A 144,179-nucleotide genomic window follows, 5' to 3' on the forward strand; every position below is an offset into this window, starting at 1 on the left:
TTTCCTTTTGCTTGTGGGCTAGGGAAAGTTAGTAGGAGGCACTGTTTAGAGAGACCTGGAGCAGAGAAGGAGCGGCAGTAACTAAACTCTAAGCTTGCTTGTGTTTAGAATCTAGCTGGAGCTTTCTCCTTCATCTGGTGATGAGTCCTGTGCTCATTATCCCTGGTAGGCCAACTGGGTTGCAAATCATCATCATTAGTTTAGAGGCTCCTGACAACAAGAAGCATGAATACTAGTGACTGGCCATCTGCCAATTTGCATCTAAGCAGCTTAGTAACTACTTGTTTTCTTTTCTTAGGTCCTTTTTGCAGGGGCCATGTAGAACACGTCTATATTTGGTGTACTTTTTTTCTGTTAAAGAAATACTCCCTCTTATAACCCTGTCTTTAGTTTTCCTAAGTATTGCTGAAAGAGAGAAAAAAGAAAGACTTTGGCCAGATTGCTTGTATAATATTGTTCAAATAACCAATCTTCTCTTTCAGTTTATCCTCTATCTTATTTGTCTCTGTCGATTCAACAATAAAGTCACACCTCAATCAAAATCCAACATAGCAGACCCCCTAATTCCCTAGAATTTTTAGATAGCTTTCAGAAAAAAGAAGAAATTACAAGCAACAAAGTGATATCAGGGTTAGTCAAAAGTCTCTTTTCAGTGTCTACCCTGGATCGAACCTTTTCTCTTACACTTTCTAAAGTGTTGTACCATGAGGTCTGGTCTTCAGATAATCTTTGAGGTACTGCTATTATCCTAAATCAGCACAGAAAGATTCAATTATGTCCTGTATACTTACTAAGGCAAATGAACAGACTAATACTTTAAAAAAAAATTATTGATGCATTTTATTTTGACCCACCAATCTCTCCACCCCCCACCTTATTGTTGGTGTTTGTCCTTCATTCTCCAAAGACAACAGGAAGGTGATGTCATGACTTGGTTATAGTTGGCACTCCTTCAACCCAGTTGATCAATTGTTCATGAAAAGAAGGAGCATGTCTTTTAGTTTTGGCCGTATGGCCCTAACATTGCTGTATTTGACTAGAGTATTGTTGTCCCTCAGTGCTGACTTTATTTACATTGTTATCATATCTCTGTATATTGTTCTTTTGACTGCTTTCTTTACCTTAAACAGAGTCTTCCTATGTTTCTTTAAACTCTGTATATTCAACATTCTTTTTGTTGTTCAGTCCTATCTGACTCTTTGTGACTTCATTTGAGGGTTTCTTAGCAGAGATACTGGAGTGGTTTGTCATTTCCTTCTCCAGCTCATTTTACAGATGAGGAAACTGAGGCAAACAGAGTTAAGTGACCTGCCAGGGTCACACAGCTAGGAAGTGTCTGAGGCCAGAGTTGAACTGAGGAAAATGAATCATCCTGACTCCAGGTCCAGCCGTCTATCCAAAGTCTTCCTATGTTTCTCTGAAACCTTTATATCCAATATTCTTTGTGGCATAGCAATATTCCTTTACTTTCACAAACCATACTTTATTTGGACATCTTTTCAATCAGGTACATATTTTGTCTCCAGTTTCTATTATCATAAATACTCTGTGAACATTTTTGTAAGTATGTGGCTCTTTTTACTGCTGGTGACTTCCTTGTGGGTGTATTCACACTAGTGCAGTCTGTAGGTCAAAAGGGCTGAAAATTTTAGTAACTGTACTTCAATGATTCCAAGGTTTTGGGGAGTTTTTTGTGAGAATTACTGAACCAGTTCAAAGCTCTGCCATCAGCAAATTAGTATCCCTGTCATCCCAGAATCTCTTAACAGTGAGTTTTACCATCTTTGCTAACTTGATGGGTGTGAAGTAATTATTTTAAGTTGAATTACTCTAATTATTAGTGATTTTGAATTTTTGCAGATGGATATTGATATTTTATATCTCTTCTTTTGAAAACTTTTTGTCCATATCATTTGGGCACTAGTCTCCCCTGGAATGGCTTTTAATCTTATAGATTTGTGTTAATTCCCTGTAGAATTTGGCTGTCAGACTTGTAACAGAGATATTTAATGTAAGGATTTCCCCTATTCCATAGAACTTTTCTGGTTATAGTTTCATTGATTCTATTTGTGCAAATGCTTTTTTTAAAAAAACATTTTTCTATCATTGACATTGTCTATTTCATCCTTGATGATCACTTCTATCATACGCATAGTTAAAAAATTTATGCCCTATCCATAAGTATTAAACTTGTAACCTTTTTTTTTCATGGACCAAAACATTTTATGAAGATTTTTTGCCAACAAGTTTGAAAAAAAAAGTTTTATGATTAATCTTCAATTAACCAGAAAATTTAATCAACCAGAACCCTTTTCCTAAATCAGCTCCTGGTAATCAAAATGTTACTGCATTTATTGAGAAGGAATTTTAGGTGTCATCCATTCCCAACAATTCCCATTTTTCAGATAAGGAAACAGGCCAAGAGAGATCCAATGACTTCTTCAAGGTCACATGGCTATTAATCCAAGGATCCAGGACTCAAAACTCAGTTCTTTAGATTCTATTTCTCTTTCTACTCCATGTAGTGATCTAAGAGTCATATGACATTTCAGTTCTCTGATCTCATCAGTCAATCAGTGGTACAGATCACAAACCACCTATGACTCTGCATTTTGTGTAACTCTTTTCAGTACACCACCCTCCCAAGAAAAGTCCTCCATAAGAAATCCATGTGAACCTCCCCAGGGCTTTCTCTAGTCTTCCATATTCTTCAGTTCTTCCAGTAGCATGTCAGCTAGTGTTCAACTGGTCATTGGATAGGAATCTCACCTTTAGAGGACTAACAGTTAAATTACTTAATTTGATTTAATTAACAAATTATCTAATAACTGTGCAATTCTTTGCAAACCTGTTCCCTTCTCCTCCACTCTACTAGCTGAAATGACCTACCCAGGACTGAGGACCATTTTGTGTTTTCATTGGGGCTGTGGTTTGCCATGATCAAAGACCACTAACTATTGGCCACTAGTGATGAGTCTCTCCATAATTTGTTAGGCTAGTCCTCGGATAGCAGATTCAGAACCATGCTTGAAACCTTTCTAATTCATTTATATTCAACAAACATTTATTAAGTACCTAATATATGCCAGGAACTATTCCAGGTGCTGTAGGTATAAAAGCAAAAGCAAAACAGTTACTAACCTCAAAAAGCTTATCCTATGCTGGAGATTGGAGCAGCAGTACAGTATATACATATAAATAAAATATATTTTAAAAATGAGCAGCAGTCTGTGGTATTGGATAGAGAGCTGGCCTCCAAGTCCCTGGTTCAAGTCCTGCCTTGGAATATACTGGGTGTGTGACCCTAATGCTCTAGGCAATACTCTACAATTGTAAGTTACATGGAAGGTGCTGGCCTGCACTGATAGTAATAGAAAGAGTTTCCTGATCTGGGATATTCCTATATCAACAAAATCATAGGAACATTTCTCGTCCATATCCCTATGCAAAATGATACAAAGAAATTTCAAGGAAGAGAGAATGCTAGTAACCTTGAGGGATCAAGTGCCTCTTGGGTGGCTCCTGAGTTGTGTTTTAATGAAGTCTAAAGATTCTACAAAGTAGAAGTGAGGAGAGTGTGCATTCCTGAGACGGGGGAATCACACATGGAAAAAAAAAACTAACAGAAGCAGGGCGATGGAATGTCATATATGAGGACAAGATAAGAGACCAGTGTGGGTGGAAAAAAGAATGCCTGAAAGTAAGCAATCTAAAATCAGACTGGAAAAATAGGAGGGAGTGATATTTTGAAGGTCTTTAAAATACCAGGCTGAGGAAGTGGGAATGGGGCAATAGGATTAAGATTGAAATTTTTGTGAAGGAGAGTGACACAGTCAAATCTGTTTTAGGAGTCTTAGTTTGACAGCTCTGTGGAGAATTTATGGAAAAGGGAAAGACTGGTAGCAGACAAAGCAGTTGGGAGCCTCTTGGTGCAAGGTAATAAGGGCCCAGTGAGTGGCCAGAGGGATTGGTGCAATAGACATGAGGAACACTAATTAATAACTGATTGGATATGAGGGTTGAAGGAGATGGGAGAGTCACAGATGAGTCTGAGGCTATGAATCTGAGATGGCTAGAAGTGGGGTGACGCCACAGAAGAAAAAGGGAAGTTTGAAGGAAGGATGAGTTTGGAGAAAATTTGAATGTTGTTTTGCACATGACGAGTCTACCCGTGCATGATAGAATTTATTAGAACTTGAATTCTTCTGGTGCAGACTTGGAGAGCATAGGTTTGCCTCCATGTGTCATACTCAATACATATCTTTGTGCCTGATTAAATAAAACAATTATTTGATCATATGCTTAAGACTAAAGTGTTTTATTGTGTCAGAAAAGATAAGATTTTAACCTTAGCCAGAGGTAACATACTAATTATAATATCAGAAAAAATTCAAAGTATTAAAATCACACCTAATTTTTGGATGATACATGTTTTTGGAAAAGAGTCAATGTTACTGAGGCTCAAATATACTGAAGACATGAATCTGAAATTCAACCACCAACACATGCAATCATCTGAACATCGAGTAATAAGTTTGAGGCATATTGGTTGAGTGTGGTCAAACTTTCAACACTTCAGGCTTCTGCTGTAAGTAATGTGAGGACAAGACCTTCTCATCTTTGTATCCTCCATGCCTACCTCAGTGCCTTACACATATCAGGTTCTAATAAATTTTTTAAAAATTGTTTAATAGCCATTATAAGGAAGAGCAGCTCATGAGTGGTAGGAAACTGGGAAAAAAAACATGTATTCTAGAAAGCCATCAAAACTGGCAGTTAGTTGAATCATCACAAACCCTACATGTCAATCTTTAGTATACTGTCTAAAACATTCTTGTTCCTTAAAATACATTTTAAATATTCCAATGTCATAATTCTTGTTACTGATAAATATAGTATTTGCTTACAAATATGAATTTTCTTAAAACCCCCATAAATATACCACCAGACTAGCAAGTAAATCCCAGTTCACAAAAAAAAAAATCAGCCAGTGTTCTCCTTAGAAGTCTCCTATCTCCCTAGACTGATAAAGAATCTTAGTTTCATTTATTTTGCTACTATTTACCAAGATTAATCTGTTCCCCACCCAGGGTGAGTGGCTGTTTGCTAATCTGATAGAAGCGCATTTGCAATGTGTACGGCTTATTTTCTTTCATTTTTATTGGCAGTGCTCAATGCACCATGGCTTTTTGGTCTGATTATGTGTGTAATAAAAATTACAGTATGCATCCACTATATACGTACCACCCTTTGACTGTAATATGTAATTTGATCTTTTTTTTTAAATTAAAGTTGGCTATTGCCTCAGAAAAAAACCTCAGCAGCAAGCTCTGAGTGATGTGTGAAATGAAAAATCTATGCCCAGTGCACGGAGGAGACAGATAGTGAGGGGCAGTGGCCGCTCCACTGAGTTAGGTGTTACGTGCCAAGCTCAGTCTCCTCAGTTGAGGAGGTAAACCAGTTATACCCAGTAAATCCAGAAGTGATGCCAACATAAGATGCCTGAAAATAGATTTTCCCCATTTTTTCCTGCTTTGCTCTTTTTTCCTTGCATATCCTCTCCTCCAACAAATGTCATGAAGCTTCCAGTAATAGCTATAGGCTGTTTCTAACCTGGCACTTCAGATAAGATGTCACCTTTCCTACTGCCTGATAGGAGAAAAAATATGATGAAATTACTGGGATTTCAAAGGCCAGAGCAGGCAGATGCATAGCACATGACTGTGTGAAATCACATGACTCATCCCATTCATGCTAAAATTCAACAACTACAAAATCCTACACAAATGTTCAGCATTATCATTACACAGGTTAGGTAAGTGTTGGAAAGGTCAGATGGTTTTTCAGAGCAATCTGGTCTTCAGGATTCCTCTGAGAGAGGAAGAAAGGAAAGAGAAAGGATGAACCCTCTTTTCACTATGGATCTCATTATAGTTAATTTGTGATTATTCTCACTAGATGATCTTCCATATGGATTTGCATACTCCTCCCCCACCCACTCTGACCCAGCTGCTTCCCCCTGGATGTGACTCTCTGAGATGTTTTCTTTCCTTCTCACCCGCCGCACTCCACAGCCAGCTGTTGCTACTTTGCAGCTGATTTAAGGGAGTGCTTTCTCTCATCCCCCACTACACTCTCATCCACAGGACTGTTAGACAGCTACTGAAAACATCCTTCAAAACAATATCTCAGGGTCCCATGGGTGATTCTAGGGACTGGGTATAAGCGATTGTGAAGACAAAAATATCTACTGTCTCCTCTCAACCCCATACACAAAAGCTCTCCTTTCGTTGGTCCAGATAGCATAAAGTAATGTATTCCTTGAGAATCCTAGGTGGGAGACTCTATATAAATAAAATATATATTATAATTAAACATAGGAACATTGATCTAGAGCTAGAAGTCCATCTAGTCTAATCCTTTAATTTTGCAAATTAGGAGACCAAGACCCAGGGAGGGTAGGTGACTTTCCTGATACCACATAGCTAGTAAGCATTGGAGTTGGTCATATTCCAGAGACAGTGACCCTTCCACCTATAATTATACAAGACTCATATATGTTCTATATGTCAAATATAGTATGTGAGAACACATAAATATATATGTATACTTGTGCATCATATATGTTATATGTGTATTATATGTATAGGTAACTATGAGATATATATATATATATATATGTATATATATGTATTACATTATATATAATATACATGTAATTCAGCCACTCAGTTGTGTCTGTTTCTTCATGACCTCATGGACTATGTTATGTCAGGACCTTCTATCCTCCACTATCTTTCAAAATCTGTCCAAATTCATGTTTGTCATTTCTTTGGTCCTATCTATACATCTCATACTTTGCCAACCCCTTTTCCTTTTGCCTTCAATTTTCCCCAATGCTAGAGTCTTTTCCAATGAGTCCTGTCTTCTCACATGGCCAAAGTATTTAAGCTTCACCTTCAGTATTCGACCTTATAGTGAATAGCCTGAATTAATTGCTTTAAGTATTGACTGATTTTATTTCCTTGCTGCCCAAGACACTGTCAAAAGTCTTCTCCAAAACTGTAATTAGAAGGCATCAATGCTCAGCTTCCCTTATAGACCAACTTTCACAGCCATACATTACTACTAGAAAAAAACATAGCTTTGACTATACTATACAGACCTTTGTCAGCAAGGCGATGATTTGCCACAGCTTTCCTTCAAAGGAGCAAGGGTCTTTTAATTTCATGGCTCCAGAGTGATCTTTGAGCCCAAGAACATGAAGTTTGACACTGCTTCTATTTCTTCTCTCTCTATTTGCCAGGAAGTGATGGAACCAGTTGCCAAGATCTTAAGGGTGTTCTCTTTTTATATTAAGCTTCAAGCTAGTTTTTATACTCTCCTCTTTCACCCTCATCAAGAGACTTCTTAATTCTTCTTCACTTTCTGCCATCAGAGTGGTATCATCTTGATATTTCTCCTGGCAATCTTAATTACAGCTTTTGATTCATCTAGGCTGGCATTTTGCCTCATTTGTCCTCTGCATATAAGTTAAATAAATAAATAAAGTGACAATATATGGCTTTATTATGCTTCTTTTCCAGCCTTAAGCCAATCAATTATTCCATGTTTGTTTTTTACTGTTGCTCCTTGGCCTGCACACAGGTTCCTCAAGAGACAAGTAAGATGATCTGGTACTCCCATCTCTTTGAGGACTTGCCACATTTTGTGGTGATCTACACAGTCAAAGGCATTAGTGTAGTCAATGAAACAAAAGTAGATGTTTTTCTGGAACTCCCATGCTTGGTCCATAATCCAGCAAATGTTAGCAATTTGGTCTCTAATTCCTCTGCCTCTTCAAAAACCAGCCTGCTCTTCTGGTAATTCTCAGTTCACATATTGCTGAAGCCTAACTTGCAGAATCTTAAGCATAGAAATGAGCACAATTGTTTGGTAATCTGGATAGTCCTTGGTATTGCCCTTCTTTAGGACTGGGATGTAAACTGATCTTTTCCAATTCCGTGGCAACCATTGTGTTTTCCAAATTTGCTAGCATATTGAGTGCAGCATATTAACAGTATCATCTTTTAGGGTTTTAAATACTTCAGCTAGAATTCCATCACCTCCACTAGCCTTATTGTTAGCAACACTTCCTAAGGCCGATTAGACTTCTTTCTCTAGGATGTCTGGCTCAAGATCAGTAACCACACCATCTTGGTTATTGGTGATCTTTCTGGTATAGTTCTTTTGTGAATTCTTGCCACCTCTTTTCAATCTCATCATCTGTAATGCTTACCATTTTTGTTTTTTATCATGCTAATTTTTGCATGAAACTTTCCCTCGATATCTCTAATTTTCTTGATGAAATCTTCTTTCCTGGTATTGTTTCTTCTAGTTCTTTGCATTGCTCATTAAAAAAAAAATTCTTATCTCTCCTTATAATTCTCTGGAATTCTGCATTCAGTTGGGTATATCTTTCCATTTCTCCTTTTCCTTTTGCTTACCTTTTTTCCTCTGCTATTTGTAAAGCCTCATTAGACAGTAGTTTTGCTTTCTTACTTTTCTTTTTCTTGGGATTTTTTTCTGTCTCCTGTACAATATTATAAACTTCTGTCCATAGTTCTTCAGCACTCTCTCTACTGGATCCAGTCCCTTAAATCTATTTGTCACTTTCACTTTGTATGGATGTTATTTAGGTTATAACTATATGGTCTGATAGTTTTCCCTACTTTCTTCAATTCAAGTCTGAATTGTGTAATAAGAAGCTCATAATCTAAGCCATAGTCAACTCCAGGTCTTATTTTAACTGACTGTATAGTGCCTAGCTGCAAAACATGTAATCAATCTGATTTCTATGTTAACTATCTGTAACCAATTTGTATTGACTATATGTAATCAATCTGATTTCTTTACTGACTATCTGATGATATCCATGTGTAGATTCACCTTTTGGGTTGTTGGAAAAAAAGTGTTATGACCAGCAAATTATTTTGAGAAAACTATTAGTCTCTGCCTTGCTTCATTTTATGCTCCAAAGCCAAACTACCTGTTATTCCCGGTATTTTTTGATTTCCTACTTTAGCATTCCAATGCCCTAAGATGTTTTTTTTTGTCCAGCAACCCTGAGGGTCTTTCCCTCCCAGTTTGAGGTTGTTTTTTTTTTTTTATTAAAGGGGCTATCCCTTGACTCACTCCTTAAAGAGGTCTATTCCTGAATGGGATTTACCTCACTCAAAGTGAGAACCTGAAAAGACCTTAGTTTAAAAGGGCCAGGCTCTTCCTTTGCATCCTGGACTACCTCCAGTTGTCCTGATGAATATCTGGCCACCGGACCCAGATGGTTCTGGAGGAGAAAGTGAGGCTGGTGTCTTTGCACTCAAATCAAAGTCAATTGCAAGTCATGTCTTCATCTCCTTGATGTCATGGTCCTCTTCAAGAATGAAGGACAACACATAGCAGCCCTAAGATGAATGTGTTTTTTGGTATTATTTCTAGAAGATGTAGGTCTTTGTCAAAATGAGCAGCTTTAGCCTCTTTGGCATCAGTGCTCAGAGCATTACTGTGATGTTGAACAGTTACCTTGGTTTCAAACAGATATCATTAGGTCATTTTTGAGATTATACCCCAGTACTGTTTTTCTTATACTCTTATTGACTATGAGGGCTATTCCATTTCTTCTAAGGGATTCTTGCTCACAGTAGTATATGTAGTGCTCATGTGAATTAAATTCAACCATTCCCAACCATTTAGATTCACTGACACCTAAGATACTGAATCCTTCCATCTTCCGTTTGACCACATACCTAGGTTCATAGATCTTATATTTCAGGTTCCTACACAATATTGTTCTTTACAGCATCAAACTTTTCTTTCATCATCAGATGCATCCACAGCTAAGCTTCCTTTGGCCAAGCTGCTTCATTGGTACCAGAGCTACTTGTAGTTGTGCTCTTCCCCAGGAGTATACTGAGTGTCTTCCAACCTGAAGGGCTTATCTTCCAAAGTCATCTTTTTTTTTTTAATCATTTTAGTACTGCGCATGAGGTTTTCTTGGCAAAGATACTGGAGTGGCTTGCTATTTCCTTCTCCAGTGGAACACCTTTTGTCAGAATTCTCCACTATGACCTGTCCACATTGGGTAACTCTGCACAGCATAGCTCATAGTTTCATTGAGCTAAGCAAGCCCCTCTGCCATGACAAGGCATCGTTCAGGAGGACACACGCACACATACATATATTATATTTATATGATCCTGCATATTATATGTGAAATATGTCACACACACAAGAATATAGAAATTTCTATATGGTTTCACCTGTCTCCCTTCCTCTTTTTCCCTCTTCACTTTATCCCTCTCCAGTGATACCTCTGCCAATAGTTGAAATGGGAGAGCAATGGGACCTCAGCACCTTAAGACTGAGATTTTGAGCTAGAGGGGATTTTAAAGGTCATCAAGTCTAATCCCTTCATTTTATAGATGAGAAAATTCAGGCTCAAAACATCTAATTGACTTGCCCAAGGTCATACAAACATCAAATACCAGAGCTGGGATTTGAACCCAGGCCCTCTGACTTCAAATTTCATGTCCTTTCCACCATACCATGTTGATTTTCATAACCTTAGACTGTGAAAAGCACCATCATATCATCATTCTGAGAAAAACTATAAATTCAGGTCAACACATATTTATTAAGCACTTACTATGTGCTAAGTGCTCTGTTAAGCCCTGGTAAGACAAATACTAGCAAAAAGAACAATGATCCCTGCCCTCAAGGGGCTTATATTCTAATGTAATGTGAAGGAAAAAGGAAACTGAAAAGTAGGAGAGAGGGAGGGAAAAAGAAGGAACTAATTTGAAAGCATAATGGAGGAAAAAAGTCCAAACAATTGGGAATGGAGCTGAGAATAGAGGGAAGGACTTGTTTCTTCACTTCCTTAAAATGAAGATTCCTGGGTGGACTGACCAATTAGAGGCAGCAGCCACAGGGAAAGAGAGCTCCTCCAAGTTGAGAAGGCTGCTGAGATATGATAGAAGAGGGATCTTCCAAGGTGAGAAGGCTACAGGACATGGCAGAGAAAAAAAATCCAGAGACTCAGGAGAGGAGCGAAGGCATGCACTATTACAGGCTTTTTTATTAGCCATCTTTGCCTGACCCATGAATGGCTAATGTGCTCCTCTAACTAACTTCCCAACTTCCTACCCTCCTAACCCCTGTCATCTAGATTCATGCACAACCACTTATTGCTACCTTTCTTCATACTCTTGTTCCCAGTTAGCCTAGCTCTATCACATCTCCATCCTCTCCTTCATCCTGTATCTTTTCCTTTTTCCGTCTCTTCCCATTGAATGAAATCTATCTTTTCTGTGTTTCCAAGAATCCTATCCAAAAGCCAGCCACTCACTCCCTGACACCCATTCATAGGGCCTGAAAACAGAATTGGCACATTCTTTACACCCCAGTGCCACTTTCAGATCTTCCATCTGTTGCCAACATTTAACAAATTCTCCTCTTTTTGAAGTACATGTCATATAACTATGTCACCCTTTCTTGATCATTGTCACTGTCATCTACCAACCAACTTGCTGAATTTTTTCCCTTGCCTTTATCACCTGACTTGCACTCTTCTTTTCCAACCTTTCCCAGGATATCACTAAAAACTTAAGTATCTTTATTGAACATACTGACAGTAGTAGTAGTAGTAGTAGTAGTAGTAGTAGTAGTAGTAGTAAACTAGCTAACCTCCATATAGTGCTTAGTGTGTGCCAGGCACTGAGCCAAGTGCTTTACAATTATTATCTCATTTGATCCTTGATGAGATCATGGGAAATAGGTGCTATTATTATCCCCATTTTACACATGAGGAAACTGAGGCAAACAGCAGTTAAGTGACCTAGGCTCCCAAGACTTCCATCTCCATGGAATATTTGGATTACTTTACTTGGAATACATGGATACTTTAGCATCCACTAGATGAATCACACCTTCAACTTAACCATCATTCGAAATTATTCTATAATCTAGACCCTGGCTTTTGAGATTCCCATTGACCTTCCACTTCTCCTGCTTAGGTACCCCTCTTTTCTATGTTCTTAACCCTCATTGTAGCCTTAAATTCCTTGATTTTTCCCTAGTTCCAAAATCTCTCAGACTTCTTGTGAACTCATTTCCATTGCTAATGGACATTGATAATGTCCTCTCCTGCACTTTTGAATCTGTTGTCCATCAGGTATTTTCTTCCCTTCTTTTAGTCTTCCCTATTGAGTGGATAACAGTATTTCTCAGTGTCCATTAAATTCAAGCAGTGGGCCTTCATTGTTAAACAGCAAGTTTTTTATTCTCTTTTTGACTATAACATGCCATCCAATGGCCATCTCAAACCTCCTCATCTTTTTTTGAACTCCTGATTCCAGTGATTTTTGTTGCCTGTTCCCTATTCCTGGAATGTTCTCTCTCCTCATCTCTACCTCCTGATGTTCTTGGCTTCCTTCAAGTCTCAGTTAAAATAACGCCTTCTAAGGAAGTCCTAGCTGATCTCCTAGAATTCTAGTGCCTTCCTTCTTTTCATTATTTCAAATTTATCCTGTATATATCTTGATTGTGCAGAGTTGTTTGCATGCCATCTTCCCCATTAGACTGTGAGCTCCTTAAGAGTGAGAATTGTTGTTTTTTTTGTTTGTTTTGTTTTGCTTTTCTTTGCATGCCCAGGGCTTTACATACCTGGTGCACTTAATACATGTTTGTTGACTGATTGAGCTCACCCCATATCCTAGGTTACTGAGAAGACACCTGAACTTCTTTAAATTCACTAATCTAAAACCCTTTGTGTTCTCACCCAACCTTTTCTACTCCTGGTCTGAAAGAAAGAGGTAGTTATCCTTCTTGTCAAAGTTTATCCTTCAACCTACTTATCACATTCCCTGAAAATCTCATATCTACCATGATCTTGCTCCAATAGCCTTCCTCTTTTTTTTTTTGTTTTCATCTTGTCTTTACCTCATTACCATCATTGTTCAAACACGTAGAGAAGGCATTCTTCAACTTTATTGGATCATGAATTCTTTTGTCAGTCTGGTGAAGCCTATGGACCCCATCTCAGAATAATATTTTAAATGCATAAAATAAAATACATAAGATTACAAAGAAGATAATTTCAATGAAATACAATGATCAGAATTTTTTTTAAAAAAGCCCAAGTTTATAGAATCTAGTTTAAAACCCCTGATGTAGAGGCAATGTGGGATAGTGGATGGAGAACTGACCTCAGAATTAGGAAGACCTAAGGTTTATGTCATGCCTCTGACAGAAGCTGATGGTCCAGGGCAAGTGACTTAATTTCTCAGTGTCCCAGACAGCTAAGGCTACATTACAGGGAAGATACAGACCTGCTTCAGAGAGATAGTGGGAAGAGTCCTGGGTGACTTAAGTTGGAATCTTGCTATAGACTCTTACCAGTTGTGTGATTGACGACAGATTGTCTCTGGATCTCCACTGCTACATCTGTAAAATGAAGCAGTTGGGCTAAAAAACAAAAACAAAAACAAAAAAAAACTTCTATTACCTCTATTTTCCTTTCTAACTCAGAATCTATGATCCTATGCTCATGTTTCTTCTATCCAGAAAAAAAAATCTTTTCTTTATCCGACTTTATCCTTGTCTTCTTGCCTTTTTTTTTCTTGGTATTCCCAGCACTTAGCACAGTGCCTAGTACATAGTAGATGCTTAATAAATACTTGTTACCATGCCATGCTCACACTATTGTCCAATCTCTCTCTCTCTGCTTTAACAGTCAAAATTCTAGAAAGATTAATCTACACTTATTCTTTTCACTGCCTTACCACCCACTCCTTTCAATTCCTTTCAACCTGCCTCCTGCTCCTATTCCTCTACTGGAACAACTCTTTCCGAGGTCACTCATGACCTCTTTCTCATTAAATCCTTTTCTGCTATCCTAATCTTCCTTGACATCAGCATTTGGTATTGCTAAGCCAACCCACCTTCTTGATAATCCTCCTTCCCTTTGGTTTCTGTGATGCTGCACTCTCATGCATTTCCTCCTAAGTACTTTTTTTAATTAAAATAAATTTGATTTTATTTAAATTAAAACACTTATTTTTTCTCTCCTATACTCCTCCACTAAAAAAGAAAAAGCCCATGTAACAAATAAGTATAGGCAAGTAAAATAAATTCCAATATTGGCTATGTCCAGAGAGTGTCTGACTACTTTTTTAAAAAATCAATTTATTTGATTTTATTATGAATTCAACAAGCAGCAAATATAAAGAACATCTCATAATACATTAAAGAACAGAAGATTTTACATGAAACTGCACATCTCTATTACACTGAACTTGCTTTTCTCTTCAAGTATATAATAGGAGGAAAGAGAAAGAAAGAAAGAAAGAAAGAAAGAAAGAAAGAAAGAAAGAAAGAAAGAAAGAAAGAGAAAGAAAGGAAGGAAGGAAGAGAGAGAGAGAGAGAATGAAAGAAAGGGAGAGAGGAAGGAAGGAAGGAAGGAAGGAAGGAAGGAAGGAAGGAAGGAAGGAAGGAAGGAAGGAAGGAAGGAAGGAAGGACCCTTATGACATATATATGTGTGTGTATATATATTTATTTATATATGTATATACACATACGTACATACATTCATGCATATGTATATATTCAAGCAAAACAAATTCCCACATTTGACTATCCCTTCTCTGCCACCTTTGCTGAATCTTCATCCTCCATTACTTCTTAAATATTCATCCTCTCCTATCCCATCCTCCACAAGGTACTTTCCTTGACCTTCTTCATCCCTGTCTCTCTGTAACCTCTCCTTTAGTGGTTTCATCTGTTCCAATTACTTCAGTAATAACCTCTGTGGTGATAAACTCCATCTAGATCTATTCCCCACAGCTGTCCCTTAAACTGAACATATCTACTACTGAATAACTCATTTTCTTCCCAAAACCTTTCTCTCCCTCCCAACCTCCCCCACCCCAGCCTTTCTGGTTTTGTTGCTGGTGCTTTGATTAATCTAAAATCTTAACCTAAGAGTCATCTCACTCTTCCCTTTGGTTCGCCCTTTTGACACTTGCAATATCCAGTCAATTTTGTCTAAACAATATCTCTTGCAACTGTCCATTCCATTCCATTTTGACTATAACCATTTGGGTTAAGGGCTTTGCTTTTTCTCACTTATTAATAATAATATAAGTGACATATCACTTATTAGCAATTATTAGTAATATGTACACTTATAAGTAACAATATAACCAATAACAATAACAATTGTAGCCAATTGTTATTAGGTGTGTTATTGTTATTAGGTTTCCACCCTATCCTTGAACTATTATCCAATAATCTTCCTAATGCACCACTATGATATTATAATTTTCCAAAAAATATGTTGTGGCTCTACATTACTTACTACATGAAGTAAAGCCGCCTTTTCATGACATTCAGAGCTCTCTGAAAGTTGACTCTAATAAATGTTTCCAGTCTTACCTTATATTATTCCTCTTCACAAATTACATCTTTCATCCTTCATTTCCTTTTGTTATGATGTTTCCCATGTCTGGAATAAGAAACCCCCTTCAACTCTATCTGATGAAATCCTTTCTTTCCTTAAAGGAAAGATGGTACCCTCATGTATCCTCTCTTCTCTGGAGGCTTTCAAGAACTTTGTCTTCCCTAGGGGAAATCTGGAGCCAGATGGAATTGATATCAGGAGAGTGGATTGTTAAATTTTCAGTGTGAGCCTTGGGAATTCACAAAGGCTACAGATCAGGGTCTGTTTTATTGTTTGTTGATTCTCTAGACTTAAGAAAGTGATGGAGAAAATGTTAATAAATTAGATTAAACTTATAAGTGTACCCTGCTTAAAGTTTTTTTTTTCCTAGTGAACCAATTGTTTGACATTTACCAGGTCACCTCTGTTCATTTTTCCTCCTCCTTCTCCAGCTTAAAGTGATATGTCTCTCCTCAGATGTCTCATATCACTTTGCTAGGACCCTTCCTTTGCACTTATCTTATTCTCCCTTGTGTTAGTCATTTACATGTTTCCATGTTTTTCCCTCTTTCCCCTTTCCAATTATACTCTCCTTGAAGGCAAGAACCATGTTGTATTTCATCTTTGTAACTTCATGCCTAAGGTGCCTCACATACACTGTAGGTGATTAATACACGTTTGTTGAATTGAATAAAATCCAGTAGAATATGAACTCCTTGAAAGCAGGAATTATGTCATGTTTTATCTTTGTCTCCCCAGACTCTAATGCAGTGCTTAGAGAGAGGGAGCTGGGGGTGGGAGGAGAAGGTAAGTGCTCAAATATAATACAAATTAAAATATGACAAGAAAAGATCCAAGTGTTATGGGATCAGATGAAGGAGAAATCACTTTCAGCTATAGGTGATTTTCCTGCAAATGCTAACTTATTTGGTGACAATTGGTATATGTGAATAAAAAGAAGGTGGTCAATTATGAGATGTACTGTGTTTGCATTTGTAACTGTGTCTGGTAAAAAAACCTTTTCCATGTCAGCCTAGTATTGAGTTTCTCTATTAGGATTTGTCTTCAACTGGGAGAAAAATAATACTTAGATCAAAATGCTTCTCAAAAGTGAAAACTATAATGACTCACAACATCTATTTGGATTTGGGATGTTGTTAGGGTTCTGCACCAACTTTTACAGGAGTAAATATATGCTACAGAGATAGGATCTATTTCTATTTGAGTTTGAGACCACTGTGCTAGAATATAATGAATCAGTCAATAAACATTTATTAAACGGCTACTATGATTTTGGCACTGTGCCAAGTGGTGGGGCTATGAAGAAAGACAAAAGACAATCCCTGCTCCCAAGAAGCCCACAGTTTAATGTGAGAGACAGCAGGCAAACACTTGTGTACCATCAAGATATATGCAAGATAAATTAGATACAATCACCAGAGGGAAGGCATTAAAATTAAGAAAGGCTTTCTGTAAAAGACAGGTTTTTAAGTGGAAATTGAAGCCAGGAGACAGATGAGGAGGGAGAGATTTCCAGACATAGGAAATACCACTGAGAATACCTGGAGTTAGGAGATAAAGAATCTTTTTCAAGGAATAGCGAAGAGAACTGGGTAAGAGGGAATAGTTAAAGATATCTCCAAGATTTTGATGCTGGGCTTAGAGAATAAGGTTCCCATTGATAGAGACAATATAAAGAGAGCTAGACTTAAAAGACAGTCACTTGATCTTAATTTCTTCATCAATAAAATGAGGGAATTGAACCCAATGGTTTTCCCAAGATCCCTTACAGCTCTAAATCAGTGATCCTATAATCCATTAACCTCAGTTACTTTATTTGTAAAATGGCAATATCTATGATGCTGTTGATAGTGATGATGATGATGATGATGATGATAAGGGAGTTGGAAGGAACCACCACCTTAGAAGGAGAAAATTATCACAGTAAATTGATAGGGGACTGCAGGCTCCAAATAGAGCATATCTTCCAGATTATGGGGACATGTTTAGAAAATGAAATTGCTGCTAACAATAATTAGCTTAGACTGCACAGGATTAAACTATTGTACAAATCACCTTTCCTAAGCAATAACTTTAAAATGTGCTAAAAGATAACTGACTCTGGAGTCCGAGGTTGTCGATGTTGAGTTGTTTCAGTCACATCCAACTCTTCATGACCTCATTTGGGGTTTTCTTGGCAAAGATACTGGAGTGGGTTGCCATTTCTTTCTTCAGCTCATTTTACAGATGAGGAAGCTGAGGCAAACAGGGTTAAGTGACTTGCCCAGGGTCACACAGCCAGTAGGGCCAGATTTGAAGACTTATCTTCCTGACTGCAGGCCAGGGACTCTATCCATTGAACCACCTAGCTGCCCCCTAGTCAGAGGAGATAGGGTCAAATCCCTTCTCTAATACCTACTACCTTTGTGACCTTGAGCAATCATTTAACTGCTCTGGGCCTCAGTTTCCTCATGTATAAAAAATGAGTAGAGTGGACTAGATGGTTGAGGTCCCTTCCAGTTCTAGAGCTCTCATCTCATGATCCTATGTTTCTGGTAAGACAAGGAAGCTTCCTGAATATCAGGAAAAAGCTTTGGATACCACCCTACAAAAGAAGGCATAAATATAAAATGTCGTTAATGGAAAAATAAATCTTGGAAACTGTGACATGTCTGTCATGAGGAGGTGTTATAATGACAGAAGATTTTGGTTACTGATGAGTAATGTTGAAAAAAGGAGAATTAAGACTGTAGGTTTTGGATCTAGAAAATATCTTAGGGAAAGCATTAGCATTATCATAGATTTAGAATTAAAAGTCCAATCTTCTCATTTTACAGATGAGGAAACTGAAGTCTATAGAAGTCAATGACTTGTCCAAGGTTGCATAGCTAATAAACCAGACAGCCATGATTTGACCCCACAGGCACATTTAATTCTAAAATCCTTTTGCTGCCTCCTAATTCAATCCCCTCATTTTGCAGATGAAAAAAACTCAGGTCCAAAGAAATTAAATTATTTGCCTGAGGTCACATAAGCAGAAAGTAATAAATCAATGATGAAAAATCCTAGTCTTCTGATTCCAAATTCAAAGATCTTTTCACTCTACCAGCTACGTTGTTTCAAAAATGTCACCATACCCTTAGCACTGTTCGGGTTGGATAGCATGGTAAATAGAGCTCTGAGGCCTGAATCAGGAAGACCTGAGTTCAAATTCAGCCTCAGACCCTTGTTAGCCATATGACCCTGAACAAATCACTTAACCTTTGTTTGCCTCAGTTTCCCCAATTACAAAATGCAGATAATAATAGCCCCTACCTTCTAGGCTTGTTGTGATGATCAAATGAAATAAAAAATGTTTGTAGTGCTTAATAAATGCTTGTTCCTTTCTCTCTTCCTAACCTCATGGAACTGTTATAAGGAAAACACTTTGGAAACTTAAAGCACTACCTAAATATGATTTATTAATATTGTTATAGTTAGGCTAATGACCATAATTATTGACAGAAAAATCCATTCAGCAAACAAGGGCAATTCATCATCTTAAAACAACTTGTTGAAAATAATTCTTTTAAAATATACAACTTATAAAAGACTATCAATTCCTTTGTTATCATTCTATATTTGCCAATTATTTTCTGATTTCCTGCATGTATCTATGGGCCCCCACCCCCAGCCCAAAGTGTGTCCTATGTATCTAGGATCATCTTGTCAGCTTTATCTCCCACAATCCCATGATGCATTAACAAATTGGCATTCTGGCTAAAAACTTCATTTCTTATGAATTTGGTTTGGATGAATGAGTTTGGCAAAATCTGATCACCTTTTGGTGCTCTGATACAGTCAGTTTCCTGGGCAAAGCTGATGACCCTGACAAGGCAACCAGAAAGTAGAGCCAGATCAGCCAACTGTCCTCTTTTATCACAATCTTTCACTTCTGAATGCCTTTGATTGTGGACAGGTTGATTATGGGTGGCAATGAAGCACCCAAGTAGAATATGGGACTAGGGTTTGAGCCCAAAGAGTCAGACCTGGAGATAGTGATTTGGGAGTAATCAACACAGCTGAAGACACGAGATAGAATCAATTCAAGGAAAAGGTACAAAGAAAAAAAAGCCCAGACACCAAATACTGAACTCAAGGGGATATGGGAGATTGAATCCATCCCTCTCTATAGTTTGAATGTCTAACACCTAGTAGTTTCAGTAAGAGTGCTGCTATAGGATGAACCAATATAGCTTTGTTCATTACATACACTAGTTTTCTTACAGGTACTGGAGACTTTCATTATTCTGAATATATCTGCCTCCTCCTTTTTATCTTCCACTTTGTTTCAGCTAAAGGCTTTAAGAAAAAAAAGAGGAAAGAAAAAGTGTGTGTGTGTGTGTGTGTGTGTGTGTGTGTGTGTGTGTGTGTGTGTGTGTGTGTGTGTGTAACAGCAGGAAAGATATTAGGTTTGGGGTGGGAGGGGTAACATGTATGAAATGCTGTCGGGTTAAAACACAGAGTGGGCGGAGCATGAAAGCTTTCACTTGGGGCTCTGGCTGAGTGCCAGAAGTCCCAGAAGTTGAGAAATCATGTGTCATCAAGATAAAAAGCTAAATACATGACTCTGGGTGAGATGTACCTTGACAAACAATTCCATGTGACTGACGCATCTAAACTACGAATACACTCAATGTGAGATGCCTTTTTGACAGCAAACAGTCATATTTCTCTGCTTAGTTTTTCTGTTGGCTCACGCTGGGCTCTGCCTCCTTTCAGCCCTGACTTGTAAGATATTCAGCATTTCTGCAAGAAGGAGGTAGGACAGTTCTCTGTAATGTCAGTCCCCTATCAGCAGCTTATGAGGAAGTGAACTGTAAAAAAGGACTACAAAAGAAGTTGGAGAATGACTGCGCCCTGGTATCTCTGTCATTTCTTACAAGGCTCCATACAGTCAGCTGGCCGGCAGGAAGTTCATTTATATCTGTCAATTTAACAGTTCATTTATTTCATTGAAGCAATGAGACACAACAGGGGTGTGGTAACCATGAGATAATCACACCTCTGGGGTGTCATAGGCAGGAGAAACAGCCAATTCTCTCTAATCCCACAGGGGTGTGATTAGTACTCCTGATAAACCAGAGCCAAGAAGGTTGAGGGATAAGTTGAACATTTCTCCTTCTGGGGAAAAAGAGAAGGAAAGAAATTGGAATACTAAACAGACTCAGGAATTCTTTCTTTTATGGATTGCATCTGTGGCAAATATGAAAAATGTCTAGGCATTTGAACAGATACTTGGGCACAGAAACGCCTTTGTTTTCTTCCCTATATTTATGGTTTTCTGGCATTATTTTCGTCATTTTCAAATGTGCATTTCTTTTTTATTTGATTCTGTTAACATCAGTGCCAAATAAAAGATATCATTTCATAGCCAGGAATCATTAGTCATGCAATAGAAAGAAGAATCCCTAACAAATGTACATTTATTTCTGTCGTTTTATTCTCTGGCTGTTTGCCCCAGATTTCATTCTTCTTCACCAGCCTTTACCTAAATTCTGTTATGTTATATTATATCATATCATATTATTTTATATTATACTGTATCATATCATATTATACTATATCATATCATATCGCATCACATCACATCACATCGCATCATATCATATCATATGTTATGATATGATATGATATGATGTTATATTCAGCTAGGTGGTGCAATGGATAGAATGCCAGTCTTGGAGTCAGAAAGCCTCATCTTTGTGAATTCATATCTGCCTTAGACACTTACTAGTTCTATCAACTTAGCCAAGTCACTTAACCTTGTTTGCCTTAGTTCTTCATCTGTAAAATGAACTGGAGAAGGAAATGGCAAACCACTCTAGTATCTTTGCCAAGAAAACATCAAATGAGGTCACAAAGAATCAGAGGTGATTGAAAAATGACTGAACAACAACAAATATTAGGTTATATCATGTAATATCATGTTGTAATCTATTATGTTGTTGTATGTCATATAAAATATTGTGATGTTATTTTACTTTATGATATAACATTATATTATTTTGTTATATTATACATAAAAAATCACTCTTAAGTGGTTGAGTAAGAAAAATATATAGTACATTTTTTTCTTATTAAAGATTGGTACATGTATTGACCTAAGTTCCATTGGTAAATTTTGTACTCATAATTCCTTCTTTTCAAAAAATCTTTTACATGCACACATATAGATGTATATGTAATATTCTCATGTTCTCTCTCTGTCTCTGTCTGAGTCTCTGTCTCTGTCTCGTCTGTCTCTCTCTCTGTCTCTCTCTTTCCTTAAATCCATCAAGTCCATTTTAAACCAGCAGTGTAGAGCACAGTACTGCCAATTTAAGGCTTTTTGTATTCTTCACACTATTCTAATTTTAGAAGAACATAAGTGTCATACTGGATCATACCAGTGGTCCATCCAGTCCAGCTTTCTGTCCGTTCTTTAATTGAGTTGTTTTAGTTAGTAAATGCCAAGCTCTGTCCATCATTCCTCGTTCTTTAGAAAAGAACTCATCTGTACCTGGGACACACTTTTGATCATAAGCACGTGGGAAGAAGACAATGGCAGTAGCACTGAAGCCGCCTGCTTCTTTTTGCATTCCCTTTCTTTTGGGAATGTTTAGGACTTAAAATGTGAAAGAGAGGCTCTTTTAGGGTATCAGATCCTGTACCCTTTTAAAGTGCATATGAGACAAATGGATTAGAAATTCACCTTTGGGGGTTGATGGAGAAAAAAGGTATAGTAAATTTGGACTTATTAAACCTTTGTGCATGTTTTGACATAAATCCCAAATGATAAGTGTTTTACATTCCCTTTCTTGGGAACTGTTAACAGTCATTTCTGCCAAACATTTTAAGGGGTCACAGAATATGTTCTTTGAACAATACCTCAAAATTCACAAGTATTCTTGCGTGCACATTACATATAGTACACATATACACACATGATAGTATTTGTTAATTTGTTAATTTGATATAGGCTACATAGTATACCATTTCAGTAAATGTCTTTGCTTGGAACTAATTGTGTCAGCTGTCTCTCTATTAAAGGTGGGTGCTTCTGAGCTGTAACTTTAGGAGTGAAAATACACAAATCACTCTGAAGCTGGAATAGTCATGCCCTGTGCAATCCAGCCTTCAAAAGAAAGTTCAGTAGCCCTAGAAAGGCCATTATGTACAAGTAACTAAAAGCATAAAGGAACGATACAAACAGAGTTATGTAAAATCTGAGGACCTTTGGGTGGCAGTGAAAATCAGGTAAGACTTTGTGAAAGAGATTGAACTTCAGCTTGATTGCCACAGTTGAAACAATAAGTTGCAAGCAAAGGCATTTACTAGAATGGTATAACATAAACAGGGCCAATGGCCAATGAATTTATTTTTGTTTGACTGTGCGTATGTATTACAAATTCTTCTTTTTCTTTTCCCTTATAGTGGAAGAGGAATAGGAGGGAGAGAAATTTGGTTTTTGTTCATTAAAAAATTAATTTAAAAATGTACCACTAAATTTTTAATTATAAAATAAAGGGATGCGCTCAGTTTTTACTTTGATTTTCCCAATTTTATCTCTACCAGCTTTGTGCTATCAATAACCAGTTGACAAGCATTTGCACTGGAGACATAGACAAAAATTAAACAGTCTCTGCCTTCAGAGATGATGTCCTGTAAAGAAGAGAAAACATGCACACATATGACCATATGCAATATAAATACAAAGTAATCTGGAGAGTGAAAGAATTAGGAGTTAGGGGAAATCAGGAAAGGTCTCGTGAATAAGGCAGTATTTGAGCTAAGCTTTGAAGACAATGAAGGATTCTAAGAGGCTAAAGTAAGGTGGGCATGTGTTGTAGGCATGAAAGATAGACTGTACAAAGGCCCAGAGGAAATGGGCTGTCATGGGTGAGGAACAGAGAGAAACTCAGTTTGGTTGGACTTTAAAGTTTGTAGATGGGAATGATATATAATAAGGTTTCAAAGGTGGCTTAGAGTCTTGTTGTGAAGGTGTTAGATATCAGAGAAGTTTGTATTTGATCCTAGAAATTGGTGGGTGGCACAGTGGATAGATCACTGGCCCTGGAGTCAGGAGGACCTGAGTTCAAATCTGACCTCAGACCCAAAACACTCAAGCTATGTGACCCTGGGAAAGTCACTTAACCCCATTGCCTAGCACAAAAAAAAAAAAAGAAATAACAGTAAGTCATTGGAGTTTATTGAACATGATCATATGATCAGACCTGTGCTTTAAGCCATATGAGAATAGACTGGAGAGAGAAGAGACTTCAAGCAGGGAGATCAATTAGGAGGCTATTGCAATAGTCTAGGCAAGAAGTGATGAGGGTCTGAACAAAGGTAGTACGTATGTGAGTAGAAAGAAGGGGACAAATGCAAGAGATATTGTAGCAATAAAATCAACAAGATTAAGCAGCTGTTTGGATATGTGGAGTGAGGACAAGTTATCAATCTAGGGTTATGAGCCTGGGTTGCTAGAAGGATAGAAATAGAAAAAGTCCAGAAGAATGTTGTGTTTGGGCAAAAATATGATGAATTTGGTGTTGGAATTGTATAACAGAACAGAATAGAAAATATTCAAAAGGTAGTTGGTAATGTTGGACTAGACCTCAGAGGAGACTCTGTTGTTATTGTTGAAATTCAGTCATTTCAGTCGTGTCCCACTCTTTGTGACCCCATTTAGAGTTTTCTAGTATCCTTGGGAAAGATACTAGAGTAATTTAGTCTAGATATATAGATGTAGGAGTCCTTGACAGAAAGATGAAAATTAAATCCATGGATGCTACTTCCTTTTACTAACACAGACTTAGATCAAGTCTATATAGCTGAACCAAAGGCAAGGATAAGACAATTATCTGCTTAATTTTCACTTCCTTAGACTTGGAGATGCTACATGATATTTTGGAAAGAGCACTGAACTGGGAGTCAGGAGACCCAGACTCTAATGCTGCTCTGCCTATTAAATACCTTTAGGAACTTGGGCAAGTCATTTAATCTTTGTGGGCCTCTGTTTCCTCATTTGTAAAATGCATGAAATGTTCCAGATGTCCTTTAAGATTTCTTTTCAGGAAATCTCTATAGCGTTCTAATCAAAATAATTCTGACAAGTTATCTAATTTGTACTTTAGGTGCTATATCCACCACTTCAGGTTTTTGGACAGTTCTTTGGCTCTCGTGGATTCTTGTTACTATGGACTGTGCTTGTTGAGGCTGGCTAACTGCCACCAGAAAATGATATTACTTTGAGCTTTAGATGAAGCAAAGTATTGTCAAACTATGATTTGTTTGTTGAATTTTTGTTTGTATTGTTTTTTGTTGAATATTTGCTATAGAAACTGAGTCATTTAATGTCACTCTCGTAGGCTACCCTGTCTTCTAATTAGCCATGACCTTGTAAATACTTCTCCCAAAAGATGTCTCTAGCCATGAAAAACTACATTCTTTGAGAGGCAGCCTCATATAACATCAAAGATCTGCAATGAAATTCTAATTTCAATTCACAAGGTATAGGAACCTGAGCAAGTGACAGAGCTCAGTTTTGTCACCTACACTTTGGGGATAATAATATTTTTGCTACCTATTTGACCATGTCTGTTTAAGAAAAGAGGTCAGCAAAGCCTAAAGTACTAAGCAAATGAGAACTTTTTATCATATGGAAGAAAGAGCTGATTCAGTCAAGGCCAAGTTGGAGTCTCAGGAATACCACTCTGTGGACTGTCATACTCTATTGTCATGCATACTGTCTAGAAGAATCTGGAACACCACCAAAGCAGAGATCAGCTCAGAACAACAAGAAATCCACTGGGCCCTATTTTTAAAGCAGAACTCTCCTCCTGGCTCTCACTGGCATTCACAATTAAAGCCACAGTCTCAAGGGTCAACATTTATTTAGAAGAGTTGTATACAATCCAGAAAGACTTTCAGCACTCTTTGTGGGTACCAATGTTGTCTATAAATGGGGAGCTAGTGGTATTTATGGGAGTAGAGAGAAGGGAACAGATATAAGAGATGTTATGGAATAAAATCAACAGTATTAAGCAGCTGATTGAATACGTGGAGTGAGGAAAAGTGAAGAGTCAAGGCTAACTCCAAGGTTGTAAGCCTGGGTGACTGGAAGGATAGCTTGGCATTCAAAGCCCTTCATAAGTTAGGTCCCTCCTACTTTTCTAGTCTTACAACCTTACTCCTTGATGCATACTTTTCAATCCGGTGACACCGGCCTCCTGGCTGGTCCATGAACAACACATTCCATTTCTGGGTTCTCCATATATTTGTTGGCTGTCCCCCATGCCTAGAATTGTCTCCCTCTTCCACTCTGACTACTGACCTCCCTGGCTCCCTTTAAGAATCAACTAAAATCTCATTTTTTTGGAAGCCTTCCCCAACCCTTCTTAATTCTATTGCCTTCCCTTTGTTCTTTGATAATTATTTCCTATGTATCCTCTACATATCTACACACACACACACACACACACAATCTTTGTGTGCATATTATCTCCTCCACTAGATTGTAAGCTTTTTCCTCTTTTTTATCGCCAGCACTTAACATAGTACCTGGCAGATAGTGGATGTTTTAATAAATGTTTATAGCTTAATTGATGAATGGAGTATACTGGACTTTAGGGGAGGCTATAGGACTGCATATATATAGATCAGGAAATCATTAACATAAAGAAGAGAATTAAACACATGGATGCTACTTTCTTTTAATAATTCTTAAACCAAGTCTATGTAGCTAACTCAAGCTAATTCCCTACTTAATTTTTACTTTTCTAGGCTTAGAGATAACTTAGAGGAGTTGTGTACACCTAGGAGAACTGGTAGAACTCCCTGGGATATCAGTGCTGAATATCAGTGGGGAACTGATTAACATCAATCCCTAAGGAATTCTTAGGGATAGATCAGGTCTGGCTAGTCAGTCAACACTCATTAAGTACTTACTGTGTATCAGGCACTCAAAACCTGAAGCTGAACAACCCTTCCAGCAAAGTAAGTGGCTAGGTCATTTAATAATCACTTAGAGAATGAATCCCATAGCTGCAATACTCAATTGGATCTGTGATCTTGTTGAATTGGGAGTTCTCTCCAAGAACCAAGATTACAACCCATTCATAACTGCCCATCCTATGCCATGCATCTCCCAAAAGTTCGCCAAAGGAGACCCACACTATGTGCTGGAGGCCTTCTCTCCCTCCTCCATAAAGTACTATTCCTATGTCTCATTTTGCCATGGAAGTGGCTCTAAGATCTCAAAGACACTTAACAAAGAGTGTAAGCTTTGTAAAGTTCTACCATGCTGCAGAGGCTTCAAGTAAGACTTTACTAACAGACTATTTTCTGAGAATCATCCTAGATAATTATGGAGAGTCATATAGGCTGCTCACCTGGTGATTTTTTTTGGGGGGGCTAGGCAATGGGGTTAAGTGACTTGCCCAGGGCCACACAGCTAGTAAGTGTTATGTGTCTGAGGCCGGATTTGAACTCATGTCCTCCTGAATCCAGGGCCGGTGCTCTATCCACTGCTCCACCTAACTGCCCCTGATTTTCTTTTTTTTTTGGCCATGGCAACCCATCCCAAATCTTACCGATTAGAATTACATATTTGAGGCCATATACACTGCATTTCAGCCCCTATTTTGATAGTCTCATTCCATGTTGGACCTGCATCCACCGAACATTCACCTATTTTCAACTAATCATGTATGGATAAGAGGATTATGCCAGCTGGGAGTTCCTGGATTAATGAAGGTGACTAAGTTATCTAAGACTGAAATGTCTACAAACCTAATATGAGGGCCTATATATAACATATACATTCACCAATGAATTTCCACCATGCTACAGAATGGAATTCAGGGGCTATGTTATAGGAAGAGAGACGGTATCTGAATTCAGAGACAAGTGGGGCAAAGAGGTAATTGAAATGTAGTAAGCATATCATCCAAAACAAAATGAGAAGGCTGGATTTATCCTTTATTTGAAAAAAATCATCATTATTAAAATACTGTGTTCCCTCCTCCAGGGTGTTCTCCTAACCTTGTCATGCATGGAAATCCCTTGGCCTTTCACCTGCTTATATTTGTGCCATGTTTCCTTGCCTAGTTCTCATGTAATGAGGTTACTCTGACTCATTTTCCCAGGTCAGACTGGATACATCTCCCCCTCAGGGTGTTAGGGTACCATGAAGATTTTATGTTTTTTTTCCCCATAAGTCTAGTGACTAGAATTATTTATGTTGAAGTTACAGAAAAAAAAAAGTTAGAAGTTATAGGAAAAACAAGCTTATAAACATCTCATCCAATACCTCAGAGCCTTACTCTCCCCTATGACATCTCGGTCTCAGAAGAGAATAGGCTCAACGTAGCTCAGTTCTTGCGTGGCATTAGTCCCATTGAGTTCACATCCAAAAGCGGCATCATTAGCACATGAGTCCTTGTCATAGTTACTGCTGGGCTGCAGTCCCAAAGGACATTCTTGAAGGTCACCTTTTACTCCTTCAGGTATTGATGCTGTTCTGAATGCAAATCCAAACTCTGAAACACTGAAGTACCTCCAGATCTTTTGAGCTCACAGGATAGAAAGGCTCCAATCCATTCACAGATTTCCATGGTTGAAGGAGTAACTGAGCTCCTCCAAGAATGCTGAAACAAAGAGGCTTTGGCTAAGGCTCTAACAGGCCTTTTCTCTGTAGCCAATCAAAGAGCCTCCTCTTCAGACAACACATGCTCCTGTGTCTCCAAGTCACTTCCATGTATGGGATGTTCAGAAGGACTACCACCTCTGGACTGCTCATCCACCTTTGGTGTCTACCTTCACCCAACTCTCAACTGTGGCTCCAAGAAACTATAGCATATGCAGTAGCCACACCACACCCATAAGCCATCAGGCCAGACAAGCTAAACCAGGCTGAAGGTAACCAATAGGCCTCACACCTGTCAATGAATTAGGGTGATGTCTACCCCAAAATGTGAAGACTTCCCCCAGTGGAATGGGCAGATGAGAACAATTTGTTCCAATGCTCATGAAGGTGTCCGAAGCGGATGCTGTGGAGCGCTTAGAGCTTGACCAGATATTGAAGACATCAAGGTCATCCACTGCACCCCATGCTATCGCCAGTCATCTTGACTTTTGTCCTGCTGCTAGACATTGATGACTCTGGAAGAGAGAATGAGGCTGATGACTTTGCGCAACTCTGGGTCACTCAAATCCAATTTAAGCACAATCCAATTCATCACTCCATGATATCATTGGTCTTCTTGGAAAATGAAGGACAAACAACAGAATTGTCATGACTTTCCCAGAAGTGGTTATAGGCCCCTCCACATGGAGAGATGCCATCTGAGGCATTCTGTGTATGCAGTAGATCTTTATTACATTTATACCTAGTATCTTAATGGTTGTTGAATGCGTAGCTTTGAATTTGTACTGTGCTGCCATGTTATCAATTTATCCTTGACTGTGGCATTGTTTTCAGACCACACCACCTTTATCACACCCAGGCTTGTTGAATTACTGGTACTCTGTGATTAGAAACCCAGATGACCTCTGTACCTATTAATCTTCTGTTAATTCTAGTGGTAGAGTTTAACCTGCCATTAAATAACCCACATTGGAATGTCCTTGGCTTCTCCTAATCCTTTCATTTCTCCCTCATTTGCCTAGGATTGGCCTGATATCAATCAAATAGGAATAGTGCTCAGAGGCTCACCCTACCTGATAAGGGGAAAGAACAAGAATTATTCTATTAAAAGAATAGAGCAAAAGAGCATTCACAGAAGAGAATTTACATTTGTGACCAAGATGGACCAGAATGAAATTGTTTTGCTACCTCTAATCCCTCTCCCCTGTCTTAAACATTCAATAACATGTATTCTCTGTTGTTGTTCAGTCATTTTCCAGTTGTGTCTAAGTCTCTGTGACCCCATTTTGGGAGGTTGTCTTAGCAAAGATACTGGAGTGGTTTGTCATTTCCTTCTCCAGCTCATTTTACAGATGAAGAAACTGAGGCAAACAGAGTTAAGTGACTTGCCCAGAGTCACACAGCCAGTAAGTATGTGGGGTCAGATTTGAACTCAGGTCTTCCTGACTTTATCCACAGTGCCACCTAGCTGCACCTAATATGTATCTGGGATCTACTATATGCAAATCATCATGCCGTGCAATGAAGGAGACATAAAAACAAATAAATTATGGTTCTTGCCCTAAAAGAGCTTGCAGTCTAATAGAGAAGATAGGAAATGAGCACTAATAATGCTAAAGACAAATATAAGAAACTTGCTATGATACTGCTATGATTCTGAGGGAGAATGATCATGTTCTTCCCAAGTGGGCCATCTTCATAAGCCAAAACAAAACGCACAAAATAGGTATGTTCTTTCTAGGCTTCCATACTCTAAAACCTAAGAAAAATCAATCAATATGCATTTATTAAGTAGGCACTGGGCTAAGAACTGAGGATACAAAGACAAAAGTCAAAGAGAAGCTATCTTCAAGGAACTTACATTTTATCAAGGAAAACAATGTGCATGTATTGTGTATGTGTGTGTGTGGGAATGGAGTTTTGAACACTATGGATAAGTTTACTTACTTTGGCATTATACTTTCCAGGGATGTCCACATTGATAGGTCTGTGTATGTATGTGTATATATATGTATATACACACATAATGTATGTGGGTATATATGTATGTGTATATATGTATATATTCATATACATACATACATGTTCAAAGTAAATACAGGATAATTTTGGCAGAGATAGTACTAGGAGCTCGGGGGAAGGTTGCAGATCAGAGAAGGGTTTATGTACAAGAGGACACTTAACATGAGTCTTGAAGAAAGCTAAAGATTCTAAGAGAAGGCACATTCCAGGCATGGGAGCTACAGGGGAGGGGTGGCCAGTGCAAAAGCACAGAGATGGAAAATAGAAAGTGTGTGAGGAACAATAAGAAGGCCTGACTGACTGACCATAGAGTACATGTATGAATGAGAATAACAGGTGATTAAGGCTGGAAAGGTAGGTTGAAGCCAGGTTGTGCAGGGAAGGAGTTTGTTGTTTCCCCTTGAGATAATGAGAAGCCGTCGGGGTTTATTGAGCTGGGAGTGACATGACTGGACCTGTGACTTCGGAAGGTGATTTTAGCAGCTTTTTGAAGGATGGATTGAAGTGGGGAGACTTGGGACAGGGAAAGTAATTGGAAGGAGATTGCAATGGTCCAAGTAACAGACATAAGGACCTGAATTAGAGTGGGATGGGGTGAGTAAGGGAAGAAAGGACAGATGCAAGAGGTACCATGGAATAACCAATGACAAACTGGACCTTAATTTCTACTAGAGCATTCATTCTTTCTCAAAGCCTTAAGTTAAGGGTTGGGAAGGAGGGGGAGCTTTATTTCAAGAATTTGGGGCATTAATCAACAGGGAAGGATTGGGTGGTGAACTTTATCAGGCTGTCATCCTGAAATCACAGCTGCCTTAAAGCCAGCCCTGAACAAAAGAGCCCAACCTGTCAATGGGCACAGGCATTAACTCTCTGACTCTGTTGCTCCTCTCGTGATTATCTATCACAACTCTTCACATACCGGAGGAGTCACTATAGAACAAAAAAGCTGCCAAACACAATGTGGTAAGGTAAGGTAACACTTCAAATCAAAACGGTTTTGTTCCCGCCACATGTTCAGGCTTGTGCTCCTATTGTAGCATCTGAAAGCATTGTCTACAGGGGAAGGTTAACAGAGAGCCTACACTCAGGTTCCTAGGGTGCATGCAGCAAAAATCAAAAACAAATGTGCCTTTAAAAGTCACAGACTCTCTAAGCTAAAAGTGAATTATTTAAACCTTTTATCCTAATTACAGTGAAAGCATTTTAACTCCTGCATACTCCAGCTCTCCAGCCCCCAAATTTTCATAGTTGCATCATAGTATGAAGTCTCATTATTTTTAATGATAAGTCAGGAGGGTTGGGAGAATAGAAAACCTCAAAAGCTATGTGTTTGGAAATGTATTTCTCCAAATAAGGCCAAACTTCCTGGGGCTGCCAGTGGTCTGATTAGTTTCCCCTGGTTACTGACTAAGAGCACACATTGAATGGCCAGAACCCACTAATACCAGTTGAACAAAAATCCCAAGCACTATTTGGGTGGCAGGAGTTTGCTGGTGAATATTTAACAACCAGCTCTCCAGGTAAAAAAAAATATACGTAGGACACACTTTTAAGTTTAATCTGCATTATTTTTAACATTTTCTCTATCACTTTCTTAAGTCAACAATCTACAAAAGAAAAAAATAGTCTTGATTATAGTCTTTGTTGATTTCAGAAATGTAAATACTCGCATTGAAAATTTAACATTCAGCATTACAAGCTGGTAAGAGCTGGCTCCAGCATATACAGGAAGCTGCTCCTTCACTCGAAGGAAAATAGGTTTTTCTCATCTCACTTTTCCTCACCATGGGTGTGCGTACAGGTTTGGGATGGGAGAAAGGCACAGAAGGGGAGGGCACAGAGGAAGTTATGCTATGTTTATTTCCTGTTGCACCTTTCTTTTTATTTGTCTGAAGTGGTCGAGGTCAAATTGTTCTTCCCCTCCTTTCCTGTTAACTGTCTTTGTGCCTGCCTGTCTGATCTACAGCCTTTTGTTGCACTCTCGGACCATGACCTGACAGTCATTATTTTGTCTTTTATCTTCATCTTTTTTTTTTTATTAGACTAGTCAGCCTTGATATTAGGCTTCGCAATGATGCTATCCATTACACTGTCAGCAAAGCAGGCTGCCTTAGTGTAGGCCAAGTGTCAACAGAAGGTGAGGCAGAAAATCAGGCACAATCTAAAGCTAATTACCCTGCCTAGAAGTTAATTAAATACTTGTTAGGAGCAGCAGGGTAGATCCTAATTAAACTTGTCTAATAACAGTACGCTGACATTCCCTGACACTGGGAATTCCTACAGGGTTTAAATAATTGTACAAAGGGCAATAATACCTGTCACATCACGGTGTGCAGGCGAGCCTGGAAGATGCACATTTTTCAGTATTTTCTGTACTAATTTGCCACATATTGTGCACTTCACATGTGTTTAATTTCCACATGTTTTAATGTGGGGGGAGGAGAATAGGGGGGAGCGAGATCACCTCTGATGGCTTTCTCATTTATCCCCCTTTCCATGAGGGGAAGGGAAAAAGAATCCATGCATCACTGAAGCGGTCAGCAGTCCTATTTTGTATGATTTGGTATAATGATCGTGATTAATGTTTGTTGAGTGTTCTATCTCTTGTGTTATGTAAATAAAGCTGTGGCCTTCCCATTCCAATTGGGGACCGGGCCGGCTGCTTCCATTTGGAAGCAAGTTGGAGGCAGATAGGGAGGGTGTGAAGGAAGGGCTTCTGCCAGGCTAGTACACTCCAAGAATTTCCCTCCATTTTCCAATCCAACCCTTGGCAGAAATTGCCTCTGGTTTCCCCACAGAGGCAGGGAATGAGAGTGAGTCTCCATCTCATTTAGAAACTGAGAACCCCTGACTTCCCCCCTCCTCTAATCCCTCCTTCAGGCAGTAGGGAAGGTACAGAAAAATACATGGAAATAATAATAACAATAATCAGGGGTGAACAAATCATATAAAAAGGCACCTATGATCCCACTGCAGAAACATTATTTTACTTACTTTTAGAAATTATTATGGTACTTTGAATAAGATGGTAACATAAACTTCATTCAAAAAAAATCCATCCATAATTTTTACTTACAACATTACTAATCTGAAAATATGTTTAATAAGAATATATATATATATATATATATATATATACACACACATAGAGAGAGAGAGCCTATATCAGATTGTGTACCATCTTGGGGAGGGTGGTAGGGAGGAAGGGGGAGAAAAACTTAAAACTCAAAAGCATATGGAAGTGATTGTTGATAAATAAAAATAAACTAAAACAAATAAAGAGAGAAAAAATTAATCCATATATGTGTGTATGTATGTATATCATCACAATATAACCATAAATATAGACAAACCTACAGTGTTTGGCATATACTAAGTATTTCATGAATGATTGTTGACTGATTGATTCCACTCAGGGCTAACATACCATGTAGCATACAAAAGGATCAAAGAGGGAAGGGGTCTTAGGGAGAGGACCCTAAGATATTTTGAATCACAACTGATTAGAAGATAAGAAAATTCTCTTGAGGAGGAACTATCCCAGCCCCACTTTAAGTTTGTATGGGGAATAGATGGAGGATGGAGACACAAAGTTACCTTTAGTCTTTTACAAGTTTGAAAAAATGAGGGAAAAGAAGCCTGTTACCTTAAATCACTCCCAGGCTTTTGGTATTAGAAATCCCCATGTTCTGGAAGAATTCTTGAACCTGCTTTGATAAACATATGTCCCTTGAAATCCTGGCAATGCTTTGTGACTTGGTGCTATCTTTTTAAAGAAATGTTTTCATGCCAACAGTTTTAATACCCTTTAAAAAAAAAAGTTGAGATTTGACCAGGTTCTGTTTCTCAACTGACGACTGTCATATTACTGCCCATGAGGGTTAAGCCTCCATTGTATTGTCTAGGCCACTAAAAAGCATGATGTCAATAATAAATATACAACTGCTGATAAAGCTCATCTTTCTAGAAAACCCCTGAAAGGCTTTGTGGGATGCTGCTGACACTTTCACTGGTTGGAAGTGCTGAGTGTCAGATGGTGGAATCAGGGGTGTGGGAATGAAATCACATGAGGAGGAGGTGGCTAAGTGGCACAGTGGATGGAATACTTAGCCTGGAGTCAGGAATCCTATTTGCCTCAGTTTCCTCATCTGTAAAATGAGCTGGAGAAAGAAATGACAAACCACTCCAAAGCTCTTTGACAAAAAAAAAAAAACCCAAATGAGGTCACAAAGAGTTGTACGCAGTTGAAAGGACTGAACTAGTGAAGTAGTAATAGGAGTAGTAGAAGAAGTAGTAGGAGTAGGAGTAGTATTGCTAGGGCAGACAGATGGTTCCTGCTACTTTTGTCCCTCTAACAATTCCCACGTGGGCATGTTTGGTGAATTTATGCCATTTTAATGAGTTTGATTTGAGCAACAAGGATGTGGAGTGGCATAGACAAGGACACAGTTTAAGGGCCCGTTGTGGAAACTGCAAACAGTGTGAAGAGGCAGCTTTGGAAACTGAGTCATGAAATACTTAAGTCATTCATAGCCTCCTTTATTTCTCACTCTCTCCCTCAACAGCATGGATTATTGAAAAGATGTAAGCACTCTGATCTTCCCTGGCAGCACTATTTGCTGAAATAATCAATTAACCTTGGGAGATTAGATTGACAGGGTTTAAGTGCAAAGTTATTTAAAATGCCAGATTATCTAAGCAGATGATTACAATTGTTGCAATTCTAGAAAGAAATAAGAACCTTCTTTTGGAAATGTCAGGGCTTCGCAATGATTTTAATAGTATTGCCCTAAGGAATGAGCTTGACTCTTGAGTGTAGACTTTAACCTTGGTGGAATGAGGTAGATATTTTTTTCCCTCCTTATTCTCTGGGTTTAAAAAAATGATTGATAAGGAAGACAAGAAATATTATAGCATCATGTACTTGATTTTATATATTTCAATAAATAAAATTTATTTTTTGAAACTTGGTGGTATATTGAATCTACAGGGTCATAAATCCAGAGCCAGAAGGATCTCAGAGACCATCTATGTTATAGCTGAGGAAACTGAAGCTCATTGGAAATTAAATGATTTCCCAAAGTCACACAGGAATTAAGTGCCACAGGCAGGATTGAGTCTACATTCTCTAAATCAAGCTATACCATGCCATCTTACACACTGAAAATTAGATAAGTTCTAAATTAATCAAAGCACCATCAAGACATCCTTTGAATTTTTGATACTCTAACAATGATATGTGCTGTGTGCAAATAACATGCTTTGACTTGGATGCCTTTGGAATACCGTCTCCATAATAAATAACATCTCCATAGATAAATACCAAAAACTACCTCTTTGTCACTCATAATCTGCACTGAGGGTGTTGTGATAACTTGGAAAACTACACACACACACACACACACACACAAACACATATTAATACACCAACACATTAAAATCAGATAAGAACTACATTTTAATTTCATTCAGGCTGTACTTAGAAGTATTGTGGGTTGGGCATTTGACATGTCTGACCTAGAATATTGGAGTTTGACTTTCCCATTATAGCCAATATATGTTAGAGGCAGAATCTGAATCCAGGCCTTCTTGGTTCCAAAGCCAATTCTTAATCCACTATGTCAAACTATTTTTGGGGACAAAAACTGAATGAAGTGAGTTATGAACTTTTTTATGTAACTGAAAAGTTTAAAAGGAATGATTTTTATAAATAATCATTAAAAAAAAATCATTGAAAGATATTAAGTTCCCCCACTTCTTCCAATTGTTGTCAAACTTTAAAAATATTTACCTGGGTCCAAAATTTTCTAGTTATGTCTCAGAGTATCCCATAAATTCTTGGGATTATAGATTTAAGTTTAGAAGATGCCTTAGAGAATAACAAGTCGGGGAAGGTAGGTGGCACAGTGGATAGAGCTCTGGCCTTGGAATCGGGAGGACCTGAGTTCAAATCTAGACTACTTGACACTTAGTAGCTGTGTGACCCTGGGCAAGTCACTTAATTCTGCTTCACCAGAAAGCAAAAAAAAAAAAAATACAGAGAGAGAGAATGACAAATCAAATCCCTTCACCAAGAGGTTAAGTGACTTGCCCAGGGTCACATAGCTAATAAGTGTCAAAGACAAGATTCAAATTGAGATTTTAAAGGCAGTAGATCTCAAATCTTCTTTGGTAAATGTGAATGATCTAAGTAGATCCACACCAGTGTGAACTCATGAAATGTTCTTGACTGGCTGCATTCATCTGATTTTTGTGTACTTGAGAAGCCACACTAAGTGCAAGGATAGCTTTGTAAGTTGTACTCAGAACAATAACTTGGTGGGGAGGAGGGAAGGGTAGTAGTATTGACTAAGATTTTGTTCTAGAGCTTAAAATTTAAATTTCAAGGCACTAAAACACTGGTTCTTTGGAAGGATAGAAACAATGGAGCTTAGGGCCTATTTAATAAAGCTTAGTACCTGGTTAACAAGAATAATTTAAGATGGGAAGTTAATCAAGGCTTGAAAATAGCTCTCCATTTTCCCTGACCCACTCTCACTTCTCCCAATTGTTGTCAAACTTTAAAAATATTTACCTGGGCGCAAAATTTTCTAGTTATGTCTTGTAGTATCCCATAAATTCTTGGGATTATAATTTAGGTTTAGAAGATGCCTTAGGGAACAAGAAGTCGAATCCCTTTCACCAAAAGGCTAAGTGACCTGCCCAGGGTCTCATAGCTAATAAGTGTCAAAGACGAGATTCAAACTGAGATTTTCCTGACTCTGAGTCCAGCACTATATCCAAGTGATATTTTTGGTTCTTAAAGGTCCCAGAGGACATGATGATTCAATGAGCCAACATTTTGTAAATGAAACCATACTAGTTTAAATTTTTCAAACCCAACTTAGCTTTAAAAAGACACATTGAAATTCTTGGTCTTTCATATTATAGATGTCAACCATAGGCATAGTATATAGGCATGAATGAAGAATTCTTTAAAATACGGAGCTAAGTAAAGAAGTCTTACTGCACACCCATCACTTTGCTACCCAACATAAGAGATGTAAAGGAAACTGTAGATATGGTCCTTGCCCTCAGTGATCATACCATGTAGTTGCCAAAATGTTAAGCAATTAGATAATAAGATAAGAATATGTGATTTCTGGGGCCTGCTATTGAGGCTAAAACAGCTTTTCATCTATTCATTTGGAAAGAATTTATTAAATGTCTACTATACACCAGGCATTATGATAGATACTGGGGATATGAAGAAATAGAAACAGTCCCTGCCCTTAAGGAATTTACCTTCCTTTGGGGAAACAGCTTATATACAAATGGATAAAGACAAAATATATATAAGGTCATTTCAGAGGAAGACTCAAGAAATGACAGAGATTGGGATGGACCCTCTGTAAGAGCTTAAGCTGAGCTTTGAAGGAAACTAGGAATACTCCAAGGCAGAGAAATGGAGGGAAAGTAGTCTAGACATGGAACAAAGTATGTACAAAGGATAAAGATGACAGATGACATCTCATGTACAAGGAATAGAGAGTAAAAAGTAGTAAAGGTAGCTAGATGGCACAGTGGACAGAACTCTGGGCCTGGGGTCAGGAAGAACTGAGTTCAAATCTAGCCTCAAATACTTACTAGCTACGTGACCTTGGACAAGTTACTTAACCTCTGTTTGCCTCAGTTTCCTCAACTGTAAAATGGCGACAATAATACTCCTACCTTCCAGGGTTGTAGTAAGGATCAAATGGGATAATAACTGTAAAGTGCTTTGCATAGTGCCAACTCATAGTTAGAGATAACAAATGTTATCTGTTGTCATTAGATAATGGTTGAACTCATGGTAGCTGGGTTGAAACTAATAGGCCCTTTTAATTTGTCCTGTTTAATGGAAAGCCACATGGCTTAACTGGAAACCTCCAAGCAAGCCTGTAAGAAGCCAAGGACAAGAAGGAAAGACTACCAAGTCAGCTCACTGATCTCCAACAGTGGCCCAGGGATGACAATTCCAAAGCAATACCAGGAAAGGTAGGGAAGGGAAACAATTCAGATGTCAATGGGAAACTCTAGCCATGATGGTCTTCAGACTATGGCCAGAGAAGAGAGTCCATGACTTTCCAAAGGCAGCGCTCTGGATTTGGTGAATGGCTAACTTAAACTTGTGCTGAAACTCCAAGTTCCATCTTCATTCCATACTTCAAAACAACTTAGGAGGTTCAGGAATCAAGGCAATTCAAGGATCAGAATATCTCATGTCTTTATGGCAAGAGCTAGGGTCCCTCTCAGGCACTTCTAATGACTTTTCCATAGCAATTTCTGTTGCAATGAAATTGAAAATTTCTAACCTGGAAACTTCCAGACATAAGAGGGCTAGAAAATAGACAGGAAGGGTGGGAATGTCAGGTAAGAAGAAGGGTATGACCGGGTTATAGACAGTTTATTGGACAGAAAAAATAGGGATAGAAAAGACAAAGGATTTTTTGTTGTTGTGGTTGTTTTTTTCTAGATGACTACAAAGTGTCCAAATTAAAAATACAGGCAAAAAGACTGCCCTGGAAGGGGCAGCATCAAGCTGGATCCTGAAGATTGAGTAGGATTTAGAAAGGCTAAGAGGGAAAAGAAAATTCTGCTAGATAAAGAGAATTTCCAAAGCAAAGCAAGCAGGTGGGAAATGAGATGGCAGAGAGCAGCATCATTATAGAAAAGGAGTAGTAACTGTGGAACAGGGCTAGGAGGGAGGGAGGGTCAGGAATCCTGTGTTAGCAATCCTGTTTCTTCCAGTAATGTAATTAGCTGCCTGCTATCAGACTAGTTGCTTAGCCTCTTAAGGGCTTTAGTTTCCTCATCTGTAAAATAGATGTGTGTGTAGGGGAGGCAGGGGAGAATGTTGATCACCAAAGTATCGTCTAGCTCTATGCCCTATAAAACACTGGTAGGTCAGAAAAGCAGGGTGCCCTTTTCCCAAGACCCTGAATTCACTCCAGAGTAGGTGGTGCCCATTCTGCCTACACAGAAGATCAGCCCTGTTTAAGTACCAAGCAACTGTTAATTTGGACAGCAAAAAGCTAGTGGAATGCAGAAGCGAAAGGGCGTGTTTGCTAGTTAGCTTTTGTAATTGTGTTTCAGAAAACAGCTAAAGACCAGTGATTTAAAGTGCATGTGTTCAAGACAACAGCTACTTTGCTTTTCAACACATAAACCGGGTCACTGTTTCAGATTTTGTTTTGCTATTGTCACTGCTATATAACGGTCAATTAGGGCTAAAGAACATGGGGTGAGATTATCATGGTCCTGAGCAGGAGTTGAGGGTGTCCTGAAGTAGCTCACCTCTCCAGGAGGAATTTGGTTGGCCAAACTCTATGTGCTCACATTTATCCCACGGTATCAATAGGAAGGGGAAACTAGGTGGTACAGTGGATAGAGTGCCAAGCCAGGAATCAGGAATGCTCATCTTCTTGAGTTCAAATCTGGTTTCAGATGCTTACTAGCTATGTGACCCTGGGCAAGTCACTTAGCCCTGTTTGCCTCAATTTCCTCATCTAAAAAAATGGCAAACCACTCCATTATCTTTGCCAAGAAAATCCTAAATGGGGTCATGAAGAGTCAGACGCAATTGACATGACTGAACAACAATTAATAGGAAAAGTAAAATATCAATAACTATGTTCATTGCGTATGATATCCTGTAACATGAAAAGGAGCTTCTCTGAAAATAAATTTTATACCATAGGAAAAAATCAGTTGTGAAAGGAAGAGTTCAATAAAAAACAGTGTGTGTGTTTCCCACTACACATCTCCAAAACAATGGAGTCACTGATGACAGATGGAACCCATCTATGGTCATTCTCAGGTATATGCTTTCTTCCTCTAAGAGACTATATGGAAAGAGCAACTGAATTAAAACCATGGTGTTCCAAACCTATTAGTTCGAAAAATTATCATAAGATCGCAGGGTCACAGGTCAGTCTAGAATTAGAAGATATCTCAGAGGCCAACTAGCCCAGCCTCCACCATTTTACAAAGGAAGAACCCATGGCCAGGTCAATGGCATGACCAAGGTTACACAGGCAGTAAAAGCCTCAGAGGTGAGATTTGAACCCAAGTCTCTGACTCCAGAACCAGTTTTCATTCCATTGTCCTATAATGAAATAATAGTGGAAAGACCGATCATCAGCTTGTCCCATCTGCAACTAACTAGATAACAACAACAATAATAATGATAACAATAACAACAATGTAATATATTCTTTATGGAACTTTGATTTTTCACAACATTTTCAAATACATCATCTTGTTTCTTCCAATTCTTAATACGCTCCTTTAAGATAGAAAGGGATGTGGAAACAGATGAGGAAAGTGAAAAGCAGAGAGGATGAGGCTTGAGCAACATTAACACAGAAAGTTAGAGACAGAGTTGGGTCTACAATGCAGATCTCCTAACCACCAAGTTGGTAAACTTTCAATCAACAGGGACTTATTATGTACCTTCTATGTGCCACTGTGTTAGGTGATGGAGATACAAATACAATAAATGAAACAATCCCTACTCACAAAGGGTCAATGCTGTTTCTCCATGGGTAGAATTCAAGTAGGGGCAGCTAGGTGGTACAGTGGATAGGGTAGACAGAGTGTTGGGCCTGGAGTCGGGAAGACCTGAGTTAAAATCTGATCTCAGACACTTTCTAGCTATGTGACCCTGGGCAAGACGCTTAACCCTGTTTGCCTCAGTTTCCTCATCTGTGAAATGAACTATAGAAGGAAATGGCAAACCACTCCAGTATCTTTGCCAAGAAAACCCAAAAGGGGTCACAAAGAGTCAGACATGACTGAAAATGTCTAAACAACAGCAAAAAATTCAAGTAAAAAAGACCTGGGTTCAAATCACTTCTCTGACATTTAACAAGCTGTGTGACCTTGGCAAAGTTACTGAACCTCTCTGGTCCTCACTTTCTTCATCTGTTAAGTATAGAGAATAACACTTACAGTATTGACCTCATGCATTGTGGAAGGCACAAATGAAGTAATGCACATAAATGTACTATGTGTCAGCTACTATTCCTATTAGTTGCACGCAATAACACCAGATTATTTCTCCCATTTAACTCCTACCAATTAGTTAACTAATATAGAGACAACTTTTGTCTTATTTAATATTTACACATCTGGCCAATGAAGGGCTTTCTCTCACTTAAACCATATTTTCTTTTGCATAGTACACAATAGAATTCCATTTCTTCCCATAGCCTCAAAAGCCAGACTGCTCCTTCTAGCTCACCAAAGGGAATGGTATTCTAAACTACCAGGCCCCTTTAAGAGCCATGTTGGAATATCTGCTTAGCACAGAATAGTATTCATGATAGAAATTTATCTTTAAAACAATTACATGAGACTCTAATTTTATTATTTACATTATTATATTATAATATAGAATATAATATAATTAACCAACTGTGAGGTTCTCAACAAAGTGACTTTATATTCTTGGATCTGCAGGCCCTCTCCACCCCATAAAGCATTCCGTGGGAACTTGCATTTGCAATTCAGGGTAGTTGCCCCTAGATGGTGCTTTTATCTTGTCAGATATATAAGTCTTTGGGAGCAGAGGTCCCTTTAGGTGCTAATTTCTGGGATGACACCTCACCCCCCACACCACCTCGGCCCCATCCCACAACCCAAAACTTCCACACAGTAGTCAGTTTCTATCTCTTTAAAAATATTTAATTAAATAGTATGAATAGTATAATTCATAATTATATATGCTTTGCAAGAAGTTTATAGGAAGTGATATATCAAGTTTAAGCAAGAATTTAAGTAACACTCAATCTGTAGGCATAGAAAAATGCCCTGATTGCTTTCTCCAGTTTCCTCTTATTGTCAGTTGCTATTGGCCCCCAATCTAAGGTGATGAATCTATCCTTCCCTTTCCTTTCCCTTACTTACCCTTGTACAGACTCTAGAATAGTTCCTATTACTCGTTGGCCTGGGGCTCCTCTGAGTCTTGAATGGACCATGTTAGTAGCTTTTCAATTAGCTGAACTGCATCTACTCAAGTGTATCTCACTAGAAGCAGGTTCTAATGAAGGAAACCCTGACATCTTTCCCTGTGCCTACCTGGTTCAAACTGAAAATGAACTCGCAGACAAGTGTAGGGTTCATGCTTATCTTCTCTCCAGGCTTGTGAATCTACTATACCCAACAGGAAAGAATTTGGCCCATGCTCGCCATCTTTCTGCATCTCTTGCTCTCCGCTCTGCATTTCTACCACAGAGGCTATTCAGCACAATCAGAGATGTTTACTGATCCTTCTTCTCTTACTAAAACGGTCAGACAGCTTTGCTTCTCACCCCCAGCTAACTTTTCAGGTGACTTTTCATAAAGGAGTCACTTTATTTCATCAAAAAATATGAATGTTCCTCCCTTCTTGACCCCCAGGGCAAAACAACCTCTTTTCAGTGGTTACATCATGGTCACGTCTCCACAATTTCACATTAGAAAACACAGATTATGGTGTTACTATTTACATGGTTAACTATGACCACAAAGAACAGGATATGCCAGTCCGTCCTGTTCATACTGAGCAAATATATATGTGCTGTCCTTTGGTGAGTGGCAGGAGTTAATTCAGCAGGATCTTTTATTGCTCGCAACTCTGCCTTCTCAGCTTAGCATAGAGCTAGAGTTCAAATCCCACCTTGGACTTTTCCTAGTTACATGAACCTGGGCAAGTCATTCAACCCTGTTTGCCTCAGTTTCCTCATCTGTAAAGTAGGAATCATAACAGCAGGATTGTTGTGAGGTGAACCTGGGCAAGTCACTCAACCCTGTTTGCCTCAGTTTCCTCATCTGTAAAGTAGGAATCGTAATAGCAGGATTGTTGTGAGGATCAACTGAGATAGTATATAAATTACTTTGTAAACCTCAAAGTACTATGTAGATGCTATTATTGTTATTATTGTTATTATCATTATGAGAACCAAATAAAATAATAATAGTCCTATGTAGTCCTTTAGGGCAGCTAGGTGGTGCAGTGGATAGAGTGCTGGGCCTGGAGTCAGGAAGACTCATCCAGCCTCAGACACTTACCATGTGACCCTGAGCAAATCACTTTACCTTGTTTGCCTCAGTTTCCTCATCTGTAAAATAAACTGGTGAAGGAGATGGCAAACCACTCATATCTTTGCCAAGAAAACCCCGAATGGGATCACAAAGAGTTGGACAGGACTGAAACAACTGAACAACAAAAATGATCTTTTAAGGTTTGCAAAGCATTTTATGGATATCATTCCACTTGCTCCTCACAATGCTAATAATGCTAATAATAATAAGACCTTGGGACACCACGAAGCTGCTGACGTAAGGTACCGAAGGCGACCTAAATGGGCAGGAAGGAGGAGGAGCATTGCCATGGGCCAGAGAAGAGTTTACCTGACCAAAGAAAGGGAGCCTCTTTGCTCAGCTGTTTTGATGAAGCTGAAAGATTGGAAATACAGGCAAAACACTGGTTACCCCACTGTAGTTATGGCACTGGAATATCCTGACTCATAATCCTACACTGTGCCATGGTGTACAAGCTCTGTAACATAGCCAAGTATTGCCGATATGCAGCTGGCTGTCTTAAAATGTACGAAGGCACCCCATATGCTGCGGCTTCTCTGTTTCCGAATGTGAAGTCAAACTATCACAAAATTCACAATTTCTTTGCAAGCCAGTTGTGTATACGGAGGTAAAGCAAAGGAGTTGAGCACTCGTGGAGTTAAAATGATGAATACAAGCAGTCAATACAAATAATTTAGGTGAAAGGCAATAATTATTTTTCTCGTTTTCTGACTGAATTATCCAGATAATTGCTTCAACTCTTTAGTACATTTTGCCTGTGTAGATAAAACCTCAATAAATCAGATTCTCCCAGTACAGAGCATTTCCTTTGGTATCAAAGGGAGTTAGCTACATGTGCAGGGGAATGAATACGGAATGGGGTTCTGCTTAGTTTAAAAAAAAAAGTTAAAGCAAAAACAAAAATAAATGGTCCAGGTGTTTGCCATCCAGATCTTTCTGCTGCATCTTCAAAAAGGCCTTTTCTGCCGTAACTTGGGCTTTCAGCAATATCCAACACCATGGTCTGTATTTAAGTTAGAAGTATTATCACTTAAACTTCTTTCTTTTTTATCATACTTATTTTCTCTGTAAATTCAATTTAGCATAATTTCATTAAACACACTTCCTCATGCCTAAATCCCTCTTACATGAAACTGGGACTCTGTCACCTGGAAATTGGACTCCAGGTGGAGTATAGGGTGTGCAAGCTGCCAAGGGCCCAAGGTGCATACCAGGCAAAACTGAAGTGAATATGTGCCACCCAGCAGTCAAATCTTCTATCATATTGTAATATTATTTCACAAGTCAAGACAAGCACCTGCTGTGTGTCAGGCACTGCGCTAAGTGCTGGGAATACAAAACAAAAAGGGGGAGGCAAACAATAGCCCTTTTTCTCAAGGACCTCATCGTCTAAAAGAGGAGAAAACATAGAAACAACTACATACAAACAAGTTATATATTGAATAAATCCTTTTTGTAGAAGGTAGGATTTTAGCTGGGACATGAGGGAAACCAGGAGGTTTCCATGAGGAGGGAGAAAATTCCAGGTGTGGGGCCAGCCAGTGAAAATGCACAAAGTCTGAAGATGGGGCGTCTTGTGAGAGGAACAGCAAAGAGGCCAGTGCATTAGATCTCAGAGTACATGGGGAGGAGTGAAATATAAGAAGATTGAAAGGGTAGGAAGGGGTTAGGTAACTAATGGCTTTAAAAACCAAAAAGATGATTTTATATTTGATTCTAAAATAATAGGGAGCCACTGGAGTTTATTCAGACCTGCACTTTAGCAAGATCAGTTTAACAGTTGAATGAAGGATGGACCAGAGTGGGGAGAGCTTGAGGCAGGGGGACCAACCACAAGTCTACTGCAGTAGTCCAGGTGTGAGGTACTGATGGCCTCCTTATCAGAGGAGAGAAGAAAGCCTACACAAGACATATTACAAAAGGAAAACCAGTAGGCCTTGACAGCCAACTGGATATGGGTGAGGGTGGGGTGAGAGACAGAGTCAGGAGTCAAAGATGTCTGACTCCTACTTTGGGAACCTCATAGACTGGGAGAATGGTATTGCCCTTCTCAGGATTAGGGATGAGCAAAAGAGGGGGGAGAGTTTGGGAGAAAAGAAATGAGTTCAGTTTTGGATATGATGGGTTTAAGATGTCTGTGGGACATCCAATTCAAGACGTCCTATAGGCAGTCGGATATGCAAGAGTTCAAAGGAGAGGTTAGGTCTAGACAGAAAGATCGGGGAATGGGAGATGACAGTTAAATCCATGGGAGCTGATCAACGAGTAAAATAGTACAGAAGGAGAAGAGGGCCCAGGACAGAGCCCTGGAGGACAGCCATTATAAGAGGGCGTGACCTAGATGAAGATCCAGCAAAGGAGACAGGTAGGAAGAAAACCAGGAGAGAGCAGTGCCACAAACACTTAGAAGACTGTGATTGACAGTGTCAAAGGCTGTAGTGTACAAGGTATAACACAAGTACTCTGATGCAATTCCCTGTTAGACTATAGCTTCTTGGAATAGGCACTAAATCGTTAATGAGAGCGAGACTGAGAGAGGTGGGGATTTTTAAAGAATTCTATTACTTCTGCCAATTATCTATTAAAGAGACTTACTGCTTTTTTCCACCAAGAATTGTTAAAGAAACTGGAGCATCCCAGATCTATTAAAAGCTGGTATTGTCTCCACCTTGAGATCTCCTCAGCAGTGGACAGTAGGATGCTTGGTAGGCTGAATCCCAGTGAGAGACAGTCAATTTTGTTCAAGAGACAGACCGAGGTATCTCATGAGGACTAACAGGGACATGGATTGTGGAGAGAAGGTGTAGTTGTGAATATAATTCCCAGAAGGGGAATTATAATGGATTACTTTTCCTGGGCTCCCCATTGGATTTATCTTAATACAAAGCCATGAGGACTTTCCAGACCCTAACAAAGTGTGTACATTGGGGTGTGTGTGTGTGTGTGTGTGTGTGTGTGTGTGTGTGTGTGTGAGTGAGAGACAGATAGACAGACAGAGACAGATAGAGACAAAGAGACAGACACAGAGAGAAAGACAGAGAGAGAGAGAGAAAGAGGGAGGGAGAAAGAGAGAGAGAAAGAGCATCTTCAGAGAACTCCCCATTCCCTGTCCCTTGCTACTCTATCCTCTAAGACTATTTCTCTGATAAAAGCCATTTAGAAGACCTGGATCTTGAATCTCTTTCTATTATTTCCAGTTTGCTCAGATCACAAGCTAGTATCTCCAGGTCTCTTCATTTCTGGGGTCTAGAACAATGGAAGCAATACTGGACTTTTGCACTGTATAGTCTATGGAAAATAGGGGGTCAGTGGAGTAATAACCACTCATTTTCAAGGCCTATGTCAATTTTGAAACTAGAGGGTCCTACCAAGTTTAAAAACAAACAAACAAACAAACAGAAATGTGTGATCTTAGTCCAGTCACATGACTCAGGGTTCACTTTTCTATTATTCTGACCAGAAATGAGAAAAGGAGGGATAAAATTTAAATCTCTAAAAAGTACAGCTATCCATAGGAAATACCATACCATTTCCATAAAATCATGAGATCGAGAGCTGGAAGGAATTCTGGAGATCATCTAGGTCAACCCCTTTCATTTGACATGATAGGGAAACTGAAATTCAGAGACATGAAGTGGTTTGCCCATTCTCACAATGGTAGCCTAAATGGAATTTGACGGTAAGATCTCAGACTTCTAGCCCAGTGTTTTTTCTACTGTGTCCTATTATTTTTTTTTCATGAAAGGAAGAGATTTAGGTTCAATGATTGGTTGAGCATTCCTTTGCCTAAAAAAAATATAAATTAAGAGAGAGGTTTAGTCTACTGCATTTGAAGCATGAGCTCTCCCATGAGCTAAATATTTCTGGATAAATTCTAGCTACCATTACTGGCAATGCGATTATACATTCTATTTGTTCTAATTATGTCAGAGACACCTTCTATACAGCCTGAATTTGTTCCTGAAAACAAAGCCACAAAAGTGGGCAGACAGACAAGCAAAAGATAGAGGGAAAAGAAGTCATTGTTTTAGATTCATATATAAAATTTGGACTGGTACTTCAGAAACCAGGTACAGAGCTTAAGTTGCCTCCCCACCCCCAATTATTGCTATCCTGCATCAACAGTACATTTAGAGCAGATTACACCCAATTTCTCTGCTTCAGGAACATAGTAGCTGTACCTAACTGACCTGAAGATACTTAAGTAATTTTTTAATGGCAGTCCACATTAGATGTTTTGTTTTATAATGACCAATATCTCAATTCTATTTAACAGATGTTTAGCATAACAATCTGAGTGACAGTATGAATGTTTAGGAAGCTTATTGGGTATCCAGGGTCAGTGAAGGCCCTATGATTGCAATGGAGAGGTCCAGAGGATAGAGAAGAAATAGAAGTGGGAGCTGGTGAGTGTGAGTGAATGTGTAGGCTGGAGCCGGGAGCAGGAGTAGGGAGGGAGTGGGGCAGCTTGGCTGAACTAACTCTATAGTTGTCAGTTTTTATGGAGTGACACTGGCTTATACATTCCTCACAGGGATCCTGTGGAGTAAGTTAGTGCAAATGTTATCACCTCTTTTTTTCACAGATAGGAAAACTGAGGCTCCCAGAGGTGAAGTGATTTACCTAAGATGGCACAGCCAGTAAGTATGGAGTCAAGATTCAAATACAAGGTAGCATAATGGAAAGAGTGCTATGTTTAGAGTCAGAAGTTCTGGATTTGAATCTGAGATCTTATATTTTTTTACAGGGTTGACCTTGGGCAAATCATTTCACCTTTCTGTGCCTCACTTTCTTTATCTGTAAGTTAAGGCAGGATGGATGGCCTCGTTCAATAAATTTGTTGAACAAATTTTAAAAGACTAAATCTATGGGGAAGCCAGATGGCACAGTGGCTAGAGCATCAGCCCTGGAGTCAGGAGGACCTGAGTTCAAATGTGGCCTCAGACACTTGAAACTTACTAGCTGTGTGATCCTGGGCAAGTCACTTAATCCCATTGCCTCACCAAAAAGAAAAAAAAAGACTGAATTCATTCATTCATTTGATAAACATTTATTAAGCACCCGCTATGTGCCAAGCACTAGCACTGGAAATACAAAAAGAGACAAAAGATAATTGCTGCCCTCAAGGAACTCACAATCTAAAGGTAAAATGAACTGGAGTGATGGATAGTGAAAGAAATGAAGCAATGAGAAAATGGAAGCATGAAAACAGAGAAGAACTGGTTGGTAAAGGAGAGGACCACATTTATGAAAGCAGAATGAAAATAAGGTAAATTCTTGTTAGTGAATCAGAGGGCAGTAAGCCAAGTTCTGCAATAAAGAAGTGATTAATTGAGGTAGCTAGGGAAAGGATTAGAACAGAGAGCTTTTTAATACTATGCGTTTGGGAAGCAATACTATAAAGAATTTTAAATCGCATGAAAAAAATACAGAGAAAGAGAGGGGTTGATAAAAATTAAAGAGTGTGGAATTGATTTTTTAAAGTGAGTTTGCCATTTAATCCAATGAACCAGGCAGTCCACTGGTAATAACATGAATTTCTTTTTCAGTTACTCTTTTCAAGGGGCATTGAAATCCCTGCTGGAAATCCCAAACATCCTACAATCCAATAATTTGAAATTAAAGTCAGAAAACACAGTGTGAAGCACACGTTGCTGTTTAACATCTTAGTGGGACTTGTAGAATCTGAGATTGTAGATTAATATTGTAAGATTAACATTATAGTAGGACTTATAAAAACTGAGATCTGAGTTTGAATTGTATCACTTATAATTATAAGAACTTATAATATATCAGCTGTTAACTAGCAAACATTAGATATAAAGATATAGGACAGGTTGAATGAACTCAACATTCTTAACATAGTTAGGACTATGACATAAATATACAAGAACAGAGCTATAACTGGCCATATCTATGTCCTGGGCCAACTGCACAAAACACATTTGTGGCTAGCAAGATAAAATAAGCCCTCAATTCAGGTGAAGGGGAGGTGGAGAAGAACAGAGCTAGGCTAGGGGAAAGTGCTAATTTGGGGTTGGGTGTGCATGGGATGGTTATCAGAAGGAAGAAACATAAGCCATCTTGTAGCTTCCTGTTTTAAGTAATTTTTCTTACTATGTGCTAAGCTTAGTAATTTCTCTGCTGCTGAAAGACTGCAAGTTCTTTCAGCACACTCTAGTTTTTTTTTTTACACCCTAAAGTAAAATCCCACTTAACCTGCCTTGGTTGTAGCTCTACATAAAAATAAATAAAATTTTGAAATATTACTAATAAAGCATGGGGGTGGTAGTAGGGGAAGGTCTATGTGTTATGTCAACTCTTTAACCTAGATGCTGCTCCCTTCAAATGTGTTTTTAAATTATTTTGAATTACTATAATATCTTTCTCAAGTCTAAAAAATGTTCACAGTTTTAATTTATCTTCAGTTTATTTTCCCCTGATGAAAATAATTATAGGAGCATTTCAATGTTCCTAGGATATAAATGCAGTCAGATAGTACTTAAATACATTTGGGCTATGTGGCCTGCAAGGTCCCTTTCAGCTCTGGATCTCTGATCCTATGAGGTAAAGAGTATATAAGCAAGCTAGGACAGAAGTTCTGTCCATTTTAGAAATGGAGAAACTAAGATAGTAAAATAATTTACCCTAGGTCACTAAGTGGAAAAGTAAGAACTAAAATTCAGATTTCTTAATCCTTATCTGGTACTCCATCCCTAGCATTAGACAAATGTTTGTTGACTGAGCTCTTCATTGACAGAAGGCATATGAATTAACTGGAATTGTTATGTTGAAAATGAAATGAACCATCACAGGAAATTTTCCCAAGCATTACCCAATAAAATATGTTTGCTTGTTTGTTTGTTTTTTAAGAGGAGAGGTGATTTAGTTGCCAACCCACATTTTAGCCATAAGACAGCTAAAAAATATAAAAAAAAACGTCAGTGACAGTTAACATGCATGGTGATGTGAGAATGTGGAGTGTTATTCATGAAATTTAGTGATTTAATCATTATTTGCCTATAACTGGCCATATTGGACAAAATTGAAATACTTCCCATACTAACTGTGAAGTATTGCATTTCATAACTAACCTTGCAATGCAATGTCAAAGAATTCTGGTATATTTGGAATGGGAAATTTTGGCTAAAATAATAGTATCCTTGTGAAGTGAATAGGTAGGTGCCTAAAGGCAATTTGATGGTATTTCGGACTATTTTTTCTTAGTTTAGAGTATTGGAGGGGTGGTTAGAGTATTTAGGCAGCATGAATTATCCAAATCAGTTTTCTAAATTTTCAGCATTCATTTCATTTGACTTGTGTGGACAATTTTGATGGGATTTTAAAATCTGAATAGACTCAATCTCTAGTTAATTTCAGTAATACAGTAAAGTGAAAAGGTAACATACCAGCATTTTTAGTTGACACTTCTTCAACTGTTTGTAAAAATTGATTCTTGCAGGTGGCAACCCTGAAGTATCATAGGATCATAGATTTAGAGGCAGAAGAGACTTTAGAGGCATCTAGTCCAATCTCCCTTTTTTTTAAAACATGAAGAACTAAGGACCATTTAGATTGAATGATGTGTTCAAGGTCACATGAGTAGTAAGTAGCAGAGCTGGGATTCAAACCCAAGTCCTTTGACTGGAAATACAATACTCTGTCCATCATATCTTTTGCCAAGATCTCCTTGCTAATATAAGAATATAAGCCTTGACAAAATGTTCTATTTTCACATAAGTTTTTGGTCTAGGCCAAATGTTTTCTGTTTGGATCTTAGAAACCCAAACATTGCTCTTATAACCTACAACTCTACTGTGTGCCTAGATTTTATATCCCCAGCTGTATCTATGAGCATTTTGAGAGCCTAGACTCAGCATTTTAATTATTTTAGACCATCTTTTTAGCTCCTAGTGTAGTTTTATGAGCAAGGTAAGCATGTTGCTAAAAGTAAATCTTGAATGTGCTCCTAGAACTTTTGATAGCAACATTAGGTTGTTCTGGGGAGATATTGTTAAAAGGCAGCTTGTGTTGAGGAGATAGCATTAAAAAGCAACTTGTTAGTATTGACAGTACCACAGGAAGAAAATTTTGAAAGATTATTAATAAAAATAATAGTTAGCATTTAGATAGTGGTTTAAAGTCTTTACAAATTTATCTCATTTGATCTTCACAATCAGCCTGGGGTGTAGGTGCTATTATTTATCCGCGTTATATAGATGAGGAAACTGAGGCAGACAGAGGTTAAGTGAATTGCCCAGGGTCACATAGCTAATGAGTGTGTGAGGCAGGATTTGAACTCCAGGCTTAATGTGTTATCCACTGTACTACCTAGCTGCCTCTAGCTGATAAGAGGTTAGCAGAGCAGCTTCATTGACCTTAACAGGAGCAAGAGACCAAATACACCATGCTCTGACCAGAAAGGAGATGTTCTCTCTTAGAGAGAGCAGGAATGATAGTGGCTGGTGACAGCAGTCCAGCAGAGTGTTGGAGCTGCTGCAGGACCTATGTAGACCACAGAGAGGCTGGAACAAGGGATGAAGTCAATGCTGAGACACATATGTACGAGAGAGCCAGAGAGAAAGATAGAAAAACAGAGAGAGAGACAGAGACAGAGCGAGAGGGAGAAAGAGATGGTAGGAGGGAGATAAAGAGGAGAGAGAAAAAAAAGAAGAGAGATGAAAAGAGGAAGATGGAGAGAGAAATAGAGAGGAGGGAACAGAGAGAGAAGAAAGAGCAGAAGGAGACAGACAGAAAGACAGCAAAAGACAGAGAGAGGAAGGAGAAAGAGAGATAGAGGGAGGTAGAGAGAGGAGATAGGGAAAGAAAGAGAAAGAAGAGATAAAGAAGGAAGAAAGAGAGTGAGAAAAAGAAGGGAGAGAAAAAGAAAAGAGGGAAGGAAAGAAAGGCAGAGGAAGAAAGAGGAGAGAGGGAGGGAGAAAAAGAAAGAAGAGAGGAGATAGGAACAGAGAGGAGAGAGAGAAAGAGAGAGAGAGAGAGAGAGAGAGAGAGAGAGAGAGAGAGAGAGAGAGAGAGAGAGAGAGAGAGAGGAGAGGAGAGGACAGGAAAGAGAGGAGAGGAGAAGATGCAGACAGACACATATTCCATTTGGATCCAAGGAAGCAGTAGTAGAGGCAGACCAGTAGAGCACTAAGGGGGAGTCAAAAGTCATGGCAGGGAACCCCAGAGCCAAAGACAAAAACAGAGGCTGAAACTGAGGAATAAGACAGAGCCATGACTAGGCTCTATACTAGTAATGGAGTCAGGGAGTCTATACAAGTACCAAGGTATGGAAATCAAATCTCTTGTGTTCTTGAATTCTTTCACTGCTTCAGAGGGACATTAACCCCAAATTGATGCTACAACTCTTCCCAAAAGAATATAATTCTTCACGAGAGGAGCATGTTGTTTAACTTGATAGCAATTCCAAGTATTTTTCCTATGGGGGTGAGTGGGGAGAGGAGAACACAAGAAGAAGGAGAGGAAGGAGAATTAACCCAGGCAAATGCTACCGCAGTAATAGAGCTGCTGTATAAGTCTCTGGGGAAACACTGGGGTTCACTGAGGTAAAAGTTTTCTCGACTGTCTGTGATCTTAGATAAGAGTCTCTCTAATAAATTGGTTCCATGTTGAATGCCTTGGAAGCCTGAAACCTACATTGAAGCTAATAAATGGCCCTTTGGGGAAAGCTAGATATGAAGACAATTCAGATTTTCTATTAGGAAGCCTTGGAAGGGGACACCAACCAGGGAGATCAAAGGTCATAGGTTTAGAGATGGAAGATATGTTAGCCATCATCTAATCCAACCCCCTCATTTTAAAAATAAGGAACTGAGGTCACGAGAGGTTAAACCACTTGCCTGAGGTCACATAACAGAGCCAAGATTCCAACTCTGATCCTCTAATTCCAAATTCAGTACTCTTTCCACTGTATCACAATGCTTCCAATATTAACTACAGAGAAGCTTTCAAGACTACACAGAGTGGTTATCAGTCATAAGTTACATACGTTTTCTTTTTTTTTAATCGAATTTTTATTCTTGGTTCTGAATTATCACCCTCCCTATTCCCTTTCTTCACCCTTGAGAAGGCAAGAAACACAAAACCCACTGTAAATATCTATAGTTATGCCAAATAATTTCCCACATTAGCCATGTCAAGGAAGGAAGGGAAAAAAATAGAGAGAAAGAAAGATTAAAAGAAAGAAGAAGAGGAAGTTAAAACAATAAGGACAGAAGGAAGGGACTGAAAGAAAGGAGGGAGAAAGAAAGAAGGAAGAGAAGAAAAAAGGAAGGAAAGAATGAAAAAATAGAGAGAAAGATTGAAGGAAAGGAGAGAAAGTGAAAGAAATAAGGAAAGAAGGAAGAAAGAGATAGAAAGAGAGAGAAAGAAAGAAAGAAAGAAAGGAAGGAAGGAAGGAAGGAAGGAAGGAAGGAAGGAAGAAGGAAGGAAGAAAGGAAGGAAGAAGGAAAGAAAGAAAAGGAAGGGAAGAAAAAAAAGAATGGAAGGAAGGAGAAAAGAAAAGAAAAAAGGAAGAACATACACCTCAATCTGTACTCTGAGACTATCAGTGGATATCATGTTTCATCATCAGTCTTTTGGGATTGGGGTGGGTCATTGTGTTGATCACAGTTACATATGTTTTCACAATAAGAATTGAAAATATTATGCAACTATGTCTGAGGCAAATTATATCAGATTTGTCCATTTCTCCCAAAAGCTAGGAGGAAAAGTCACAAGCAATACTACTATGGCAGTTGCTGGCATAGTAAACAGAGCACTGGGCCTGGAGTCAGGAAGACTTGAGTTCAAATCCAGTCTCAGATACTTAGCTGTGTGACCCTGGGCAGGTCATGTTTCCTCTGTCTGCCTCAGTTTTCTCGACTGTGTAATGGGGATAATAACAGCTCTTCCCTTGCAGAGAATAAGAGCACCTACTTCCTAAGGTTATTCTCGGAATCAAATGCAATAAAATTTGTAAAGCACTTTGCACAGTACCTGGCATATATTAAGTGCTATGCAAATGCTTATTCCCTTCCCTTTCTCTGTGCCCCTCCCCACCCCATGTGGAATAGAAGCTGAAGTGAGTGGAATGGGTTGCCAGTTCTGACTAAATTTCCTAATAGGTGAATTGTTGTGATTATGGGTAATGACTCATTATGGAAATCAGGGTGAGGATTACACTTCCATTCAATAGTGGATCTATGATTTCATTAATGTCAGTACTTCCATTTGCAATACAAATTGTAACCCACTCATACCTTCTCTCTCTGCACACATTTTGTCCATGTCTTTCTATAAATCTTCCACGTGTTGAGCATATCCAACAGTCTAGAGGACCTTCCTCAAGGTCCTTTAACGGTATGTGGGCGTAAATAAGGGAAAGAGAAGACGACATAAGATAAAATGGAGCATTTTCATTACATAAAATTTAAAAGTATTTGCACAAACAAAGTCAATGCAGCCAACTTTAGAAAGGAACAAAAAACTGAGGGGTTGGTGGAAGGAATCTCTGCAGCAATATTCTGTGATAAATGTCTTATTCCCAAGATAGGTAAGAACTGATTCAAATTAATGAGAGTAAGAGCCGCTCCCCAAATGATACATAGTTATAGGATATGAACAGGAAATTTCCTAATGAAGAAATCTAAGCTCTCAGTAGTCATATAATAACAATAGTTAACACTAGTAATAATTAATGTTTATGTAGCATTTATTATGTGCCAGGTACCCTGCTAAATGCTTTACAATTATTATCTCATTTGATCCTCACAACTACCCAGCAAGGTAGGTGCTATGATTATTCCCATTTTACAAATGAGGAAACTGAGGCAGAAGTTAAGTGACTTGCCCAGGGTCACATAGCTTGTAAATGTCTGAAGCCAAATTTAAACTCAGGTCTCCCTGACACCCAGCACTCTATTGACTGCACCACTCAGCTGCCCAAAGATGCTCCGAATAACTAACAATTAGAGAAAAGCAAATTAAACCAACTCTGTTTCTACCTCACACCCACCGTGTTCACAAAACTGACTAAAAATAGAGAATAATAAATGTTGTGAGGGCTTTGAGAAGACAGAAAGCAGTTTAGAGCTACGACCAAAAGGTTATTAAGCCATTCATAGCCTTTGATCCTGGGACACCACTACCAAGCCTATGCCCCAAAAAGATCAAAGACGAAAGGGACCTAAATGTACAAAAATATTTATAAGAGCTCTTTTTTTAGTGGTAAAGAACTCAAAACTTGGGGACTGGCTAAACAAATTGCAGAATATGAATATTATCATGCTATAAGAGATGCAGAAAAGGAAAATTTTTGGTGAAATCTAGAAGATTTATATGACCTGACGCAGAGTGAAGTTAGAACTATTTACATAATAATAACTTTGAGAGACTGAAGAACTCTGATCAACATAGTGAGGAAACATGACTTCAGATGATAAAGTCATTCTACCCACCTCCTGACAGAGAGGTGATGGACTTAGAGTGCAAAATAAGATATATATGCATTTTGGAAATGACTAAGGTTGGAATTTGTTTTATATATAAATATATATATATATACACACACATATATATGTCTACACATACACACATACATACACTTTTGTTATAAGAGTTTTGTTTTCCTTATTTTTAATGGGGTTGGGAAGAGAAAACAGATTTTTCTTCATTAAAAAAATAAAATTTCAAAAAATAAAGTCAGCTGATCAGAAAACAAAATTGTTTGGGTAACAGTTCAGTACACAGGTTGTCCACCTGTAAGCCTTTGTTTTCATTACGTAACTAGCCTACCTCTCTTTCTGTTTATTTAGTTGATGATATCTTTTATGCCATTTCCTATATACCATTCAAGGTTAGTAATGTGTTGTAGCTGATTTTCATCCATGTAGGAGACACCTTGTTGGAGAGCGTTAACGTGGTATTGTATTCTGCTTAATCAAATGTTTATTAGAAGCAAAAAAAAAAAAAAGCAAAACAGTAAACATAGCGGGACCTTGTATTCTCTGCAATTTTTGGTCAATCGGATTCCTGTGGTGCAGTGAATAAAACACTGGGCCTGGAGTCAGGAAGATCTGAGTTCAAATCCAGATCCAGTCACTTACTAGGTGCATGACTCTGGGCAAGTCATTTAAATCTGTTTACCTCAGTTTCCTCATCTGTAAAATGAGCTAGGAAAGGAAGTGGCAAACCACTCCAACATCTTTGCCAAGAAAACTCCAAAAGGGATCACAAAGAGTTGGATGTGACTGAAATGACTGAACACCAACAAATATATGTTTGCTATAGAATTTTTTTTCCTGTTTCCTCATATTTTCATCAAGGAGTGTCCTACAGGTTAAAAAAAAAAAGAATATGTGGAAATAAACATTAACAAAGAACACTATCCAGTAGAAAAGATCTACGAATCTCCATAATTACCATGTTGGCTTGGATTGGGTACATGGTTTGGGAGGATAATAATCACAGGATCAAAAGATTTAGAAATGAAAGAAGGCAGCATTGTATATTAGACAACATTCAAGATCTACTTATTTCTATTTCTAGTTGTTCTGTACGATTTAAAAAAATTCTTCTCTATGTCCTCAATTAAACCAAATAAGCACTTATTAAGCACTCTAAATAAGATGGTTCCTACTCTCAGGAATCTTACAGCCTAGTAGGTGGAAAAGGCACATATGAAGCTAACTATGGTGCTAAAGTAATACTTGATAAGTTAATCAGAATAATACAAAATAACTGTGTCATAGCAGTTAGGAGGCTCAAGAGAAACTTCCCAGAGGAAGCAGTTTTTGAGTTGATCTTTAAAGGACAGTTAGTAATTCACCAGATGGGTGAAGACTAAAGTAAAAGAAGCAGTGTTGGCAAAGACAGAGAGGAAAGTAACGGGTGTATATGGGGGATGCCCACTACTCAGTTCAAGAATAGATAATAATAATAAGGTAATGACGGAAAGGTGGCTGATTTGAAATTGAGAAGGTCCTTCAATGCCAAGTAAATTAATTCCAGCTTTACTCAGTAGGAAGCAGGAAATCATGGAAGACTTTTGGCCAGGCATAAGCCAGGGGGAAGCTGGAGCATCCCAAGAGTCAATAGTTATATTTGTGAGCCAAGTGTTATATATGTAGGCATTTATTTACACGTTGGAAATCGGCAAATGCTACAAATCGGGGCTTGATTTGTTGTTGTGTTTTTCTCTAGACTAAAGTGATGAAAAATGTTAATAATGATACATGTCCTGCATCCATTTTTCCTGGGGAGCTGGTTGTTAAACATTTCCCAGGACACCCTGAATATTTTTAAGGAAATTAAATCTTGCTGCCATGTGAAAGATGATTGACACACCTTATTTTGTATTTCAGGCTATTGTGAGTATGGGGAAAGAGTGGGAAACTTACTACCTTTTTTGTTGTGTTTCCAAATATTTATCAGTAATCTTGTGAACTATCAGGTTTCTTTTGTATGACCCCTTCTCTATCATTATTTCATAGGAGCAATTTATGGTTTTCATTTATTTTCCAATATTTACTTTATTATTCCTTACTTTCATGAATCCTAGACTTTAATTCTTAATTTTTACCTTAGGGGTACGACATCTATCTTTGTCTGCATATGTTAAGCCAAATGAGAGATTAAAATAATCATACTGAACACTGAGACAGTGTCCCTTCCTTTACACCCCCCCCAAATCTTTCCTTCTGAAATATCCAGATAATTGTGACAAAAGTGGTATTTTTTTTTTGCTTGAATTGTCTGGTAACTGATTACCTTACTTTCCATTTCACTTTGCTTATATAGTCAGACTGTGAAGAATTGAGGTAATTATCCAGAAAATTCGATCAAAAATGAAAATAAATCACTTAATTACTTGGTAATTCAATGAAAAATTAGTTTTGTCCTGAATTATCAGGATAATCAGCTTGGTCCTCCACTTCACTTGTATGTATATGGACATATATAATGCAACAGTTTTGGATATACCATCCAAATGTGAATTTTTGATGAGTTTATCCAAAGATGATGGCTTTTCTGTTCCTTTATAACAGGGGACAGATATTTAGATTCTTTGTTAAGTCACTAAACTGAGCATTTCCAAGGTTCCATGACCCACTTCAGTGTTCTTCTGCATCCTCCTATCTGCTTGTTGGAAACTCCCTTCCCACCTTCCCCCTCAGAGGTCTGTGTGTCAATATTGTTATTGTTATTACTATGTGTTTGCTCAAACTTAAGAAATGTGAAGCTTATTTGGAGAAGTTAGTTTATTAGGGCAACAATCAAAGCACTTTGCAAAGCCAGGTTTGGAAACACCTTTTAAAGGGGGGGGGGGGAAGCAGTGTGTGTGTGTGTGTGTGTGTGTGTGTGTGTGTGTAGATGAGTATGTGGAGGGTGAAGTAAAGATCCTGAAACCACAAAAAGCTGAATGATATCAGCACCCCTCTCTTATTTAGGGGATATCTTCCAACTTTCATAGAATTCCCTGATATAATAAGGACCCAGGGGCAGGGAAAACTCTTCTGTGATAGTGGATATACCAGGGCTTCTAACCAAATGACAGATTAGGTGCCCAAATCCAGGATTAACTATCCCATAGGACTGTCAGAAGACCTAGCAGCTATTCCAAGAAGAGAGAAAAGAGAGAGGCCAAGTTTCTAGCCAGTAGATCTTTCTTTCAGCTTTCCCTCTTTGAGCAGAAAATGGAATGGGGGTAGTCTTGGGGGCAGCAGCACTGGTGTCCAATCACCAAAGTCTGGGACAAGAGTGCCTTGCCATACTCTGTTGCTCCCTCCTCACTCAGGATTGACTTTGCTTTTCTAACTCTCTTTAATGTGGGCATGAGACCTGTACTGCCAGGCAGAGCAAAGGACAAGGGAGCTATGTGGAGGTGATGGCACATTCAAAATATGTGTGTGTGGGGTGTAAAATACAGTTCTTGACCATCTGGGAAGCCAACAGAAAGGAGATTGGTGGGATGGAGAATGAGGAATAGAAGTAGTAGGGGGTCAGAGTGGGCATCTGGGATCTTCCAACCTCTCTACTGCAGAGCTCAATCCAAGACAAAATGGACTTTTTTGGTCAAGTCTCCCACTGTCTCTGCCCTATGCAAAGGCCATTGACATGCTTTAGTGATGGCATCAAATGACCCATTGAGAAGAAATGCATTTTCTTCTGTTTCTCTTTCTATGGTTGTTTCTCCATCTCTTTCTGCTAATCCAAGGAAAGCTGCAGAATTGGCTGAGGAAAAAGGGGTACAATGAGGTTTGAGCCCCTACCTGGAGTCTAAAACACCAGGCTGACCTCAGCTGCTGGAAAGTGAGGCTGCTGGCCATCAACTCTAGTAAACATAGGGTCCCACAGCAAGAAGTCTCCCCCTGTTTTCAAAGGTCCTAGTTGACCTGAAGTCATTGCTAATTGTGGAACCACCATGGTGGGGGAGGGGGGAGAAGAGAAGAGAGGGGATGGAGAATATTTCATTTTAAATGAACAACTGGGTCATGTCCCAAGACCCACACACACCCCTGCCTTGCTTCTACCTAGAAAAAGAAAAGCGGGGGCAGCTAGGTGGTGCAATGGATAGAGCACCAGCCCTAAAGTCAGGAGGACCTGAGTTCAAATGCGGACTCAGACCAAACACTTGACACTTACTAGCTGTGTGATCCTGGGCAAGTCACCTAACCCCAACTGCCTAAAAAAAAAAAAGAAAAAGAAAAAGAATAGCCCCTAACACCTATCTCCCATCCTCCTGTGGTACCTCTGCTGGGCCAGGACCCTCACTTCTCCCTCACCTGGAATCTCTTTTTCTGCCTAAAAGTTTCACTTTGCCAAACCCAGACATCTAAATCCGGGTTGATTTATGTTGAAGAGAGAAAGAGGTGTGATGAGGAAGAATCAACGCAACTCAGCATATCTTTCTTTTATCAAATTAACTCCGGATTATTTTTTTCCTTCCTCTGATTTGAGGTTGTGTGTGTTTTTTTTTCCCCTTCCTTTCTTTCTTTTTAAGCATTACATTTTATCTTCACAATACTACTGGAATGGTTGAATAAAGTGTGGCCTCACTGCCCATATGCCATTCAGCTTCTGTCTGTCTTTTTGTTTACACTGGGAATACAATAGAAACTATAGTCCTTCCAATACATCATTTATAAGTGTATTCTACCTCTGAATGTACAGACAGAACTGGCTGTGTGTGAATAAGCTCTGTGAATATTGCCAAGACACTGTGCTTTGTTCAGCATTATTCTTCACAATAGATACCACACTTTGGAAGTAATTTTAAAAAGAGAATCAAAATAGTGGTACTTTTAGCTTTTGTTTCTTTTATACCACACTGCATTCTCTGTCTCTCATTCAGCTGCTTCTATTATACTGACAAATTAAATAAACCACTCCATTGCTAAAGAGGCTTGGGCAGGCAGGGCTTCACTACACTGCCGTACTGAGAAGTCGAAATAAACATTTATGCGGTTTCCTTCTAGCAATTTTAGCTAACTTTAGTCAAACATCAAAAAAAGGGGGGGGGGCGAGTGCTTCAGAATTTGGGTTGATCAGCAGCACAGGAGAGCTGGCATCTGAAGAAGTGAAGTAATGAAAAGCCATGTGTCCAGGTAATGAGTCTGCTGCTTTTAGTACTGCAGTTTCTAGAAGGACTGAAAGTTTCTTCCAGCTGTGGGGGCCTCTGGGAGCATACATTGGTAAGTTACTGAATGATCTTAGTGCAAAGTAGGAGCTGAGTAGCCAGAGACAGGCTCTGTAGACACATGCAAAGTTAAGCAGACTTTTCGCTTAGATCAAGAAGTTTCTCCACTTGAAGGCATCTTGGATTTGGATTTGGTCTGGTTTGGAGGGATTTGAGAGGGGAGATAATGGGCTGCTTGAAATACAATTTATTCACATTTGTTTGTCAAACTGCCATTGATTAAATAGGGCAAGAGGGAGGAATCTTTTTGTTTGTTTGTCTTGACTTTGCTTTAAACTGTGAAAGTTTTTATTGGGGCAATCAAAATTTACATCAGATATTAAGGCAGGAGGAACCCAGAAAAGACAGGAGTGGAAGTTTTTCCAACGCAAAATTGGATTGAAAACAAGACCCCAAACTTCCAAATTATGCTTTTCTAACTTTTGCTTTGAAAGTATATTTTCTTTCCGGAAGCCAGAAAGAAAAATGAAATAGCTCACTGTGTTGTAGAGACTGAAAGCTCTGAAAGGGGATGGCTGGTGATTGCTTGCTAACGGAAAGAAACAGACATCAGTTTCCTTTGGTTATTCAGCGAAAATGTTTTAGTTAATCTGTTTTAGAAATTGATGGTAAAGAAAGAAATGCTTCATATTCTTTTACAAACTACAATTGTGTGGAGTGATTACTTGTAAGTAATATGGACAAAATCTTAGTATATTCTTCCTCAACTTTTATTCCAGTCGATTCTACTCCCATCCCACTTTTTCTTTAACCAAACAAGTGGAATTTGTGCAAAAGACTGAATCAAGAGTTGTTTGCTTTCAGGGATCTTAGAAGCAGACAGACTTTCTTATAAAACAGAACTCCAGTAAATGCCAGTTACAGGAGATGGCTTTGAAGACTTCAGCCACCAGCTAAGATGACCTCATTTAAAATGCAAGGAGTCTAAGGCATAGAGTGGGGAACTCTGTGTTCCAACAGAGATGTCCCCTGGCTTCTAAGTCAGAGAGCACGGTAGGCAAAGGAAAATATTGAGCCAAAGTAGTTTGAACAGAACGATCAGGGTTCATCTTTTATTACTAAAGAAAGACTTGAAAAAGCCCAGGTGAAATTTTCTTCCATTGTCTAGGAAAATTCTCTGTAATTTGCCCCAAGGGAAATCCAACTGCCTTGTGGCTGAGGTTTTCTTCCCCCTTCTTTCTGTGTCTGTCTCTCTCGTTCTCTCTAAACGTAAATGTCTATGGGGTCCCTGGAGAAAGGAGTGGGCTGTGTGAGGGGAAACTGAAGGTCAGGGTTGCCCACTGTGGCATGACTTTTAAGCTAAAGAGGTTTTTATTTCTCTTGTTGCCATGTCAGGTCTAATTTGGTCTGCATTATGCTAAAGGGGTGGGCCTGCTCATGACAGGAGGGGGTTAAATGAGATTACAAGCTTTAGAGGTTGTCAGCAGCTACTGCTGCCTGGGGATGTTAAATTGCAATTTAATGGTCAGCTTTATCTGTATAGTATCAGTAGAAATCTGCTGTTTTCAGCAACTTAATTGGCACTGTGTTTGCAGGAGTTTTTCAGTTAGGTAGCAGAACTGACCAGATTTTAATGCTGAATTATTTAAAGGCTAAACTGGCAGAATGTAAGTGGAAAGATGGAATTTTTTTTCACTCTTCTTCTTTTGCTCTTGTAAAGCAGAAAGCTTATGAATGGGCAATATGCTAAAATCTGCTGTAATACATTAAACTTTCTAAAAATATTCAAGGAGCCCAATGCAGCTCTGTGGTTTATTCATAGAAGAATAAACAAAGAGTAACACTTGTTATCAAAACATATGTACAGTGCCTAATTTGTGAGGGGAGAGTGAGAATGTGCAGATGATGAGACAGACAGTTCAAAACAAAATAAGCCTGTTATGGTATTTTTTTTTTCTTTTTATTTAACAGATGCAAGTGAGAGTGTAGAATTGAGTGGCCCTGTAGTGAATTATAAAGCGACTAATACATGGTTGCCCATCCCCCAAGCAAACCAGCATTAGTAAAAATGATGGGAAAGATTATACATGTGGCCCGTGGGCTCATTTGTGTGTCTATGAGAAAGTTTATGTATGTGTTTGTGTGCTTTGAATGAGTGAGTAAATACAAACGTGCATAAATTGATGTGACATGTAAACACAAATGCAAACACATAGGGATGTTTATGTTGCATGATTTTTTTTAAATTAACCTGGGGCATAGGGCATAGTAGTTGTCCGGCAGTAAAGAGAGAGAACTGTCTGCAAGCATCATAGTAGGTGCTCTTCTCCCGCATATACAAATGTGGCCCTGTGGGAATAAGATTGTGTGTGGTATGTGAGTGAGTGAGTCTGTGTGTGTGTGTGTGTGTGTGTGTGTGTTTGCGACTATGGAGCTGGGCCCAGAAATAGAGAAACCCAAGAGAGTGTTTTGCCAGCAAACATCAGCATTGTCTGTTCGTGAGTTAGGGGTCAGTCCGGAAAGTTCAGGATTAGTAAATTTAATATCCTGTCAAAATTCTCATGATAATGAATTCTGGCCAGCCTCGCTGGCGGGGCTGGCATGATGGCCCCCTCCACTGCAGCCTGTGAGATAGCACAGCTAATTTATAAGGAAGAAATTGTGCTGTGCTGGCATGAGCCGAGCTGGTCAGATGAGAGGAGGGCGCAGCAGTAGGGCTTGGGGCTGCTTTCAATAACCGCTGAGCTGGGGCTGATGCACAGACCTGGATCAATTCAAGTGGTCCTTCGTCATCTCCAAATCCTCCTAACTCCTCTTGGAACAGTCCAGCTGTAGAAACAGAGGCAGCCTTTTTTTTCACGCAGAGGCCAATAGATCATTTTCTCATCATACTGCTTGGTTTCTTTATTTTTTTTTTCAACAGAGAGGGGAAGTTACCTTTTTTTTTTCCTCTTTAAATGTCCTTTCCATCACTTGCTTTGAATTCGTTTTTTAAAATCTAAAAACGGGCCTAAAAGCCAGGTTAAAGGGGCCAGTTTCAGAGATGGAGGTGAGAGAGGCCAGGTGGAAGTAGTCCAGAAATGTTGTGAGGATAGGAAAATGCCACTAAATTTCACTAAGAAATAGTGAACCCCAAAAGCCCAGGAAGCTCCAGCAACCACACTGATGGAGTCATTTTTCAGCTGCACGAGTGTGTAAAATATACTGCTCCCCAGCAAGAAGCACGCACAAAAAATGGGAAAGTTCCCGTGCACTTTGTTCAAGTTCCACACCTCCCTTTGCAGCTGTCACATCCGTACATTATGGTACATTGAATCTGAATGAAGCTCTCCACATCAAAACCTTGCATCCATTATGATATCATCTCCTGCTCTAAGCTGTAATGCTTATTAATTCTGCACCCATACTCTCCAAGCTTCAGCAAATGTATTCCATCAGCCTAGCATTTAATTTAATTAGTACAGCTGGGCTCTCATTCTCCTTTCTGTGTCAGAGGTATTGTCAGCACGTTCTGCTATAACACAATTACTGATTGCTTTTAGATAGGCAGAAATATGATTAGGGTATTGGGTGACTGTATCATAAGCCTTATTAGATTCATTTGAAATCTGGAGATAAATAGGAAACTTTTATTTGCAGTGTAATGAGATTATGCTTATTAGGCCAAGGCCTCACAACCTTTTGCAAAGAACATAGTGTATCAGTAGGATTATACTCTGGAACCAACACTTTTTGCTCAGAGCATCCAAGCAATTTCTCAGAGCCTTGGAGATTTAACCGTTGTCGCACTGTACACATTTTAGGATTACTGGCCACCTTGGTATCTTCCCCTGTGATCACATGCATCATTCCTTTCCTTCTGCCTGTGGCCAATTCAGACTAAATGAATGACTCTTGAAGTGTAATCTTAGATTTTTAAAAAGAAAGATATTTTGAAAACCAGCAGGCAAAAGAAACCATTCTTTTCAGCATATTTATTTGCTAGTAACAAATCTAGAGACTGGCTTCTAACTGAATTCTTTTTAAACAACATTCTTTAATACATAATACCGTTATTATTGTTGTCGCTGCTGCTGTTGTTTTATTGACAAAACCCCATATAGCATCTACTTTTGTTATATCCTTTAGCCAAAAATCTCAAATTCCCAGAATCCCTTCGAGGTATACTATATGAGGTATAACATATAATATAATATAATATAATAGAATATAATATAATATAATATAATATAATATAATATAATATAATATAATATAATATAATATAATATAATATAATATAATATAATATAATATGATATGATATAATATAATATAATGTGATATGATATGATATGATATGATATGATATGATATGATATGATATGATATAATAAATATAATATAATATGACATGACATGATATGGCATGACACAACATGACACGATATGATACGATATATGATATGATATGATATGATATGATATGATATGATATATGATGTGATGTGATATGATATGATACGATATAATATAATATAGTGTAATGTAATATATTATAATACAATATAATATATCATATAATATAATAATACAAGCTATCAAGGGTGGCATTATCTAAGTGAACAAAATACTGCAGTGCTAGATCAGAAGTGATGAAGATCATGGCATAAAGTTGAAATAGCAAGAAGAATATAGTAATATATAATTTAAATTAGAATCTATCTAATGGGCATACTGGTTGTGAAATGCATTCACAGCCAAAGCATAGCATGGTAGGAAAAAAAAAACCCTGACATACTTGGAATCAAATGACCTGGAGTCCTAGATCTGCCACTATATGACCTTCAGAAATTAACATAATGTTTGTTTCAGGTTCCTCATCCATAAAATGAGGATAATAAGATGTAGACTCCAGACTTTATATGCTTGTTGTGAGAATCATTTGAAATAATGCATATAGGATGCACATATAAGTTATTATTACTAGTAAGTTTTCCTGGGTTCTGGAATTATAGGTGAATCTTGCTTTAAGAAAATATAATATATAAAAATCAGAACTTTTCCATTTGCCAAGATTGCTTGCTGGCTCTGTCTATGAAGTGTTTCCCCCTCCTAGTCAATCCAAACACCACAGAGGGACAAGAAAAAATCTTACAGGATCATAGATTTAGAGCTAGTATGGATCTCAGAGGTCATCTAGGTCATCTCACATTCCCTCATTTTTCAAATTAAAAAAAAAAAAAGAAACCAAGAGAGAGTAAGTGACTTAGCCAGGGTTACATAGGTTACTAGTAAGTGGCACAGACCAGATTTGTAGCCAGACCCTCTTACTCCAAATTCAGTGCTCTCTCTACTGCTAACAAAATGAATATGTTTATGAAATGATTGTTTTCACTACAGAAAGCATCTTCCTTTTACAAATAGATCGCCAATGCTGACCACTATTCACATTAAACTTATAATAGAATTATGTGATCAGAACCAGAAGGAACTCCAGAGGACATATTATAAAACAACTTCATTTTTGTTTTCTTTTAATATATTTTACTTATATCATTAAACATTTCCCAATTATGTATAAAGAAGTTAACATTTCTTTTTTTAAATTTTGAGTTCTGAATTCTCTCCCTCCTTTTTTGCCCCTCCCCCACCCCTTGAGAAGGCAAGCGATATGCTATTGATCATACATGTGAAGTCATGCAAAACTTATTTCCGTATTAGCCATGTTGCAAAAGAAAACACACACACACAAAAAGAAAAATAAAGTTAAAAAAATATTGTTTGACCTGTTCTCCAAGTTTTATGAGTTTTCTCTCTAGAGGTGGACAGCATCTTTCATCATGAGTCCTTTGGAATTGTTTTGGATCATTGTATTGATCACAGTAGCTAAGACTTTCAAATACTCACCCCCTTATTGTACAACAAGTTTGTTTTATAGGTGAGGAAAGAAAGGCCTAGCAGGGTGGAATGATTTACCCAGAGTCCAGAAGCAGGACCTGATCTCCTCTCTCCCAACACAGGGCCATTTCTACTATATTTTGCTTTCTTTCTAAATTGCAAAAAATTGTTTTCAGGAGCACAGCTATTGCACAAAGCAAGGTATACCTGCATGGTGTGATTTTATGTCAACCAACTCAAATCAAAAAGAATTTACTTCCTAGCTGCATGCTTTCACTTCAGATCACATTAAAAATGAAGAAACAAAGAAACAAAACAAAACAAAAATACCCTAGATAATATACTAACTATAACCAAAATAGGAAAAAAATAGATTTGAGCACCAAGCTGGTGACCATGACAGGTTACAGATTACAGAATAAGTTACAGTGAGAGAGGTTTAGCAATCTTGTCCCTGAATTTGCCCCCCGCCCCCATGACGATCATTGATTCTTGGACTGTTTTTCAAGTGCAGCCCAAGGTAGCTCTTCACTTCATTCCAGACATACTTCAGGTTAAATTTGGCCCTTTTCTCCCAGAGCAGGTTTAAAGAGACCCTAGCAAAGATATTTGTTTGTTTCCTAAAGTGGCCTGATGCAAAGATTGTGGCCTTGGATTGCTTTCCTAGTGGCATTGTTTTCATGTTGAATTAAAATCAGCTGATTCTGACCAAGTGTTAATATTCTAGGCTAAGGGACTTGTCATTAGACAGTCCACAATGAATGGATGAATGAATAAAACCAGGAAACCTCAGAAGCCTTTCAATGTTTTTGTTTTTGTTTTTGTTAGTGCTGAATTTTGCTGCCCACTGCCATTTGTGAATATTATGATCAATTCTAGCACGCAGTGTATATGAAGGAGAATCTAAATGGAAGGCAATGAGAGTAAGGATGGCCTAGGTACAAAATCATACTCCAAAGTTCAGTGAAGAGGGAGCCAGCAGTGACATGATTTTTTTCCCTTTGGATTCAGTTCTAGAAACTCTTTTCTCTACTTGTACAATCAAGGTCAGGGTGGAACCTACCATAAAAGTAAAAGGAGTTCAGAAAATCTCAATTCATGTTCACTTGACTCACAAAATGGCACTACTTTTTGTCTGTGTATGGCTCCTTCACCATCACTCTGCCTCTTTACTTGGATCCTTGATTTCAAATACAGGCTAGAATTGAGGCTAAGAGAGGCAGGATAAGCAGCAACATGTTTGGAGGGGTCTAGCAGGAGTATAACAGTGAGAGGGAAACAGGGTCTAACCAACTGATCCTGAGAAAGGGAAAGTAGAAGTGAATTGAAGGAGGCAACCCAGATTGTCAGCATCATCCTCTTATGCACCCTCTCACCCCCACCCTCCCTCAAATCCAGGAAATATTTTCAAGTGTATGCTGATATAAGAGATATAACAAGGAATTTTTATACCTGTTACAAGAAGAACATAGCATGTGCTCATTTGTGGTGAGGATGGACAAGGGAAACCTTATTTGGGAAAGTGAAGAGCTCACTCCAGGCCACTATATATCTGGTCATTTCCTATTTTACCTAATTATTCTTGCTAATTCTTGCATTGTTTCTAGGCTGCTAAAGGTTTATAAATGCTGTCAATATCCTTTAAATGTAGTGTCCTGGAGAAAAGTCCCCACCTCTTCATCTTAGTTATGGTTCTTGCTTATGACAGCTCACGCATTTCTGGGTAGAAAAGTAGGTATATGAATACCCTGAAGAGATACTTCATCTGGACTAACTCCTTCCTGCCTCTCTTCCTCTACCTACCAGGACCAAGGCTGTTGAAAGTATAAAGAAGTACCCAGCATTGACAATGGTCTTACCAAGAAATCATTGACACCTAACGTTAGTGATGCCAAGGACAGAAAGGAAAAACTTTTGTTTTCACTGTTACTGATTACTTTTTTCAGTCTCTGAGTGTCTATAGTTTGTCAAAATACCTGGTTGAAAAGTAGAAATTTCTGTCAGACCATGATTAGGCATAATATAGACAAAAAAAGAGAGAAAGAAAGGATGGCTTTATTTAGGATTAACATTTTTTTTCTTTTTACACTACTGAGTCACCTGATGTGTAGATATAACAAACTCTTTCTCTGACTGATGAAGCCACAACAGAGAAAGATGTGGAAAATAGAAGTGTATAATTACAGTATGTGTGAGGGAAACATTTTTTTTTCTCACAAGTTGCAGATCTTACCAAGAAATTGAAAGGCAGAAATGGTCCAGTAATAGCGCTAGTTGAGTTATACTTTGGAGGTATTTCCCTGACTACCCCTTCCACACTCATGTGGAAAGGACCACCCTGAATTTTAATGGCTGTCTTTGGAATCTGGATGGAAACATAGTGACGAGAGTATGCATTGTTCCAAGCTTTTGTCTCTTCCTGAAAATGTTTTGGGATTTGTTGTTCCTTCCCATGTGAAATAGGTTGGTGGGTGACCTCAGGCTGTGTCCTGACTGGGAGAGACCCAGTATGGAAAGCCAGCCCACCTCTGAAACTCACTAGCGTCTCTGTGGGAAGTCTCAGCAGAGAAGCCAGGCATTTAAAGGATATGGATAATGGACTTCAGTAGCATTGTGGGCTCATCAGAGAGCTGAGGATCACCCTGAGAGCAAAGTGATTTAAGATTGAAACTACTAGAAACTACTGCTTCAGTCTGGGCTCTAAGTGAAATCAGTCAGGTCATGTTTATGTTTTCTATTCAAGTTCCTCATCTGAAAGAGAAACAAGAATAAACACCTAGAAGGATTGGAGAATAATGAAAGTTTTTCTTCCAGTCTTTTTAAATGCCCAATGGTGCTCTTCGATATCCCAGCCCACTCCTCCTACTATCTGACCTCCCTGGCAATGCCTTTAAAAAAAAAATTCTTTCCTGCTCTCCATCATTAAAATTTAACCTGTCCCGGGTACCACTCTCTCAGGATCTTTCCCAGAAGGAGGCAGCTAGAGAATTTGCTACATTAAGCTACTGCTTTTGGATAATGTATTATACCACTGCCTCCCAAGGAAAAAAAAAATCTCTTCTTTTGGATAGACGCCTCCTGGCCCAAAAGAATAAAACCTAATAATGAGAACTTAGACACCATGACAGACAGTAGGGGCAAATAGGCCTTTATGTGCACTTGAGATCCCACACATACCCTTCATTGTCAGCCCTGATGATGAGAAGTAGCTAGTAGTGCCTGGGTGGGCCAGGAGAAAACTATTAAAATAATGTCAAACAGCAGTAATTGTACTGAAAAATGAGCTCTCTTGGTACAAGATGGAGCACATTTGTAGGGTGGAAAAGGAAGAAATGCAGTAGAACAATTCAGAGCAAACGTGCATCGCAATTACCTGTAACCCCTCATGTGTTGTAGATAAATTGTAAGGCTAACAATAACATGGCGGCCCTCCGAAGTTATCAGTACACTGAAATTATGTCTGAAAGGAAAATGTATCATTTCATGCTAATAGACATTTACCACCAGATTCAAACAATATTTTATATCTGGCCTTGTTCTCCAGGCATAAGTGTGTAAGAAGAAATAATAATAGCCAGTTTTCCTAGAACTAGTTGATTAAATGAAAGTGTAACTAATTGTTATATGTTTGTTTGATGTCGATTCAAAGGTAGAATCACAACAGAAGTAATTAGAGTAATTATTAAACTCTGCATTTAATCCAAAAGCCCCAGGGAATACCGCACACTCATTCATCTAAGCCCAATATGCTTTCTATGAAAAAACGTGCATTGCCTCTCAGAGCTTCTGCTGGAAAGGACGACTGGCTCATATATGGTGTCATGTCCTCATGGTCCATTTCTCTACAGTGATGTCACTGGCATTGAGGCTGCATTTCATAATCAAAGCAGGCTGAAAAGAATATCCTTTTAAGGATTGACTTCTCTGCTTGTACTCTCACAAATGGGAACATCTGAAAGGATTTCTAGATAGATGGTCTGATGGAATTGGACGTTCTCATTCAAAAAATTTAGTCTCTGAAATTCACATCCTTTTCTAGACCAAATGAACCTAAGTGACTTTCAGGGCTAGGTGATTTGGTTTGACCCACTCCCATAATAAAAGAGTATGTTAATATTGGGTTTTTAGAATCAAAGCCCACTTTGAACAATCTTGTGCAGAAAGCTCCCTGAATCAAGGAAGTTCCTTGTTTCACTGACCAAGAAATCTCATAGAATTCCTGCTATTCTTTTTTTTAAATATATTGATATCTTTTGTCAATGAAATGAGATACATTTGTAAAGTAGGCAATGAATAAATACTTGTTTTCTTCCACTTTTTTTTTGCCTCATTCCATCAGAGGTGATGTATACATTTAAATATATACAGAATATTACATACTTCCCCTACCTCCCCCCAGAGAGCTATGCCTTAAAAAAAAATTAAAAAGACAGGAAAAAAACCTAATGAATAAAACCACCCAGATCTAACATGATATACAGTTTTCCACACCCATAGTCCTCTGCCTCTGCAAAGAACTGAGGTAGGGCAATTTTCATGTATCTTCTTTGGAACCAAGCTTGGCCATTGTAATTGCAAAGCATACAGTTTCAATAGTTTTGTTGTTGTTTTTCTTTCTATTTACTACTCAATTTATTCTAAATTAAGTTATTATCATATAATAAATATTTGTAACTATTAATATTTGTAACTATGATCACAGATCTTAATCTCTCTTCAAATCTTTTTAAGATGTTGTCTGTAAATAGTTTTTAGTAGTACTCCTCCCCCAACCCCAAATAGAGTCCTGGCTTGCAACAACAACAACAACAACAATAAGTTGTTAAGCAAAACGGACATACTGATCTTTTCCGGTAGTGCATGCCTTGGTCCTTACCCAGTTCCTTACCACCCTCTGCTGAGAGAAGTTTTACACCCATTGCTTCTAGATCTGCCCAAACAAAATGCCAAATCCCTCTTCCACGTGACAGACCTTCCAGTACACACTTTCATGTCTCCCCTAAATCTTCTCTCTCGACTAAACATCTCCAGTTCCTTTATCCATCCTCATAGAGAATACACTTTAGCCTCTCATCATCTGAGTCAACCTCTTTTGATCACACTGCACTTGGCTGATATCCTTCCTTAAATGTGGCACCCCAAAGTGAATATAATGGCCCAAATGCTATTTGGGCTGAACAGAGTTCACTAGGACTACAAATAAATTCCTTTGTTCTGGGCTTCATGCTTCTTTTGATACAGCCCAAGATGGCATGAAGGTTTTTGACAGCCATGGCACTCCTGTGACTCATATTGACCTTGCAGTTCACTAATATCTATGCACCTTTTGCACATGAGCTATGGGATCTCATATAGCTCTTTGCAATTCATTAATGTGTATTTATGTTTTATGTCTTAGCCACATTCCAGATGATAACCTACATGAAGGAGTTTTGTGTTTCTCTTAGAACCTCTGCACACAGTAGGCACTTAATAATTGTTTATTGAATGAACAGATGAATGAAAACTAATAGTCATCTCCTTTTCCTGAATTCTCAACATGATATTTTTCTTATGCACTCATCATCTTCTAATATGGATTACAGTTATTTGTGTACTTTTCATATTTTCCCTACTTGTGGAGGCAGCTGCTGGTGCAGTAGTAGGTAGAGTACTGGGCCTCATGTCCGGAAGACTTGTATTCAAATCTAGCCTCAGATGCTTAACTAGATGAATGACTCTGAGCAAGTTATTTAAACTCAGTTTACAGCAATCTCCTCAACTGCAAAATAGGGATAAAAACAACACTTAGTCCCAGGGTTATTCTTAGGATCAAATGAGATAATACTTGTAAGATGCCTAGCACATGGTAGGTGCAATATAAAGGCTTATTCCCTTCCCCTCCTGGACAGAGTTTGTGCAGTGCCAGGATGATGTACTGCAAAAGCACGTTGGACTTGGGGTTGGTAGACCTGAGTTTGAGACCTACTAAATGTTTGACCTTGTGCAAGTCACTTAACTTCTCTAAATTTTGGCTTCTTCCTCTGTAAATTGGAAATGATCATATTTCTACTGCCTACTTGTGGAATTGTTGGGTAGGAAGTATGCTGTAAACTTTAGAGTTGTATATAATTTTGAGTTATTAAATGCGTTAGGCACTAAATAAATATCTGTCAAATGAATGAATGAATCATCTACACGTAGATCTACAAGGTCCCATCTAAATCTCTAACATTCTATGATTCTGTAATTCTATGAACAAAAAGAGTAGTAGTAGTGACTTTGGGCCATGCTTCATAATTGTATTGAAAAAAATTTGGTCTCTGACACTACATTCTGCCTGGGGAGACTTTACAATTCAGGCATCAGTGTTATTTTTTTTTCCATCATAGTGCAAATTCATCGTTTCCCACATTTATCTGTGAGTTTTAGTTATGCTTTCAAATAGTATTCTAAAATCAGCCTTTAGGACCTAAATTTAATTCCAAACAACTCTATCCTAAAAATCCTAATTCATAATAACATCTTGTCTTAGTAATCATTTCAACCAAAATGTTTTGTTTTATTTTTACTGGTGGTTAAAAGAGACACAGTCCATTTTCATCAAAGACGAGGGAGTCTCCAGAGCAAGAGGAAATAAAGTTAGGAGAGATTTAAGGAAAAAAAATTGATTACTTTATTCCTTGTAAAGACTGAAGAAACTGCAAAGGAAAAAAAAAGAATATTTATACTATTGGTTCATTTCAGCCAAACTTGAAGGGCAGAAAAGGTCCTAGAAAACTCCTAGCCACCAGCCAGAGTACAGTAGCTTATGGCCCCCAGCTTTAAAGTAAGAATCAGTATGCTTTCTACTAAGAATGCTCAGTACTCTTTCTAGTGACAATTGTCATTATGAACCTCCAGCAGGGTACTCTGTCTCCTCAGATAGACACATTCAGTCTCACTTTGTGTCTCAGCTGCCTTCAAGAGAAGTAGTGTGTGGAGAAGTAGCAAGAGCTAGGATTGTTGAGATAGAGTGGAGCTGTAGAGTAGAAAACCATGAAGTTCCTAGTCAAGAGATGACATGTAAAATAAAATCTGCCATAGAGATGTGGAAAAAATATCCCCATACTAGTTTTTCCAATACTCTTATAGCAGCTCTAGAGTAGTCCATTAGTCCAGTGCAATGCACGTGGTAGCCAATCCTATCACTCCTTTTCCACTGGTTCCTGCCTGTTTGTGTCAAAGATTCACAGATTTCTTCCTTGATGCCTCTCTGTTGATTATTTCCAATTTATCCTGTCTGTTCCTTGTTTATACATAGTTGTTCGTATAGTGTCTCCTCCATTAGACTGTGAGTTCCTTGAGGGAGGTACTGCCTTTTTCCTTTTTTTGTATCCATAGCACCTAGGACAGTACCTGTCCCATAGTAGTTGACTGAGCGATTGAAAGTAGTTAAAGCAAATTGGAGTATGTCAGAAGGAGGAGCTAAGAATGAATGGTAAGAGGTTCTAGAACTGTCATAAAAAGACTGGTTGAAAAAACTTGGAAAGATTAGTCTGAAGAAGAAAAGCATATATGGGTAGTAGGGAGAGAAATATTTGAAAGGTTGACATGTAGATAGGGATTTGATTCAATAAATATTTACTAAATATTTATTATTTTTCAAGATACTGGCCAAGGTGCTAGGGATATGAAAATTAAAAATGATACCCTCTATCCTCAGGAACTTACAATCTAAAGAAAGTACCTGAACTTAGCCTTGAAGAAAGGATTCCAACAGAAAGAAATGTGGAAAGAGTGTGTTCTAGGCATATAGGACAGCCTACTGGAATACATGAGGACAAGAACAGAAAATAGCACATAGTAGTCTAGCTTGCATGAGTTTATGTAAAGTAAGTCTTGGAAGATAGGTTGGAGACGGGTTGTAGTTGGATTTGGTACTTCACCCAACAGACAATAGGGATTCATGGAAGTTTATTAAGCACAAAAATGAGACAGTCATACTTGTGCATTAGGAAGATTATTTGGGCAGCTGTATGAAGGGAATATTGAAAATGCAAGCACTCATCACTAGGGAATGGCTGAACAGATTGTAGTGTATCAACATCAGTCAGTCAACATGACTATTACATGCCAGGAATGTAATGGAATGTAAGAAATGACAAAGATGAAAAATTCAGAGACCCTTTGGAAGATCTTTATGAATTGATATACAGGAAAACAGAACCAGGGGAGCAATTTACCCAGTGACTATAATAATATCTAATCAATACACTTACGAGTCATGACTGCAGAAGACTTATGGTGGTAAATGAGACGTATTGCATAAAAGATGTGTTTTTAGACATGGCCAATGTGTCATTGTGGCTGTGGTTATTTTGTTTGATAATCTGTATTTGATGGAAAGATAGGCTCTATTTAAGTGTGGTGAGTCAGTGAGAAGTGAAAGAAAAAGAAACAAACTAACAAAGAAACAGAGAAGGGAGGGAAGGAGGAAGAAGGAAGGAACATTAACAAAATTGAAGAATAGATTTGAGAGGGTAGTTGTGGGCTCCAGTGGATCAGCCCTGTTCTACCTGGCCCAGAATGGCCCAGAACTAGGACCAATAGGGGAAAGCTACAGTGAAATTGATTCTGGTTTCCTAGTAATAAGAGGTGTTCAAAAGTAGAATGGAGTACTTCATAAATTAGTGTATTCCTCAATGTTGGAATTCTTCAAATGTAGGCTGTATGACCACTTGTCAGGGATATTTTAAAGGGAATTCATATTTCTGGAAAGGAATTAGGCTGGAGAACAATGAAGTCCCCTCAAAGCCTGATATTCTATAATTTCAGGTTTCAATATTCATCTCATCATATCTTCCTAATTATTTCCCATATCCCACTCACTAAAGACCTACTCTATTGCCTCATCAAAGTGTGAAGGTGACCTTGGGTTCTTAAAGGTTCTGCCAATGAAACTCAAGTTCTGGCAAGGTTTACTCAGCCAAAAAGGCTTTTAAAGTATAAGCCTGGTATGAACAGACTGTTTGTTTTCCATCTAAGGAGAAACATAGCTAAATGTAGAGATACTCTTCCCAACAAGTAGGCCAACATGTGTTTAATTTGTTTGGCCATGGTACCTAATGAAGGACATCTGATAAGATGTGTTAGAACGGGGGGGGGGGGGGGGGGGGGGGGGGGGGGGGGGTGTAGGGTGGGATCTGGTATTGTGAAGGGAACACCTCCACCCACGAAAATACTGATTTTTTGAAATGCTGAAATTACTTGCAAAACTGATACTTAAGAACAGTGATATTTGATATGTTTGTTCTAAGCAGTTATCCTCAGTGCTGATCTTTCCATAGCATGGAAAGCTTCAATTCCATAACTCATTCAGCCTTGAATTTTCTGCCTGAGGAAGACAGGCTGAATGGACAGTATGTATGATTTTAGATGGAAACACAGTGCAATGAGTGTCTCCTCTTCTTCATGTGAAACACACAGGAAGAAAACCACAAAGTCTCTAATTTGTACCTTGCTGTGTTCATTTATCTTATAAAAGTATAGAAAACTATGAATAGACTTCAGCTCTGGTAGCTCTTAATAGGAAGTTAGCTGTACCCAGAAATCCATTGGCATCCTCAGGCCATTCAATGATGATCTAATTAGTACTGTCCAAGTTCATGTTGCTGAGGTTAACTCAATCCCTTTCAAGTTGTAGGCAGCCTCTAAACTTTGTAAAGCAGAGACTCACCAGGACCAAGCAGCCTCCCTTATGGCTATGAGACCTGAGCCTACAAGGGACACCCTGCCAGATGCTTGCGAAAGTTCCTCAACCTCCCCTTTAAAACCTACTCAACAGTACATCTTAATGACCTCGAGAGTTCTCTATTCCTAGACAGATTGCAAACCCACCTGGTGAGTTGCTCTGGCCAAAAAAACCAACCAACTAAACAAAAAAACCCCCAAAACAAACAACAACAACAAAAAACCCAGACTTTCTTTATGTGAGACTCCAACCCAAGACAGGCTGCTTCTCCAGAGACAAATAACAGTCTAGCATCAGACCTGTACTCAAAACCTCTCCAACTTGCCAAGACTTGTTGGACCTTGGGTACCACTGGCATTGTCATAACAGCAACTCACATTTACATGGAATTTGAACTTTTCCCAAATGCTTTTCTCATAACAACTCTGAGAGGTAAGCAGTGCTAAGAGTAGTGCACCTATTTTTCAGATGAGGAAACTGAAGTAAAAGGATGTTAGACAAGGTACCATGGGAAATCTCTAGTTAGGGGCAGAGCCAGGATTCAGACTTGGATATCCTGGCCCCACCTTGTCCAATGTTCCTTCTTTCCATTATAATGTACTGCTTCCCAGAACCCATTCTCCTGTCCATGCCATGAAGAGACATCAGAAGACTTTGGTGGAGGATTGACCATTTACTGAAGGAAAAATCTCTACTAAACAGATCCCAAAAACTAATCAGTCTACTGACCTGGAAGCTATAGCTATAATAACTGAGACCCATAGTCTGACTAATATTAAGTAATTTTTCAAGCATGTTATTGAACTCAAGATGAACAAGGGTGAAATAGGAAGCATTGTTATATGTTTTATAACATGGAAGGGAGATGAAGGGAGCAAACATCTATCAAGAACCTACTATGTGCCAAGCAATATGCTAATATTATTTCATTCAATAGGCAAATATTATTTCATTTGGTCCTCAGGACCACCCTGGGAGCTAGGTGCTATTATTATCCCTGTTTTATACTTGAAGAACTTAGGCAAAGAGAGATTAAGTGCTTGCCACAACTAGTAAATGTCTGTGGCCAGATCTGAACTCTGGTTTTCCTAACTCTATGCCTAGCACTCTAATTATACTGTCAATTTCACATTTATTTCATGATCCTCATCAAGGTTCCTAAGCTTTTTAGATCTTTATTGTTTCACTTATGCAAAGTGACCCAATGTGAGTTTGAGTGACTTTCAAATTTTTTTCAAATTGGGAATAAACACCTAATACGGTTTTATTATTTAGTTGACTTGACAGAAAGATGCCCAAAGAGAATTCTGAGAACAAGCTGAAGCACATTTTTTTCACTTTTATTTTTTTCTTGCCTTTTTTTGTAACATGGCTAATATGGAAATATGTTTTGCATGATTGCACATGTATAACTGATATTATATTGTTTGTTTTATCCATGGGTGGGGGAGAGGCTAGAGGGAGAGAGAAAATTTGGAACAAAATTTTTTAAAATGAATGTTAAAAATAAATAAGTAATGAATTTGAAAAATAAAAAAATGAAAAAGATGCCCAAAGAGTTGTAATATGAAGAACTGAAGTAGGGCATTAGTGGCACAAATCAGGCAGTTCATGAAGCTTTATTGGATTTGGATCAATTTAGTTGCAAACAGGGAAGGCAGAAGAAGTGTTTTAAGGGTGAAATACAGCTCCCCAAATGATAGCAAGTCAGTCGGCTGAGCTGCAATTCAGTCTCAATCAATCAATCAATAAGCATTTATTAAGTGCCCACAGTGCACCACGCACTGTGCTGACTCTAAGTCTGAGAAGCAGGATGACCACACAGACAGACAGATGTAACAAATCAGAACACAATCCTCATCAAAGAAGATAAGGAACACTGGACTGTCAGGAAAACTAAGTTCTCATTCTAACCCTGCCATTAAAAGATTGGCCATGCGTGAGCGTGTGTACATGCACTCACAGACACACATAGATACATACACATACCCACATATTCCTGTTGGAGGAGTGAGATTACAAAACACATAGCTTTAGACCAGCCAAGTCTTAGAGAACCCAATGATCTTCCCAAGGTCCCACAAGAACTAATAGCATTGTGCCAGGAGCCAAACCCAGGTCCTCTAATTCCAAATCCTATTTTCCTCTCTGCACTGCCTCTCATCTTGTGGAGACTGACTACAATGAAATCTTATTTTTTAAAAATTAAATAAAACAAAAGAGCCCTTTATTCAACCATCAAATAATTACAACTTTAGAGCATTGTGGATATTGTCTGCATTTATACCAGTGACCTAAAGTTGTAAAGCTATCCAATAAATCATCTTGCAGTTAGCAGGAGGAGAAATAAAGAAATATATATTTGGTTGATAAATTTCAAGGTCTTTAGAGATGACATTGTAATAAACATAAATAGCCCTTATTTCAAGTAAAGCTGTTTTACTGAATTTTGAACTTACAGATATGTTAGAGTAAGATACTGATTAATTTAACAGACTGGAAAGCCTTGAACTGAAAAAATCTTCAAGGTGAAGAGCAGCAAGTACTAGACAATGACACCTAGGGATGTGTTTTATAGGTTAACTCCATTTGATATTAGAAATTCACTTGTTTTCAATTCAATCCCATTCTGTTTAATTCACTAACCACTAAGGAAGTACCTGCCATGAAGAAGTCATTGCACTATGGACCAAGGTCACAAAGACAAAAATGGAAAACATTCCCTGCCTTCAAGGAGCTTATGTTCTGTTGGATTTATACCTGCTTTAAATCAAGCATCAGATGCTTTTCAAAAATGGGGTGCTACTTTGCTCACTTCCATTGTGCCAGAGTGCTACTAAAACTTTTCTCCCATGCCACCTTTGGCTGATATGCTTTAGGCTGCCAAAACTGTCTTTACAAAATAAATGTGTTCCTGGTAGCTTGATATAAATTAATACCTTTAAATAATTATGTGAGAATATAATTTAGAAGAGCATTGTAGTGAATACTTTGTGAAAGTAAAAAAGTCTGCTATGTCTATATCCAAAGATATCAAAAAGGAGAAAAAGACCTAATTGTACAAAAATATTTATAGCAGCTCTTTTTGTGGTGGCTAAGAATTGGAAATCAAAGGGATGCCCATCATTGGGGAATGGCTAAACAAGCTGTGGTATATGATTGTGATGCAATATCATTGTGCTATAAGAAATGACCAACAGCATGATTTCAAAAGAACCTGGAAAGACTTATGAGAATTGATGCATAATGAAGTGAACAGAACCAGGAGAACATTGTGCACAGTAATAGCAATGTTATATGAAGAAGAACTGTGAAAGACTTAGCTGTCTGTAGTAGTATGGTGATCCAAGACAATCCCAAAGGACCAATGATGAAGTATGCTATCTGCCTCCAGAGAAAGAACTGATATTGTCTGAATACAGACAAAAGCATGCAAAAAAAAGTGAAATATCATAATGTAAATACTTATTGCTTGACTAATCTATTTTTAAGCTTAATTTTTATTTTGTATGTCGATTTTTATAAGAGTACCTTACCTCCACCCAACAAAAAAGAAATTCCACTTCCACTTGAGAGGAAGTACAGTTTAGTGAAAAATAGTTCTGAATTCAGGATCAGGAAAGACGAGTGCAAATCTAAACTCTGACAGCCAATTCTGGGGCAAAGTAAGTCATTTAACTTCCCCAAGGGTCAATTTCTTGATCAGTAAAATAGAAACAATAATATCTATAACACCAACTTCACTGGACATTCAAGAAGACCAAAGGTGATAATGTATGTAAAGTGTTTGGTAAACTTTAAAGTGCTACATAGCTGTCTAGATGTTGGCTGTTTTTGTTAATTGTAAATCTGGAATCTGGATACCAACCAGGCTTCAGAGAAATGTCCATATTCTGTGGAAGAAAAAAGAAGAAGGATGGGAGAAGGGTAATTATGGAGGTAAACATCTTACAGTAAATATTGCAATACACTGTCACAACTAGAATTTTTAGTATTTTATAAACTTGGTTAAGCATGTCATCCCCTCATCATCAGAAAAATTAAATTTTATCTCCTCAGGAACACTGAGTCCTAGTTTATATCTCTCCTGGGACAAATAGACTTTATTTTGTGGAAATTCATTTTAAAAGAAGAGCAAGGGAAACTTATACAAGGCTTTATAATATTCTATTATCTATCATGGGTTGTATCTGAATCTCTAAGTGACACCAAATTTGAATCAGAGCTTTAAAAAGTCACCTTTTTTGAGGGCAGAGTCATAAGTAGCAATTTTGGAACTTAGGGATAGAAATATGAAAAGCATTGGATTGGGGGCATGATACTAAATCAACTGTAAGTAATTATATAAAAATAATAGGACGAATTCATTTGAACAAGAGGGAAAATTAATTACCATAGTGATTTCTATTCTGTTCTGCATGTATTAAATCCTTTTGCATTCTAAATTTGGGGGCCTTGGGGAAAAGCTCTGGTTGCCCCACCTTAGTTATGACTCTGCTTAAGAGCATAGTTTTTGGTTTATTTTTAATATCTTATTGCTCTGTGTCACTATTTCCATGCAAAAGAAATCTAAGAATTTATTTGTCTTTGTCACTGGGAATAGGCAACATCATTCACGGAATCACTCAGGCTCCAAAACCTTAGTCATCTTTTGCTCATCTATCATTTTTGTCCTTGTTTCCAGTCTCTCCCCCTGCAATCCATCCTACTATCCATTGACAGAGCTGCCAAATTAATCTTCCTAAATTACTGCTTTCATCACGCTATTTCTTTTTTCCAAAAGACTTGATGGCTTTCCATTGCCTACTAAACATAGTCCCAACCCCTTAGTTGGTCATGCAGGGCCCTCCACTGTCTGGTTTTCATCTTTCTTTCCAATGCCCTATCTTCCTCCTCCACTCCTCCCTTCTTTCTGCTCCAACTAAATTGGCCTACTTACAACGTAATTTTCCCCTGTGTCGCTTAACATGTCTTTTCACGCCATGTCTCATGCATCTTAGAAAGTCATCATCCCATCTTGCTTATTTAATTCAAGAATCTGTGATTTCATCAGTGTCAAAGAACCAAGCTGATCACCACATCATCCTTCAGACTGACTCAGCTTTTGATACTCAACACTTCCTCAACCTCCTCAGTTACCTCTGATTGGAGGGCTGAAAGATAGAGTTCCAAAGCCTTCCTTTATAAAGGGCTCAGAAGGGGGCGGAGCCAACATGGCAGAGTGACAGCAGTGACTTGCTTGAGCTCTCCCTCAAACCCCTCCAAATACTCATAAAAAATGGCTCTAAACAAATTCTGAAGCAGCAGAACCCACAAAAAGACAGAGTGAAACAAATTTCCAGCCCAAGACAACCTGGATGATTGATCAGAAAGGTGTATCGCGCCAGGCTGGGAGCGCAGCACAGCGCTGCGTGGGCGCGCAGGCTGCAGCAAACCTGGAGCAGGCCTCAGAGGACTGAATCTCGGGCAGCTGTGGAGGTTTCCAGACTCCTCAATCCACCAATGCCAAAGACAATTTAGAAGGTCAGTGGGAAAAGTCTGTTTCTGTCGGTGGTCAGAGAGGAAGGCGGGGTCTCAGCTCCATTCCCCAAGAGCATGGCGCTGGCGGGGCAGCTGCTTCCTGAGCTTCCGGCCCACAGACTGAGGGGGAATCCAGTGGCTGATCAGAGAGGGACTGCAGGGATCTCTTTGCCAGTGCTGAGGCAGGAATCTCTTGCTTTGCCCGTGTGTGGATCTGGGTCACAGTTCTGGGCAGCGGTGCTGGGGTGAGGAGGAGCTCTGGCGTGGTGGAGCTTGTAGTGGCTGTGAAGAGGAGCACCTCCTCACAGTTACAGGACAGAAAGGAATACTTGTGGTCACAGGCCAGGAAAGGAGTAAACACCTTGCCCCTTATCATACCACCTTGGAAGAACTGAAAATTTACAGGTCCCTACAAGTATCTCTGAAAACAGCTAACAAACCCCAAGCTTGGGACAGTACATTCTCCACATTGGAAGCAGACTCTTACCTTAACAAAGAGTTTGAAACTCAAGTAGTTGGCCGAAATCATGAGCAAGCCTCTCAAAAAGAGTCAGACTATATTATCTTACTTTGGTGAAAAAGATCAAAATATACAACCAGAAGAAGACAACAAAGTCAAAGCTCCTACATCCAAAGCCTCCAAGAAAAATATGAATCAGTCCCAGGCCTTGGAAGAGCTCAAAAGGGATTTTGAGAAGCAAGTAAAGGGAAGTAGAGGAAAAACTGAGAGTGATGCAAGAAAATCATGAAAAACAAGTCAACAGCTTGCTAAAGGAGACCCAAAAAAATACTGAAGAAAATAACACCTTAAAAAATAGCCTAACCCAAATGGCAAAAGAGGTCCAAAAAGCCAATGAGGAGGAAAATGCCCTAAAAAGAAAAATTGGCCAAATGGAAAAGGAAGTCCAAAAGATTACTGAAGAAAATACTTCCTTAAACATTAGAATAGAGCAATTGGAAGATAGTGACTTTATGAGAAATCAAGACACTGTAAACAAATCCAAAAGAATGAAAAATTAGAAAACAATGTGAAATATCTCATTGGAAAAACAACTGACCTGGAAAATAGATCCAGGAGAGAGAATTTAAAAATTATTGGACTATCTGAAAGCCATGATCAAAAAAAGAGCCTAGACATCATCTTTCAAGAAATTATCAAGGAAAACTGCCCTGATTAGTAAACCAGAGGGCAAAATAGAAATTGAAAGAATCCACAGATCTCCTCCTGAAAGAGATCCCCAAAGGAAAACTCCTAGGAATATTGTAGCCAAATTCCAGAGTTCCCAGGTCAAGGAGAAAATATTACAAGCTGCCAGAAGGAAACAATTCAAGTACTGTGGAAACACAATCAGGATAACACAAGATTTAGCAGCTTCTACATTAAAGGACCGCAGGGCATGGAATATAATATTCGAGGGCAAAGGAGATAGGATTACAACCAAGAATCACCTACCCAGCAAAACTGAGTATAATCCTTCAGGGGAAAAAATGGTCATTCAGTGAAATAGAGGACTTTCAAGCATTCTGATGAAAAGACCAGAGCTGAATAGAAAATTTGACTTTCAAATACAGGACTCCAGTGGAACATGAAGAGGTAAACAGGAAAGAGAAATCATAAGAGACTTATTAAGATTGAACTGTTTACATTCCTGCATGGAAAGATGATATTTATAACTCATGAGACCTTTGTCAGTATTAGGGTAGTTGAGGAAAAAATTATATGTATATGTATATGTAGATAGATAGATAGAGGGCACAGGGTGAGTTGAAGATTAAGGGGTCATATCTGGAGAATAAAATTAAGGGATGAGAGAGGATTATACTCGAGAAGAAGAAAGGGAGAGGTAGAATGGGGTAAATTATCTCACAAAAAAAACAGAAAGAAAAGTCTCTTACAGTGGAGGGGAAAGGGGAAGGTGAGAGGGAATGAGTGAATCTTATTCTCATAGGATTTGGCTTAAGGAGGAATAACATACACATTCAATTGGGTATGGAAATCTGTCTTACCCTACAGGAAAATAGGGGGAGAAGGGGACAAGAGAGCAGGGGATGATAGAGAGGAGGGCAGATTGGGAAAGGGGTAATCAGAAGTAAATACTTCTGAGGAGGGACAGGGTCAAAAGAAAGAATAGAATAAATGGGAGGGCAGGATAGGATTAAGGGAAATAGAGTTAGTTTTTCACAACATGTCTACTATGGAAGTGTTTTGCATAACTGCACATGTACAACCTATATTGAGTTGCTTGCCTTTTCAATGAGGGTGGGTGGGGAGGGAGGAAGAGAGAAAATTTGAAACCTAAAGTTTTAAAAACATATGTTTAAAAAAATGTTTTCATATGCTACTGGGAAATAAGAAATACAGGAAATGGGGTACAGAAGTCTATCCTGCCCTACAGGAAAATAGAAGGGGAAGGGGATAAGAGAAGGGAGAGAGATAGAAGAGAGGACAGACTAGGGGAAGGGATATTCAGAATGCATGCCATCTTGGGTGGGGGGAAGGGGGAGATGGGGTGAAAATTTGGAACTCAAAGACTTGTGCAAGTGGATGTTGAAAACTAAAAACAAATAAATTTATATAAAAAAAAATAAAGGGCTCAGAACTTTTTAGGTAAACTCCATTTTCCATCAGCAGCTCAGCTTGGTTTTGGCTCCAAGGAGCATCATATTCTCTGGTGCGTCCTCCTCTTCCTCTCCCCTATTTCAGCTTCCTTTTGTTGTTGTCTTCCCTCACTAAATTGTAAGCTCCTTGAGGGCAGGGACTGACTTTCTGTATTTGTATCTCCAGTGCTTAGCACAGGGCCTGGCAAATTGTAGATACCTGACAAATGTTTGGATAGAGTACCAGGCCCAGAGTCAGGAAGACTCATTTTTGTGAGTTCAAATCTACCCTCAGGCATTTAATAGCTGTGTGACCCTGTGCAAGTCACTTAACCTTTTTTGCCTTAGTTTCCTCCTCCATGAAAAGAGCTGGAGAAGAAAATGGCAAACCACTCCAGTATCTCTGCCAAGAAAATCCCATATAGGGTCACAAAGAGTTGGACACGACTGAAACAGCTGAACAGCCACAAATAAATGTTTACTGAATTGAATTGAGTTAATGTGAATGTCTGCTACACACACACACACACACACACACACACCAGAGCACCTTAAAGACTTAGCAGTGGTCCCTAAGAGTTACTATGGCTAAAAAACTATTGTGCAATGGCCGACATGGTGATGAGACTCAAAATTGAACTAAGTTGGTCCTTGGACAATACACATATACAGTCCAACAGCAAGCACCAGATGGAAAGCCTTATCAGTTTGACAATCCCTTCCCTAGATTATACTTTGCTTGTATAGCCTTTGATCTCAGGGGCAATTCCACTTTCCAATGAGGCATCAGAATGGGCCTTTTGTTGCTCCATTTTATTTGTCCAAATCCTTCTCTTTCTCCAAGGATTAGTTCAGATTCCACCTCCTTCCAGACTACCCTAACTCCTCTAAACTCCTACAAAATTTATTTTTTTTGACACTTATTTGAAACATCTGATCCCTTTTATTATTAGAATTTTATGTGACTTTGTTTTATCTCACCAGCTATAATACAAACTTCTGTGGACATGTTCTATCATTCTTAGCATCTAAAGTAAACTAAAAGGTGTTATATACTTCTTGGCATCCTCAAAGAGCCTAGCATAATGCTACACTATACTAGCAATAGGAAGTGCTTGATAAATATTTGATGAAGCAATATGGAATAGAATATTTGTGACTTGGAATCAGAAAGACTTGAATTCTAATCTTGTCTCAGATGATTATCATCAGTGTATCCCTGGGCAAGTAAGTCACTTAACTCTCTGGTCCTCACTTTCCTCATCTGTAAAATGTGGGAATTAGATTCAGTGACCCTTAAGGTCACTTTCATCTCTAAGTCTAGGAACATTTGATTCTATGAACTAACGAGTTGGAGGAATGGAATAACTTGGCTCATTTTCAGTTTTTTTAAATAGCATCAATGTTTACTAAACTACTTTCTCCTAATAAATAAGCTTATCTTTCACTCTTGAAATTAGAACTAATTTTACTATAAGATTATAAATTACAGACATTCTGAATCAGATATCTTAGTGTGGAGTCCACAGCCCTGTACTAATTCTTCCATTGGTCTTACCGTGACCCTAGAGTAGTCTGTTAGTCCAGTGGAGTGTGCACTGTAGTATTCCTATGTCTCCCCCTCCATTGATTCCTTCCCCTCAACTTTCAAACATACACTGGTCTCCCCAATATTTGGGGTTGGAGGGGTAAGCAAAGAGGGACTAAAGAGAAACATCTTACCTGGGCCTGGAGAATAGACTAGACACAAAACATAGAAGCTTTGTTATTGTTGTTCGGTCATGTCTGACTCTTCATGACTCTATTTGGGGTCTTCTTGGCAAAAATCTTGGAGCGGTTTGCCATTTCCTTCTCCAGTTCATCTTACAGATGAGGAAAATGAGGCAACAGGGTTAAGTGACTTGCCCAAGGTCATAGAGCTAAGACGTGTCTGAGGCCAGATTTGAACTTAGGTCTTCCTGACTCTATCCACTGAGACTCTTAGCTGACGTTAAGAAACTTTAGAAAGAGTCAAGATTTGACTTGGTATCAGGAGAAACTTCCTGACAATTAGAACTCTTTAAAAGTGGAATGAGCCACCTTGGGAAATAGCATTAATTTTCCGTGTCTTGATTTTAGGCAGAGACTTTGGAAGGACGTGTGAAACACGTGGCCTTCAGGTAGCATGCAGCCCACAGCCCCATAGTTCTTAACTGATTTTAAAGTGTTAAGGTGTTCATTAAAAAAAATAATAAAAGCATTCATGGTTTTCTAAGTCAATATGTGGCCAACAGGATCGTTATGTATGGTTTAGTGGCCCCCCATCTCTATTTGAGTTTGACAGCATTGTCACAGAAGATATTGGCCCCATAGATGACATTCAAGTATGAGGTAGATTAGAATCAGTGCTTCTTAAACTGTGGATCACAACCCCATATGAAAATTTGGCAACAGTAAAAGGTTTCTGAATACGCAATGACCAAAAATTAATTTAAAATCAAATGCATAATGATTCCAAGGTGCTTCGAGCAGTGCCTGCCCCGTCGCATCATGCAACTTCACTGTAACCTTGATTCTGAACACAAAGCATGCCCACTTCGCATTGTGCATGCACTCAAGCCGCACAATGCCAACAAAGACTGCCTAAACATGAAAGTGATCATAAGTGGAAAAAGTTTAAGAAGCCCTGGACTAGATAATCACCAAGTTCTCTTGCAACTCTGAGATTCTGTAAAGCTTTTGTAAATGCTCTTAAATTTGTATATAAAGCCCGAATATTTTCCTGAGCTCCAGACTCACACTTCCAACTGTGCATGGATATTTCTCTAAGACTATCACACTGTTGTTGTTGTTCAGTTACGTCTGACTCTTCATGACTCCATTTTGGGTTCTTTTGGCAACAATGCTGGAGTGGTTTGCCATTCCTTTCTCCAGCTTTCTTTTTACAGATGAGGAAACTGAGGCAAAGAGTGTTAAGCGACTTGCCCAATGTCACACAGCTAATAAGTGTCTGAGGCAGGATTTGATCCCAGGTTCTCTTAACTCCAGACCCAGCACTCCATCCACTGTACTACCTAGCTGTCCTAAACTGATTATACCATTATCTTAAACTCAATGTACTTAAAAGTAATACCTCTTGTCAGCCATCTATTTGCTACCACTCAGATTTACAACTTCACAGTCATCTTCAACTCTTTCCTCTTCTTTGCATTCTGTATTTAATCAGTCATTGTTTGTTGTGTCATTTCCAGTCCATAAGCATTTATTAAACACCTACTGTGTGCCAGGAGCTGAGGATGCAGGGACAAAAATAAAATATTTATTCCCTGCCCTCAAGGGGGTTTGATTTTATTGGGGCAACTGGGTGGTGCAGTGCTGAGCCTGAAGTCAGGAAGACCCAAGTTCAAATCAAGTTTCAGACACTTATTATCTGTGTGACCCTGGGCAAGTCACTCAACCTTGTTTGCCTCAGTTTCCACATATGTACAATGAGCTGAAGAAGGAAATAACAAACCACTTTGGTATCTTTGACAAGAAAACTTCAAATGGGGTCATAAAGAGTTGAATACAACTGGAAAAATAATTACTGAATGGGAGCAGCTAGGTGGCCCTGAAGTCAGGAGGACCTGAGTTCAAATCCGGACTCAGACCAAACACTTGCCACTTACTAGCTGTATGACTCTGGGCAAGTCACTTAACCCCAATTACCTAAAAAACAAATGACTGAACAACAACAGTAAAAGAGATTCTAAGAGGGACAGCTGGGAGAACAAATGCATTTCAGGCAAGGGCAGCCTGTGCAGAGGCACGGGGACGAGAGACATATTGCCATGCCTGAGCCATTCCTTTGTTAATTCATGCTCAAGACACTAAAGTATTTTTAAAAAGTATTTTAATGTTTAATATGATTGTACATGTATAGCCTATGTCAGATTGCTTGCTGCCTTGGGGAGGGAGGGTAAAAAAATTTGGGTCTCAAAATCTTATGAAAGTGAAAGCTGAAAACAATCTTTACATGTAATTGGAAAAAATAAAATACTATTAATGGGGAAAGAAACTGGAAACAAAGAATTTTAAAGTTCTTTTAAAAATTCAATTTCATTTTTTTTTCATCCTGAATTGTCTCCTTGCCCCTCCTCCACCCATCAAGAAGTCAAGAAAAAATAAACCTCTGATCCAACCATTTTGGAGAGCAACCTGGAATTATGCCCAAAGAGTTAGAAAACTGTGTACACCCTTTGACCCAACTCTTAGGTTGTTTCCCAAGGTGATTGGGGGAAAAGGAAAAGAACCTACATGTTCTAAAATATTTATAGCAGCTCTCTTTGTGGTGGCAAAGAACTGGAAACTGAGGGGATGCCCGTCAATTGGGGAATGGCTACACAACTTGTAGCATATGATTGTGTTGGAATTGTGTTGTGATTGGTTCTTACTTCACTGTAAGAAATGATGAACCCATTGATTTTAGAAAAACATGGAAAGATTTGCATGAAATAATGAAAAGTGAGCAGAAACAAGAGAACACCGTATACAGTAACAGCAATATTGTTTGAAGAATAACTGTGAATGACTGAGTTATTCTGAGTATTGTATTCAAATCAACTACAGAGGACCTAAGCAGGAAGAAGCTATCCACCTCCAGAGACAGAACTGATAAATAGAAGTGGGCATAGTATGGTTTTACATATATGTACAAATTTTTGTCAAATGGTGGCCTTCTGTAGTGCAGAATGGGGAGGGAGGGAAGGAAGGAGACAGTTCAGAACTTAAAATATAACCAAAAAAAGAAAAAGAAAGAAAGAAAGAAAATTATTTTAAAAAACCCATTACAGACATGTATAGTCATGCAAAACAAATGACACTAAGCTATTTTTCCAAGAATTGGGAAATAACCTATCAAACCTACCAAACAAAAATCCACATATCTGTTACATCTCTGGTATTACTCATCAGAGTTCCATTATTATTAGGGTGGTTACAAATCTTTCTGTTCTTACCTGCTCTATTACTTGAACAAGATTTCATTCTAGCTTCCCTGACCAATAATTATGATGATTATGGTTTTTTAAGTAGGTCTATAATTACATTTTCACCCCAAAAATCTTTTTTCTCTATTCTCTATAGCTTAATAATATTTTTTTAAATGATTCAGATTAAATTGCTAACCAGAATCAGTGTGGTACAGGGAAAAGAGCAATTGACTGAGCCAGAGAACCAGCAAGACTGAGTCATAGCTCTTCTGTTGACTAACTATGCGACTTTAGGTAAGTCACTTAGCAGTTCTGGCCTCAATTTCCTCCTTTGTGAAAGAAAGAAAGAGAGAGAGAGAGAGAGAGAGAGAGAGAGAGAGAGAGAGAGAGAGAGAGAGAGAGAGAGAGAGAAAGAAAGAAAGAAAGAAAGAAAGAAAGAAAGAAAGAAAGAAAGAAAGAAAGAAGAAGAAAAACGGAGGGAGGGAGGGAAGGAAAGGAAGGAAGGAAGGAAGGAAGGAAGGAAGGAAGGAAGGAAGGAAGGAAGGAAGGAAGGAAGGAAGGAAGGAAGGAAAGAAGGAAGGAAAGAAAGAAAGAAAGAAAGAAAGAAAGAAAGAAAGAAAGAAAGAAAGAAAGAAAGAAAGAAAGAAAGAAAGAAAGAAAGAAAGAAAGAAGGAAGGAAGGAAAGAAAGAAACGGAGGGAGGGAGGGAAGAAAAGGAAGGAAGAAAAGATGTTGGACCTCTAAGGTCCCTTTTCGGGTCTAATAATTTGTGAATCTCTCAGAAGCCCTAGTCCTCCAAATTCATCTAAAATTCAGTTCTTCCCTTTTGATTCTTAGATCAGGAATGAACAAGCTTCCTCTCTAGTTTTTCTACTGACTTTGAAATCTCTCACCTTTGTCAATTAACGGAATATTAACTGCCTGTAAAAAGGATTTTTTTTTCTTTTGGTACCTATTTATTTCTCTTCTGGTTGGTTTGACATCTGAGTTTACATTGTTATTTTGTAGTACTAACAACAGGGGCATTTTAAATTCAGAAAAATCCATACATAGGCACCACATTTGCATTTTCTAAGTAGTTTTTAGTGAATAGAGTTTATACATTTGCTCTTCAATGAAAACAACAGTGGCTGTGGCAGCAGGACAGTGGTTAGTAAGGATGGCTGGGCCCGGGGCCGCCACATAGCAACCACTATGTTTCCAAGGACAAATAGCTCCTTTCGACCCTAAGCAACTAGACAGGAAGATCAAAACATGCCTTATCCAAGACCTCTAATACCCATTAGTGTTAGGAACTGTTACCTCAATCATGCATGGCACAGCCCTAATTATTAAGGTAATTAGAAGTTATAACACTGGCAATATTAAAGAGAGAACTTCTAGGGACTATTAACAATGTTACTTTAAGTGATCTGACTGTGAGCTGTTCAAATCTCTAATTACATTCTACGTCTGTCTTAAAGGGTGATGTAATTAAGTGATGGGAGAGGAAATTAATGTATGGTGACTACTGTGTAACGCTGCTAAGTGCTATTTTCACAAATGCTAGCTGCAGAAATGTCATTTAGGTTTCTCCACTGAACTGTATACAATATGGAACTTCAAAAAAAATGTAACTCTCGCCTGTATTTTGCTCATAAGTAGGGCTTCCCCCCATTCAATCTTCGTGCTTTATAGTTACACTGCTTTCAGTTATACTTAGTTGAAGTCACCTATGCATGATGTAACTTAAGTTCACACATCTAGGTTGTTTTTAAATATATATATATATATATATATATATATATGTATATATATATGTATATATATATATGTATATATATAGTATATATATATGTATATATATATGTGTGTATATATATATATGTGTATATATATATATATATATATGTATATATATATATATGTATATATATATATAAAAGTTCTCTCTCAACACACATACTGTTGGATCATTCTGGCTACCATTTAAAGCCCTTCATATCCTGTTCTCTGTTGTTCAGTCATTTCAGTGGTTTCCAACTCTCTATGACCCCATTGGGGGTTTTCTTGGCAAAGACACAGAAGTGTTTTGCCATTTCCTTCTCCAGCTCATTTTACAATTGGGGAAACAGAGGCAAACAGCATTAAGTGACTTGCCCAGAGTCACACAGCTACTAAGGGTCTGAGGCCAGATTTGAACTCACTAACTTGAGTCTTCCTGACTTGGCCTGGCACTCTATGACACCACCTAGCTGCCCTATTCTGGCTCTACCCTGGATTAATATTATTGCCCCTCACAACATCTACATCCCAACCTAAATGGGCTATTTGCTGTTCCCTCTATGCAGGCATATTCATTTCTTCTCCTACCTCTGGTCTTTGTGCAAAACAAAACAAAACAAAACAAAAATAGCAAAACCCATCACTACTTTCCCTTTCCTATATCTGTTTTCCTTCTGCCTCCAGTTAAAGTATTTCAAAGACGAAACGTTTGAGCCCAGATCAAGTATCATAAAGCTACAAGAAGAAAGAAGAGGAAGCATGACACAGCCCCATGGTGGCTGATTTTGTTGTTGTTAAGTCATTTTCAGTCATGTCTGACTCTCCATGACCCCATTTGGGGTTTTCTTCACAGAGATACTGGAGTATTTTGCCATTTCCTTCTCCAGCTCATTTTACAGATGAGGCAACAGAGGCAAACAGGGTTAAGTGACTTGCCCAGGGTCAGACAGCTAAGACATGTCTGAGGCTGGATTTGAACTCACAAAGTTGGGTCTTCCTAACTTCAGGCCTGACACTGTCTATTGTGTCTCCTACCTGCCCTGGAGCAGGGGAGCAGGCTTCTGAGGCGACCCCCACAGTGGCTATAAGAAGCACAGTGGGATAGCGAGGAGCTCGTTACAATTTTTCTAGTAGCTTCCTAATTTAACTACTTTGTCTTGCTAACTAAATTGGAGCCCTCTAAATTTGGTCAACATGGCAAAGCTCTCTGCCTCACTAGTTACAGCTCATCTACTCAAGGTCCCTGATTTCTTCTCCCAATTGTTAATTCCTACCCCTTCCCTGAAGTTATTTTGCATGGAGAGTTATGTAACTCACTTTATAGATCACAAACTCCTTGGGGGTAGGGCCTGTTTTGCTTTTATTTTGTTTTTACTTTTATTCTCCAGACCCTGACATAATACCTTGGATAATAAAATGCTTATTAAAGAAATATTAAGTATCATTTTCAATGCAGGAGTATTAGTCTAGGAACTATGTGCATGCAAAGATGAAAAATGGTAGACAGTTTTCAATGAATATATATATGTATGTGTGTGTGTGTGTGTACATATATATACATATATATGTATATGTATATATATGTATATAGTCCCCTGGTGGTTTATAGCACCTGCAAAAATAAATATAATGAAAGATTGAATGTGATACACATAAAGGAGAGACCCTGACTGTTGCTTGAGCATCACTTTGTTATGAATTGATTAATAAGTTTACATTACAGATGGGTATCATTATATCCTAGTTATCCTGAACAGAATATTATGTAAATAGCCTCATATTTCATAGATAACTCAGAGGAGTGAGATCTAAAACACCACAAATGAGTAAGTTATTATGAACCAATTTTTATCACATTATTTAGGAAGTATTTTTCCTGAGAAATTAGTATTCTTGAAATGCCAGTATCTTCAGGATAATGCCTTTATTGAGAGCTTTGCTCATTTTTTCTTTATGATTCCAATCCATTATTTGGAAATCATCCACTAATTCATTCTATTATACAATTTATGAATATTGAAAATGACATTTTCTTCTATATGAAATAAATTGTTTTCCTGTGTCATTGCTTCTTGCTAGATTAATTTTAATACTATGGCCTCCCTTTCGTAAATCAATAGTGATATTTCACTAAAAGAATAATCTGAATATGACTGAAAATCTTTCTCTGCTAAGGAAAGATGGCTCATGTTTTGTTTTGTTTTTAATTATTTTATATTGAACCTAGTGCTTGAGGGAGAGAGTGGATATTTTCTGAGAGCAGCCATGTAAGACTAACTAGATACTGTAGGTTGTTTATACTGGTGTGAAAATCTAAGCAGTAGCTTCATAAGATTTTGAGGGGTAAGGGACCTTAGCGGTCATTTGCTATTATCCCCCTCTTGAATAACTGAGGCCCACACAGCTTGTCTTACTAACAGCCGCAAAAAAAAAAAATGCAGAGTATCCCTTTAATGTAGTTTTAAGCTTTAAAAGTTTAAATGAGACTTTAAAAAATAAAGCTTTTACATGAAATAGTTTTAAAATCTTTAAACTGCGCTAAGACCTTTTCAGAATTATTAATTCAGCAAACTTTTCCAGAATAACCCTGCTACCTTCCCCTACCAGGAGAAGCAGAAATATGACAGTTCTTTTTCTTATTACTAATTCAAGCCTGTGGTTGATTCTGTTTACCATGGGAAAATAGTGCTTAACCTTTTTTGTGTTGTTAGCACTCTGGTGACGCTTATGGACCACTTCTCAGAGTCATGTTTTCAAATGCATAAAATGAAATGCATAGGATTATGAAGGAAACCAATTATATTGAAATGCAATGATCATTCAAAAATAAATAAATAAATAAAGTTCACAGACCCACGTAAAAAATTCTTGCCTTAGGCTAAATTACTGCATGATTCATAGTGGCATAGTCAGAGTCATATGACCCCCCCAAAAAAAAAAAGCCTATGGAAAGGCTTAATTTAGCCAAGGTCAGTTCTTGTACTTCCCAGCTTTAGTTATGAAATAAAGATGATTAGATTATTGCCCCAAATTCTAAATGGTAACATTCAGAGGGATCACAGAGTAACAGACTTAGAGCTGGGGAGAACCTCCAAGGTCATCTAGTCCAACACTCATTTTCTAGACGAGGAAAATGGGGCCAACAGAGATGATGTCCCTTGTCCAAGGTCTCATAGTCAATAAATACCAGAACCAGGATTCAAACAAATTATCTGGGGGCAGCTAGAGGGTGCAGTGGATAGAGCACTGGGCCTGAAGTCAGAAGGACCTGAGTTCAAATCTGGACTCAGACCAAACACTTGACACTAGCTGTGTGACTCTGGGCAAGTCACTTAACCCCAATTGCCTGAAAAAAAAAGAAAAAGAAAGAAAGAAAGAAAGAAAGAAAGAAAGAAAGAAAGAAAGAAAGAAAGAAAGAAAGAAAGAAAGAAAGAAAGAAAGAAAGAAAGAAAGAAAGAAAGAAAGAAAGAAAACGCATTATCTGACTTCAGATCCAAATTTCTCTTCACTGTACCATGCTGGCCATGACTAACCACGACTAGTAAGTCATTTACACAATAAGCATTTATTAAACACTTAGTATGTACTAGGCACTATTTCCCAGAATCCTTGTCTGCTTCCAAAATATTTTTTATGGTATAATACAAGATATTGACTTATCACATGCTTTTTCCTTAGTTTTTGGGGGGCCAATACTATTTGTTCTTATTCGGTGCAACCTCTGCACCCTCTCTTCATTCTGCAGATTTCTATTCAACAAGTATACATACATACATACACACACACACACATACATACACATATGTGATTTCCCCCAATTACACGTTAAAACAATTTTAACATTTTTTTAAAGTTTTGAGTTCCAAATTCTGTCTGTCCCTCCCTCCTCCCCTCTCTTCCCCCCTCCCTTAGATGGTTATATATCTGAAATCATATTTCTATATTACTCATTTTGCACAAGAAGAGTCTAATAAAAGAAAGAAAGTGAAAATGGCATGCTTCAGCCTGTTCAAACAATATCAGTTCTTTCTCTGGAGGCTGATAGTATGCTTCATCATTAGTCCTTTGGGATTGTCTTGGATCATTGTATTGCTGAGAATAGCTAAGTCATTCACAATTCTTCATTGAATAATATTGCTATTACTGTGTACAACATTCTCCTGGTTCTGTTCATTTCACTTGCATCAGTTCATGCTAGTCTTTCCAAATTTTTCTGAAATCAGCTTGTTTGTTTTATATATATACACACACATACATATGTACACACACTTACACACATACATACATATATGCACGTGTGTATATATGTATGTGTGTGTGTGTGTGTATAAAATTCTCCCCCCCCCTCCAATTACAGTCAACAAGCATTTTGAATCACCATCTACTGTCCTCATAGGCACTGGGGATAAAAGACAAGATAGCAAAAGTTTGTATTAATTTTTAAAAATTCTAACACATGGGCTTTATCCAGTAACATTAGGTGCAATGATGTAGCACTAGGCTCTTCCACTCACTGGACATTCAGTATGCTACCTGTTGGATTCTGTAAGCTGTTTATACTTACATAACAGTGGGATCATAGGAACATAGATTTAGAGGTATAAGGACCTTAGAGGTAATTTGATCTCATCCCCTCATGAGGAACAACATGAGGTCCAAAGAGTTTGTCTTACATTAAAAAAATATAATATGGGGTACCCCAAAAAGTCTTAGTATAGTTTAGCTTTAATAGCTTAAATAAAACTTTTTAATAAAACTCCTTCTAGACTTTGGGGATACATTGGGTTTGTTTTTGGTTTTTTTCTTCTACAGGGACCTGCTTTCAAGGACCTTTTTAATTTTTTTTCTCACAAAGCAGAAAAAAATAAGATTGAAATACAAGACATATCAAAGATAAATATTTGCAAAATAGATTCAGTTATGCCTAGCAAAAAAACAATGTCCTATATATTTCTGTCTTTTTTCTTTCCCTCCATAGCACTTCACACAGGGCCTTTTTTCTTAGGTTTTATTAAGGACTTTTACTTTTTTACGCTGAAATCACTTTCCAATATACTTATCTCCCATAGGCACCCCTAACCCCCCAGTAACAAAGGAAAACAGTTAAAGCCAAGATACTTAATCCAGTGACTACATCTGGCTTGAATATGACCCTTGATATAGGGAGCCTTGGAGACAGAAGGTCCTGAGCTCAAATACTGCTTTAGATTCTGATTGTCTATATGACTGAGCAAGTAAGTCACTTATGTTCTCAGGCTTTGTTTCCTTATCTGCAAAATGGGGACAATAATAGCAACTATATCAAAGGGTTGTTGTGGGCATCAATGAAGATAGATAGACAGATGTACACATACACATGTGTGTATGTGTGTATCTGTACAAACACATGCATACACACGTGTGTGTATGTATATGTACAAACATATGCATATATATTGCTTTCTAAATCTTAAAGCACAATATAAATATTATGCATTATAATGATGGTGGTAGTGATGAAGAAGATGATGATGAAACTCTACCAATAGTGGGAGGTTTTAAGGTATTATAAACAGTTAAATGCTCAATAAATATTTGTTGAATAAAAAAATGAAAATATGCATATTTATTATTTTCTTGATACTGAAAAACAAAACTCCTCCAGGCTTGACAATACAATATACTCATTTTTTAAGAGTGGCATATAGTATTGTATGTTTAAGGAAAAGGAAACTTTAAAAATACCATTCTCTTAGCTTAACATAGAATGCCTTGCTATGGAGGGAATAAAGGTTTAGTTCTACCTTTATACTAAAAGGCAGTACTGGCCACTGGTCAGAACAATGTATGACTTCAGATCAATTCTGATCCTCTGTTTTCTTTAGATAACTCATCTGTAAAATTATTGAGTTATTTTTAATCACTATAAAACACATAAAACTTCAGAGAATTAGTTTGAAATATGTGGGAAGGCCTCTGTGAGAAAGGAAATCCTATGAAGTTTAAAGAATTTTGAGCTAAAATTAGCAGAATTATTAATGCTTGAAAATTATGAACTCAGCAGGAACAATAAAACATTTTCATTTTAAAGCAAGTTCTATCAAAAACATACCCTGAAAACATTTGCACAGTTCAGGAGATGTACAGTGCCTTGAATTAAAAATTAATGCAGGCATTTATGGCCCCAAAGAAATCTTTCCCTTCTTTTTTTCTTTTGTTGTTTTTTTTTTCTTACCAATAAATATTACATTAAAAATAAAATTTATTAAAAAAATGCAAAAGCATAAGGCATGGGAATAATCTGGATTTGCTCATATTATAGTCTATATGCGCATGTGTATGTATAGAAACTCATTAGGACATGATTCTACTAGAGCAATGGTCTCCAAACTTTTTTGATTACCCACCCCTTTCAGTAAAAGATTTTGAGCACACAGCCCTGATAAATATATTATGTGTATGTGTGTGTGTGTATAAATAATATATTATATATTGATATCTTTATGAGTTACAGACTCCCTATATGGACATAGGGAAAGCAGGGAGGGCATTTCAGTGCAGTGGAAAGAGTACTGCATTTGGAGTCAGAGCACCTAGGTTCAAATATGATTTGTGCCACTTATTAGCTGCGTGACTCTGGTCAATGCCCTTAGCCTGTCTGAGCCTCAGTTTCCTCAAACATAAAAGTTGGACTAGATGGCCTTTCCTCTACTTCTTTGTCAGGAAAAAGGTAGAAAATTTATCCTAGCTATATTTAACAAAGAAATATCCAAGAAGCGTGGCTTAGGGAACAGAGAGCTGGCCTAAGAATCAGGAAGACCTGGGTTCTAGTCCTACCTCTGACCATACTTGCCTCATACAATACGTCAGATATTTCTCTAAATTGCAGAGAAGATACTAATTTGCCTTGACAGACGATGTTCCTCCCCAAAAGATTCTCTGCACTGATTAAATCAAAAGTCACTCGTAACAAAACATTAAATGGAGTCTGCTTTCCCTGAAAAATTTTCTCTGCTACTGCTTTCCCTGAAGGGCAGCTAGGTAGAGTACTGGATAGAGTTCATGGCCTGGAGTTGGGATGTTTCATCTTCCTGAGTTCAAATCTGGCCTCACACACTTACTAGCTGTGTGACCCTGAGCAAGTCGCTTAACTCTCTTTGCCTCAGTTTCCTCATCTATAATGATCTGGAGAAGGAAATGGCAAACCACTCCAGTATCTTTGCCAAGAAAACCCCAGATGGGATCATGAAGAGTCCAACACAATTGAAAAATACCTTAACGGCAACAGCAACAAAAGCTTTACCTGATTATACATGAGTTCATGGTGTGTTTGGGGAAGCCATCGGAGAATTAGAATTTGTCTACAGATAATAAATGAACTCACAACTCTTTATGAGAATAGCTTATTTGTAAAGTGCTTTGCAAACCTTAGAGAATTATATAAATGCTGGCTATTATTATTGCTATTCTAGACAGAATCCAAACAAAACAAGAATGATTTATTAATAGCAAGATTTTCCAAATACTGCCATTTGAAGATGACATCCAACTACTGTATCCCTCTCCAGAGCGCTGCAAAGACTTTCCAGTGAAGTCCAGGTACAGTGACAGAGAGTTCATATGGGAAAAGCAAAATGGTTGAAAAACTTTCCCCGTAGTAGGACATGCAACCAAATGATCTTCCCACTTAATTAATCCACCAGTATGTATATCTTGACAAGCCCTACAGAAGGTTGATGAACTGAGCTGATTAACAGAGTTGTGAGAAGAGATCGGACTGGGTTGTGTGTAGGAAAGTGCATTATGTATGCAGTGATCCCAGACGTCTCACTACTTACTCACATCAAAGTTATATGGGCTCAGTGAAAAGGCAGATGGATCACGTAGTGAGAATGAGAGTGGTAGATCACAACATACTACATACAAATCCTGTTTCTGATTTTCTGGACCTCAACACTATGCCTCAGCTACCAGCTTACCCTGAAACTTCCTTTAGCCCTTGGATCTTCCTTACCCTGAAACATCCTTCTACCATGTTGACTCCCTTGTCCCGCTGGCGAAATCCTCACAGAGCCTCTATTTTGAGGAGAGGTCCAGGCCAATCAACCTTCATTCCCCTCCTGGTTTTGCTTCTGATTTTCTGGACTTTTACAGCATGTCTCCAATACCTTTTCCCTCTGGCCCTTTTCAGATCCCATTTTTGTGTTCTTTCCCTGTTATGACATAAACTCCTCAGGGCAAGCACTGTCTGTTTGCTTGTATTTGTATTAACAGCACTTAACATAGGGCCTGACACAGTTATTATTATTATTATTATCAATGATAATAATAATAATATTAATCTGTTGCCTTGTTCCACCACAAGATATTTTTAAAGGCCTTTAAGGCTAGGAGGAGCCATTATGGAGGATTTGTGGAAAGGCATGAACAAGATTCACTAAAGATAAGGAAGTATGGAGTGGTTGTAATCTGTACCTGTGAAGAGAGAGGATTACACAATGATGAGGTCACAGTGGATCCTTTTAAATGACCCAAATAACTACGATATAACATTTTCAGAAATAACCCTTTAAAATCATTCCCTACGATGTCAGGATTAAGGATATCTGTGTTTGATTCTTTGAGAGAAGGGTATCTCACTTTTGTCTTTATATCACCAGGACTTAGCACTGTGCCCAACACATAGTAGGTGCTTAACAAATGCATGTTGTTTGGTTGATTGGTTCCTTTCACTTTTGAGTTGTCTCTTCCCATAAAAATAAAATCCCATTTATAACCTGAGTAACTGGGGTTTATCTGAGTCAGTGTGGATAACCAGGGGGAGGAGTCAAGAAGAGTCATGGTACTAGCTTCACACTTGAAGGGCTGTCAGGTGGGAAAGGGATTTGATTTGTTCAGCTTGAACCCATGGGGAAATTGCAGAAAGACAGATTTAGGTTCTGTGTAAACTTGTGAACAATTAGAGCTACCCACAAGTGTTATGGGCAGCCTCAGGAGCCCTTATCACTTAACATCTTCAAGTGGAAGCTGGATAGCATGTTGTGAATGTTGCAGAGGGAATTCCTAGGTCTGATAAGGAGTCAGAGTTGGTAACTTTATTATCACTGGAAAGACATCTCAAAAGCATTTGTCCTACTAATAATGAATCATACAGTCATTCCTATCTACATAGGATACCACACTATGGTAATACATCATATATGTAGATTGCTTTGAGATCTGAAAAGTTTCATTATTTAGATTGCACTGGGTCAATTAGTTATGACTGGGGAGGTAACCTCATCAGAAATTCAGGACAGAGTGGCACAGGAACTCAGAAGCTAAAATGACACCACTATACTGCCAATTAAAATTATATTTTATGTCTTTGACATTCCTTTGGGAAAGAGATACCAACAGTTAAAGGGCAAAAGGGCATCTCTAGTTGTCAATGGCTCTGGACAGGCAGGGGAGACAGAAAGAGTTCATGGAGCTGAATATTATTGTAAACATATATACACATAAATCAAAGCTATTATTCAAATTTTAAAATCTCTAGGAATATAAGCTCGGGCCTATAGATGGAAAAATATTTTGGGGAAAAATAGGAAAGATGGAAAAATATTTCAATAAAAGTTCTTAAGTAATAAATACATCATCATAATGAAAATTTCATAGAATATGGGTATGTGGGTGATCTTCATTCAAGACCACAAATTCATTTTTTAAAAGCAAACAAACAAAGAAAATAAAAGCTAACAATGACTGAAGCTGTAGTTAATCTTTAGAATTCAATTTATGCCTTGGCAGTTTATTCTGTTTTTGGTGAGAGCAGGTTTTTGAAAGCTTATTGGCCGCAATTCAAGCAAAAGCAAAACGTAAGGCTGAATAATGTACGGTGTTATGTGGCTCTTAGACTCATGCCATAGATGGACTCTCAGCTCATTTGTTTTAAAAAAGCAGTGCATCTGATTACAAATGTTTTTAACAAGCTTTTTGGAATGGAATGGGGTAGAGCTACAAAATAAAGTAAACACATTACTAATGGATATTGATATTGTATGGATATTGATACTTCATAACCAGTTTATACAGAAAATGCCTTTTAAGTTATTTGTAAGTTGTTTTAAAATGTATTTGGATCAGTTGTTGATCAGTTTATTACTGTTTAATAAGGCATTTATGAAGCTACATAAATACAACATTATTATCATTGAGCCTTTTACAGAGAAATGAGCACTTACGGCTAGAAAACTGTCTCAGCTTTATTTTAACCAATAATTATAATGTATTTACAGTGTGTTTTGTTATGGTAAATTGTATGTATGGGATTTTGCAGTTGTCTACTTTATCCATAAGGGTGGTTATTTTATAAATGTGTTATATTTAATTAGTATATATGTAGCCAAAAAGAAAGTTGAGATGGGGGACAGGGTTTGGGAAGAGAAATAAGATCCTACCCACCTGGCCATTTGCTGCCTTATCTAGTTCCATAACCCAGTTTCTGTCCTTAGAAATAGAACTGCATAGAGGTCAATATAAGCTAAGGCCTTCCTGAATTAAAGGAGCCCTATGCCCAGAATAATAAAAGGCTTTTAGCACTGAATATGTTGGCAACAGCCTCAAGATATGCAATGGTTTGTACAGGCACAAGTCAGTGGAAGGACCTCAATCACCTACCCCTGGGATGAAATGCCTTCAATGATACCCTCAGTGATGCCTTCAGCAAGTACAACAAGTACGTTACATGTATGTTTGTTTACTTATAGGCCTTGAAGGTACTTACTTGTCTTGCTTATGAAATTCAAGGAACTTCATAAAATGAGCATCTTAAAACAAACAAGGTTGCCATTATGTAAACTTTCATGGCAAGCTAGAATGTAAGCTCCAAGGGTGGAGGGATTATGTTATTCTTTGTGCTTGCACCTTCATCCATGGCACATGGTAGGAACTTAAACATTGATTCATTGATTGATTCCTAGTATAATACAGTTATCCCTTCCACATCCCTTTCCCCATTGGAGTTTCAATATATCATGGATGGGCATAAGAAATTAAAAGGGGATTTTGTGGAAGCCACAGATGAAACATAAATGCCTGCAGATGACACAGAAAAAGTCTAGTAACTCAGAAATGCATAAAATGTGTGTATAGTATTGTATGATGTCAACCCAAATTTTACAATAAGGCACTGTAAACATCCCATAAATGAAAATTTAAAATTAAATATAAAATAAATAATTTTACATTTTTTTAAAAGAGAGATTTCTCTGGCATGAAGGGAGGGCCAAAAATTTTACAAGATTTTCCAGGTCGTAGGGGTGCAGTGCTCCTAAACCCCATGATGTGGAAGCAATAACTGGATAGTGTAGTATAATATAGTAAAATATAGTATAGAATGTGTACTATAGTATGTATAGAAAGTGTAGTATGTATAGAATGTATAGTATAGCATGGAATAAGGGAAGTTGGGTTCATATCCTGGCTCTGCTACTTACACAGTGCCTATATGACCATGGGTACTCCATCTCTGGACTCTAATGTCTTCATTTGTAAAATGATGGTATTGGAATAGATGGTTGCTGAAATCCTTTACAATCCTAAACTTATAATTCAGCGTTTCCTGGGATACATGCGCATGTATGTATGCATGTATGCATATACATATTATACATGGTATTGTTTAATAAACATATGCAAACCATTATGAGGCATATATTTCAAAGAGGTCAAACAGAGACTAAAAGGGCTCATATGTACAAAAATATTTGTGACAGCATTTTTTGTTGTAGCAAAGAAATGGAAAGAAAGGGAGTACCCATCAAATGGGGAACAGATGGACAAATTTAGTGGATGAATGTATTGAATATTATTTTAGTGCAAGAACTGTCAAATATGATAGATTCAGAGTAGCATGGGAAGAAATTTGTGAACTGATGAAAAGTGAAGTTAGCAGAACCAAGAGAACAATTTATACAGTGACCACAATAATATAAAGGAAAACAACTTTGAAAGACTTGAGAACTCTGTTCAATGTAGTAACCAATCCTGATTTTAGAAGACTGATAAGGATATAGACTCTGCACCCCTTGGCATAGAGGTGATGGATTACAATGAACAAACACATGAATGAGATACATGCTAAGGCATAGCCAATGTGTTGAGTTCTATTGCTTGACTGTACTTGTATACCACAATGGAGGGATTCTATGAGGGCAAGGGGAGTTGGTGGGCAGGAGAATTAAGCAAAATAGAAGAAAATAAAGAAAACTACATCAACGAATCACTTAAAAACACAGAAAAGAGCAGGGGAAAAGTTTAGAAGGGAAAAGATAAGCAATGTAGTTGTATTGCTTTTATATTAAATTTAATACCATTCAAAACTATATAGAAGTTCACAGTTTCAAAACAAACCTCTTTTATATTTGTTGTATATTGAAATATTCATTTTCGTTGATATCTGCTAAGTTCCTAATACGCACAGCTCCATCATCATTCACAAAATGTTTTCCTTCTTTTGCTCACACACCTAAATATGATATGGTGTAAAGCAGGAGTTCTTAGCCTGGGATAGATTTCAGGGGGTTTGTGAACTTGGATGGAAAGAAAATTATGTCTTTTATTTAAACTAACCTGTAACTGAAATTTCACATTTCTTTTAATAATTTAAAAATATTGTTCTGAGAAGTCTCAGACTGCCAAAGGGACCCTTGGCACTTAATAATAGCTAATAATAATAACAATCACAATCACAATAACAACAACAGTATTTCATAGCTTCAATTTTTGTAGAACACTTCATAAATATTATCTCATCTTATTCTCACAACCACCCTGGAAGATATATTATTATCCCCATTTTACAGATGAGGAAATTGAGGCAGACAGTGGCCAAATGTATTACCCTGCCCAGGTCATACAGCTAGTACGTGCTAAAGCTAGATTTGAATGAAGGTATTACTGACTCCAGGTCCATCACTCTGTCCACCATGCCAAAGTCATATAAAAATAGGTCTGGGTAGAGGAAGGTTATCTTTATAGAGGGGCTCACAGAGTTTAAGTGACTTGCTTGGGAGCACACAGCTTGTGAGTAACCTAAGCTCAGTTCTTTTCAAACTCCATGTGTATAAAAGTAAGAAAAGGATAAGGGAAGTCTTGGAAAGACACATCACTCTCTTTTCTCTGTTTTTCGGCCTTTTAAGTCATTCTTACTCTGTGCTGTCTGATTGATCTGCTGCTTCTGGCCTCCCCACCAACCTCCAACCACAGAAACTCCTATTGATTGCCAACCTTGAGTTTTTAATAGTCTTTCTAAATCAACCTTTTCTTGTATCTTCAGCCACTTTCTGCTTTTCTTCTTTAAGTAAATGGTGGTCTCCTCCTTTTTTTTTTTTTGAGATAAATCATTCTACCTGTGCTCTTGATCCTATCCCCTCTCACTTTGAGCCATCAATCATTGCTTTCCTCTTTCATTTTCAATATCTCCTTTCTACTGGTTTGTTTCCATTTTCCTATACAAGCATGTTTCCCAGTGGAGGAAAAATATCTTCTCATATCCACTTGAGCTTTCACACTATTTTTCTTTTTTTCATGGCTAAACTTCATTAAACATTTAAATGAAGTAGACTTCCCTTAATCACCACCTACCATTTTGTTTAACCTAGTTTCTATTCCTTTTTTCAGTTGTGTCTGACTCTCTTACTGACCCCATTTGGGGTTTTCTGGACAAAGATAGTAGACTGGTTTGCCATTTCCTCCTCCATTTCGTTTTACAGATGAGGAAACTGAGGCAAGGAGGGTCAAGTGACTTGCCCTGGATCATAGAGCTAGTAATATCTCAGGTCACATTTGAACTCAGGTCTTTCCTAACTTCAGGTCCAGCGCATATCCATTGCGCCACCTAGCGCCTAGCACTTTACTGAAACAATTTTCTCAGTCATTGAGGAACTCCATTACCCAATTCAATAATCTTTTTTTCACTCTTCCTCCTCTTTTATTTCTCTGATGTCACTACTAGCCACTCCGTCCTTATAAGAGCATGGTCTAGAAAAAAGACACAAAGACCATCTTGTCATACCCCTCGTCTTATAGGATGAGTGACTTGTCCAAGGTCACAAAGATAGCAAGAGGAAGGCTAAGATGTCAAGATGTTCTAACTCCAAAACCAATGCTTTTTTCTGCTATATTATGAGTCTTCCTTTCATGTTACTCTCTCTTTTCTTGGCTTCTGTGATGTTATCTACCATCTCCTGGTTCTTTACTCTTTTGTTGTATACTTTAATGCCTTTCTCTTTCTCTTTAACCTCTGACATGTGGATACTCTCCAAAAGTCTTTCCTTGGCCTTCTAAATTCTTTTCTTTCTACACTGCCCTGGAGATTTCATATACCCCCATGACTTCAACTATAACATCTTATCAAGAAGACTCCTAAAATCTACTTTTCTAGGTCTCACCTATATCTTCTTAAGCTCCAATCTGACATTTCAATTCCTTGCTATATATGTCTATATCATACCACTAAATAAAAATAAAATTCCATGTGTATAAAATAAAATACACATGTAATTCATCATACATAAAATAAAAATAAAACTCATAAAATTCAACATATATAAAAACTCTGCCTTTTCCCCTAGCTCTAAGAGATCATACAACTGATATTACTGCAATCTGGACAACTGTGAAGAGCTCTGAAATCCATTCATTAGTAAATAAAACCTCCCAACACATTTGCTGAGGGTCTACTGTGTAAAACTATACCAGGCTTTGTGAATATACAGATAATGAATAGGTCTCAGCCCTTTAGGAGATTACTATTTAATAGGAAAAAGGGTATGCACACACTCAAAACATACAATGCTGTTACAAAATCCTTGACTTATGCTGATGTGGCTATAATAAAGTTAGAGAAATAATAGTAATATTCTTAATTAACACTTTACAAAGCACTTTCACATAAATCATTTCACTTGAGACACAACAATCCTGTGAGGGTTACAATGTGGGTATTATTATGCCCATCTTGAGAAAATTAGGCTCATAGAAGATGAGGTCAACCAGATAGTGAGTAGCAAACTGAGCTAGGATTAAAACCCAGGTCTTCTGATTCTCATTTCAGTGTTTCTTCCTCATGGACTCCCTAAAATCTATGCATAATCTGGATCCAAGGCTAAGAATTCTTGCTTTGCATTGTTCTCTATTCTTCACTCCCTATTGTCCTATTGTCCTGTTTCCACTCATCTTTCACCAAATGCCACCCCAAAATTTCCCCTTTCACCCCATCCACCTTCTCCACTTTTGCTCACATGCTACTGGACTCCCCTGGAGAAAGTTACACAATTGTGTCAACTTGATGCAATACAAATTTATGCTAATCAGTCTCCCCTGGACCTTCACTGTTGCACTCTGAGCCTTTTACTCTTCCCCAATTGGCCTCTTATTTACTCAATTACCCCTTTGGTGTAGGACAATGGTGTGTCACTCAAATAAAAACAAACCCCTGCAAGTGGCAGATTGATTTAGAAAACCACAAATTAGCATTATCTTTGTTGTGTTGTATTTTCATCTTGTCAAATATTTCCCAATTATATTTTAGTCTGGTAGGGGCCACACTGAGGAGTTCCATGAGGCAGGGAGTTTGACGTCTCTAGTGTAGGAGACTCTGAGCAGCACTGTGAGGACTCTGCAGTGTCTTATGTCCCAGCATTTCTGGAAAAGTAGTAGTTACTTTACATCTTCAGATTGCTTCCGGGAGCTTTCTTCTTGTGTTGAATCAGTGGAGGGGGTGTGGAGGGGTGTGGGGAAGAGGGCATGCTTTGTGTCATTGGACATTGCTGCAGCCTGTGTCACTGGCTGGCCGAGATGCTAATCAGTGCCAGGCTAGCCTGCAAAGGGAAAGTATCCCATTCAAAACCATCCCGGGATCACCTGACATTGATGTTGATTGATTGCAGCTCCTTTGCCTGGTTGTCACTTATCCAGCTAGTAGTATTGTGAAAAACAGGGGGAAAGAGTCATCCCCTCCCCCTACAAGAAATTGCAGCTTGGGTGTATAATTTGATGTGGACCATTTTATTTCTGGAATCCCAGGAGTACAAAGTTCTTTGATACAGGCTTGTATATTCTAGTAGAGAGAAAACCAGATTTGGAATCAGGTGAAGTAGTATTAGTGTGGTACCCTAAAAGTATTCTGGAGTCTGTACTGGGTTTGAACTTTGGCCCAGCCACTGACTAGCTGTTTGACATTGGGCAATTTAGTTCCCCGATCTATAAAATGAGGGACTAGAAGATAATGAACATTTCTTCTATCTCCAACATTCTAGGATTCTGTAAATGTAAATTACCGAGGGTAATTTACTTTTCTCTGGGTCTCTGTCCACTTGTTGCTGAGATTATGGTGGACAAGACCAAGATGAGTATAAGAATGGAGAAATTAAGGACGCAGTCTAGCTCTAGTATAACTTACACAGACAAATTTACAAATAGGTCAACTTAATAGGTTACCATCTCCTCTTTGTGGAAAGCATGGATGGTAAATGACAATCCAACTGGCAGCTCTCTGCTGCTACTCAGAGTTCAAAGATACAGGTGACATGTCAGAGAGGCTGCATTCATCATGGATGGACTACTATGTCTGATTGTCATATGACGGGTATCTACTTCCAAGCTGTACCTGTAACCTCTTCATACAACACACCCAGAAATACTTCATTCAGCTGGGTCATGACAGAGACAGGTCTTTGGGAGAGGAAAAGAGTCAGGAGTTTTTCTTTCCCATCCTGATAAATGTGTTTTGACCTAAATTAATTTAGCATCCAATACCTTTATTGTGTGTTACGTTTATTATCATTCCTGAAGCACAATCCCTTTAAAGCCTTGTACCTTCTGAAATTTAATTTATGTGGATTTGGTCTCAGAAGATTCTTTGGCAGAGCTCTGGTGGAATCTAATTCAGATATAGGGGTATATTCTCTTCTCTTTGTGAGGGGATTTAAATACGTAACTCCAATTTGCATGAATGGCTGTGGCACTCACCCATGTGAGAATAGACATCCCTTAGTATTCAAAGGTTGCTCCTCACCGTCATTCTTCTTCCCTTCTGCTGAATTAAGTCTCTATGCTTTGGCAGAATTACCCTGAGTTTTTGGAGGAAGCTTTTATCACAGTGAAACACTAGTACTGAGAAGGTGCACTACTGTGTGTCAAAATGTTCAGGTTGAAATTTTGCTGCCCTTCATCTCTCTGTGCCTCAATTTCCTCATCTGTAAAATAAAGGAGATAGCAGATCTCTCAGTTCCCTTTCAATTATTAGCATTCTGTGATTCTGTGACTGTCTTGAAATCTTCTGGGATTTTCAAAAGACATTTCAGTAGGGAAAAAAGCAGGATGGTTTTAAAGAAGCATTAATAGGAAAGGTGAGTGTCACTTTATATTTGTGCAGGGTAAGCATCATTAAGAAGCTCAAAGTGTTTTCAAGACTATTCTAATTTCCTGCAAATCTCTGTGAATAAAGTAAGCTAGTCTACTCTTCAATATTCACAAGTGTAGAACCCTAAAACTCACCTGGGGGTCATGCACAGAAATTCAGTGTCATAATGATCTAGATAATTCAAATAGTTTTTCCTCCCTTCCCCCAAGCTATGCAACAAACATTTATTAAATGTCTACTTTGTGTAAGACAGCGTGCTAAATGCTAATGGTACATAAAGGGGCAGCTAGGTGGCTAGACAGTGCATAGAGTCCCAGGCCTGGAGTCAGAAAGACTCATCCTCCTGGGTTCAAATCTGGCCTCAGACACTTACAAGCTATGTGACCCTGGGCAAGTCACTTGATCCTGTTTGCTTCAGTTTCCTCGCCTGTAAAATGAGCTGGAGAAGGAAATGGCAAACCACTCCAGTATCTTTCCCAAGAAAACCCCAAATGGGGTCACGGAGAATCAGACACAATTAAGACAACCAAACAACAATATAAACAAACAAAAAAAGTAGTCATTGTCCTCAAGGAGCTTACATCCTCCTGTTCCTTCTCCTCCTCATCACTTACAGTAGTATATATAGCACTCTAAGGTTTACAAAGTGCTTTCCTCACAACCATCCTGAACAGGTAATAAATCTTATTATCTCCACTTTAACCAAGAGAAAACTAAAGCTAATAGAGGTAAAAATGACTTGTTCCTGTTCATTCATAACTGATAAGTGTTAGATCCAAGAGTCAAGTCCATGTCTTCTTGTCCCAAGTCTAGGTCTGTTTTCACTGTACAGATGGCAACACTGCTTTAAACCATCTCAGCTAGATGGCTCTTTCTCTTATGTGTTAAGGAAATTCCATAAAATCTAGCATATCCTGGTTTTAAGAGTCCTTGTTTATAAAGAGTTTCTTATATAGCACCTACTCAGGCACTATGCTAAGCACTTTGTAAATATTATCTCATTTGAGTCTTGTACAAAATGAAAACCCTGGGAGGTAGGTGCTATTATCATCACCCCCTCCCCATTTTACAGTTGAGGAAACTGAGGTTAGGTGACCTGCCCAGGGTCACACAGCTATTAACTGTAGGAGGCTGGATTTGAACTCATGTCTTCCTGACTCCAGACCCAACACTCTATCCACTTCGCCACCTAGCTGCCTTCACAGGATTCCTCTTAAACCTGTTTCTTAAGCCTGTGATGATAGCTGCTTAAAATTCCATATCATTAACAGTAAGCAAGTTTATTCTACTTGATAATGAAGAACTTCAATGATCTTAGAGGCTTCAGATTTCATTCCTCAGGGAGAACAGTGTGACAGACTGAAGGAAAGAAAAGCTTTTTACCAGAAGAGAAACTGACATAGGACCTTTATAATATCTGAGAAAGTTACTGAATTGATAGATGTGAGAATTACAATTTTGAAGGCACTCAGGAAGTTGGTTAGAACTGCTGTCTTTCCTGCAGTCTTGGTGAAAAGGGTGGGTAGTATATTCAGCAGGGGTTTGTTATTTGTGGATGAGAGCAGTTAGAATTGACTTATCTTTTTTTCCATCTTTCTAATGATTAAAAAAAAACCAAGTAAACAGAATGTTGGTTAAGAATTAGTACCTTCACTCAAGGAATATTTAATCTAGTAAAAGAATATGATGCCAACATGTCATCATCATAGCTAGCATTTATGTAAAATTTGAAGGTTTGTAACGCACTTTACAAAAATTATCTCATTTTATCTTCACAACACCCCTGAGATGGAGATGCTATTATTCTCTTCATTTTACAGATGTAGAAACTGAGGCTGAAAGAGATTAAATAACTTGCTCAGGGTCACACAGTTATTGAATGTGGATTTGAGGTTGGATTTGAACTCAGCTCTTCCTGATTCCAGGTCCAATGCTCTATCTACTACCCTTACTAGATAGGTTGCCCCATAATACATGCTATGAAGCAATAAGAGCCTTAGAAAGTCACAAAACAAAATCCTCTGTAGGGGTGAGGTTTTTACCAACCAGGGGAAACAAGGTAGACTCTAGAAGAAGACATGTAATTTAAGTCAGACTCTAAAGGATATTCAACTGATGAAGACAGGGAGAAAGGATATCCCAGGCACAGGGAATAGCAAATTCAAATTTGCAAGGATATGCAAATGCCATTGAGCCCAACCCACCCCTCCTCATTTTAGAGATGAGGAAACTAAGGCACAGACAGGTTAAGGAAGATGCACAGAATCACACAGCAAATAAGTGTCTAAGGTGGGATTTTAACCCAGGTCTTCTGACACCAAGCAGTGCCCTCTCCACTGTATGGTGCCCTCACCAACATCCTATCTCTCACAAACTTGAAGATGATGTGAAACTGAGAGATATAGCTAATATCCCAGATGACAGTTGGAATCCAAAAAAGATCTCAACAGGTATAATAATAGACTAAATCTTTTTAAAGAGAGAATTCAGTAAAGCTTATTATAAAGTTACATATTTCTCTTTTAAAAAAATCAACTGAGCCAGTACAGGATTGAGGATAAGGATGAGAAGAGGATCCAGGGGTCTTATTTACTCTGCCCTTGTCAAATCCTATCTGGAATATTGTGTTTAGTTCTTGGCTCCACCTTTTAGAAAGGACAATGAAAAACTAGAAAACATTCAGAGAAAGCCAACCAGGATGGTGATGGGTCTTCAGCTCATGCCATTTGAAGATCAGCTGATGGAAAGGAGGTTGTTTAGCCTGAAAAGGGAGGATATGATAGCTGTCTTCAAGTTTTCTTAAGAACTTTTTATATGAAAGTAGAATTAATTTGTTCTTCATTCCCCTTGCCACATACCAAGGTAGTTTCTCTACTTTGGGTATCATTTTCATGGGGAATGTCCTTTCCAAAAGGTGGAGCCAAGATTTTAAAGCATCAGTTCTGCAGTGCTTAGCTTTCCTTATAATCCAGCTCTCACAGACATACATTACTACTGGAAAAACCACAGCTTTGATTATACAGACCTTTGTCAGCAAAGTGATATCTCTGCTTTTTAGTATACTGTCCAGATTTGTCATACCTTTCCTTCCAAGGAGAAAGTGTCTTTTAATTTCATGGCTGCTGCCACCATCTTTAGTGATCTTTGAGCCCAAGAATATAAAATTTCACACTGCTTTCATTTCTTCTCCCTCTATTTGCCAGGAAGTAATGGGACCAATTGCCAAGATCTTAGTTGTTTTTCTTTTTATGTTAAACTTCAAGCCAGTTTTTACATTCTTCTCTTTTATCCTCATCAACAGACTTCTTAATTCTTTTTCACTCTCTGCCGCCAGAGTGGTATCATCTGCATATGTGAGATCATTGATATTTCTCCCTACAACTTTAATTCTGGCTTTTGATTCATCCAGCCTGGCATTTCGCATGATGTCCTCTGCAGATAAATAAATAAGATGACTATATAGCCTTGTCATACTCTTTTTCCAGTCTTAAACCACTACCTGGCTTCTGAGGTCCCTTCCAACTCTGATATTCCGTAATTCTCTGACTAACAACTGAAAATGAGTCAACAGTACAAGATGACTGCCAAGACAGACAAGCTACCTTGAGAGGCATAAGGAAAGGAATCACCCTGGACTCTTCCTTGATTATATTGTATCTGGAGTACTGCTTACAGTTCTGGGTACCATACTTTAGGAAGAATATTTGGACCTAAAGAACATCTAGAGGAAGGTGACCAAGATGATGAGAGGACTAGAGACAATGCCGTGCAAGGATTGGTTAATGGAAGTAGGATGGTTTAGCCTGTAGAAGAGAAGATGCAGGGGAAAAGCTGACAGCTGTCCTTGAGTATTTTTAAGGCTGCTCTGTGAAAGAGAGACCAGTCAGACTTGTTCTGCTTGGCCCTAGAGGACAATTATTCTATATCCTTACAAATCCATCTGTATCCTATGGAAATCCTTTGTATTTTTCCCCCCAGTGCCCAGTACCTTGACTGGCACATAATTGCAAAAAGAGAGAATGTGATGTGATGTAAGGGAAAAAATTGGAAAAAGCCCCTGATGAATAGATCTAACCAAAAGTGCAAAGGACTGCTTCAGGAGGTTATGTGTCCCACCACTGTCTTCCTCCCTTCCCCCCAACCCCACCACTTAGTAGAGGTCTTCTAGAAAAGGCTAGATAAGTGTCAGATCACATATCTTAACCTGAAAGGGATTTCAGAGACCATCTCATCTAACCTCCTTATTATACAAATGAGGAAACTGAGGCCCAATGAGATTATGTGGCTTGCCCAATGTCACACAAGTAGTCATTATCAAAGGTAGGTCAAAGGTGACCTATCAAAGTCCCCTCCCCTGATTTCAGAAAGGAAACCTTTCTACTCTACCATGTTATCCTTCATAAAGAGGTGATTATTCTTCATATATAGGTTGGACTAGACCAGAGGTGGGGAACCTGTGGCCTCAAGGACACATGTGGCCCTCTAAGTCCTCAAGTGTAGCCCTTTGATTGAATGCAAACTTCACAGAACAAATCCCCTTAATAAAAGGATTTGTTATGTAAAACTTGGATTCAGTCAAAAGACCTCACCACAAGGACCTAGAAAGCCACATGTGGCTTCGAGGCTGCGGGTCCCTCATCCCTGGACTAGACAGTCTCTAAGATTTTTTCTAACTCTGAGTTCTTTAAATCTGAAAAGTAAAGTGTGGCTGAATTGTACTAAGCATAGAAGATAGTAACAAGCTAAGTCTGGAAAGGCAGGATAAAAGGACTTGATACCCAGGCAACAAAGTTTGAACTTTTTGGGTAAACAAATGGGAGTCATCAAGAACTTTTGTGTAGAGAAGTAACATAAGCTCATCAGTCAATTGATAAGCATTTAATAAGTATCTATTATGTGCCTGAGGATAGGAATACAAAGAATACAGGATAACTATAAAGAGGATAAGTATAAGGATATACATAAGAAATTCTATAAAAGATAGTGGATAACTGATGGTGAAGCGTGATCTCCATCTCCTTTCAGAGAGGTGATAGACTCAAAGTACGCAATGATACATATGTTTTTAGACAAGGATTGTGGAAATGTGTTGACTGTGTGTATTCATTACAGTAAAAGCGTGTCTTTTGTTCTTACTATTTTTCAATAAAAGCAAGTCTTTTGTTTTTATTATTCTTTTTTTCTAATTTGGTCAGCTTTGATGAAAGAAAGGAACTACTATCCTACTTCTGTAGGATTGTCAGAAGAAAAAAGAAAAGAAAGAGAAGGAGGTCATTAAAGCATTCTTAATGCACAGGAGATGAAAAAAGATCAGAAGGAAACAACAAGCAAGACAGCTTTGAAAGTTAGAAGTTGAGTATTTGAAAAGAAAAGAAAGTTGTAGTTAATAGAGAGTTTCATGTACAGTCCTCTTTTTCTCTTCTACTTTACACATAAAAATATTCATTTTGTTGTTTACTAAATTCAGAATAAAAATTAAAACAAAACAAAAACAACGTAGTTGAGGAGGGAGTGTGTTAGCAGTTAGGGGAAATGTAAGTAAATGTTTGATGTAGAAGGTGGTACTTGAAATTTGTTTTGAAGGAAGAAACAGATTCATTGATGAAAAGGTGAGGAAGGAGTGTATTCCCGGCATGGGGGATAACTAGTAAAAAGGTATGGAAGTAGAAGATATGGTATTCTATGTAAGAATCAGAGAAAAGGCCCTTATACAAGGATTACAGAATTGGGGGGAGGGGGAGAGAGTAGTATACAATGAGAGTGGAAAGACAGGTTGAGTCCAGATCGTGAAGGGCTTTAAAAGCTAAACAGAAGAGTTGACATTTTATCCTAGAGGCAATACAGAGCTCCTGGAATTTGTTTAGTAATGGAGGGGCATGATAAAATGTATACTTAAGGAAAATTACTTTTGCAGCAGCATGGGAAATGGATTGAAGTGGGGATAGGCAGGAGGCAGAGTGATGAGTTTGGAACTTGTTGCCATGATCTAGGCAAGAGGAGAAAAGGGCTGGAACTAAGGTGGTAGCTATGTGAGAAGAGGGAAGAGGTTAAGAGGGAAGAGCATCTAGAGGTGCTATAGAGGTAGAAATAGCAAATTTTTGCAACTTACTGAATACGAGAGGTGAAGAAGAGTGAGGAATTAAGGATAACACCAGAAGTACAAACCTGAGAGACTGAAAGAATGGCAGTAACTTTAACAAGATAGAGAAGGTTAGAAAAGGGATGTATTTGAAATAAAAGTAAATTATGTGAAGTTTGGATATGCCACAAGAACATCCAAATTTAAAATACCCGATAGACAGTTGGTAATGTGAGATTGAAGCTCAGTTAAAAGATTGGTGCTGGATATATAAATCTGGAAGTAAATCTGATGAGGTCACCGAGACAGAAAGTATAGAGAAAGAAGAAAAGAGGCCTTGGGACAGAGCCTTGGAGAACATGCATGGTGAGGGAGCATGATACAGATAAAGAGCCAGCAAAGAAGATTGAGGAGTGGTTAGATAAGCAGAAGGAGAATGAAAAGAGAGTAGTATTACAAAACCCACAAGGAGAGAAAATCTTTGAGGACAGACTGAGTAATGGTGCTGAATGGAGCAGAAAGGTCAAGAAATAGGAAGACAGAAAATTCCACTAGACTTGGTAATTATGAAATTATCGATGCATTCTCCTAAAGTAAGGACTCATTATTTTATTAAAACGCTAAGAAAATTGGACATTACCCATCAATTAGGGAATGGCTGAACAAACTGTATTTATTTTATCTTCTGTTTTCCTCCCTGTCCCTTGTTTCATCATCAACTCTTTCACTAACAACATGGAACTTGGAACAGAGCCTTGGAGAACATCCACAGTTAGGGAGCATGATATAGATAAAGAGCCAGCAAAGAAGATTTATAATAGAATGGAATACTATTGTGCTATGAGAAATGATAAGCCAGTGGACTTCAGAAAAACCTGGAAAGACTTATATAAACTGATGCTGAGTGAAGTGAACAGAACCAGGAAACATTGTTCATGGTAACACTGTGCATGCCACATTGTGCAATGACTGACTTTGACAGACTTAGCTCTTCTCAGCAATACAAGGCTGAAACAACTCCAAAAAACTCATGATAAAAAAAGCTATCCACATGCAGAGGAAGAACTATGGAATCTGAATGCAGATGGAAACATACTGTTTGCTCTCCTTTTATTTTGTTGTTTTGTTTTGATTCTTCTTTCTCATGGTTCCTCCCATTGGTTCTAATTCTTCTTTACATCATGACTAATGTGAAAATATGCTTAATATGAACATATAAGTAGAGCCTATATTAGATGGCATGCTGTCTTGGGGAGGGGGAGGGAGAGGGAGAAGGAGAAAATTGGAAACTCAAAATCTTATGGAAGTAAATGTTGAAAACCAAAAATTAATAAATAAATTGTTTGATTGAAAAAAAAGAAAATTGGACATCAGTCCGGCAGGCATAAGCTTTAGACCAGTACTTCACATTGTATACCAAAATAAGTCCCATGTTGTTACAACACCTAGACATAAAATGTCACATCATAAACACATTAGAGGAACAAGGAAGAAATTTTCTTTCAGATCTATGGATAGCGAAAGAGTTCATAATGAAACAAGAGACAAGGAAGATGACAGAAGATAAAATAAATAATTTTGATTACATAAAATTTTTTAAAGTTTTTGCACAAATAAATGCAATTCAGTTAAGATTAGAAGAACAGTTGGTCAGGGGAAAATATTTGGAGCAAGCTTCTCCAATGAAGGTCTCATTTTAAAAATATGTAAGGAAGGAATAGATTCAAATCTATAAAACCTATAAATTGTCAAAGAATATAAAAAGGCAGTTCTCAAGGGAAGAAATCTAAGTTATCATTAGCTAAATGAAAAAGTGCTCCAAATTACTAATAATTAGAGAAATGCAGATTAAAACATTTCTGAGATTCTATCACATCCATTAGATTGGCAAAGTTGACAAAAAATGACAAATATTGGAAGGGCTTTGGGAAGGCAAGTGGAACTGTGAAATGGTATAACCTTTCTGGAAAATAATTTGGAACTATGACCAAAAAGTTACTAAAGTGTGCTTACCTAGCAATTAGGCCTATAATCCAAGGTGATCAAGGAAAGAGGAAAAGGTCTTAACATACAAAAATATTTATAGGAGCTCTTTTTGTATAAGCAAAGAACTGAGTGCAAAAAGAGGGCTGATATCAATTGGGAAATGGCCTAACAAATTAAGGTACAAATGTAACTGAATCCTCTAATACTGTAAGAAATGAAGGAGACAGTTTCAAAGAAACCTGGTAAGACTTGTAAGGACTGATAAAAAGTCAAGTGAGCAGAACCAGGAGAACAATTTATAACATCAATTTTGTAAAAATGAACAATATAAGAAATTGTTTTGCCTGACTATATTTATTTCTCATAAAAGTGTTTTTGGGGGAGGTAGAAAAATTGGAAAAATTGATTGATAAATGAAAAAATAAAATGTATTTTTTAAAAAATCATTGGTCACTTTGGAGAGACCATTTTTAGTTGAAGGAAGCCAGATTACAAAGGGCTCAGGAGAGTGTGAAAATACAAGTAAGTAAGTGTAGATAAGTTTTACTAGGAAGGAGTTTGGCTGAGAAAAGGAAGAAAGATATAGGACAATAACTTGAAGGTATAGTAAGGTCTAATGAAGGTTTTTTAAGGATGAGGAAGACTTCATTTTGAAGGCAAAAGGAAGGAATGAGTAGGTAGGAGAGGTTGACAATCTGAGAGAGATGGAGATGATTGAGGATGCAATATTCTGGAGAAGATGCGAGAGGATGGGATCAAGTGCACATGTAGAAGGGTTTACTTTGGCAAGGAGAAGGGTTATCTCTTTATCAGAGACCAGGGGAAAAGGGAGAGTGGAAGATGATGTCAAATATTTGGGGATAAAGAGAAGGGATGAAGAGAAAACTCAAAATAGATAGCTTCAATTTTCTCAGTAAAGCAAGTGGCAAACTGAGAGAGACTGGAGATAGGGGGCAAATTATTTGGAAGCTTGAGGAAAGACATGAAAGTTTGGAATTGCTTCTCTGGGGAGTGAGACAGGGTATCCATCAAAGAAAAATAAAAGGATTCATTGTTACAGTGAAGGACCAGTTGAATGAATCTGGATAATATGAATTTATAGTATATGTTCAAAGTCAGTACAAATGTTAAGATTTCCTCCAGCTCTCCTCAGCATCATTCTAATTAGAGCCCAAGGGCAGATAATAGCAGTAATCCAGGGACAGGGTTTAGAAATGAATGAGCAGTGATAGAACAAGGAGGGAAGAGATGCTAGAGTAGGTGACAGCATAGAAATGAACTGGTTGGCTATAGGGTTGAAATTGGAAGACAGGAAAATGTATTAAGATGTGGAAGTATTAAGACGTGGAAGGATTAAAGGAGGATTAAAAAAAGATTTAGTATTAAGTATTAAGTTGTGGAAGTATTAAGAAAGTATTAAGATGTGGCAGGATTAAAGGAGGATAAAAAAAGATTTAGTATTAAGTATTAAGTTGTGGAAGTATTAAGAAAGTATTAAGATGTGGCAGGATTAAAGGAGGATAAAAAAAAAAAAGATTTAGTTGGAGTGAAGCTTAAAGAGAGATGGTATGATAGGAGGTTATGACCAGTTAGAGGGACATCAAATTTTTAGATTAAAGAAGGAAGTAGAACTCTTGGCAATGGTAAGATTCAGAGTATGACCATCCCTATGTGCGTCGAGGTAGACTGAAGGAGTAGGACACGGGATTTAAGGAAATTGAGAAACTGGAAAGTTAGGGAGTCTAAAGGAGCATTAAAATGGATGGAGAAGTCCACTGCTGTAAGGCTTTATGTACAAAACAGATTATTTTAGTAGCAATATGATGGATTGATTGGAGAGGGAAAGAGTAAATGCAGAAAGACCTGTCAAGAAGATATTACAAATAGCTCAGGTAGATAACAATGAGGGGCCTCACCTAGGGTGGTGGCTGTGAAAATCGAAAGGAGGGGATGGGTATGAGAGACAAAAAGGAGGCAGAATTGGTAGGATTTGGTGATTTATTGGATATGAGAGGTTGGAAAAAGAGAAGAGAAAAAAATAACCCCAAAGTTAGAAATATGGGTGACTACGTAAAAGGTGCTAACACAGAAAGAAAAAGTGAAGTCAGAAAAAGGAATAGATTCTGCTGGAAAAAATAATGAAGTAGGTTTTGGACATGTTGAAATTAAGTTGCCAGAGGGTTAGAGTAATATAGTAGAAAGAACACAGATTCGAAATCAGAAGATGTAGGTTTGAGCCTCAGCAGTATTCTTAACTTGCTCTGTGATCAGTCAAGTCACCTAACCTCTTGGAGTGTCAGTTTCCCTATCTGTAAAATGCAGATAGTAATATTAGCCCTTCATACTTCATAGATTTTTTTTGTGAGGATCCAATTAAATAATACATGCAAAGTGCTTTATAACCTTTTAATGTGATATGGTGGGAAAAGCCCTGGATTTGGAGTCAGAAGATCTGGATTTGATTTCGGCTATGCTGTTTATTACCTGTGTAACTTAGAGTAAAACTTTCAGCATTTCTGGATCTCATTTTTGTCATCTATAGAGTAAAGAGCTTGGAATATAAAGGATCTCTAACATCCTTTCTAATACTGAATACTACATGCTACAAGGCACTACATAAATATGAGTTGTTACTATGATGATGGGATGAAGAGAATAAATCTTAGTTAAAGCAATGCTTTAGGGGAACAGCAGGAGATGAGAATACAAAGAAAGGCAGAATGAGCCAATTGGCTGAGAGCCTTGAAACAATAGTGAGAATTTAATCCAAATTTAATCCAAAGAGAAATGGGAAGCTATTAGAGGTATGTGGGTAGAAGAAAGAAATGACTGAAGTGGAAAGAATGGAACATATTAAGGTGCAATACATAGAACATTTTAGAGTGGATAAAAGAATGGGAGAGAACCAGAGGGCGTAGAAGTCCAAGTGTTAAGTTCTTAGGACCTGTACAAGGAATTAAGTAATCAGTGACCTGTAATTTTGTTGGTGTAGGAATTTGAGCCATCAATGTAGATTTTGACCTGTCTTTGATTTAGTAGATTCATCTACTCAATAAACTCCAATGACTTCCTATTATCTCCAGAATCAAATATACATTCTTTTGTTTGTCATTTAGAGCATTTCACAACCTGGCCCCTTCTTTGTATACCACAATCCACTTCATCTGTTTTAGGATCCAGTAATATGGGCCAACTGGCTCTTCTTCACACAAAAACTCTGTCCCATGTCTCTATGCCTTTGCAATTCATGGCCCTAATTCCTGAAATGCTCTCTTTCTTCACCCTAACCTCTTAAAATCCTTGCCTTCATTTAAGATTGAGCTCAAACACCACCTTATGAATGTACCTGTTTATAAACATATCATCTCCCCCTTAGAATGTGAGCTCATTCAGAGAGGTGATGGATTTAAGATGTAGAATGGGAAAAAAAAAGACATAGAATGAGAGATACATGTTTGGAAATGGCCCAGTGCAGGAATTTATTTTACTTGTTTTGTATATTTAGAATGGTTTTGCTTTTTATTTTTTTAATGTTTAAATTAGGAAGGGAGGAACAAGACAAAGAAAAAATAAATGCTTGTTAATTGAAAATAAAATGTAAATCAAAAAAGAATACAAGTTCTTTCAGGATAGGAGCTTGCCTTTCTTTGTATCCCCAGAGCTTAACCCAGTGCCTGGTACATAGTAAGCATTTAATGCATGTTTTCTAATGGATTGATTGATTAGAGAGGTTAAATGATTTTCCAGTGGTCACATGGCTTGTATCAGAAGCAGGATTTAAACTCAATCTTCCTGAAGCCATCTTGCTTTAAGTGGATGGATCATAAAAATAGTTTGATTCAACTATGTTACTGAGTCAAAAGTTGAACATATGGGCAGCCTCATGAGGAGCAAGGCTTGGGCTTGAAGTACAAAAAAAGAAAAAAGAAAAAAGGCAAGACAGATTTATTAAGCACCTCTTTTGTGTTAATGTGCATTATATCAGGGGGTAAGATAAAAAGTTTTAATTTAAAAAAACACCATCCTTGTGTAGTATATCTCCTAACAGAAGAAACCTACAGTATAGTATGGTTGAGACAAGATAGTGGCTTTTCCCTCCAGGATGGTGAAATTAATTTGAACAGGAATCTTGGGGTAAGGAATTCTAACGTAACTATATTGGTTAGGTAATCTAATATGAATGAATAAAGAGAGTACAGAGTAGGAAGAAGGCGTAAGGGAGCTATACACACATAACTGATGAGAAGCTGTTGTGAACACCCCAAGAAAACAGCAGAAACCAAGATAAAACCTTGAAATCCATAAAAATGTTAACCAAAATGAGTCCAGATACATTACATTTTAGACCTGTCTGGTTCCAATGTGACCACTTGAGATCTAGCAAAGATGGTCTAGTCTAAAGTTTTCTCTGGGGATCCACTTCCATTGGCAGCAACAGTATGAACTAGATCGCTTATTTGGAGAACATCCCTGAACTCTCAGGAGCATTTCAGGGACCATTTCCCCCACTGAGTTGACTGGAAGTGGGAGAGCTAGAGTATAGAAAAGTACACTGTAAACTAAAGATTGATGAGAAAGTTGAGACAAAGCCATGACCTAATGGTATTATGGAAGGGGAAAGGGGAAAGAGTGTCTGTCCATGTCTAATATTGGACAAGGCAAAAGAAGAAAAGGAAGAATTAGAGTCCCTATAATTTGTCCATGAGGAGGTCATTGGTGGTTACCTTTCTGAATGCAGTTTCAGGAGAGTGGTTCAGACATAACCAATCTGGGAAGAGGGAGGGTCAAGAAGAGCTGTTGGAAGAAAGGAAAGAGCACATTTGATAGATATAGGATATTCAATGAGCATGGATATCTGTGAAAGAGGAGAAATTCAGTGGTGTCTGAAAATGTTGATGGTCACTTTTTTGAGAATAGGGAAGACCTACATACGTTTTTGAACATCTAAGAAGTAGCCTGAGATAATAGAATGGTAACTGATAAGAGATGGAGGAGATGTGAATGCAAGAGAAAAGGTTATCAGTAAATCAGAAGAGATGCAGATCAAGCAAGCTGGTGGGGGACACCTCATAACCAGAAGAGAAATACTGCCTTGTGAGATACATTGGAAGAGAGAATATGAACAAGAGAGGAAGTCCATACCTTTTCTATGAAACAAGCTTTTTGAGATCACCAATTGTGAAAGAAGATAGAAGAGAAGGATTTGAACACGTAAAGAGGGAGTGAAAGGTATTGAAGAGTTTTGAAAAGGTTGCCACAAGTGAGTCAATAAGAATTGTGAAGAATCATTATCAAGCAGTAATTCAGGGAGGCATTTGTATGAACTGTCCTAAACACTGAGATAGTTTCCTAAAATATCCATGCATTCCATATTCTATATCAAATGATTGTAAAGAATTTAAAGGTGAATTAGGGAGGTTTTGTTATAAATATTTTTGTAGGTGACATACAAAAAATGAAGAGGCCTTATAGCTGAAGATATTGCCAAGTGGCAAATTAGAGATGAAAGAGAAATGGGTGGCAGGCTCAGCAATGGAAAAAGAATTTAATATAAGTATCAGATAAGGCACCTACCAGGAACAAAACCTGAAAGCAAAATGTACTTTGAAAACAGTAGCACTTGAGAAAACTGAGAATAGTGGTTTCAGAACAGCAATAGAGTACGAACAAGTAAAGTAAGAGCTAAATACAAAGCAAGAGCAAAGAAAATTAATGTAGTCCTAAGACGCAGAAATAGAGACATTAGCTGTCAATCTGCTGGGTCCATTCATTCATTCAGGAAATAGTTATTAATGGCCTATAGTGCATACTGCATGTTCTAGGTGCTAGGGAACTAAAAAGTTTGGTTAGGAAGTCTTTGCCTATCATCATCATCACCATCACCTGCTAAGGGGAAATAATACTGACATTCATTACAAATGCATTAAAGGGGTTCAAATTTACCTAGGAACTATGCAAGAACCTAGTGAATGAGATCCGCCAATAATAACTCACTCAAGGAATACTTGTTGAATGCTTTCTATGTATAGGAACTTGCCTAGACACTGTGAAGAATATAAAACAATATAAAACATGTTCCCTGACTTCAAGGAACTTATAATAGTTAGGGAGATGACACATATACACATAAACTTATAATGCAACTGGGTAGAAAAGATGTATACACATAAAAAAATTAAATAACCCTATGTTAATCTATCAGCTGCTATGTGCCAGGCATTGCACTATGAGCTGGAGATACAAAGGCAAATAGAACAATCCTCACTATTAAGGAACTTATGTACTATCGTTGTTTAGCCATTGAGTCATGTCTGCCTCTTTTTGAGCTGTGACTACAGCATGCCAATACCGTGGGGTCTTCTTGGCAAGTGATACTGGAGTGGTTTGTCATTTCCAAGACAAACAAAGGTTAAGTGACTTGCCCAGGGTCACACACCTAGTAAGTGTCTGAGACTGGGTTTGAACTCAGGTTTTCTAACTCAGAATTCCATTCACTGAGCCACCTAGCTGCCTCCACATATAAAAATCAAATTCAGAATACTTTTTAGAAGGAGGCACAAACAATTGGACTTAGGAAAGGTTTTATGTTAGAACTACTGTTTGAGTAAAGCTTTAAAGGCAACAAGGACTTCTAAGAGGCAGAGATGAAGAGGAAGTACATTCTAGTACAATATAAGCAATGTCTATGATGATGATATTTTCCCAAAACAATTAAGATACACATTCTGATAAAATATATTCCTTTTGCAAAGCTTTGCTAAAATACACTTTCTTTTCTTGACACAGGGATGGATTAAGCAGACTCCATTATTTTCTAGAACCATCCCCGTGTCAAGAAAAGAAAGTGTATGACTAAGTGCCAGTCGAGAGGCTTGGGCATTAAAAAAAAAAACACAAAACTTAGAGAAGTCAGAGAACCATTGCTGCTGGTTCTGCCCTCTGGGACTGAAGTGACCATGTCTAGTTCCTCTTCCAAACATCAGCCCTTCCAATATTAAAGATAACTATCATACTCTACCTATCATGTGAGCTGGAGGTCCTTCACATGTTGGGTTTCCCTCTTCTGGATGCTGCCTACCTTATCAATGCTCTTCTTAATCTATGGTGTTCAGAACTAGACACAGTAATGAAGATGTGATTGAACATCTGGTAAGATGGAAAGACTATATCCTCTATGTGCTTTTTCATTGCTTTATGGGCTTCTGAGACTTGTGTTCCAGTTATTGCTGCCAAATAGTGACACTGGAAGAATGCGAGCATTCCCTCACCATACAAAGGGAATCCTTCTTCTACATGGACTCTGTTCTGAATCTCCTCCAGTGGAAAATTCTTTTGATTGGAGGAAGATGGGGCAGACAATTAAAAATTCTAATAAAGAATAGTCCCTGCTCTCAGGGAGTTTACTTTCTGCTGCAGTGGTTAAAAGATAAGAGGAAAATACTCTGAGTATATTTCAAGAATAGTAACACCCTCCTCAAAGGAATGGAGTTGGGAGATGGGATGTCAAAGTTCAGGAGAGACGAGGGAGTTGAGTCTGGAAAGGTGTTCTGGAGCTTTGTGTCAAAGGGTTTTGAATTTGCCAAAGGGAATTTGCACCTAATCTCAGATGAAATAGGGAATCATTGGAGATTTTTGAGGAGGTGTCATTTCTTGCCTGACTGGCCTACTTCCTAAGTAAACCTTGAAAAGTTCCTCTAGAAGTTTCTGCAGTCAAACAAAAGTACAGAGTTTGCAAATGAAAAAGCAAGGCACCATGTTAGACATGATAGGAGAAATAATTGATAATAATAATAACTACAATAATAATTGCATGTATATGTAGGCTTTAAAAGTTTATAAAGCACTTTTACATGTGTTATCTCATTTGATCCACATAATAGCCCTGGGAGGTAGGTGCTTTAATTATCTCCATTTTGCAATTTAGGAAACTGAGGCTGAGAAGTTATGTGACTTGCCTAGGGGCACAGCTAATAAATATCTGAGACAGGATTAGGGTCAATCCTAGCCGCAAGTCCAGCTTTCTATTCACTGCACCACCTAACTGACTCAAACACTAGTGAACTCAACAATGTCTCATGACGCTAATGAATAAGAGCAAAGCAAATGAGACCTGTAAAGCTTTATTGCTCCTCGATTGATTCCTGTGATTCTGGAAGGAAAAGGCCTGAAGGTCATAGTAGAAAGGGATGTTGCCAATCCCATTACTCTAATTTCTTTGAGGTGTTTAAAGTAGGACATATGCCTCCTTTTCCAAGTCTGGCTTGGGGATCAGGGATGGACCAAGCAGATACCTCAGGATTCCAAAATGTCTACCCAAGGAGGTAACTCAAATGATACAGTTTTTATATTGCAAGTAGTTGCCTCTAAGATGCATATCAACTGACTTTAACTTTAAGCACAGAACAGAACCTTTGTTTTCAAGGAGAGATTTGCTATATGTGTAGCCTCTCTTCTAATTAGCCTGAAGAATATGGGTAAAACCAAACTTTTCTCCAAAATCAATAAAAAATAGTATTTAACTATACCAATATTTCCCTACCATACTATACCCCCCATAGGCTATATGATTTAGAACAGCAATACTCAAATGGATCTAGTGCATTTATCTTTCTGTTTCTGTCTATTGATTAATTTGTTTATTTATTTATTGAGGCTATGACAACCCGTGAAACAAAAAAAAAAAATTAGTCCTTAGAAGCCATCTTGTCCTGTCCTTCATTTTACACATTTGATCAGTCAATAAACATTTATTACCAGCTGACTATGTGCCAGGCACTGTCCTAAACACTGAGTACACAAAGAAATGCAAAAGATAGTCCCTAACCTCAAGGAGTTTGCAATGTAGTTGGGGAAGATAACACACAAAAGGAACCTGAAAAGCAGAGGTGGTGGAGAAGGGACCTGGACAGATGCAGGTGACAAGATGGTGAAGTCCATTAGTACAATCAGATGCAAAATAAAGAGATGGTTTACCTGGGCACCCTCTTTAAATGAAGGTCCATCTATGAAGAAACAGGTGACAAATGCAGGGTCTAACTCCCAGTTTTTTGATTCCATGTCTATTGCTTTGGGGGCAGCCAGGCATTGGAAAGAGTGCTGGACCTGAAGTTAGGAAGATTCATCTTCCTGGGTTCGAATCTGGCCTCAGACACTTACTAGGTGTGTAACCCTAGGCAAGTCACTCAACCCTGTTGCCTCAGCCTCCTCATCTGTAAAATGATCTGGAGAAGGAAATGGCAAACCACTCCAGTATCTTTGCCAAGAAAACCCCAGAAGGGGTCACATGATGGAAACAACGAAATGACAACTATTGCTTTTGCCACATCATTACGCAGTCCCTAAGTGACAGACCTTGGATTTGAACTCAGTCTAATGCTTTTGCTAGTACTCTATTTTGTTCCTTCCTCACACCTATAGTGTATTTAATAGAAAAATAAGATGATGAAGATATAATGGATCAGTCAGCTGCAAAACTTCAGGTAAAAAAGGTAACCCGTTTAGAAATATTTTTCCTGCAATAACTTTGAATAGAATATTAGAGCCTCTAGAAAGGGCCTTAGCAATCCCAGTCTAGCCTAAGCCCACTTCCTATTTATTTTATCCATGAGAACACTGAAGCAGAGAAAGGAGACACACCCTGTGCAAGGTTACACCAAGTCAGTATGAGAACTAGCCTGGTTGTTCTGATTTCCAGGCCAGCCTTTTCCCCACACCAACCTGTCTCCTCTGGATGAATCAATTACCTTCACTTAGAAGCCTGGCTAGCTTGATATTTGAAAGATTTATTTTGCAACCCTTCATCTAGCAAATACAAAATCATCTCATTTTGCATATCCCACTGTTCTTTCCTCAACTCTGGAATGATTCCTAGTTGCTATTTCTAATGCACAGTGACACCAGACAACACTTTGGGAAAAGGAGTGAAGTACACCCTATCGATCCGAAATTGTAAAGAGATTCTGGGCAGACAGAATGTAATTAACTGTGCTTGGGCTAGGTCCAGGATGTCTACTCCTGCCAAAGGCATCATAGGATTTTTTACAACAACAAGGGGTTTTATTCAAAGTTTTGTGTTTCGTTTTTTGAGTTGGTGAACCTTTCGTGGAAATTAGATACCAAGTCAAAGGGGCATTTGAATTTAAAGAAGCCATATTTTGCTGACTCATTCCTGATTTGAGAGGTTGATTCCAAAAAGCACATGGTGAGAAATCCTTTTAACTTGGTGAATCCATCCTGGCTGATGAAGAGTAGTATCTTGATGTAGGTAAATGTGGCAAAGGCTTTGATGTAGGATCCTACTTTTCCAAAAGCACAAACAAGCATCACCTAGAATTGCTGACTTTTTTTATGACAAAAGCAGAATCTAAAAAGAGAAAGTAGCTGTCCATTGGCAGCCTTTCTGATCATAGTAATCCCAGGCTACCTTCTACTTGTATGTTCTACCCTATCACAATTTACCCAGGGACTAAAGATGAGAACTTAATCCCACCTGCATGGTAGGAAGTATTTTATTCTTTTATCATGCAGTTAGGATTTCTATGCCTGTCAGCTAAATCTTCATTCAGAGGAAGACAATCTGACTGACATATTTTCACATCCATGGAGTTTCACATCAAGTCAGAGTCCAAGCCAAATGCCTCAGTTGTGAAACCACAAGAGCCCAAATCAATGAAAAACTTCATCCCGAGCCCATATGTAGTGGGATCAAAAGGCTGCATGTAGGACTGGTCTTTGGGGGTTTTTTTCTTCTTACTAACTCCTTGGGAGAGGAAGTGTTAAGTGGCCCTTACTGTCCTGCTGTGTTATTGGCTATGAGAAAAGAATGCCCTCTCTTGACTCACCAGTATCTACAGTACCTTGTCTGCTGGATCTCTTAGCTTTTAAGCACATGGGAATCGATAGGGAAAAAAAAAAGTAGCTGGAGTCCCTTGTAATGTGGCCAGGAAAGAAATGGCAAATAAACTTGATAAGATACATGGAAGAGGCTTTCAAATCCCAGAATGATGCAATTAGGTAAGAGAATCATGGAAATGCTTTGTGAGGAGAGTCTTTCCAATATCTCTTTACTCCCTCTTTCCCTTCCCTACTTTTAGGAAAGAAATGAGTGGATTAGATTAGCTTTGATAGCAACAATTTCCAAACCCTCAAATCAGGAAAATGATGTGATAAAGGATTTACTTTTCTGATTTGTAGATAGCAATAGAGACTGGACCTATTGATGTAGGGAACTCCTAGGTGAAGAAACTCCTTCTACCAATACAAGTTGGCATAATCTTTCTGGTGCCATATAGTGTTATAGTATTAAAGAGTTGCCTATAGCATTGATTTTGAACTTTGGAATTGATTGCAAGACATGAGACACAGGACCACCCAGCAGGGCCTGACCTCATCAAAGATAGAGCTGTGCTCCATGAGCAAAGCAGAATTGCAAGCTAAAAAAAAATTTTTTTAAAAGCTTAAAAGATGTGTATATTTAGAGATATCGCCTATGGACCATTTGTGCCCAACCTATGGAAGAGCCTTCTGAGCTCATATTGCTCTGATCAACCACAGGAGGATATATTGTGCCTTGACCCCAACATAGCGATATCATTTTGGTCCTCTTTGAGAACAAAGTACAACAAACAGTCAGAGCACTGACTGACAGATTAAATGACTTGCCTAAAATCATGTAACCAGTACAAGCAGGACATGAAATCAGGTCTTTCTTACTCTAAGCCACCTCTCCATCCACTATGCCTCTTCTGATTTGTAAATTTATTTATATGGAAAGTTTTACAAACGTATAAACATTAAATCACATTGAGGTATGCATATAAAGAATTGGCCTTATTGATATGAGAATTTTTTTAATTAATTTTATAATTATCTGAAGATATATGTATAATTCATCCAAAAATGTTTTAATGCAACTTTTTGTAGAACTAGGCTTGTTGCGCATCTGTTGTTGAAGTTGATGGCATATTGTTCCACCCAGTGTTTTCAGGCTTTATATCTAGAAACATGGCAGCTAATCCTTGGCACCACTCTGCCATGCCACATGCTTGCTACAAATAGAGCTGAAGATGTGCATAATAGGGGTTCTCAATCTTTTGGAGCTTATGTATATTTTATTGTAATACTTACTGATTTGATTCATTGCTACTATTTGTTCAAATATTGGGGTTTTTCAAGACATTTCAATGGCTTATGAAGACAATTAGAACGTTTTAAAATGAGGAATATGGTCATTGTAAGATTAGCCTTTGTAAATAGTCACTAGCCTGATTGCGCCAATCAATTAAGAATTTGTTCTGGGTAGGTAGAAATAATAAATGTTAATTTGCTTTATTTTACTCTGTGTGCTCCCTATAGGGAAAATAGATGCACTAATCAAAGGAAAAATTGGGGCTGGTAATATCGATTTTGTGGCTTCACTTAGTGACCTCTAGAGGAGTGAGGTTTGAGCTTTTTTCTTACACTTACTAGATGTGTGACTGTAGGCAAGTCACTTAACCCCTCTGATCCTCAATGACTTAGAAAACATCAGTCCCAACCCTTTCATTTTACCAAAGGAAACTGAAGCCAGAAAAGTTGTGTACTTTTCAGTGGAACTAGTCTTTGTCCTTAAAGTACTTCTGTGTTTATCTGACTCTTCCTCTTGCTTTTGCTCCTTTTATTTCCTTTGAAACAAGCTTCATTAAAATGAGCCAGACCTCCTGAAAGCACAGAAGTGACTTGTGAAATCTACCTATCCTTCACTTTACTTGCCATATCAAATAGAGCATCACCTTGTTATTAATGTTGTTGTTGTTGTTGTTGTTGTTGTTGTTGTTGGAGTTGTTTGCATTTCCAGTTCATTTCACAAATGAGGAAACTGAGGTAAACAGGATTACATGACTTGCCCAGGGTCACACAGCTAGTAAGTGTCTGAGGTCAGATTTGAACTCAAGAAGTTCAGTCTTTCTGATTCCATACCCAGTGCTCTATCCACTGCCCCACCACCCAGAATAAAAATGCATGCCGAATCAGGGGAAAGGAAAGGGTCCATGCCAGTCTGTTCCACACTGTTCAGGGGGAAACCCTCAAACCCAGTTATAGATTGTGTTCAGATGGGGAAGAACAGGCAGAATGGCCAGAGGAGGCTTGTCTTTGTGTGTAATCTGAATGGTAGTGTATTACATTTTAAAGTGATTGAAAAAACCGTAATTGGATGTGAGAGTTCTTTTTATCCTCACCCCTCTTTAGTCACAGGAAGCAAAACTATGTAGTTAGCTAAGTGATTTGTGGTAATATGAGCTCCTGCCAAGCCATCAGGAGACTTTCTGATTGGTTGGGGGTGAGTCTGGAATTGAATGTCAATCTGGAAAAATGAAAAGATGTTTGATCTAGGATGCCCTGCAATTTGCTAAGTTCTGTGAAAAACAGAGAGAAAGTATAATATATGTCTTTTCTTCAAAGAACTTACAACCTATGTTGGGGGTCAAGCAGGGATGTGCTGTAACCAGTTCGAACTAGCTGGTGAGGATCTGTGTGAGCATTTATATCTTAGGAATCAGTTGTATACTGCTAGTCTAGACTTAAGACGGCGATGGAGAAAATGTTAATGATTCAGATTAAACTTAAAAAAAAAAGTCAGGCTTTCTGGAGAGGCAGTTGTTAAACATTTACCAGCATATCCCTGGTCAAGGCTTGGACATAGATAAAGCAATTAAAGAATATAAGACAGGATGCCTGGTGGCAAAGAGTTGGTCAAATAACAAAAAAAAAAAGCACCTAATGAATAATGTGTTGGTGGAGCAAGGCCAAATCTGAGCATTGGATACAGAATCAGAAGACCTGGGTTTGAGTCTCAACTCCACCAGCAGCTTTCTGTGTGACCTTCAGCAAATCACTTCACCTTGAGCATATATACTGGCCCTACCTTTGTGTGAGGAAGAGTGCTTTATAAACTGTAAGGTGCCACATAAATGTAAGTTATTATTATTATTATTATTATTATTATTATTATTATTATTAGAACTATGAATGCTCCCAATCAGGCAATATCTTCCACCAACACACATTGTACCTTCTCTGCAATCTTAGTTGCCTTAGTTACCTGGAGCGCTGAGAAATTAAATGACTTACCCAGAATCACACAGCCAGTATGCCTCATATGCAGGACTTGAAGCAGGTCTTGCCAAATCCAAGGTAATCTATCACCTATAATATGAAGTGTCTCAGTATTATTATTATTAACATTAAGTGCTAACCCTACACAAAAGTGCATGATTTAGAGCTGTAGTTAAATATGTACAAGACAACCCTAAAGGCTTACCCTTTGCACGAAAGAAGAGGTTGGAAAGGGACATAGAATTGTAAGGTAATTCCAAGAATATCTTCAGAGGGGGCAGCTAGGAGGTGCAGTGGACAGAGCACAGGCTCTGAAGTCAGGAGGACCTGAGTTCAAATCTGGCCTCATAACAAACACTTGACACTTACTAGCTGTGTGACCCTGGGCAAGTCACTTACCCCCAGTCTTCAGAGGATTGATATCATAAGTACATTTTGGCAGCCCAGTTTAAAAAAAAACAAATGTGCGGTCACCATATTACTCCTGACTTAAAGTTGAAAGCAAAGGAGACAATTTATCATCATTGGTTTGCATCAGATCATTGAGGCTGGCCATGTTAAGACTGTGGTTTGGATGCTGGAAAATGGAAGGCAATACTTCTGTTCTCCATCCTGCTCTTAGGGAGACAACAAGTAGGGATAAACTAGGGCATGCTGGTTTTCATGTCAGGCATCCTCAGGGAACTCTGGGCAAGCACTGATGAGCAGCAGCTAATTGAAGGAGGAAGGGTCCAGGGGTTCTTGTAATCCAACATGCAATCAATTGATGATTTTGTGGCAATCCAGGAAGGGAAAAATTAGTGTGATCTAGGGCACCTGGAGAAGGTGAGGCTTGAGCTAAACCTTGGAAGATGAGTAGGACTGAGAAAGAGGAAGAAGAGACAGGGGGTGGCATTCTAGGCAGGTGTTTTCTGTGATCGTTTGCAGTTGCCAATGAAGAGCCATGATGCTATACTTTACAATAAACAGTGCAGAACCTGGGGCAAAGGAACAAACATGCCAAATTTGGTATCCCCATTAGCCAGGATCCTGGGTGGTCATCCCTCCTGCCTTTTCATACCTTCCTTCTTCAGAACATTCCTGCTGAATTATACTCCCTTGTAGAATTCTCCCCCTGCCCTATGAAATCAAAGGGCAGACTTTGGAATGATTCCTAATGTTTTGATTCCAGGTGGAAACGTGCCCAAACTTTGCACATTAAACATGTGCCTATTCAGAGGAAAATAATTTGGCTCGAAGACTGAACTCTGCCCTCTGATTTATGCCTAGTTTCTTACTGAATTCCATGGGAACCCCATATTCTTGTCCAAAGGCAGAATTTGGCATAGTATCTTCACATTCTACTTGGAAGCAGCTTCTGGCACATGATCAAACTCAATCACACCCTTCATTTTGGGATGGGGCTTCCCTATCCTTAAGTCAACTCCAACCAAATTCATCATCTTACCTGCCCAAACTAGCTTGCTTCCAAGCATCCTCATTTCAGTCAATGCAACCACCATTTTCTGAGTCCCTCAGACTCCAAACTACCTTAGAATCATCTAAGATCCATCACTGTCCTTCCTGTCCCAATTCCAACCACTAAGCCTTATTATTTCTTTCTCAGATTTATCCCATTTCTACAACCCCAGACTCGGCCATTAGCACAACTAGATTGTTACAGAGCAATCCCAACTGGTGCACTACTACTTCCTTCTTGAGTCCATAAAATAGAAGCATAGAATATTAGAGCTGGAAAAGACCATAGAAATCATGCAATATGACTGCCTCTTTTCCCCAGAGGCCCAGAGGAGTTAAATGACTTGCATAATGTGACAAAAGTCAAGTCAACAAACAGTTATTAAGTGCTTCTTATATGTCAGGAACTGTGCTAAGCACTGGGGATAAAAACACAAGCAAAAAGAGAAATAATTCCTGTTTTCAAGAAGTTTACATTCCAATGAGGGAAGACAACATGTAAGAGAGAGCTGAAAAGGGATATTGGAGAGAAGCTTCCCATGGGGGTATGGTGGTGAAGTCCTGGTAGAAACAGAAAGCTAGCTGTTGCCACCACTCTGGTCCTAAAAGTCCAGCTTGTGTTGGCCACTTCTAAAAAACTGCTTTCAGGACTCTGCGTGTTTGTTATAAGATTTTATCACTGGGGGAAAGGAAATAAAATAATTGTCTTGTTAATGGAAAAAATAGGATGCATTTTTTGAAAAAAAAAATGTTTCAGCAAGAGTGGCTTTTAGTTGGCGGCTGTGTATGGCACCAGTGAATAGATATGTCCTTCTTACCTCAAAACTCACATGAGAAAACAGAGACTGGTGAAGGTAAAGGGAGGCAGAAAGTATTTTCTTTCTTCTGAGGCCCAGTAAAATTTACCATTAGCTGTTAAATAAATGTTTTTAATAATTTACTGGAGGAGAAAAATGTAGCAAAATGTGTTAAATGTCACTTTTTAAAGCACTGTGTTGCTGCTAGGTAGAATTTAAGCACCATGAGGGAAAGGAGTATTGTATTTTGTATTCATTTCCCCAGTGCCTAGTATAGTGACTGGCACATAGTAAGCACTTAATAAATCCTTGTTGATTGATTAATAATAGCTCTTAAGCAAGGGCGTTACAGACTTCATTCCTAAGGAGCTAGCCCTACCGTTACATCCTTATGTCTCTTGATATTGCAACAAAGGCTGACACAACCTATTTCTCTTCCTCCATGCAAGATTTCCACCTCTTAGTAACCATACATGCTATTATTAGTGCTTAAGGCCACATCTCCCCCTTTTATTCACCATATTTTACCCTTCCATAAGAGACGGAATTTTTATATCCAAGGCAAGTATCACAAACTATACCTGGGTCAAGTAGGCTGTCTTAGAAGGATTGGAGGAGGGGGTTGGGGAATGAGGAAGACAAGGTAGAGTGGAGGAAGAACTAACCCTTATGTTCTTTGATTCTGTGTTGTTGTTGTTGTTTTTAACAGCAATGTCATTGACTTTTAAAATGCCTTCTTGAGTATTTCTGTACAGCCTTAGCTGTTTGGGAATATAGAAACACTGTGATCCAAGTTCTTAAAGTGAAGTACTGGCTATTATTTTAAAGGAACATCATTTGACACTGGGAAGTTTTTCTTCTTCAACCTTGTAGAAGAATGGGATTTATTTTCTTGATAAAAAAAAATTATTGTTTTGAAATGTCCTGAAATGTTGTAAAATGCATTAAATTAAGCCTACTATTTCAATGTTTTTTTTTCCCTAGAAGCAAACTATTTGATTGCATGTTTCTTTCTGTTTTACTATTAGGCAAAAAGTTTCTGGGTCAGATATAAATTTTGGCAGATCCATGACAAATCCTCCATAACTACTAAGGACGCTTTCTCCTGTGTCAACTTTGACTTTGGGCCTGCTACCAATTGTCAATTTTCCTTTTTCCTTTCTTTTTTGATGATATATTCAAGCCAGTTAATTTTTAATGCAAAATTTCTAATGTGTTCCATAGGTAAGTAAAAGATAACATAAAACTTAAATCTGGAGGCTAAAGGCTCAGAATACAAGCAAGATTGCCTACACCTATCATCATGTCAACTTTTTCCCAATCAAGTTATTTTGTCATGTCATGCTAATAACCAGTATGTGTACAATTGATTAGACTAGTCCCATGGTCAGCTTGGTTTGGCAGATTTTCTTCCTACTTGATCTGATAACTTTTGTCAGATGACAATAAATTGGGAATGAGATGTTATGAGACCTCCCCTTCTCTAGAGGATATACTTCTTCCATTCAAATCCATCCTGAGAAAACTCCGAGAGCTGGCTTCTCATGCTTTATGACTTACCCAATGAGCATCTTTGAATTGACTGCTGAACCAGAAGCTGCTGCTGTTTCTCCCAGGTACAGCACCCTACACCATTTAGTTCTTCTGCTCAGCATACGATTACAAGGAGATATGCTAACACTCTACTACTCTAGAGCCAGTCTCTCAATTCTTCTTTTCCTCAGGTTTGTAAGCTGTAAAATGGGATTTTATGTGGAAATTCCACCTTGTTTCCATCAGCTGGTAATTGTTGAAATTGGCCAATGGATATAGAGTGGAATCTCCATGACAATGCTGGGCTACGTATGTATACTTGTATGTTATATACCTCTCCATCAGGAGAAACGTGGCTATTAATAAGAATCTACTTTGGGTAATAAGTGATACATAAATCCAAATTGTTCCTGGGCCTTTGTTTAAAAAATTATATGAAGATATGAGGATAAATATGTGTACACACTTAAACGCCTGTGTGTATATAAAGGGTTTAGATAAACAAGAGATGGTATGGCAATGAAGTACAGTAACCAAATTTGAATAGCTAGAGTCAGTGTGTGTGTTCTGATATAGATAGGCAGACAGACAGGCATATAGACAGACACCTATGTGTCTATATATGTGTGTGTTCTATGTGTCTATATATGTGTGCTCTGATACATGTGTATATTGTGTATATATGTACATGTATATGTATATGTATATGTATATGTATATGTGTATGTATATGTATATATGTATATGTATGTATATGTATATGTATATGTATATGTATATGTATATGTATATGTATATGTATATGTATATGTATATGTATATGTATATGTATATGCCTGTATGTATCAGAGCACACACACAAGCTCTGGACATTCAAATTTGGTTACTGTCCTTTGTTGCCATTCTGTCTCTTATTTATCTAAACTCCTGATTGTTCAAAATTATTCTTGACCTCATATTAATTTTAGATAATTTAGAGTTATGTTCTACAGAAAGGAAGAGAAATATACATTTTCTAACATAATACTATGGTAATTAAATTTGTAAAAGCAGCTTCAAGAGAAAGAATTTCAACAACTCCAAATGCCATCTAGCAAGGCTACACGTCAACACACACTCAGATATGGACAAAGAATAGAGGTGCCAATAACTCTGTGAAAGACAGATCTGAGAATCAGCATTTGGAATTTACATGAAATCATTCCCAATAAATGTCTCTTTCCAGAAGTGACTATTTCCCAACAGTGGGCAACAGTGCAAAACAATGTTAGCATTTACCATAAGGAAATCCACACCTACTGGTGCCAAAGAGTTAAATGCCAAGCTACAAACCATTATTTTGTTTCAGTGCCCTTTATAATAACAGAATGGGAGCACTGAATAGAGCTGCCAAATGGACTCTAAGGCAGAGATGCTACTTTTCCTTTCATTTTTTTTTAAATATGAAAATGCATGGGAACCACTGATTCACAAATTTTCATAACAGAACAAATTACAAAACTTGGGGAAATACGCAAGGTGTGGCTACTCTTCCTGAATATAGGTTGAATGCCGGATGGTGAATCAAGCCATCCAACCTGAGATGGTTACTTAAACTCTCAACATTTTTCAAATGATAAAGCTATAGAAAGGGAATAGTAATACATGCCTCTACCTTCACATACCAAATAAAAGCAGATGGCAGGATTTAGAGCTGGAAAGGATCTTCAGAGCTCATCTAATACAAACTCTTCATTTTAAAGCTAGGGAGTGGTGGGAAAACCATTGAAACCTTTTCTTCTAATTCTAAATCCAAATTCTCTTTCCAACATGCTACTCTCTCCTAGAAATGTATATGTCAATTACTTAAGAAGGAAAAGTATCTGTGGAAACTCAAGGGACTTCATGATTAATTTCTCAGTGCCTCAATCCACCCATCTCTAGAATGAAAGTGATGATATTTGGCTTCTAATCTGCAGAACTATTGTGGAGAGCAATGGCTCATGGGTCAGAAGGCACATTGCACTTTTTTTTTTAAAGGATGTGCCCTATATAGTCCCAAAGTCTTATTTGTGTTACCTCTGTCTTAGTTCACCGAGGACATTCTCAGATCTTCAGGGGTTTTTGTTCAGGTTGAGTTTAAAACAGAAACTTTTCAATTTCTTCAACATAATCTATTGGCCAGTGTAATCTCATCCCCAGTATAGGGAAAAAAGGATACTTGTGTTGTTAAGTTTCTGCTGTGAACTTTTTGCAACCTTGAGTGAGGTACTTTGTACATTTTTCTGGGCCTCAGTTTCCTTGTCCCTGCTTGCTTCTCAAAAAAATCATTTGGTTCATTGCCGATCAACACTCTGGGTTCCAGGGAGAGATGTTCCCACATTCTGTAACTTGATTTTTAATAGGTGTTTGAAGCTTCCATGATGTGAATCTAATCTCAGTGAGCAGAAGGTTAAGAATGAGAGAGGGGAAAGCCAGCCTGGTGCCACCACTACTTGCCAGCTTGTGCACACGTATCAGAAATTGCATTTTACATATGTGGTTTTTATTCAGACGATAATTTAACCTCCCTAGAACAGCACCCCCGTCAGAGGCATAATTGACAAGTGCCCACTTTGGTGTGCAAGAAAAAAATATAAATCACAAACAAATCCTAGAATTTGCAAGGAACCATATATCATACTTTTCTTACAGAAATGCATACATATTGCTTGGCAAAAAGGTAAAATCATTTCCTTTCTCCATAGATATAATCATTTTAGGTTCGTTAATTCATTAGCATTCTCCTCTTCCTCTCCCCCCAGGGTCACCACTCCTTTTTCTAGCTGATTACAACTCTTTTTTGTCTTTATGAATAGCCGAGACCCAAAACATTCATCATCTTGAGGCCAACCCTCTTGCCAGGTCAGCTCAGTTCCTTCTCCTACTATCCACTTCTTTTATGGTGGAAGCTAAGGATAGACAGGAAGAGGTATAAATAATAGAGCTAGAGCAAGTGATGAGATCTTTCCACCTGCTGACGGCAGCAGGTCCTTTCCAAGGTAGACAGACTTAAAGTACAGGCCCAGGGAGGGTCTGTGAGTTTGCCGTCTGAGTAGCAGATTAACAAAGTTTGAAGAAGCTTGTCACCAGCAGGTTGGCCTCAAGATGATAAATATTTTGGGTCTTGGCCATTCATAAAGACAAAAAAGAGTTGTAATCTGCTAGAAAAAGGAGTGGTGACCCTGAGGGAGAGGAAGAGGAGGAGAAGGTGGGTTTTGCCCTCATCTTGCACAAGAGAATGGAAGAGGCACTAACATCAGTGAAATGTTAGATCCTTGAGACACAAACTAAGTATAAAGTATGGCATTCCTTTAAAAGGAATAGTTCAAAGGTAGTTTGATTAAATGTTATCTCTAGCTTTCAGGATTTTATTTTTCTCAACACAAAAAATATGGCAATGGGAAAGACTGGAACATGATACATGTCCCTTCCCTTTACAATATATATTATATCCAGCCTCCATTTGGATAATCAATTTTATTATGCATAGTGGCCACTCTAATGTATATTACTATGTTTTTCTTTAGACAAGAAAGCCAAAATTATTAACATCACTATTATATTTTCAAAGGAATTAAACCCTGCAAAGAATATTTCCAAATAGATGACAGTGGCTTTTGCATATGATGTATATTTCAGGAGAAATTCATTTCCAAAGACATGCTAAAATAAAAGCTGCCTATAGTTATGAAATGAAATGGAGAGTCAAATAATAACGCAAACAATACATTAAAAAAGGCAGAATGTCTTAGTGAAAGATCAAGTCAACAAGCATTTATTACGCGTCCACCATGTGCCAGGTACTGTGCTAAGGACTGAGTCTTGGATTTTGAATAAGAGAACCTGGGTTAGAATCTAGGTCTGCTACTAATTACTGCTTGTGTGACTCAGTAATTCACTTTGCCTCTCTAGACATCAGTTTCCTCATCTGTAAAATGAAGGAGGCTAAACTGGGTAGTCTCTAACATCCTTTCTGTTTATGGAATCTAATGAGAAATTAGGAAACAAAACTACCCTAGTTAGAGGCTCTGTGGGATCCCAGTAATTATAATAACTGCTATTTATTTAGTGATTTACATTTACAAAGTACAGAGATCAATTGTATACTTAACCAAAACATATACATTATGTCCTTTGATTTTTAAAACATAAGCAAGCTATGTATTTTTATCCTTACTTATTTCTTTGGACTGAAACCATATTTCATTGGTAGAAGGAACTCTTGGTAAACACACTCCCTCTGCCAATGTAGATCAACACCTTTTCTGCTACTCATGGTCTTATAGCATTGCCCGATACACTGAGAATTCTAGTGACTTACCCAGGGTCATATTTACAGAATGGTTCAGAGACAGGACCCAAACCCAAATCTTTCTGAGCCTCTCTATCCACTAGGTTAGCAGGTCTCAAAGTGTGGTCTGGGACTCCCTAGTGGTCCCTGAGATGCTTTCAGGGGGCCCATTATGTCAAAGCTATTTTCATGATAATACCGACACTTTAATTTCTAATATCATAAATTTGGGCAGATATAACCGGCCTAAAAAAGCTATATGCAAGTGGGGGTGGGATGGGGGTGGGAATGGCAGAAGAAGATCAGTAATGTTTAAGAATGTCAAGAGATCCTGAAACCAAAAATGTTTGAGAACCACTACACTAAGCTATGATGCCTCTCTCCCTATGTAATGGAGGAGAAGAAAGAATTTATTCCCTCCACAATGCTTCCCTACCCCCACCCAGTTGACCCAGGGACACAAGATACCCAAGGTAATGAGGTGTTAATGTGTTAACAAGGTACTAACACTCAGGCATTCTCTAAGAAAGTGGTTTGATGGAATTTCAAAGGAACAGTTGGAGGATTGGCTAAACAGAAAACCAGCCTTGCCTTTGAGGGCCATTCAAAGACTTAGTTGCTTTCTTCAGTGTCTGTCATGGAGTGTGTCTCTGCTCCCTTCTAGATGTACGTCTATTACTGAGGTTAAGTAGTTCTGCTTAAAAGATATAGGCTATGGGGACTGAGGGAGGCTTTCAAATTTGTCCAAGGCTTAGCTATTTAAAGCCTTGCTGTATCCAATTTTTGTATCTCTAATAAAGTTACTGTCTTTAATTCCTTCAGAAAGAGGCTTTCACACTTCATAAAAGGATCACTGGCTGTTAATACTTTGATAACCCATGAGCATTTTTATCATTTCTATTATCTATTCTTTGTTTTCTGTGACTAGTGTAACTATGGGGTAGGGGAGGGTTTCTTATCCTTTTACCTTATGCCCATTTTAAAGATGAGAAAAATGAGACTTAGCAGCTTAGATGATGATTGTGGTCCCACAGTTAATAAATGGGGTAACCAGGACTCAGAACCCAGTTTTTCTGATTCCAAGGCTGCTTTCTACTATATTTCACTGCCTTCTATTATTGCCTCTATTTTTTTACTTCAATTCTTCCATTTAACGAGAACTTGACTTATGTAGATATTGAGAATAAATGCAGATCACCTCACTCACTGTTCAGTATAAGAGGTATTTCTTTCTTTTAGTTTCCTCATGTCAGACTGATTTCTTCGAGCTACTTAGGCATCCCTTTTTCTTCAGCTAAAAATGTTTCCCTCAAGTACTTTATGACCTATGTAATAAGAGGCTGCTCTGAGAAAGGGGGAGAATTTTAGCAGAGAGTTCTGAAAGTACAGATGGCTTGGCCCTAGCCAATCATTTGATTAGTTGGTTACTTGTCCCTGTTCACCTGAATAGATTACTCAGTTGTCGATTACTTGGGAAGACCTGCTGTGGTGTTTCGAAAAGACCCTCAGCTGGAAAAGAGAACTCCAATGGATAGCAGTATGTATTTCAACTGAGTACTTTTGGAGGACTCCACCAAACCACATGCTGCATTTCAGGAATTCTTTATTCTTGATCCTTTCCACCAAATATTTGTTAGCACAGCACAGATAGCAGCAGAGAGAAAAGTTAAGCTGGGAGAATCACAGATGGGACGATGCCCCAGGTGTTTCTGCTAAATTAAGCATGCTATTTTAAGCAGAAGGAAAACTAAAAACAGTGTTGGTGTATCCATACTGGTCAAAATGCTGCTGCTGTTATGAAGAAATGGAAGAGGAGGAGCCATTTAGGACTCATGGGTTCAGCTGAATGACACATTGCAGCATTCTGACTCTCCTGGGCTTTTTCTTTGCCCTTGGGGGTGTGTGTGAATGTGTGTGTGTGTGTGTGTGTGTGTGTATGTGTATGTGTGTACATGCTCACATGTGATACCAATTATCTGGTCTTCTCAGACCTTTGGTTTATGTAAGTGAGTTTATAATTGTATTGTGCTTTGAATGCCCAAAGCATGAACCCAGTTTACACCATCAGGGGAGCTGGTCTACTCAGTTCAATTCAACAAACATTTCTTAAGCACTGTCTCCTTCCAGGGGCACTATACTAGAAGCTGGAGTTATAAAGGCAAAAACCAAACAGCCTAAAGGAGACTATATTCTGCTGAGAGGGATCAACATTTACACAGATAAATAAATAGAAAGAATATACTATATTTTGGCAGGGAAACAACTAACTGGAAGGATCAAGAAAGGTTCCATGTAGGAGATGGGGCTGGAGCTGTTAATCAATGGACAGGTATTTCTTTTTTAATATAAATTTGTTTATTTTTAGTTTTCAACATTCACTTCCACAAGTTTTTGATTCCAAATTTTCACCCCATCTCCCCCCTCCCCCCCACCCCAAGATGTCCTGCATTCTGAATATCCCTTCCCCTAGTCTGTCCTCTCTTCTATCTCTCTCCCCTTCTCTTATCCCCTTCCCCTTCTATTTTCCTGTAGGGCAGGACAGACTTCTGTACACATTTCCTATATTTCTTATATCCCAGTAGCATGTAAAAAGATTTTTTTAAAACATATGTTTTTAAAACTTTAGGTTTCAGGGGGCAGCTTGGTGGTGGCCCAGTGGATAGAGCACTCAGGAGGACCTGAGTTCAAATCCGGCCTCAGACCAAACACTTGACACTAGCTATGTGACCCTGGGCAAGTCACTTAACCCCAATTGCCTAAAAGTAAAAAAAAACCCTCTAGGTTTCCAATTTTCTCTCTTCCTCCCTCCCCACCCACCCTCAATGAAAAGGCAAGCAACTCAATATAGGTTGTACATGTACAGTTATGCAAAACATGTCCATAGTAGACATGTTGTGAAAAACTAACTCTATTTCCCTTAATCCTATCCTGCCCTCCAATTTATTCTATTCTTTCTTTTGACCCTGTCCCTCCTCAGAAGTATTTACTTCTGATTACCCCCTTTCCCAATCTGCCCTCCTCTCTATCATCCCCATGTTCTCTTTTCCCTTTCTCCCCCTATTTTCCTGTAGACTAAGACAGATTTCCATACCAATTGAAATGTGTATGTTATTCCCTCCTTAAGCCAAATCCTATGAGAATAAGATTCACTCATTCCCTCTCACCTTCCCCCATTTCCCCTTCCACTGTAAGAGACTTATCTTTTCTGGTTTTTTTTTGTGAGATAATTTACCTCATTCTACCTCTCCCTTTCTTCTTCTCTGAGTATAATCCTCTCTCATCCCTTAATTTTATTCTCTAGATATGACCCCTTTATCTTCAGCTCACCCTGTGCCCTCTATCTATCTACATATACATACATATAATTTTTTTCCTCCAACTACCCTGATACTGACAAAGGTCTCATGAGTTATAAATATCATCTTTCCATGCAGAAATATAAACAGTTCAATCTTAATAAGTCTCTTATGATTTCTCTTTCCTGTGTACCTCTTCATGTTCCACTGGAGTCCTGTATTTGAAAGTCAAATTTTCTATTCAGCTCTGGTCTTTTCATCAAGAATGCTTGAAAGTCCTCTATTTCACTGAATGACCATTTTTTCCCCTGAAGCATTATACTCAGTTTTGCTGGGTAGGTGATTCTTGGTTGTAATCCTATCTCCATTGCCCTCCAGAATATTATATTCCATGCCCTGCGGTCCTTTAATGTAGAAGCTGCTAAATCTTGTGTTATCCTGATTGTGTCTCCACAGCACTTGAACTGTTTCCTTCTGGCAGCTTGTAATATTTTCTCCTTGACCTGGGAACTCTGGCTATAATATTCCTAGGAGTTTTCCTTTGGGGATCTCTTTGAGGAGGAGATCTGTGGATTCTTTCAATTTCTATTTTGCCCTATGGTTTTACTACATCAGGGCAGTTTTCCTTGATAATTTCTTGAAAGATGATGTCTAGGCTCTTTTTTTGATCATGGCTTTCAGATAGTCCAATAATTTTTAAATTCTCTCTCCTGGATCTATTTTCCAGGTCAGTTGTTTTTCCAATGAGATATTTCACATTGTTTTCTAATTTTTCATTCTTTTGGATTTGTTTTACAGTGTCTTGATTTCTCATAAAGTCACTGTCTTCTAATTGCTCTATTCTAATTTTTAAGGAAGTATTTTCTTCAGTAATCTTTTGGACTTCCTTTTCCATTTGGCCAATTTTTCTTTTTAGGGCACATTTTTCTCCTCATTGGCTTTTTGGACCTCTTTTGCCATTTGGGTTAGGCTATTTTTTAAGGTGTTATTTTCTTCAGTATTTTTTTGGGTCTCCTTTAGCAAGCTGTTGACTTGTTTTTCATGATTTTCTTGCATCACTCTCATTTCTCTTCCCAGTTTTTCCTCTACTTCCCTTACTTGCTTCTCAAAATCCCTTTTGAGCTCTTCCAAGACCTGGGACAGATTCATATTTTTCTTGCAGGCTTTGGATGTAGGAGCTTTGACTTTGTTGTCTTCTGGTTGTATATTTTGATCTTCTTTTCACCAAAGTAAGATAATATAGTCTGACTCTTTTTGCGCTGCTTGCTCATGATCCGGCCAATTACTTGAGTTTTAAACTCTTTGTTAAGGTAAATCTGCTTCCAATGTGGAGAATGTACTGTCCCAAGCTTCAGGTTTGTACAGCTGTTTTCAGAGATACTTACAGGGCCCTGTAAATTTTCAGTTCTTCCAAGGTGGTATGATAAGGGGTGAGGTGTTTACTCCTTTCTTGGCCTGCAACTGCAAGTACTCCTTTCTGTCCTGTAACTGTGAGGAGGGGCTTCTCTTCACAGCCACTACAAGCTCCACCACGCCAGAGCTCCTCCTCACCCCAGCACCGCTGCCCAGAACTGTGACCCAGATCCACACACGGGCAAAGCAAGAGATTCCTGCCTCTGCACTGGCAAAGAGATCCCTGCAGTCCCTCTCTGATCAGCCACTGGATTTCCCCTCAGTCTGCGGGCCGGAAGCTCGGGAAGCAGCTGCCCCGCCAGCGCCATGCTCTTGGGGAATGGAGCTGAGACTCCGCCTTCCTCTCTGACCACCGACAGAAACAGACTTTTCCCACTGACCTTCTAAATTGTCTTTGGCATTGGTGGATTGAGGAGTCTGGAAACCTCCACAGCTGCCCGAGATTCAGTCCTCTGAGGCCTGCTCCAGGTTTGCTGCAGCCTGCGCGCCCACG

This window comes from Phascolarctos cinereus, unplaced genomic scaffold, assembly GCF_003287225.1.
Source record: "Phascolarctos cinereus isolate Bilbo 61053 unplaced genomic scaffold, phaCin_HiC Scaffold_7;HRSCAF=346, whole genome shotgun sequence".
In the NCBI taxonomy this organism is placed as follows: Eukaryota; Metazoa; Chordata; class Mammalia; order Diprotodontia; family Phascolarctidae; genus Phascolarctos; species Phascolarctos cinereus.